Genomic DNA, 144,179 nt, shown 5'->3' with positions numbered 1-144,179 from the left:
ACTCACATGAGCTTCCCTGAGACGGTTTCTGACATTTTGTGCAGAAATTATTTTGTAAAAACCAAGTTTGTCAGCTGTCCGAGTGGCTGGTCTCCGATGATCCCACAGGTGAAGAAGTGTGGAGAGTGGAGAGGCTGGCTTGGTTACACGTGGTTTGTGGTTTTTGAGGCCGGGCTGTGTCGCAGCCAGCTGTTATTGGGAGAACCGTGAGGCGACGGGTAATTGGCCCAGTGTCGGTCCGGGTTATGGACGGTTTGGCCGGCCGGGATGTCCTTGTCACATCACGCTCTAGTGACTCCTGTGGGAGGCCCGGCGCATGCACGCTGACACGGTTGCAAGGTGTACAGTATTTCCTCCGACACATCGGTGCGGCTGGCTTCCGGGTTAAGCGTCAAACAGTGCAGCTTGGCGGGGTTGTGTTTCGGAGAACACACAACTCTCGACCTTCACCTTTCCCGAGTCCCATCGCTGCAACTCCCATATGGCCAAGACTAACTACCAATTGGCTATGACGAAAAAGGGGGTAAAACAATTACGGAGGCGGCTTATGGTAGAGAAATGAACATTGAATTCTCTGGCAACAGCTCTGGTGGACATTCCTGCAGTCAGCATGCCAATTGCACATTCTCTCAATTTGAGACATCTGTGGCATTGTGTTGTGACAACTTCACATCTTATTGTCCCCAGCACAAGGTGCTGTGTAATGATTATGCTGTTTTAATCAGCATCTTGATTTGCCGCACCTGTGAGATCGATGGATTATCTTAGCAAAGGATGCTCGGTAATAGTGGTGTAAATTTGTGTGCAAAATTTGAGAAATAAAAGCTTTGTGCATGGAACAATTCTGTGATCTTTTAATTCAGCTCATGAAACATGGGACTAACACTTTACATGTTGCGTTTTTATATTTTTGTTCTGAAAAGTTGATCCTTCTCTTGTCAATCCCCAACAGTTATCCTGTATGTTAATACTTTGTTGCAGTGTATTCAAAACTTGTGCAGGGCACCAACAAGTAACCTGAATTTTACAATTTTATATTTTGAACATGGCTCAGGTTAACCACTCTATGTTAGTTTTCCTAAGTAAAAGTAGCTAGTAATTTACACTCCATAATTTATTAACATCACACGCCATATCCCGGGGATCTGCAAGAATGTTTCTGTATAAACCTAGATCGTCTGACTCATGCACTTGACTTGCCCTGAAATGACTGAACCACATACCACTTTCTTTTTAGCTGTTGACAGCGCTGTATTCTGTGCGTTCTGCGGTCAAACAGACCAGCTGGATTGTGAACCCCCCCCCCCCCTCAGTTTTTTCCAATGTCTTCAGTTTTCTGGCTGAGTGGGGTGACTGGTGGGCGAGTGCTGCCATTGGCCCATCATCCTCCCAGGCCAATTATGGAGGGGCTGGCTGGAGGGGGAGAAGCAGCGGAGGGTTACCTTTAGCCTGGAAACGAGTCCCAGCCAAGCCATGTGATGCCTGTGGCATGTCCCTAACCCCCCCCCCCCCCCCCCCCCCCCCGGCCAGCTGACTGAGGCGCGCACGTATGCATGCGCCTTACGTGTGTGTGATATACATGCATACAGACGCTTGTATGCACATACCACACACTTAGGAGAGTGGGCAGGTTGGTATGGAAACAAAGATAAGAGTGGGGCTGAGAGGGAAATGACAATGGTTTTAAGTATAGCGAGCATTCGGCTGTGGTAGTTACCCTAGTCTTAAGAATTCCACCATTTTGTTTGACCTAAGCAGTTTTCCATATCTAGAGGTTGTTCAGGAAAAACTGCAACATTTACCTCTTCTTTGTTATAATCTCTAATTTCCCTGGCTGTGTGTGTGTGTGTGTGTGTCAGGCCCCGGGGAAGACCATTCACCAGCTATTCCTGTGAATGGTCTACCCCGGGGCCTGTTTATGTGAGATTAGATTCTTCTTCATTAACATGTTTCAGATGTGATGGCTCTGCCATTAGCAACATTAGCATCCTGGACTAAATCTTCAATCACTATGATGGGGATCTATTCGGGCTTTTGTGGTTGGGGCTGGCACGGTAATTCTATAATCGTGTAACTGACGATAATGGATTAAGACATCATGAAAATAAATGTTTTAATACATACATTTTAGAATTTATAGTAGTCGAAGTTTACTTAGACCTTAGCCAACTACATTTCAACTCAGTTTTTCACCGTTCCTGAATTTAATCCTAGTAAAAATTCCCTGTCTTAGGTCAGTTAGGATCACCACTTTTATTTTAAGAATGTCAGAATAATAGTGTTTTTTTTTTTTCTTTTTTTTTTTCTTTCATATTTTATTTATTTCGTCACATTCCCTATGGGTCAGAAGTTTAAATACATTCAATTAGTATTTGATAGCATTGCCTTTAAATTGTTTAACTTGGGTCAAACGTTTCGGGTAGCCTTCCACAAGCTTCCCATAATAAGTTGGGTGAATTTTGGCCCGCTGCTCCTGACAGAGCTGGTGTAACGGAGTCAGGGTTGTAAAGGGCTCCTTGCTCGCACATGCTTTTTCAGTTCTGCCCACAAATTTTCTATAGGATTGAGATCGGGGCTTTTTCCTCCAAACACAACGATGGTCATTATTGCCAAACAGTTCTATTTTTGTTTAATCAGACCAGAGGACATTTCTCCAAAAAGTACAATCTTTGTCCCCATGTGCAGTTGCAAACTGTGGTCTGGCTTTTTTATGGCGGTTTTGGAGCAGTGGCTTCTTCCTTACAGAGCAACCTTTCAGGTTATGTCGATATAGGACTCGTTTTTACTGTGGATATAGATACTTTTGTACCTGTTTCCTCCAGCATATTCACAAGGTCTTTTGCTGCGGTTCTGGGATTGATTTGCACTTTTCGCACCAAAGCACGTTTATCTGTAGGAGACAGAACATGTCTCCTTCCTGAGCGGTATGACAGCTGCGTGGTGACATGATGTTTATACGTACGTACTGTTTGTACAGATGAACGTGGTACCTTCATCCCAAGGATGAACCAGACTTGTGGAGGTCTACAATAATTTTTTTCTGAGGTCTTGGCTGATTTCTTTTGATTTTCCCATGTTGTCAAGCAGAGGCACGGAGTTTGAAGGTAGGCCTTGAAATGCATCCACAGGTACTCCTCCAATTGAGTCAAATGATGTCAATTAGCCTATCAGAAGTTTCTAAAGCCATAACACCATTTTCTGTAATTTTCCAAGCTGTTTAAAGGCACCGTTACCTTAGTGTATGTATACTTCTGACCCACTGGAATTGTGATACAGTGAAATAATCTGTCTAAACAATTGTTGTCATGCACAAAGTAGATGTCCTAACTGACATGCCAAAGCTATAGTTTGTTAACAATTCATTTCTGGAATGTTTGAAAAACAAGTCTTAATATCTCCAACCTAAGTGTATGTAAACTTCTGACTTCAACTGTGTATGTGTATATATAGATTGTACTTTAACATAAAACATTTTTTTTTAACCTTTTTTTAACTAGGCAAGTCCAGTTAAGGAAAAAATAGCCTGTTTTTATGAATTTGGTGTTGTGGAACGAACCACTGACTGAAGAAGGCCAGGCATTAAAATAGACGAGAGACGTGTGGTTTAGTCTATTTTGTGGTAACATGTATTCTTTACAACATGATGAAACTTTGCTGCTTGTTTTAGTTGTTTGCTACAACACCTTGCTATCAGCAAATACATGCACCCGATGGCTTACCACAAACAGGGCACACTGTCACTTCACCGAGATATCAGCAAGTTAGGCTAGCTATCCCCTAGCTGTCAGTTTAGGAAAGGGGATACCTAGTCAGTTGTACAACTAAATGCATTCAACTGAAATGTTCCTTCTGCATTTAACCCAACCCCTCTGATTCAGAGAGGTGCGGGGGGCTGCCAGTAAGTAAACACAGAACAGTCTCTGATTTGAGACTTTGGTTGCTTAGACAATACCCTGCCCCTGAAGCAGCAGCACATGCAGTCAAGATTGAAGGAGAGGACAATGTATTTAATTTAATAAATATATTTTTTATAACGATGGTCACTTCAAAACGTCCATGACAGTCACAGCCCTATTCGTGGTCCTAACCCAGACCGGCACACGCTTTTCAAGGACTGCCTCCTTGAGCGGAGCTCCAATGAGTGGCTCAGAACAGGGTCAGCGCCTCATGCGCCTGCTGTTTTGAAAGTGAGCGTCGCCCTGTTCATAGTTTTCACAACTAAGAGGTCTACTGTAGCTCAGTCCCCTCTTGGAGCAATTGCTACTACTTCAGGTATACAAGGTAAAGGTACCTCTACTGATACAGAGCAGTTAGCCAGAGCAGAAAGAAAAAAAAGGAGAGTATTTTTCAATGATTGTCACAATGTGAATATCATTTTATTTTTGAATATTTTCTTAGGCTAAAATGTGACTGCCACTGTTCTTGGAAGTCAAAATTGAGCCATCTCCCTGTCTAACTAAACATTCTCAGTCATCAATAGTGGCAGGCAGTCTAGGGGCAAAGGGCATAGGGTGACCTATTCACTCTTTCCTGTTTCTCTCTACCTCTCACGCTGATCTCTGTAATTGTGCCAAGACAGGATGAAGCACCTTTGAGACTGCTGTGCAGTTTCCAATGGTAACAAACGGGATCAGAACAAATGGGATCATCCAAAAACTATTGTCACAATTGAAGGGAAATGAGAGTAGAAGTGTAGTCGTCTTTAGTTTTTAAAGACCCTTCACCGTTTTAATGCTCAAGGTGTTGGTTCATGGTGTTGTATTGACTCAAAATGGCTTGCTTCTGAAGCTAAACAGGGTTGGTCATGGTCAGTGGGAGACCAGATGCTGCTGGAAGTGGTGTTGGAGGGCCAGTAGGAGCACCCTTTCCTCTGGTCTAAAAAAATATCCCAATTCCCCAGGGCAGTGATTGGGGACATTGCCCTGTGTAGGGTGCTGTCTTTCAGATGGGATGTTAAACGGATGTCCTGACTCTCTGTGGTCACTAAAGTTCCCATGACACTTATCGTAAGAGTAGGGGTGTTAACCCCGGTGTCCTGGCTAAATTTCCAATCTGGCCTTCATACCATCATGGCCACCTAATCATCCACAGCTTACAATTGGCTCATTCATCCCTCTCCCCTGTAACTATTCCCCAGGTCGTTGCTGTAAATGAGAATGTGTTCTCAGTCAACTTACCTGGTAAAATAATAAAATAGACAAGTAATACAACTTTCAGTTTGGCTGAATGTTGTTGTATTGACAGAAGAGCTGTTGACATTGAACATGTTGTGAGGTGACTGTCCTTCAGACTGTGACCTATGACGGTCTCCATGTGGAGAGTGAATGACTAGAACCTCAGGGCCTTGTACTATAAGATTCCTCTTTCTTCCTTACGGTAATACTATTAAAAAAAAAGTATATATTTCTTTGTATTTTCATTGTTGGACATAAGACTTAACACCAGAATCTATTTTTATTTTGTAAATATGTTCCCAAGTATTCCCATGCGTTATAGATGTTTGAAATGTTTTAGTGAAATATATTATATCTGTTTGGGCTTCTTGTGGTCAATTTGCAGTCTACAAATGTATTTTATTGTTATGCTCCAGCACCCGACCAGCCGCTCAAGAAACAATCTGTCCGCTGCTGATTAGTGTTGACAATCCCTGCTGTAGAAAGTACCCACACAGTTGTCACATGTTGCCTTACACCCTGGACTATCAATCCACCCCCTTTGCTTGGATCAATTAAACCGTGCTGGATCATGAGATTTAATGCTGACTTCAAGGAAGTGTTTATACAGGGCTCTGGCCTTGTGTGCAGGGAAGATGGGATTCCAGTGAGCTCACTATCAAAGCACTCTAAACAGGAAATGTCACCACGTCTTACTTCCCCACAGAAAATGAATGTGCCATGTGCGGGTGTCCTGATATCATGATGGAAACCTGTGTTCAGAATTGGTTTGTGGAATGTTTTGAGTGTCAGTTTGCCTCCCCTAAGGCATTCATTTATGTTTGCACGTCAAATGTATGGTGATGGGGAAAATAATACAAGGAGCTATGAGGCCTCCCGAGTGGCGAAGTGGTCTATGTCACTGCAGTGCTACTGTAGCTGTGCCACTAGAGATCCTGCTTCAAGTCCAGGCTCTGTCACAGCCTGCTGTGACCGGGAGACCCATGGGGTGGCTCACAATTTGGCCCAGCGTCATCCGGGTTAGGGGAGGGTTTGGCCGGCATGGAAGTTCTTGTCCCGTTGCCCACTAGCGACTCCTGTGGCGTACCGGGCGCAATGCACGCTGACATTGTCGCCAGGTGTACGATGTTTCCAACACATTGGTGTGGCTGGCTTCCGGATTAAGTGGGCATTGTGTCAAGAAGCAGTGCCGCTTGGCTGGGTTGTATTCCAGAGGACCCACTGCTCTCGACCTTCGCCTCTCCCGAGTCCGTACGGGAGTTTCAGCGACGGGACAAGATTGTAACTACCGATTGGCTACCACGAAATTGGAGAGGAAAAATGGGTAAAATTAAAAAGGAACTATTTTCCTCCCTTGGATTCAGTTTGGTGAGGTGTTGCTCTAAACCCTTTCTCTCCCATCTTGTTTACGTTTTTCATGAAATGTGTAGCTCTGTCTCAATGTTCTGAAGTGATTTCCTCATAATTTCCGTCAGCTGCACTGGTCTAAGATTGCTTAAAATTGACTTCCTTGATCGCATACAATCTACTTATTATAGGTGAGTGCAGACAAAGGAAAGGAAGCCATTTGAGAGTAATGGGACCAACCAATTTCAGTAGTATCTACTATAATGTTTCTAGAACCAAGGGGATAAGATGGGTACAAACAATATGTTGGTAATAAATGTAGCTCCACCCTCAACCAAAGCTCCTTGAAGTAAAACATGTCACCCCAAATGTGCTCAGTCCTCAGTGTGCAGGGTAGGCGAATGGAACCGGGCACGAGGCCTCCTCTGGCGATTTATTGCTTTCCCCTATGCAGTTCTTTCATGTCTTTACATATTGAGTAGGTAGTTATGGGCTAGGGGAGATGGAAATTTAACTTTTCAAAGACTACAGATGTGTTACACTAAATGTTTGTTCTCTCTCCATCTCTCCCTCTCTCTCTCTACAACAGAGAGAAGATGCAGGCCCAGGAGCTCCTGAGACAGCTGCGGATCCCAGAGTTGGAGGATGTGCGCCAGTACATGCACAGCCTGCCCACCAACATGCTGATGGGTGTGGGCGCCCTTGCCGCCCTCACCACCTACTGGTACGCCACGCGGCCCAAGGCCCTCAAGCCGCCCTGCGACCTCAACATGCAGTCAGTGGCCATGGCGGTAAGGGAACGTTTTCGTTACTTCTATTTCTTTATGTTCAAATCCCAGTGTGCCCCTTTAAAAAAAAAAAAGTTCCAGCACAAGTCCAAAGAGCATAGGTTTCCTTTGTTTCTGAGACAACTTGTCTAACAGCATAGGAGGAAGTGATGAGGAAATAATGGCTGGATTTGTCATCAAAAAAAGGCTACACATGACAAAAGACAACTGTCTATAGATGCATCAGTCTTCATAACTGTATGGCATTGTACTTGTCCACAGTAAGTTATTCTTGTGTACATTTCTAAAGAGCGTTGTAATGTTAACTTGGTTTAAGGCGGTTCAAAAGTTCAGACTGTTAATATGGGTGCTTTGGACAATGTGTCATGTATTTTTAGTACTGTAGCCGTTGGTTTGTGTCTGCACAGGTTAATATACAGGTTAATTTTATTAACAACACTTTGAAGTGTTGGACCAGATTTTTTTTCTCTTCTACTTTCAAAATATTATATCCCAGTATCAGAGTAGGAGGCCAGACAACAAGTGTGCTTGTCTGAGCATGTAGTCCAAGACTATTTAGATTTTAGTGAGTCACTGATTGTGTGTACTAGTACAGATTGAAGCGTTTTACGGGACTCCCCCGATTCAATTGGATACCAAGTAAGTCCCTGTATTTATCTTGCTTAAGAAGTGAGATTAATGGGTGTGTGTGATTGAGTGCACACACCCCGGTGTTGGCAGTGGGAAGACTTGAGAAATCTGTTCCTGCTCTGACCTACGTAAACACAAGAAGTTCTTTACTGTGCCAGCACTGCATTCCTACAGTCCGTGTGTGTGTGTGTGTGTGTGTGTGTAATAGAATTGTGTTGTGTAATGAAAAACACTAGTGTCTTCGTTCTTTCAGCCAGCCAATGTATTCAATGTACAATACAAAGTCATTATGCAGGCCGATACTCATATCATGATTCATTACTAATGGTAAATACTGGGGTGGGGGCAGTCTTCTCTTCTAGCATCTGCTGCCTGTTTTTCTATGTGAAGTTAGAAAAGGTAAAAAGTCCGTCTTTTGTCTTGTTTGAGAAGATGTAGCAGTGGTTTGAACACACATACACAAACCCTAATGATATACATTCTCAAAGCTGGTCCCAGGAGGACCAGAGAGTAGGGTGTAATTACACTCTAGACACTGATCTTGGGTCAGTTTAGCATTTTCCATAGAAATGTTTAAGGTTAGGATTGGGTGAGAGGAAGCTGATCCTAGATCTGTACCTTGAGGAAACTTTACCCAGAGCGGAGAATCAGAGAGACCACAATGTAACTGGGCCTGTCAGCATGGGCCCCTTTGTCACCATGACAACCATCTAGGCTGTGTTCTATTCCAGAGAAATAGCCACCACTCCTCACTCACCCCCTCTGTCCTTGTTCACTCCACTTCACCCAGCTACAACTTGCCTCTTCTCTGCCCCCCTTCACTCGCACTCATTCACTGTGAGTGGAAGGTGACCAGTTTCTCTAACCTCCGCCACCCCAGGTAGCCTAGCTAGCTTTACCCTAGCTTTATTTAGTCATTTCAGATCCTCAAAGGGGGAGTGAGCTAGGGCAGGAGGGTAGGAAACAACTTTCTGCAATGAAAAGCAGGCTTGGTGTTTTGTCTAGTGCAGCTGTGGCCAACTTCACAGAGCACATAGCAGTTTTTAGTAGTTTCTTTGTTGTTTTGCTCTGTGGTTGACGGCTGCAGAAACGGATTGGCCATAGGGCAGTTAAGACAAATGCCAGATGGACTGGTCCATCTTAAACCCGTGGACATTTGTAAATGTATGTTTTGCATAGAATTTTATGCAAATTTGGTTAATAATGGGGGCCCAAAGAAGAAAAAGAGAAAAATGGGCCAAAGTATCTGGTCAAATTTGGGGTTCTTGGAGGGAAACGATTGAGGAGTAGGTATTGATAGAGAGGAGAGGGAAGGAGTTTGATGTACACACTGTACAGTTGCCCCACCCTTAATACTCAAAACAAATAATTGTTGTGTTCCTTAACCTTTTTATTTAACTAAATGAAACATTGAAATTAATTAAAAAATAAATGAGTATACTGATTTTTGAAATGCGCTATGTAACCAAAAGTATGTGGACACCTTGTTGAACATCTCATTGCAAAATCATGGTTATTAATATGGAGTTGGTTCCCCCTTAGTCTCCATTCTTCTGGGAAGGCTTTCTACTAGATCTTGGAACATTGCTGTGGCATTCCAATTCATCTCGAAGGTGTTTGATGGGGTTGAGGTCAGGGCTCTGTGCAGGCCAGTTAAGGTCTTCCACACCGATCTCGACAAACCATTTCTGTATGGACCTCGCTTTGTGCGCTGGGGCATTGTCATGCTAAAACAGGAAAGGGTCTTTCCCAAACTGTTGCCACAAAGTTGGAAGCACAGAATTCTCTAGAATGTCATTGTATGCTGTAGCATTAATATTTCCCTTCACTGGAACTAAGGGGCCAGGCCCATACCATGAAAAATGGCCCCAGACCATTATTCCTCCTCCAAACTTTACTGTTGGCACTATGCATTCGGGCAAGTAGCGTTCTCCTGGCATACGCAGAACCCAGATTTGTCCGTCCGACTGCCAGATGATGAAGAGTGATTCATCACCCCAGAGAACGCGTTTCCACTGCTCCAGAGTCAAATGGCGGTGAGCTTCACACCACTCCAGCCAATGCTTGGCATTGCGCATGGTGATCTTAGGCTTGTGTGCGACTGCTCGGCCATGGAAACCCATTTCATGAAGCTACCAACAAACAGGTCTTGTGCTGGTGTTGCTTCCAGAAGCAGTTTGGACCTTGGTAGTTAGTGTTGCAACCGAGGACAGACATTTTTTTTTTTCCGCTTCAGCATTCGCCGGTCCCGTTCTGCGAGCTTGTGTGTCCTTCCACTTCGCGGCTGAGCCGCTGTTGCTCCTAGACATTTCCACTTGTCAATAAGAGCACTTACTGTTGGCTGGGCCATCTTTAGTAGGACATTAATGTAAATGACTTGTTGGAAAGGTGGCACCCCAGGACAGTGCCACGTTGAAAGTCACTGAACTCTTCAGTAAAGGCCATTGTACTGTCAATGGATATTGATACTGCTATGGATATTGCATGGCTGTGTGTTTGATTTTGATACACTTCTCAGCAATGGGTGTTGCTGAAATGGCCAAATCCACTCATTTGAAGGGGTATCCACATACGTGTTTGTGCAAATAGTGCCTTCCGAAAATATTCAGACCCCTTGACTTTTTTCACATCTTGTTTTCGTTACAGCCTTATTTCAATATGGATTATTTAAAAAAAACTCAGCAATCTACACACAATACCTCATAATGACAAATTGAGAATAGGTTTTTATAAATTGTTGCTAATTAATGACAAATTGCCATATTTACTTAAGTAGTCAGACCCTTTTCTATGGGACTTGAAATTTGATCTCCGGTGGATCCTGTTTCCATTGATCATGCTTGATGTTTCTACAACTTGATTGGAGTCCACCTGTGGTAAATTCAATTGATTGGATATGATTTGGAAAGGCACACACCTGTCTACATAAGGTCACACAGTTGACAGTGCATGTCAGCGCAAAAACCAAGCCATGATGTCGAAGGAATTGTCCATAGAGCTACGAGACAGGGTTGTGTCAAGACACAGATCTGGGGATGGGTACCAAAAAATGTCTGCAGCATTGAATGTCCCAAGAACACAGTGGCCTCATCATACTTAAATGGAAGAAGTTTGGAACCACCAAGACTCTTCCTAAAGCTGGCCGCCCAGCCAAACTGAGCAATCGGGGATAATTGCCTTGGTCAGGGAGGTCACTCGGACAGAGCACTAGAGTTCGTCTGCAGCGCTCCACCAATCAGGCCTTTATGGTAGAGTGGCCAGACGGAAGCCACTCCTCAATAAAAAGCACATGACAGCCCACTTGGAGTTTGCCAAAAGGCACCTAAAAGACTTTCAGACCATGAGAAACAAAATATTCTGTTCTGATGAAACCAAGATTCAACTCTTTCGCCTGAATGCCAAGCAGGAAGGAAACCTGGCACCATTCCTACGGTAAAGCATTGTGGTGGCAGCATGCTGTGGGGATGTTTTTCAGGGACTGGGAGACTAGTCAGGATCAAGGGACAGCTGAACAGAGCAAAGTACAGAGATCCTTGATGAAAACCTGCTCAGGACCTCAGACTTGGGCGAAGGTTCACCTTCCAACAGGACAACGACCCTAAGCACACAGCCAAGACAACGCAGGAGTGGCTTTGGGACTATTCTCAATGCCCTTGATTGGCCCAGCCAGAGCCTGGTCTTGAACCTCTCTGTGAGACCTGAAAATAGCTGTGCAGCGACGCTCCCCATCCAACCTGACAGAGCTTGAGGGGCTCTGCAGAAAATAATGGAAGAAACTTCCCAAATACAGGTGTACCAAGCTTGTAGCTTCATATCCAAGAAGACTCGAGGCTGTAGTTGCTGCCGAAGGTGCTTCAACAAAGTACTGCGTAAAGGGTCTGAATAGTAATTTCAATTTTTTTTAATTTGTTATAAATTTACACTTTTTGGCTTTGTCATTATGGGTGTGTGTAGATTTAGGGGGGAATTAATTTTTATTTTATTTTTTAGAATAAGGCGTAAGAATGTGAAAAAGTCAAGGGGTCTGAATACTTTCCGAATGCCCTGTATAATGTATGTTCAAAGATTCATCCACCCAGGACTTATCCATCAACATTGCGGAAAATGCATTATAAGTCACAGGCTTCATTAGGAAATGTGTTGCTTATACCCACAATAACAATCCGGACATCCTACCCCAACCAAAATCCCTGAATAAATTAAGATCTCAATGCAATGTACAATGCTGAGAGCTTGTTCTGCAAGGGTCAATGTCAGCAGAACGAACCCCAATGACTCGGTGGCACGTGACTCGTACAAGGCAAGCAGTTAAGAGCTCTGTAAATCTATTAGGGACCCAAAAAGACAACACATATGTTCGACAGCTAACTCTTGTCGGACAGACTACAAAAGCAAATCCATCTGTGTGGTTCCCATAGAAGCCTCCCTCTCAGACAAGCTTAACACAGTCTATGGTCAATTTGAGGCAGGAAATACCGAGCCATCCTGGAAGACTCTCGCTGCTCCGGATGCCCAGATGCTTTTGTTCACAGAGGCTGACGGGAGAAACTCTCGACTGAATAAATACTCAGTCGCCTGTCCAGATGGCATCCCTGGCCAGTGTGTGCTGACCAGTGGGTGTCTTCTCTGACATTTTCAACCTGTCCCTGTCCCAGGCTATAGTGCCCACCAACTTTAAGGAGGCAACCATTGCCCAAAGAAAAACTAGGTGACGTGCCCAAGACTCTCGCCCCATTGCACTCCCCTCCGTCGTCATTAAGTGCTTCGAGTGGCTGGTTATGGCCCACATCAAGGCCAGTATTCCAGGCACACTCCAATTTGCCTACCGCTCCAACAGATCCACAGAAGATGGCTTTTTCATCGCTATTTACATGACAATAACACATCTGGACAAGATTAACTCCTGTGTGAGAATGCTGTTCATTGACTACAGTTCAGCATTCAACACTATTGTTCCCACCAAGCTCAGAATCCTGGGTCTGGACACCACCCTCTACAACTGGATCCTGGACTTCCTGACTGGCAGGTAAACCACAAGCTGTGAGGATCAGCAACAATATCCCCTACACACGGACTCTTGAAGCAGCGGCCCACCAGGGGTGTGTTCTCAGTTCTCAGTGTTCACCCACAACTGCGTGGGTTTGCACGACACCAATTCCATCAAGTTTGCTGACGACACCATGGTTGTAGGCCTGAACCAACAACTAATCTGCCTATAGGGAGGAGGTGAGTTGTCATTGTGGTGTCATTACACCAAACTCTCCCTCAACGTCAGCAAAACAAAGGAGTTGATTCTTGACTTCAGGAAGCAGAAGAGGAAACATGCCCCAATCCACATCAACGGGACTGCAGTAGAGTCATATGTTTAAGTTCCTCAGTGTCCACATCACCGAGAACTTGCCATGGACCAATAACACCATCACTCTATGCGAGAGGGCGCAACAGCGTCGCTCCTTCCTAAGGCAGCTGAAGAAATTTGGCATGCTGCCCTGGGTCCTCTCCAAATACTACCACGGCACCATTTTAACATACTGACAGGTTGCACCATGGCCTGGTACAGGAATCGCTCCGTCCACGAGTGCAAGGCCCTCCAGTGGGTGGTGAAGACGGCCCAGTACATCACTGGGACTGTGCTCCCACACATCCAGGACATCTACTCAAAACGGTGCATGAGGAAGGCACTCGCATCAAGGACTCCCACACGCTGTTCTCTCCCTTAATGTCTCCCCGACAGTATCGGAGCATGAGGTCTGGTCCCAACATGCTCAGAAGCTCGAAAAGCCATCGGACTGCTGAACACTTGAACTGGACTGACCACCTGCTCTGTTTATACGCAACATATCACACATGCGCACACACACACGAGTCCCCCCCACTCCCCCCACCCCTTTTCCCCTCAGAACAGCCTCAGTTAGTTGGGGCAAGGATTCTACAAGGTGTGGAAAACGTTCCACAGGGATGCTGGCCCATGTTGACTCCAATGCTTCCCACAGTTGTCTCAAGTTGGCTGGATGTCCTTTGGGTGGAGGACCATTCTTGATACACGCGGGAAACTGTTGCGTGTGGAAAAACCCAGCAGCATTGCAGTTCTTGGCACAAATCGATACGCCTGGCACCTACCATACCCTGTTCAAATCACTTAAATATTTTGTCCTGGCAATTCAACCTCTAAATGGCACACATGCACAATCCATGTCTCTGTCTCAAGGCTTAAAAATCCTTCTTTATCCTGTCTCCTCCCCTTCATCTACACTGATTTGAAGTGAATTTATTAAGTAAGGGATCATAGTGTTCACCTGGTCAGTCTGTCATGGAAAGAGCAGGTGTTTAATGTTTTTGTATGCTCCTTTCATGCAGTTTATATTCATGCTACACTCACAGATCACAAATACTGCTACCTGGCTCTATTTATACTGCTCAATTTATATACTTGCACATCCTTCTCCAATACACATGTAAATATTGGACTATATTGTGCCTTCTCGTATTATACTTTCAGTTCTTATCTTTTGTTATTGCTTACTTGTTGAAGGAACATGCAAGTAAGCATTTCATTAGATGTATAACACAGGTTTCCCATACATATGACTAATAATGTGAACCCATGCTATTTGGAGCATGCTAACATGGGTCCTAACATACATATTGTTTTGCACTAAACCATGCTAATGCTACAGCTGTAGCCAAGTAAATAACCTGAAATCTGTGCTGAATCTTTTGCTCCATAGAATACTTTTTACTTATCCATAAGAAAGGTTGTGTGTGTGTGTGTGTGTGACCGAACTGCCATTATAAATATGACACACAACCACGATGATCAAGTTTCTGTGTGTCTCTGTCTGTCAAGTCAGCCTGAATGGTCTCATTGTGACTGAAATAGGATCTGGGGAGTGCCTTTGGATGTTTGGCTTATTTCTTAAAGCTACATAAAAGCAATTCCTGAGTGCAGCAGCTAGGCCATTTGCAACATGTTAACACAAGGGTTACACAGAGAGCATGACACCATTTACTCTCTATTTTAGTTAAGACATGAGACATTTGTTCATGGTTGGTTTGAATGCAGGAGGTTAAGTGTGGAATTATGAAATGTGTATTCAAAATCTTGGTAAAAATATTTCTTACCTTTTTTCCAGACCTAACATTTTTATTTTTATAACCATGGTTTTTGGGACACACACACACACACACACACACACACACACACACACACACACACACACACACACACACACACACACACACAGAGTAAGCAATGATTTTCTTCCTGCCTAGCAGTAACACTTTCATTTCAATCGATCCAGCCCTTGATTCATTGAAATAGGTGTGTTCATACGGTGTTGAACAAAAGCCAGCACATCCTGTGGGCCCCAGGACCAAGATTGAATAAAATTGCTCTAATTCATGAATGGGCAATGAATCTTCCCCGTGCAAGGACTGGTGTGGATGCATGCCTTTGTTCCAGCCAAGCAGTTACTATTCTACTAATCACCTAACCATGTTCTTCAATTAAGAGTTTGGTTATTTGAATTAGGTGTGTTGCTGCTTGGCTAGAACAGAATTCTGTACACACACCAGCCCTCATAGGGTAAGACTGCCCTGTCCACCCCATATTGCCTGCTAATCTGGATTTCTTTTAGCTAAATATGCAGGTTTAAAAATATATACTTCTGTGTATTGATTTTAAGAAATGCGTTGATGTTCATGGTTAGGTACAGTCGTGCAACGATTGTGATTTTTTTGCAAATGTGCTTTTGTTAAATCATCCCCTGTTTGGCAAAGTTGGCTGTCGTTGTTAGGAAGAAAGTCTTCACACAGTTCGCAACGAGCCAGGTTGCCCAAACTGCTGCATATACCCTGACTCTGTTGCAAGAGAAGTGACACAATTTTCCTAGTTAAAAGATATTCATGTTAGCAGGCAATAGTAACTAAATATGCAGGTTTAAAAATATATACTTGTGTATTGATTTTAAGAAAGGCATTGATGTTTATGGTTAGGTACACGTTGGAGCAACCCAACGACAGTCCTTTTTCACGAATGCGCACCTCATCGATTATATGCAACGCATGTCACGCTAGATAAAGTAGTAATATCATCAACCATGTGTAGTTAACTAGTGATTATGATTGATTGTTTTAAAAAAAATAAGTTTAATGCTAGCTAGCAACTTACCTTGGCTTCTTACTGCATTCACATAACAGGCATGCTCCTCGTGGAGTGCATTGAGGCAGGTGGTTAGAGCGTTGGACTAGTTAACCGTAAGGTTGCAAGATTGAATCCCTGAGCTGACAAGGTAAAAATCTGTCGTTCTGCCCCTGAACAAGATAGTTTTAACCCACCGTTCCTAGGCCGTCATTGTAAATAAGAATGTGTTTTTAACTGACTTGCCTAGTTAAATAAATACAATTTAAAAAAAGCCAAATCGGTGTCCAAAAATACAGATTTCCGATTGTTATGAAAACTTGGAATCGGCCCTAATTAATCGGTCAACCTCTATTTCAAAATGTTCTTAAGACCCAACTTAACTATGTCTCTCTCCTCACAGGGTGACGGTTACGTCAGGCGGTCTATTCTGAATAACGACGATGAGCACATGACACACTACTACAGTGACGCGCGGACCATGTACGAAGTATTCCTCCGAGGCCTGCGGGTGTCCAGTGAGTACTCTTCCACAAACAAATCAACAAACACGTTTTCTTTTTTTCGGGGGGGGGTGTATTTTTTTAAAATCTTTTCTTTATTTAGTTGATGTGTAGACTCAAAGGACAACAGGCATGCAGCCACAGACAAGTCAGTCTTAATAGTAAGCAACCTTATTAGTAAATCAATATTTTGATAGTTCATTTGAGTAATATACAGTTGAGGGAGATGTATGTTATGCTGATGAATAGTCTGTATATATTGCAAAAACATGGCAAGGTAAACCACAACACAATGAGTTGATGGTAATGTGCCTAATTCAAATGAAATCACCACATGCCATATTATACAGTTATCATCGTCTGAAACTCTACCTCTAGGAATTTAGGGTTTCTTAACTTTTTTCATTAAAGTTGTTCTACTAAAACTGTCTGCATCATGCTATTATTTTCAGCAGCACACTATTGGGATGTGTGCATTATTCTCTGCAAGATTGGTGCAATCCTGCCAACCTATGGTTGTAACCAGACCTAGGTTCAAATACTATTTTTGAAATCTTTCAAATACTTTTAGCCTTAGCTTTTGTCGCCTGGAGCGCCAGATGGAAGGATTTGTACGTATGCATTCTATTGGTTCCATTGTGCCATGCAAGCTCAATCAAGCACTGACAAAAATGAGTTTGAATAGTATTTTAACCCTGGTCTGGTTCTAACTGACTTGTGGCTTATTATAAAATCAACTTGTATTGGTCGCTTACACAGACTTCCACATTATCGCAGGTGCAGCAAAATGTTTATGTTCCCGAAGGCCAACACTGGAGTAATAATGAACAATGTAAACAAAATTCTACAACTTTTGTCTTAAGTTGTGAGAAGAATATCGTATAAGGACCATGGTTTTCCATCAGTAAGCATTTAGAGAACCGCAGTGTTGTCGTCACAAGGGCACTGTCTTTTACTTTCCAGATGATGGGCCCTGTCTAGGATCACGAAAACCCAACCAGCCTTACGAGTGGCTGTCATACCGAGAGGTGAGCTATACTGCCATTTTTTTTAGATGGAAAAGGTAGTTCCAGTTGGCTTCTCTTTGAGCAACGGACTTTAGACATTTTATAGCTAATTTGGTTAATTAGTTCGTTCTTCAGTCAGTTTAACAATTAACTGAATAGGATATATACGCCATTAACAAATGAGAGATTTGCATAGTGCCCATCTTTTATATAGATGTTTTACTTTTTTATCTTTGTAATTCATAATGAATTCCCTCAAACCGGTATGGGTCATATGATTGTTCAAATGGGGAAAAGTAAGAGCGTCTTTGCTATTTGTTTTGTGAAGGTTGCAGACAAAGCCGAGTGCATTGGCTCGGCTCTCCTCCACAGGGGGCACTCCCAGACTGGAGACAAGCATATCGGCATCTTTTCCCAGAACAGGCCAGAGGTAAGAGGAATGAGCAGCAACAATTATTTCTCTCACTCTTTCTTGCACACTCTTGCTTTTACTTGTGCGCACATCCCCTTTTACATATAGGCCTGTTTTAAGGCCGGTCCTCACTAGACATCGCCAGCAACAACGTCGCCTATGGGCACAAACCCACCATCGCTGGACCAGATCGGACTGGCAAAAAGTGCTCTTCACTGACGAGTCGCATTTATCGTCAAGGAATGAGCTTTACACAGAGACCTGTACTCTGGAGTGGGCTCGAGGTGGAGGGTCCGTTATGGTCTGGGGAGGTGTGTCACAGTAGCATCGGACTGAGCTTGTTGTCATTGCAGGCAATCAACGCTGTGCGTTACAGGGAAGGCAACTTGCAGGTGCCTTGGTGGAAGAGTGAGGTAACATCTCACAGCAAGAACTGGCAAATCTGGTGCAGTCCATGAGGAGAAGATGCACTGCAGTACTTATGTGACTGGTGGCCACACCAGATACTGTCTGTGGAAGTTGTGTAGTTCGTTTGTTGAATCTTATGTTCATACAAATACTTAGACATGTTAAGTTTGCTGAAAATAAATGCAGTTGACAGTGAGGATGTTTCTTTTTTTGCTGATTTTAGTATATGCTTTAAGCAAGAACGATTTCGGAACTCTGCGTCAAACCTTGATAAAAAATGTACCCCTGTACTGATGTTATCCATGTCCTCTCCTACAGTGGACCATTTCAGAGCTGGCCTGTTACACATACTCCCTGGTGTGTGTACCACTGTATGACACGCTAGGCCTTGAGGCCATTGAATACATCATCGACCAAGGTATGTCACAGGGCAACCACAAACACTATTTGGAACAAGGTCACAAAAGTGTGGGCTGATATCCAAAATTGACCCCTAGACTTTTCCTTAGAAATAGAATAACTAGAACAGGAAAAGCCCCTCAGTCTGTCAATTGTACTCATGGGTACCACACACACAATATTCTATATTACAGATCTACATGTGCGAAGGGGCTACAGTAGCTACATTCCACACTGGCAAATGTGTCTGTCTTGGCTTCCTCACCAGCTGTAGAATGAACTAGTATCAACCAGCAGACACGGCGGCCCTCAAATATTTGTTTATGATATAGAAGTTATTATTTCAAACATTACTTTAGATTGTCATATAAACTTATGAAGCATTATAATGCACTGAAATCTCACTAACACTGAAAACGTAAGAGTTTATGCAGATTACATGTCATTAGATGACAAGTCATGGTTATGTCACTACTGTAGGCATTATACAAGAACGTTCAATTAATGTGTAACTAAATTAATTTCTCAGGACAAAAGACAGGACTATACCTCGTCCGTCACGGAACATAAAAAAATAAGTTGACAATAAATAACCCAGTGCCATCCCATGTTTTCAGCCGCCATCTCTACGGTGATCTGTGACTTGGCGGAGAAAGCGCGGCTCATCCTGGACTGCGTGAGCGGCAAGGAGCACACATTGAAGACCATCGTGCTCATGGAGGCCTTTGACGAGGAGCTGATGGCCCGCGGGCAGCAGAGCAGCATCGAGATCCTTAGCCTGAAGGATGTGGAGGTAAGCTCTAAAATGTAATGTACTTCTATGTTTACAGTATTCCCGTTTAGCCAAGGCTCTTATCCAGAGGCTCATTGAGAAAACCAGCTTGTTAGAGCAGTGTCCTCATTTTGATATTTTCTCTAGTTTTGTTTGGTTATGAATATCCCAGATATGTTTTCTTATGTTAGAGCTGATGTTTCAATGCGGTAAAAAATGTAACTGAATTGTGTCATGTTTTCTTTACTGTTCCCTTGTCATCCTCAGGCTGTTGGCAAGGCCCACCACCACCAGCCATTGGTGAGTAGGACTGTTCAAATCCATATTGCGGTTCATTCAAACAGTGGTGATTTAATGAATCCCAAAGAAACAAATAATATAAGTAGTAGGTTATTACTGTCTTTACTATGTTATTTGTTTGTGAATATCTGGTATGTCTGTACTGTTAAAATAACGTGCTACTAGTTCGCTCTTAAATCTCTTTGTGGTCTACTATAGCCCCCAACACCAGAAGACCTGGCACTCATCTGCTTCACTAGTGGAACCACAGGTGTGTGTGCATTAATTCTGCCTTCATGTCACTACTCGGTATTTCAGAATTTGCATATCCCACATTAAAACAATCAAATTAATTTTATAAAGCTTTTTTTTTTTTTTGTACATCGGTAGTTGTCACAAATTGCTTTACAGCTTCTACCCCCAAGGCATAAGACTGCTGAAGAAATTAATTAAATGGCCACCTGGACTATTTGCATTGCCCCCCCCCCCCTTTGTTTTACACTGCTGCTACTCGCTGTTTATTATCAATGCATAGTCACTTTACCCCTACCTACATGTACAAATTACCCAATCCTACTTGAGTTAAAGTCTAGAAGTATTTGGTTTTCAATATACTTAAGTAGCAAAAATACATGTAATTGATCAAATATACTTAAGTGTCAAGTGTTAATAATTTCAAATTCCTTATATTAAGCAAACCAGACAACCATGCTATTTACATTTTTAAAATTTACAAATAGCCAGGGGCACGCTCCAACGCTTAGGCATAATTTACAAATAAATTATAAGATTGTGAATTGAACCATTTCCTCGTTATTACTTTTTATTTGATTTTAGTAAATATTTTCTTAATTCTATTTCTTGAACTGCATTGTTGGTTAAGGACTTGTAATTAAGCATTTCACGGTAAGGTCTACCTACACCTGTTGTATTCGGTGCATGTGACAAATAAAATATGAATTGATTTGAGATACCCATACTAAAACCCCATAGAATAAGCAATGCAGATGTAGAAGCACTGTGGCCAGGAAAAACTCATTGGAAAAGGAAGAAACCTAGAGGGGTGACCAGTCCTCTTCTCGCTGTACCGGGTAGAGATTTAAGAGTACCATTTAAGTCCCGATTTTGTTTTGCCAAGATGTTCAAATGTTCATAGGGGACCAGCAGGGTCGGAGAATAACCATAATGGCTATAGAGGGTTCAAACACTTCAAGACTCTTAAGGTCAGGCTTTTCATAGTCAGGGATTCAAAGTAGAGAGTAGACATTTTAAAAGTATGAACAGTCTTATTTCAAAAGCAACACAGTAGAAAAATAGGCCAGGACACTGACATGTATAATGTAATACAAATAGTATGATAGTCAAGTGTGAAGAAACACTCACTGACATACTGTGCACACATGCATGATCAGGAGGATGTGTGTTACACTTGGACCCTCGTGACAAGAATGATCCAGTTGATAAACTGTACTAATCCATTTCCATGAATGGAGACTCTCCCACACACATGAATTACTGACTATTTTTATTAGTGATATTGTTTACTGAAAACGTGAAGCATCTAACCTTCAAGATTTAATAAATGGTCACTTGTTTTCTTTTACTCCCAGGAAACCCAAAGGGTGGAATGCTTACACATGGCAATGTTATTGCCAATTGTGCTGCTTTCATCAAGATAACAGAGGTAAACTAACCACCCTTTTGATTTAATTTGTTCCTTGAATGGCTTATCAAAGGAAGTGTAAGCATTGTGAATATCAAAAGAAATATAGGTATCGTGAAACTAAGTGTTTTCTTATAACAGTAAGTATAATTTATTCAACCTGGTAACAATAGAAAACAAGTTCTTATTTGCAATAACAAACCTGGCTTAAAAACAGCTATTTTTATCTTAACATTTTCCTCTGCTTAGATGGGCAAGTAAAACAAAATGGGCCCTTATTATGCTTAGTGTCATGTTAATATGTACTGTTGTATTCCACAATGTGTGGAAAGCTGCTGTTTACCAAGCCTTCTTTGCACTTCCTTACCCACCACCCTGCTAAATGCCCTTTAAAATCCAGTCAGTTATTTTTTTTTTCTCGCTCTTGTTCCTCAATCATGTTCCTCTTCATGTTGACTGACTTTCCTGTCTGTCCTCTCCTATCCGTTCCCTTTTTTTCCTTTTTTCCCTTCCATATCTTTTTCCGCTCTGTCTACTCAGAGCATACTCAAGCCCAGCACTAAGGATGTGCTCATCTCCTTCCTGCCATTGGCCCACATGTTTGAGAGGGTTTTTGAGGTAATGCAATGCCTGACGCGGGTGGGTGTGTGTCTTCCGCAGGTGCACTGCATGCTGAACCTCCATGACATTCACATGTCCTACCTACCTCTAGCACACATGTTTGAGAGGGTAGTGGAGGTACGTACTGAAACTGATAGAATGACGAGAAGCTGGAACCCCTTGTTTCATTTTACCCTTGTTAAAACTGAGACTGCAAGGATTGATCATCCATGATATCAGAATTTGAGTTTTAACCTTGTTTTGTGGCTATAGTGTGTTTACATTTTCTTTGTTTATAAACATTGGAGTAAAATAAGCTTATTTTGGATTCTGATGGGGTATGACAGTTGGACGAAGCTCATCAGGCATAAGTTAGTCTTCAAGAATCCGTGTGTGTAGATAAATATAATTATTTTAAAAGGCCAAAAATGGTTGTAGCAATTGCGGATTGCCCCCTTTTTTTTAAATACACTTAATGTCAAATAATTGAGCTTAGCTTGATTTAGTTTGCCCACTACCACAAAAGCGCAAACTCATAGCTAGATCACCTAAAATTTGTTGGAACATATTTGACACGTGTACCTGACAGTTAACGGACACTTCCTTTTTCATCTGCCTCCTCACACCTCCACCCTTCTCCAGGGAGTGATCCTGGTGCACGGTGCACGGATTGGCTACTTCCAGGGGGACATTCGGCTCCTGATGGACGACCTGAAGACCCTGCAGCCAACAGTCTTCCCTGTCGTCCCCCGCCTGCTCAACCGCATGTTTGACAAGGTCAGATATACTGTAGACCCTGAAAGATGTTTTCAACAATAATATGACCGTATCATTTAGTACCAGTAGCTGGATTTATTTTAATGGGACATGCATAAAAGATTAATACAAAAATATATTGGAAAGGTTGTACATGTGTATTGAAACCTTACTTAAAGCATGGGTAGGTGTGGGCAATGGTATGAAAACCAAGACGCTTCATAAACATTGGAAAGGTGGGTTGAACTGAATTTGACCACAAAGGTTTCAAATAGCTCAGTGGCCTAGATTGCTTTGGGGTTTGATATATTGTTGAATACTCTCTTTTCTTTGGAGAACGGGTGGTAGGTAGCCCAGAGGTCAGACAGTTGGACCAGTAGCTGGACAGGCACTGGTTCAAATCCTGGGCTGGGCTATAAAAGAGCAAACTGAACTGTCAACCAATGGGCTGCTGCTTTCCAGATTGTTGCTATCCATCCACCCCAGTTTTGCCCTTGATGAAGGCTCAAGGTTGGGAGCTGGGCATAAGACCAATATCCTTTGCAAGATAAATAAGATTTATTTTCCTCTCTCCTTCAAAGATCTTCGGACAGGCCAACACGCCACTGAAAAGATGGCTGCTGGTTTTCGCCTCCAGGAGGAAGCATGCGGAGATGATGAATGGCATAGTCAGGAAGGACAGCTTGTGGGACAAGCTCATCTTCCAAAAAGTCCAGGTACCCATGGATAGGAACATGATGGTCGTGCAAGAAAGGACAATGTTGACTTTAATGTTGCAACTTGTATGAGCCAAGTTTTGGTTTCGGGTTCTGGGTGAGGGTTAAGGTTAGGAACGGCAGGTAGCCTAGTGGTTAGTGTTAGGCCATGAGCCAAAAGGTTGCTGGAACGAATCCCCCGAGCAAGGTAAAGGTAAAATTATGTTAAATAAAATGTTTTTTAGGATTGTGGGTATTGTAAAGATGAGGGTTAATGGTAAAAATAATTGGCGATAAGAAAGTGCCACACATTAGTATTTTTCATCATGGCAAATTTGAATGAAGCATTATAATGCAACACTTAAAAGGATTAGCCCCCTTTAAAAAAAAAAAAAAAAACATTAGCCTGAAATGACATACCCAAATCTAACTGCCTGTAGCTCAGGCCCTGAAGCAAGGATATGCATGTTCTTGGTACCATTTGAAAGGAAACACTTTGAAGTTTATTGAAATGTGAAGGGAATGTAGGAGAATATAACACATTAGATTGGGTAAAATATAATACAAAGAAAAAAATAAAATATGTGTGTGTCATCTTTGAAAGTCCATGTTATTCCAGCCCAGGTGCAATTTAGATTTTGGCCACTAGATGGCATCAGTGTATCAAGTTTTAGCCTTATCCAATGAACCATTGCATTTCTGTTCAAAATTTTGTATCAAGACTGCCCAAATGTGCCTCATTTGTTTATTAATAACTTTTCATGTTCAAAATTGTGCACTCTCCTCAAACAATAGTATGATATTCTTTCACTGAAATAGCTACTATAAATTGGACAGTGCAGTTGGATAACAAGAATTGAATCGGTCTGCCAAGATCAGATATGTCTCTGTCCAGATATGTCTGTCCTGAGAAATGTTCTTGTTACTTACAACTTCATGCTAATGGCATTAGCCTATGTTGGGTCAACTGTCCCGTGGAAGGCACACCGATCCCGAAGGAGTTTGATTGGGCGGGAAAATGCACTGAGTAGAATCCAGAGGATAACATGTTTCCAACATCGTCCCCGATTGAATACCCCCACAGACCCCAATATCGAAAAAATACTTTTATCTTAAGGTTGTCTATTGCAGTGGTTCTCAATTGGTTTTGCCTCTGGACCCATATTTAACCAGGTTGTCTGTCGCGACCCAGTATTTGCATTGCAAAAAATTGCTCGAAATGCAATCTGTAAAACTATACTGAACCAAAATATAGATGCAAAAATGTCATTGATTCTACTGAGTTACAGTTCAGATAAAGAAATCGGTCAATTGAAATAAATGCCCTAATCTATGGATTTTACATGACTGGGCATGGGCACAGCCATGGTTTGGCCTGATAAGGCAAAGGCCCAGCCAATCAGAATTATTTTTTCTCTACAAAAGGGCTTTATTATAGACACACCCACTCAGACGAACCCACAGGTGAAGAAGTCTGATGTGGCGGTCCTGGGCTGGTGTTACATGTGGTCTGCGGTTGTGAGTCTGGTTGGACATGCTGCCGAATCGTCTAAAACAATGTTGGATGCGGCTTATGGTAGAGAATTAACATTAATTGAACATTTCTGCAGTCAGCATGCCAATTGCATGCACCCTCAACTGCATATTTTAGTGGCCTTTTATTGTCCTCAGCACAAGGTGGACCTGTGTAATGATCATGCTGTTTTAATTAGCTTCTTGATAGCCACACCTGTCAGGTGGATGGATTAACTTTGCAAAGGGGAAATGCTCACTAACAGGGATGCGCACACCAACTTGAGAGAGAGAAGCCTAATGTGTGTATGGAACATTTCTGGGTTCTTTTCTCAGCTCATGAAACATGGGACCAACACTTTACATGTTACGTTTTTATATTTTTTTCTGTCTGCTTTAAATGCTGTATTGTCATTTAATTTATACATTTAATATCATGGGAACAACATTCCCAACACTTTCATTGTTAGTAATTACTTTTTGCCCATATTCTTGATCAGTGGCGATTTTAGCATGTTAATCTTGGTGGGGCGGACTCCCCACTATTTTTTTTGAATGCTTGGCAGCAAAGCCGCTACACAACACAGCACTAAACAATACATTAATAATTATAATGGTGAAAGTGCCCACAATGTTAGGGCCTACACAAAGCTGTCCCAACAGCAGTCCCAAAGTCTGGTGTAGTAGCAGTGGTAAGGTTCTTTTGAACTCACTGAAGTCTGAAATGTCCAAGTTTCCAGTTGTTTTGAATGCAGCAGAAGTCGTGCTGGATTGACAGCATGGCCAATGTTGAATGTTTATCCTTTGAAGCTTGGAAAAGAGACTCTTAAACCCAGACTTGGCCCACACACACCAACTCCCCTGAATAGCAGGCTAGTGACTGTTTAGCAGATGCTTGAAGTTAGCCACTAATTCCTTCCAAACCACTCATTGTTGAATTTGCAATTTTCAACTTCTTGTGTAATGTTTATGGCCGATGAGCACCAATTCACTTTATCGATTAATTTATTTTCATATGACAAAGATTGAAAAGGATTTGCCAGTAGATTGTCGACTTGATTCCTTCATGATGATCAGTCCAATCATAGCTACGGTAGATATGTTATTTGATGTAAATTTATCTGTGGCCAATGACCTTTTGCCTTCTTGGATGGGCACTTGTAATATAACTATGGCAGCACCCAAGGGGTTTGAATTTTCTAGCACTCACCTTAGATTTTGTGGTAATGTAGTGTCCCTATGAGTGACAGAACACTAAGCCAATCACGTGGCAACTAGAGAACATTACCAACCCCTACGCTCAGTATTTTCTGCTGGCTGCCCCACCACCACAGATAGCAAAAAAGAGAGTGTTTCTATGCGGCTTTATTAACTCAATGATTTTATATATATATATATATTTTTTTTGTTATTTGCTGGCAGATAACATTTGATATTTGTCACATGTGCCGAATACAACAGGTAGACCTTACAGTGAAATGCTTACTTACAAGCCCTTAACCATCAATGCAGTTTTAAGAAAAATAAGATATTAATATAAAAGTAACAAATAATTAATGCTCAGCAGTACAATAGCGAGGCTATACCGGTACCCCCTATATACAGGGGGTACCGGTACGGAGTCAGTGTGCGGGGGCACCGGTTAATTGCGCTAATGTGTACAGTACAAATATTAATTTTCAGTCTGCTGCCTCAGTTTGTATGATGGCAATTTGCATATACTCCAGAATGTTATGAAGAATGATCAAATGAATTGCAAAGTCCCTCTTTGCCATGCAAATGAACTGAATCGCCCCAAAACATTTCCACTGCATTTCAGCCCTGCCACAAAAGTACCAGCTGACATAATGTCAGTGATTCTCTTGTTAACACAGGTGTGAGTGTTGACGAGGACAAGGCTGGAGATCACTCTGTCATGATGATTGAGTTTGAATGACAGACTGGAAGCTTCAAAAGGAGGGTGGTGCTTGGAATCATTGTTCTTTCTCTGTCAAACATGGTTACCTGCAAGGAAACACGTGCCGTCATCATTGTTTTGCACAAAAAGGGCTTCACAGGCAAGGATATTGCTGCCAGTAAGATTGCACCTAAATTAACCATTTATCGGATCATCAGGAACTTCAAGAAGAGCAATTCAATAGTTGTGAAGGCTTCAGGGCGCCCAAGAAAGTCCAGCAAGCCTCAGGACCATCTCCTAAAGTCGATTTTTAGTGGGATCAAGGCACCACCAGTACAGAGCTTGCTCAGGAATGGCAGCAGGCAGGTGTGAGTGCATTTGCATGCACAGTGAGGCGAAGGGCTTTTGGAGGATGGCCTGGTGTCAAGAAGGGCAGCAAAGAAGCCACTTCTCTCCAGGAAAAACATCAGGGAAAGATTGATATTCTGCAAAAGGTACCGGGATTGGACTGCTGAAGACTGGGGTAAAGTCATTTTCTCTGAATCCCCTTTCCGATTGTTTGGGGCATCTGGAAAAAAGCTTGTCCAGAGAAGACAAGGTGAGCGCTACCATCAGTCCTGCGTGATGCCAATAGTAAAGCATCCTGGGACCATTCATGTGTGGGGTTGCTTCTCTGCCAAGGGAGTAGGCTCACTCACAATTTTTCCTAAGAACACAGCCATGAATAAAGAATGGTAACAACACATCCTCCGAGAGCAACTTCTCCCAACCATCCAGGAACAGTTTGGTGATGAACCGTGCCTTTTCCAGCATGATGGAGCACCTTGCCATAAGGCAAAAGTGATAACTAAGTGGCTCGGGGAGCAAAACATCTATTTTGGGTCCATGGCCAGGAAACTCCCCAGACCTTAATCCCATTGAGAACTGGTCAATCCTCAAGAGGCGGTTGGACAAACAAAAACCCACAAATTCTGACAAACTCCAAGCATTATGCAAGAATGGGCTGCCATCAGTCAGGATGTGGCCCAGAAGTTAATTGACAGCATGCCAGGGTGGATTGCAGAGGTCTTGAAAAAGAAGGGTCAAAACTGCAACTATTGACTGTTTGCATCGACTTCATGTAATTGTCAATAAAAGCCTTTGACACTTATGAAATGCTTGTAATTATACTTCAGTATTACATAGTAACATCTGACAAAAATATCTAAAGACACTGAAGCAGAAAACTTTGGAAATTAATATTTGGTAGATGTATTGAACTTTTTTAATTTTTTTAACACTGAACAAATTCTTATTTACAATGACAGCCTACTGGGGAACAGTGGGTTAACTGCCTTGTTCAGGGGCAGAACGACAGATTTTTATCTTGTCAAAACTAAGGATGGTTTCTGGGATAATGGTGTTGATGTGAGCCATGACCAGCATTTTAAAGCATTTCATGCTACATATGTGAGTGCTACAGGTCGGTAGTCATTTAGGCAGGTTACCTTAGTGTTCTTTGGCACAATGACTATGGTGGTCTGGTTGAAACATGTTGTTATTACAGACTCAGTCAGGGACTGGTTGAAAATGTCAGTGAAAGCACTTGCCAGTTGGTCAGCGCATGCTCTGACTACACGTTCTGGTAATCCGTCTGGCCCTGCGACCTTGTGAATGTTGACCTGTTTAAAAGTCTTACATCGGCTGCGGAGAGCGTGTTCAGTCGTCCAGAACATCTGATGTTCTCATGCATGTTTCACTGTTACTTGCCTCATTGCGAGCATGGAAGTAATGCTGACACATATTAATGCCAAAATAAAATTAATACAGGCAACACTAAAATAACTGGTAGGCTTCAAAACTGGTCGTCACTGTCGTTGAAGGTTAACAAACTCACTGGGTTGACCAGAAAATCAACCAAAAATGGCACTGCTAATAATATTATTTCTACACACCTGGTTTAAGTTCAGACTGGCATATTGTTTTTCTCTTCCCCACACGTGCGACCCAAATTTGAGAATCACTGTTCTATTGTGTGAGGTACAACCATGGATGTCAATGTCTTTCCTCCTTTGTGTTCTCCAGAACAGTCTTGGGGGTCGTGTGAGGCTGATGATCACAGGAGCGGCCCCAGTGTCTCCAACCGTCCTGACCTTCATTCGGGCCGCTCTTGGCTGCCAGGTGAGACTTCCCTTCATGGATTTACAAATCAAATGACAGGTGCAAGAAAGGATAAACTCCCTCTAATCCATGCTTCCACCAATCCAATGCTTATAAATGCGTGGGGAAGAGTGCACAAATGCAAGCTTTCTCAGGAATTTGGATGCGGAGCCTGGTTGCGTTCCAATTCTCTAACCTAATTCTCATGCCTTTTTTTAAAAGCATTGTTTGGATTGGTGCAAGCATGGCTGGAAGGAGTTTCCCCCATATTCATCACACCTTTTAAATCCTTCAGGGGGAGTTTACAAGTAGAGAATTGGAATCTAGCCCGTCTCATACCCTAGAGAAGCAGGTCCCTCTTTGAACTTTCCTGTTTGTTCAGCAGGATTTGCCTTAGAAAGATTGGCAATGTTCTTTCTATCAGTCAAAACAATCACGTCATGCTTGGGAATCAACCTCACACCTTTCGGCAACCTTTCGGCACTCAGGCTGCTGTGGTGCAGAAAGATAGATGATACTAGCATGAGAAACACAAGTTACTTAATTACAATGCTTTCAAATAAATATCTGCTGCCTCTACTTGACAGTTTTACGAAGGCTATGGTCAGACTGAGTGCACAGCCGGGTGCACCATGTCCATGCCTGGGGATTGGACAGCAGGTAATACACATTCAAGCGTTACTGAAGCATTCAATTGCTACCACATCGCACAATGCATACCACTACATGTTTAATCCAACAAACAAGTCACACAAATGTCTCTACTCTGATTCTACAATGAACTTCGGTGTCTTGTGTGGCTCACTGGAACCTTCATGAAACCTTATGAGACCATGTTGGTATTATGAAAGAACAGCCAAATAAAGTGTTACTGGAATGTGACAACTCATCTCTTTTTGCCCAGGTCATGTGGGGGCTCCACTGCCCTGCAACTATGTAAAGCTGGTGGATGTGACTGAGATGAACTACTTTGCTGCCAATGGGGAAGGAGAGGTGAGGTGTTTAGACCAATGGAAGTCCCACCTCAGTCTCAAATTGCTCCCTGTCCCTCCCCCTTGGCCCTAACTAGTCGATGTTAGCATATCTGAAGGGTCTGGATAGGTATAAGCACTACAGTGGTAAAGCTTCCACCATACTGATCTGCAAACATTGAAGAATAAGGGCTAAGCTCAGTGGTAGGGTTTTAAGTTTGTTTTTAGTTTGTTTGGAGTTTGACAAAACAATGTAAACACCATGGAAATTCCACACATGTGGCCCCCGTGTTGTTGATAGATCAGAATCTCCTCATTAACACCCATCAAAATTAGCCTGTCAACTCCAATACATGTTTATGTCATTGTCACCAATCAACTGCATTACAGTTAAAAACGACTTCATATACCACCATCGCTCTCTATATGGCTAGCTATGCTACCAGCTTATCTGAACAGGAGTTAGCATTTAGCAGACAGACACTATATATACAAAAGTATGTGGACACACCTTCAAATGAGTGGATTCAACTATTTAGTCACACCTGTTGCTGACGGGTGTATAAAATCAAGCACACAGCCATGCAATCTCCACAGCCAAACATTGGCAGTAGAATGGCCTTACTGAAGGGCTCCATGGCATTCAACATGGCACCGTCATAGGATGTCACCTTTCCAACAAGTCAGTTCGTATGACTTCTGCTCTGCTAAAGCTGCCCCAGTCAACTGTAAGTGCTGTTATTGTGAAATGGAAACGTCTAGGAGGAGCAACGGCTGAGCCACGAAGTGGTAGGCCACACAAGCTCACGAAGCGTGAGTGCCGAAGCATGTAGTGCGTAAAATTGTCTGTTGGTTGCAACACCGAGTTCCAAGATGCCTCCGGAAGCAACATCGGCACAAGAGACTGTTTGTCGGGAGCTTTGTGAAATGGGTTTCCCTATGGCCGAGCAGCCGCACACATGACTAAGGTCACCGTGCTCAATGCCAAGCGTCGGCTGGAGTAGTGTAAAGCTCACTGCCAGCTAGATGGTGAATCACGATTCACCATCTAGCAGTCAGACGGATGTGTCTGGGTTTGGCGGATGCCAGGAGAACGCTACCTGCCCCAATGCATTTGGTGGAGGAGGAATAATGGGGCTGTTTTTTATGGTTTGGGCTAAGCCCCTTAGTTACAGTGAAGGGAAATCTTAATGCTACAGCATACAATTACATTCTAGACGATGCTGTGCTTCCAACTTTGTATCAACAGTTTGGGGAAGGCCTTTTCCTGTTTCAGCATGACAATGCCCCTGTGTACAAAGTGAGGTCCACACAAATGGTTTGTCGTGATCGGTGTGGAAGAACTTAACTGGCCTGCACAGAGCCCTGACCTCAACCCCATCAAACACGTTAGGGATGAATTGAAAGGCCGACTGCAACCAGGCCTAATCGCTCAACATCAGTGCCCGACCTCACGAATGCTCTTGTGGCTGAATGAAAGCAATCTCCGCAGCAATGTTACAACATCTAGTGGAAAGCCTTCCCAGAAGAGTGAAGGCTTTTATAGCAGCAAAGGGGGATCAACTCCATATTAATGCACATGATTTTGGAATGAGATGTTTGACCAGCATGTGTCCATATACTTTTGGTCACGTAGTGGATTTTCTAAACCCTAAAGAACAACTTCTAAACATTATGCAGCGAAAACAGCCAAATCAGATTTTAGTAACCGCATTATGGGCCTGCTTGAACGGATTTGATTAATATCCACGTTATTAGATACGCTTTTTTGAATGGGCGCCAATGACTGTGTCCTTGGTCTCCCTTCCATTGATCTCTTTACCGTGTGTATTGGGACCGACTGGAATACTGGGGTGGGGGTGTTCTCAGCTTGCTTTGATACTTCACAATTGAGGAGGTGGGTGTGTATCCTGGTCCCATGTTTGTATTTGATGTATATATAATTCTGCTTCTTTGCAGGTGTGTGTGAAAGGACCAAACGTATTCAAGGGCTACCTGAATGACCCGGAGAAGACAAAGGAGGCCTTGGATCAGGATGGCTGGCTCCACACCGGAGACATTGGGAAGTGGCTGCCTGTAAGTACTGTCAACTCTACATTCAACTCTACACTAGGCTACGCTTTTTAATGTTTTTTAAAAAAAAATCAGCTAGCTCTGTTTCCCAGTTCTGGTCCTGGAGACCCAATCTTTAGGCATGATGACTTGATTAGTTGAAGCAACTGTTAGTGCTATGGCAAAAACAAAAATGTGCACCCCTTTGGGTCCCCAGGACCAAGATTGGGAAACATTGAGCTAGCCTATAAGGCGGGGATGGGAAATTGTCCTCTGGTGGGGCTTGCACGGTTACCATTTTTGTGCCAGATTTTAAATATATTTTTTTATTTTTAACTTTATTTAACTAGGCAAGTTAGTTAAGAACAAATTTTTATTTTCAATGATGGCCTAGGAACCGTGGGTTAACTGCCTGTTCAGGGGCAGAACGACAGATTGTTTTTACCTTGGCAGCTCAAGGATTCGATCATGCAACCTTTCGGTTACTAGTCCAACACTCTAACCACAAGGCTACCTGCTGCCACAGAATGCCCAAGAATACTCACTACACATCGGGTGGAGAGGTGAGGAGTGAAATATGCCAGTTCGGAATAAGGGGGATGATTAGGTGGCCATGATGAAATGGGGCCAGGTTGGGAGTTTAGTCATGACAATGGGGCTAACACCCCTACTCTTATGAGAATTGCAATGGGATTTTTAATGACCAGAGGGTCAGGACACCCGTTTATTGTCCCTTCCAAAAGATGGCACAATACGCAGGGCAATGTTCCCTTCACTGCCCTGGGGCATTGATCTCCTTAGCCCTCCAACACCACTGCTAGCAGCATCTGTTATCCCATCCAGGGAGCGACCAGGACCGACCCTGCTTAGCTGATGACCCAGGACCTACCCTGCTTAGCTGATGATGATGATGATGATGATATAAGTACCAGGCAAAAGAAATCAGCAGACATTATGCCTCAATCTATGACTGACTAAGAGTGGGAAAGTAGTAATGGGGCGAAATCTGATGTAGTTAACTAAGTACTGATTAAGTTTGTTTACTCTACTTTCAGAATGGTATTCTGAAGATCGTGGACAGGAAGAAGCACATCTTCAAGCTGGCTCAAGGAGAGTACATTGCCCCGGAGAAGGTCGAGAACATCTACATCCGGAGCGACCCGGTGGCCCAGATCTTTGTCCATGGCGATAGCTTGCAGGTTTGTGACAAACCAAATCATGTGTGCCAAGTCTTCTGCTGTGCTATTGAAACACTTCGTTTGTGGTTGGGTATGTACATGCATAATGTTGGTTGTGGATGTGTGCACCATCTAATTGAAACTTGTTTGGGTGACACTTATGACTTTCATATATAAGCCACTGCTTGTAAATGTTGATACATTTGTAAATTAGTATAAATGCTTATGGAATTCTAAAAAGCTAAATGTTTTAAAATGTCTTGTTTGACACAGGCATGCCTGGTGGGCATTGTGGTGCCTGATCCAGACTTCTTACCAGGATGGGCAAAGAAGAAGGGCATCGAGGGTTCTTATTTGGAGATGTGTGCAAGCAAGGTTAGCTAGCTTCAACGGTATGGCAGATTTACCTGACAGTGTATTCAGTGGCTTATTTCCACAGTCCATGCTAGCATACCTCTTACACTTCAACAAGTGTTGTCCTCAGCAAAATGTCACTGGATCTTGCAGATCCGCTACAGTAACTCATGGTCCAAACACAACAAGACAGTTGCAAAGAGGGCATGACAACGCCTTTTCCCCCTCAGGAGACTGAAAAAATATGGCATGGGTCCCCAGATCCTGAAAGTTCTACAGCTGCACCATTGAGAGCATTCTGACCGGTTGCATCACTACGTGGTATGGTGATGCCATACCCCCTTACAGAGGGTAGTGCGTATGCACCAGTACATCACTGGGGCCAAGCTTCCTGCCATCCAGGACCTACTGTATATACTAGACAGTGTCAGAGGAACGCCCAAAAAATGTATTTTCTAGACTTATCTCGACTACCGTAGGGTAAGCAGTACCGAAGCGCCAAGTCAAGGTCCAAAAGGCTCCTTAACAGCTTCTACCCCCAAGCCATAAGTCTGCGGAACAATTAATCAAATGCCCCAGTTTTTACACTGCTGTTACTCTCTTCTTATTATCTATGCATAGTCACTTTACCCCTGCCGACATGTACAAATTACCTTGACTAACATGTACCCCCGCACATTGACGCGGTACCGGTACCCCCTGTAAGCCTTGTTTTTGTTTTTATTTTATTCATTTTATTTAGTAAATATTTTCTTAACTCTATTTATTGAACTGTGTTGTTGGTTAAGAGCTTGTGTGTAAGCATTTCACAGTAAGCTCTGCACCTGTTGTGTTTGGCGCATGTGACAAATAAGATTTGCGTGTAAAGCCTTAGAATGAAGGCTTGCACGGTTACCATTTTTGTGCATGCTAGTGTGGATATCGGAACAGAACCAATCTCATCTCAAACACATCAGTTTTTATTTGTACTGAAAGTGCTCCATATAGAAAATGTGACTTCTGACATGCACATTTTTGGGTGGGATTGTATTAATGATAGACTAATGAACAAAATACTGAAAGATAGTTTGAGTGAACTTTTTAAGTACAGCCATTAAGATGCATTGTCTACACTGCCTTGTCTGAAGTGCCTATCTTTCCAGGAGATGAAAAATGCCATTCTGGAGGACATTCTGAGGCTGGGGAAAGAAGGGGGGCTGAAGTCTTTTGAGCAGGTGAGGAATCCTTCCTAACGATCCACACATTCCTCAGGGACCATTTAGACACGGTAACACTCACAAGTGATGTTGGTTCCAAATTGTGCATGATTATAATGCTGCCTCTAGCCCAGAGTACTCTTGGGGGGAAAAAACAAAACAACATTTGCATCTCAATGGGATGCTAAACACATAATAAGCTGAATAATGAATAACATGCTGTCTCGTGCAGGTGAGAGATATCTCGCTGCACACTGAGATGTTCTCCGTCCAGAACGGCCTCCTGACGCCCACGCTAAAGGCCAAGAGGACCGACCTCCGCAGTCACTTCCGAGAGCAGATTGACCTGCTCTATGCCAAGATCAAGATGTGAATCCCAGGTAGAGGGGAAAGGGAAGCAGAGGGTGACAATCTGGAAACCATAGCCCGCTCCCCTTGACTGCAAATGCTCATCGGAGGTGACTGTTGTGGCCCTCTTGTCTACTGTGAGTGTCTTTGGTCCCCTTGTGCTGTAGAAGAGATGGAGTGTGTGAGAGAGAGTGACTGACTTATGTTAGAAACCGGGATTCAAACAAATGTAGGTAGACCCATGCACTGTGATTAGACTTTTTTTAAAGTTGATTTCCCAGAGATCACGTTCGCCATAAACGCAGCGCATGTCAGCGCAATCACTTTTAGGAGTAGATTGCAGTGCACAGGTTGTTTATCTACATTTGTTTATATTTAGGCCATAGTGAAAGGGGGAGAGGTTCATGCCTTATTGTCCATGTGACTCTGTCAACCATTCCTGTCATCCATTTCAAGTGCCGATCGAGTCGCCTGTTAGGAGTTTCTCGACTATCTCAGTCGGTAATCCCTCAATTGTCAGTTTCAATTAACCCGTTTTTACTAATCATCTCTAAGTTCTGACAAACTTTAGTTTTATTCTCTTTTTTTTTTTGTATATCTGCTTTTTTATGTTTCAAGACCACACCCATGCAGACATTTCAGTTGTTAAAGACTGAGACAAATCACCATACGCAACATATTAGTACTGTCTTGTTCAACTTGAGAAATACAGTAGCTATTTATAGCAGTCTAATATTTGTTTCTTTTAATTTAAGTTGATATTTAATATCATTGGTGAATGTTATTGTAAATAGTGTATCTGTAGAAAAACGTCACGAGAGGACTTCAATGGGTCACGGTTGATACAGTAGAAGTGCATGTTTTCTTTCTTTTTTTCTGCATTCCCTTGTTTTTCAACGTTGTACTGTCAGAAGGCCTTGTCTAAACCTTTCTGAACCTTCCCTAACTATTTTAGCACAAGACAAGTAGGAAGATGTCCATTCAGAAAGGTGTTATGATCTTGTGAATGGCCACAAAGGAAATAAGCCTCCCACACAGCAGGGATAAAAGACTGCATGTGCAATACCAGAACAAAAACACACAACCTAAAGTGCCACCAATGTCTCTGCTATCACACAGAAACATTTATTCCGTAAGTGTCCTTTTAAAACTACAGTGGCCTCAATGTGCCAAAATGCACACGCTGGGTGGGACCTGTTCTATCCATAGAAAACAGTCCTGCCGGCCAAGGGATACCTGGGTCATATTCAGCAGGCAACAATCAGGAGCCTAGCAGCCCAATTCCATTTCTCTCACCGAAATGTGCACTTGCCCCCCCCCATGGATGTAAAATGGTGCAAGGTCTTTCTAGATAGCCCATGCTTACACAAATCCAATGCTTCAAACGGAGGTGGTGGAACTGACTTTTGTCCATTTGGAATGCACACTCACCATCCGTTTTGAAGATGTTTTCTCCCATTTGATGCCTAATGAAAGATACCCTGGAGAATGATCAGGTTAAGCTGGCCAGTATCAAGCCATGGCTCGCTTGCCCCTTGAGAGTTTGTTTTTTTTTTGACAAAAATAGTGACTTATTTGTTAGGCCTAACCATCATTTACCTCTATATAAGGAACCACATTATAGACATTTCAGTCTCCTTTGAGATCTAACAAAGAAAAAAAGGGTCCTTTTATGAATTCAGGTTATTTAACAATGAATTAAGTGCTCATGATGCACATTGACCTGTTTGTTAACATTGTTCTGTACATGATTGGGTTTATCTGCTTGATCATGTTTCGAGACACCATCAGACGGCCAATACTAGGAACTTGAGCTCTCCTTAAATCGACAGTGTTCGGTTTCAATGTGTTTTTGTACAGGAGTAAAATTCATACCTTTCATTTACTCCACTGTACCAAATAAACCTGTTTGTCTTACTGTAGCCCTCTCTGCTTCATTGTACTTTTTTGTTGTATACAGACATTATTTGAGATGTACACAATATGATGAAACTGATTTGTCATCACAAAAAAACGTTAAACTTTATTCATTATTTGTTTATTTAGATTCCCATTAGCGTTTTCAGAAGCATCTGCTACTCTTCCTGGGGTCCACAAAAAACACAGAACATGACAAGTAACAAAACACTGATAGACAAGGACAGTCACAAAATAAAAAAAGACAATATACGAACAATGCATCTAAAAAATGTTTGTTGCCTCATAGTTCCCTCTGCTCCATGAGATGTTTAATCTGGTTCCAAAAATGTAATTTTGATATTTGCTTAAGTAATTGTAACTGGGAGTTCCATACATTCATGGCTCTGTATAATGTGCGTTGCTGTGAATTCGTTTTGGACTTCGGGACTGTGAAGAGACCCCTGGTGGCATGTCTTGTGGGATATGTATAGGTGTCTAAGCTAAATGCTTTTTGATAATGCATACAATCCTGTAATTTTAATTTGCAGTAATATTTCTCAAACTAGAAGAGAAGCAGTTCATCTATCATGAACCCTCACCCAGGATAGACTGACGTGCATCTTATGTATGGGCTGCTGTGTTTTGAGCCAACTGCAGCTTTGCTAGGTCTTTGCCACACTTTACCATATTACCGGATGGACAGTAATCAAGGTGGGACAAGCCTTAACAACTTGTACAGTTGATTGTTGTATAAACTTTTTTTTAATAACATACACCATTTCCATATCTTCATGACTTGATAATTGACCATCCAATGTTATACCTAGGAGTTCGCTTCCTCAACCTACTCAGTGGTCACACCCTTTATGCACAACTCCAGTTGAGGTTTAGGTCTTACTGTTTTGAAGCAAATAAAATGCTTTTAGTTTTATGTATTTAAGACTAGTTTATTATTAACCACCCATTCTGATACTAAATCTTTATTTAGAATTTCAGTGAGCTCACTGGCTTTTGGGTGCTGACATGTTAAGTGTGGAATCATCCACATACATAGTCATTTTAGTTTCGTGTACGACCTGTGGCAAATCATTTGTAAAAATAGAGGCTTAACGGACCAAGGCAATTGCCCTGAGGGACACTGCACTTTACATATCTGATGTTAGAGAAACGTCCATTTGACACTGGGTTCAATTGGCTAAATAACTATCCAACCATGTGATTGCAGGTTACGTAACGTCATAGCAAGTTAGTTTCTTCAATAACAATTTAAGATCAAACAAAGGCTACACTGAAATCTAACAATACAGCTCCAACTCATCTAGTTGAGTGCCTGAAGAATTACCTTGTGTGGCTCAGTTGGTAGAGCATGGCACTTGCAACGCCTGGATTGTCGGTACGATTTGCACAGGTGACCAGTACAAATAAATGTATCCACTCACTCTGGATAAGAGCGTATGTAAAATGTATTTGGTCAAACACAATTTTCTCCATCAGTTTACTAAGAACAGGCTGCAAACTGATTGGACGGCTGTTAGAGCCAGCAAAGTGTGCTTTACTATTTTTAGGCAGTGGAATTACTTTAGCTTCCTTCCATGCTTGGTGACTCAATTTGCAGAAATGGTTCGCAGTCATATCACCCAGAAAATAATCCAGAACAAACAAGGACCAGAAAACAGGTAAGGAGTTGGTTAATGTTCAGTTATCAGAAACATCCTATATACAATTCTACGCTATCAGAACCAGTAGGGCCGACATTCAATGCAAGGTGCTTTATTGTGCAGCGCACTACACAGCTGACGATGCTCTTTTTAATGGCATATTCCCAGACATTTGTGGTATTGTCACACTATTACGTGTCCAACATTTTCTACCATGAGAGCTACATTTTCACTCAAAAATACAATTGTTCATATAGAAACATAATTGGATGTTCTGAGTCCATGGCAATGCTTGAATCTGGAGGAAACAAAAATCCATGTGTAATTACCCTTTAATTGCATATCTATGTGGAATGTGTACTGCTGCTGCTCATTTCATGGCAAAGTTTGCAAATAAAAGTTTTGGGAAAGTATTTCTGGCTACACAGAGTGATAGACAAATGCAATATTACTGGAAATGAATATGGCAGATATTGTGTTAGGTTTGGGTTTTTAATCCAATAGTGGCTGACCAGGGGTTTGATAATGTCAATGCGGCATTGACTAGATAGTAGCTGAGAGCTTGCAGTGTCTGATACTTGTGAGATTTGTTTATGACCGTTTGCAGTGGAACACATGAAAATTGCATGTACTTTCAGAATTGTTTGGCGAGCTACTCATAGGCGGGCTGCGAGCGACCTGTTGGAGACCCCTGCTATAGGCCTAGGTAATTGGGAAAAACCTCTGTTTTATAAAGTGCATTAACAGCCAGTAATTGAAATTGAGGATTGTACTGAATTTCAATGTTTTTATTTAGCCTTTATTTAACCAGGCAAGTCAGTTAAGAACAAATTCTTATTTACAATGACTGCCTACCCCTGACAAACCCTAACCCGGACGACAATGGGCAAATTGTGCGGCCGGTTGTGATGCAGCCTGGAATCGAACCAGGGTCTGTAGTGACTCCTCTAGCACTAAGATGCAGTGCCTTAGACCACTGCGTCACTCAGGAGCCTGTATTACAAATGAGAAATGAACTGTTGGACAAGTATAACCTCCCTCTAATGCAGTCTTCTTCCATTCTGCTCCCGTAGACTGGCAGGCTTTTGTTCCAGCCCAGCACCTCAACACACCTAATTCAACTCAGCATCAAGCCCTTGAATAGTTGAATGGGGTGGGTTCCCCCTGAGCTGGAGCAAAAGCCTGGTCACCCTGTCTCTCCATGAACAGAATTGAAGGAAAATGCACTTAGCACTTAGTGGCCGACAAGCACAAATCTTTGAGGGACTCAAACTCAGTCATGGTTTGGAGCAGAAGCTCATCTGGGACATCATCCTCTGCCAAATCGCCTGTGCTTCTCTCAACATCCTCCAGGGCCTCCAGGTAAGCCTGGTCATCCCCCCAGGGATCGCGGTCTTCTCCCTGGGGAAGTGTTGCTGCCGAGCCCCCCAGGTACTTCTCCACTGGGAGTGTCTGGCTGAGCTCGATGTTCCCCACGTCGTCCATCAGATATGCCTGGTCCTCCTCATCCTGCCACCAAATAGACAAACACACAGTTTAATAGCTTTATGTTTTACTTTTGTTATTGTGGGATTCTTTTCTTGAGACCCATTCATGTAGCCAGAGGAAGTCAGGTACCCAACAGTCTCTTTCTGTTTCTTGTGGTGATGTGGCCAATTTAATAGAAAATTACAAGTGTGACTGAGGCGAATCAGACTTTTGTAGCAGTGAGGGGAACAGGTGCAGAACTCACCATTGTTATGAGGTAGCTGACGCAGATGTCCTGTGGTAATGGGTAACCTGGAAGAGAAATGACTGGTTTAAAAAGGCACAATCTGTAAGATTTCCTGCTGTTCCAGTCATTTCAATTAATGATATACTGGTACACCAATCACCTAAAACACAGGCTCTTGATTGTGGGGATAAGACGACGTGTGTCAATAGTATTAGATCTATTTAATCAAAGTCAACACTATTTTTACTTCAATAATATTTCAATGTTAACCAGCGCATACTAGAAGATCTGAAGCTCTTGCAAGCAGGGTCATGACACTTCTGGTACCAGACCTCCTGTTTAAGATCCACCAGAATCCTGTGGGGGAAAAAGAGAAAGAACAGTCAGGGGGACAAAAGTAAATTCCTTGTGTTGTGAGGAGGAGGCAAGAGAAGGTCCTAGGGGAGGAATCAAGGATCTCCTCAGATGCATTTGGAGGAGGTGGTTAAGGAATCAAGAAAACGTTAGAGATTCACAAGAGTATCAATATACTGACAAGAGACGGGATTGAGTGCTCTAACAATTGGAGCAGGTGGGAACATTCTAGCCAATGAGAGGGCAGATTTGCATGCGAACAACAGACACAACTCCAATATATATATATATATATACACACTGCTCAAAAAAATAAAGGGAACACTTAAACAACACAATGTAACTCACACTTCTGTGAAATCAAACTGTCCACTTAGGAAGCAACACTGACAAATTTCACATGCTGTTGTGCAAATGGAATAGACAACAGGTGGAAATTATAGGCAATTAGCAAGACACCCCCAATAAAGGAGTTGTTCTGCAGGTGGTGACCACAGACCACTTCTCAGTTCCTATGCTTCCTGGCTGATGTTTTGGTCACTTTTGAATGCTGGCGGTGCTTTCACTCTTGTGGTAGCATGAGACGGAGTCTACAACCCTCACAAGTGGCTCAGCTAGTACAGCTCATCCAGGATGGAACATCAATGCGAGCTGTGACAAGACGGTTTGCTGTGTCTGTCAGCGTAGTGTCCAGAGCATGGAGGCGCTACCAGGAGACAGGCCAGTACATCAGGAGACGTTGAGGAGGCCAACAACCCAGCAGCAGGACCGCTACCTCCGCCTTCAAATGGTCAGAAACAGACTCCATGAGGGTGGTATGAGGGCCCGCCGTCCACAGGTGGTAAAGTGTGGCAAAGAAAGACCACACTGGCGCCCTGTGCTCTTCAGATGAAAGCAGGTTCACACTGAGCACATGTGACAGACGTGACAGAGTCTGGAGACGCCGTGGAGAACGTTCTGCTGTCTGCAACATCCTCCAGCATGACCGGTTTGGCGGTGGGTCAGTCATGGTGTGGGGTGGCATTTCTTTGGGGGGCAGCACAGCCCTCCATGTGCTCGCCAGAGGTAGCCTGACTGCCATTAGGTACCGAGATGAGATCCTCAGACCCCTTGTGAGACCATATGCTCGTGCGGTTGGCCCTGGGTTCCTCCTAATGCAAGACAATGCTAGACCTCATGTGGCTGGAGTGTGTCAGCAGTTCCTGCAAGAGGAAGGCATTGATGCTATGGACTGGCCCGCCCATTCCCCAGACCTGAATCCAATTGAGCACATCTGGGACATCATGTCTCGCTCCATCCACCAACGCCACGTTGCACCACAGACTGTCCAGGAGTTGTAGGGAGGTCATACAGGCACGTGAAGGCCACACACACTACTGAGCCTCATTTTGACTTGTTTTAAGGACATTACATCAAAGTTGGATCAGACTGTAGTGTGGTTTTCCACTTTAATTTTGAGTGTGACTCCAAATCCAGACCTCCATGGGTTGATACATTTGATTTCCATTGATGATTTTGTTGTCAGCACATTCAACTGTGTAAAGAAAAAAGTATTTAATAAGAATATTTCATTCATTCAGATCTAGGATGTGTTATTTTAGTGTTCCCTTAATTTTTTTGAGCAGTGTATATAAAAAAATCTCAGTTGCAGGGATGCCATGTGTGTCCACTTACAGTGCATTCGGAAAGTATTCAGACCCCTTGAATTTTGACATTTCATTACAGCCTTATTCTTTTTTTGTCAATCTACACACAATACCCCATAATGACAAAGCAAAAACATATTTTTAGAAATGTTGAAAAACTGAACTGAACTATTACATTCACATAAGTATTCAGACCCTTTACTCAGTACTTTGTTGAATCAATCAATCAAATATATTTATAAAGCCCTCCTTACATCAGCTGATGTCAAAGTGCTGTATAGCTAGCCTAGCCTAAAACCCCAAACAGCAAGCAATGCAGGTGTAGAAGCACGGTGGCTAGGAAAATCTCTAGAAAGGCCGGAACTTAGAAAGAAACCTAGAGAGGAACCAGGCTATAAGGGGTAGCCAGACCTGAAGCACCTTTGGCAGCGATTACAGCCTTGAGTCTTCTTGGGTATGACGCTACAAGTTTGGCACACCTGTATTTGTGGAGTTTCTACCATTCTAATCTGCAGATCCTCTCAAGCTCTGTCTGGTTGGATGGGGAGTGTCGCTGCACAGCTATTTTCAGGTCTCTCCAGATGTTGACTCGGGTTCAAGTCCGGGCTCTGGCTGGGCCACTCAAGGACATTCCTGCGTTATCTTGGATGTGTGCTCATGGTCATTGTCCTGTTGGAAGGTGAGCCTTCACCCCAATCTGAGGTCCTGAGCAGGTTTTCATCAAGGATCTCTCTGTAATTTGCTCTGTTCATCTTTCCCTCAATCCTGACTAGTCCCTGCGACTGAAATACATCTCCACCACCATAATTCACCATAGGGATGGTGTCAGGTTCTCCAGACGTGAAGCTTGGAATTCAGGCCAAAGAGTTCAGAGAATCTTGTTTCTTATGGTCTGAGAGTCCTTTAGGTTTCTTTTTGCAAAGTTCAAGCGGGCTGTATTTGTATTTATTACAGAGTCCAAAGCAGCAGCTAATCTTCTTGGGGTCCAGCAAAATTGAGGCAGTTTATACAATAAAAAAAAAATCTGTTTTTTAAAATCTAATTCTACTGCTTGCGTCAGTTACTTGATGTGGAATAGAGTTCCATGTAGTCATGGCTCTATGTAGTACTGTGTGCCTCCCATAGTCTGTTCTGGACTTGGGGACTGTGAAGAGACCTCTTGTAGCATGTCTTGTGGGGTATGCATGGGTGTCCGAGCTGTGTGCAAGTAGTTTGTGCATTCAACATGTCAATAAATAAAAGTAGTGATGAAGTCAATCTCTTCCACTTTCAGCCAGGAGAGATTGACATGCATATTATTCATATTAGAGCTCTGTGTAAATCCAAGGGCCAGCCATGCTGCCCTGTTCTGAGCCAATTGCAATTTTCCTAAGACCTTTTTTTGTGGCACCTGACCACACGACTGAACAGAGGTCAAGGTGCGACAAAACTAGGGCCTGTAGGACCTGCCTCGTTAATAGTGTTGTTAAGAAGGCAGAGCATCACTTTATTATAGACATTCTCCCCATCTTAGCTACTACTGCATCAATATGTTTTGACCATGACAGTTTACAATCCAGGGTTACTCCAAGCAGTTTAGTCATCTCAATTTGCACATTATTTATTACAAGATTTAGTTGAGGTTTAGGGATTAGTGAGTGTTTGGTTCCAAATACAATGCTTTCAGTTTTAGAAATGTTTAGGGATAACTTATTCCTTGCCACCCACTCTGAAACTAACTGCAGCTCTTTGTTGAGGGTTGCAATCATTTCAGTCGCTGTAGTAGCTGACGTGTATAGTGTTGAGTCATCCGCATACACAGACACTCTTTACTCAAAGTCAGTGGCATGTCGTTAGTAAAAAAATTAAAAAGTAAATGGCCTAAACAGCTACCCTGGGTGATTCCTGATTCTAACTGGATTATATTTGAGAGGCCTCCATTAAAGAACTCCCTGTGTGTTTTGTTAGACAAGTAACTCCTTCTCCTCATTATAGCAGGGGATGTAAAGTCATAACACATACTTTTTTCCAGCAGCAGACTATGATCGCTAATGTCAAAAGCGGCACTGAAGTCTAACACGACAGCCCCCACAATCATTTTATCGTCAATTTCTCTCAGCCAATCAGTCATTTGTGTAAGTGCTGTGCTTGTTGAATGCCCTTCCCTATAAGCATGCTGAAATGCTGTTGTAATTTTGTTTACTGTGAAATAGCATTGTATCTGGTCAAGCACAATTTTTTTCCAGAAGTTTACTAAGGGTTGGTAACAGGCTGATTGGTCTGCTATTTGAGCCACTAAAGGGGGTTTACTATTCTTGGGTAACAGAATGACTTTAGCTTCCCCCTAGGCCTGAGGGCACACGCTCTCCAGTAGGCTTAAATTGAAGATGTGGCAAATAGGAGTGTCATGTGCCTTTTACTGAGGAGTGGCTTCCATCTGGCCACTCTATCATTGGTGGAGTGCTGCAGAGATGATTGTTCTCCCATCTCCACAGAGAAACTCTGGAGCTCTGTCAGAGTGACCATCAGGAGCTTGGTCACCTCCCTGACCAATGCCCTTCTCCCCTGACTGCGCAGTTTGGCCGGGCGACCAGCTCCAGGAAGAGTCTTGGTGGTTTCAAACTTCTTCTATTTAAGAATGATGGAGGCCACTGTCTTCTTGGGGACCTTCAATGCTGCAGACATTTTTTCGGACACTTCCCCAGATCTGTGCCTCGACACAATCCTGTCACGGAGCTCCACGGACAATTCCTTCGACCTCATGGCTTGGTTTTTGCTCTGACATACACTGTTAACTGTGGGACCTTATATAGACAGGTGTGTGCCTTTACAAATCATGCACAATCAATTGAATTGACCACAGGTGAACTCCAATCAATTTGTAGAAACATTGCAAGGATGATCAATGGAAACGGGATGCACCTGAGCTCAATTTTGACTCTCATAGCAAAGGTTCTGAATACTAAAGTATTTATGTTTTTAACAGTTTTCGATTTGTCATTATGGGGTATTGTGTGTAGATTTATGAAAATTGTAATTTCCTACATTTTAGAATAGAACGTAACAAAATGTGGAAAAGGGGAAGGGATCTGAATACCTTCGAATGCACTTTTTATGTACATTTGTAACAACCTAAACATTACAAAACTTAAATTCAACCAAATAAGCCTCAAGTAGCAAATTAGCAATACATTTTTTTTTATGTTGACCAAACAACACTCTTCCATTGACCTCTATACAAAAATCCCCACTCCCACTGCTTGACGCTATATTTTCGTGTGGACAGATGCTTTTCCTCTTCCTCTCTGGATTCAGTAACAAAGGGCTTTATCACGATGCATTTAAAATGGCTTCCTCTCCTTCAACTGCACTGATCTGAAAGAACAGGATAGGTGGAAAGAACATGGTGGCCACCTATAGGGCTATTTGCTTTCACCCGTCCAGTTATTTTAGATCAATACATAATCCAGTAAGGAGAAAAGGAGAGGAAGGAAGGATGGCACTTTGGACTACTGAGACAGATCCCCTCAATTCCAAACTAGACACTCACATGATGTTGTTGCTTTTGTGGCACCGATGAACATTCTGACACCAGCGGTACTTTAGGATGTCGTAGACAAGTAACTGCTCTGAAACAAAGTAATTCCACCGTCGTATGCCTGTTAGGGAAAATATTGGAAACTTTTATATTTCAACACTTCAACTTGGTTAATTTGATACACTACAGATCTTTAATGCAGAAACAGTTAGATTGTTTTATTATATACTAGAGGTCGACCGATTAATTAGGGCCGATTTCAAGTTTTCATAACAATCGGAAATCTGTATTTTTGGACACCGATTTAAAACTTTTTATTTTTTTATTTAACTAGGCAAGTCAGTTAACCTGTTGAGTGTAGGGGGCAGTATGTTGATGTTTGGATGAAAAACGTACCCAAATTAAACTGCCTATTTCTCAGGCCAGTATCTAGAATATGCATATAATTGTCAGATTAGGATAGAAAAAACTCTAAAGTTTCAAACTGTCAAAATATTGTCTGTGAGTAAAACAGAACTGATATTGCAGGCGAAAACCTGAGGAAAATCCAACCCGGAAGTGCTGTTTTTCCTGAAAGCTCTCTGTTCCATTGCCTGCCTTCGCTCCATTTAAAAGGATATCAACCAGATTCATTTTCCTATGGCTCCCACATGTTGTGAACAGTCTTAGACATAGTTTCGGGCTTTTATTTTGAAAAATGAGCGAGAAAGATCACATCGCATCATTGTATGGCTGGGTGCCAGCAGCGTTTGGAATGCGCAACAGTTTGGAGCAGACATTTTCTCCCTCTCTCCTATTGAAGAAGGTACAGTCCGGTTGAAATATTATCGATTATATTGTAAAAACAACCTGAGGATTGATTATTTAAAAAAAAAAGTTTTACATGCTTCTACGAACTTTACGGAATTTTCGTCTGCCCGGTCGTGACCGCTCGAGCTTGTGGATTTCTGAACATAACACGCCAACCAAATGGAGGTATTTTGGATATAAAAATAATCTTTATGGAACAAAAGGAACATTTATTGTGTAACTGGGAGTCTCGTGAGTGCAAACATCCGAAGATCATCAAAGGTAAGCTATTAATTTTATTGCTTTTCTGACTTTCGTGACCAATCTACTTGGCTGCTAGCTGTTTGTAATGTTTTGTCTACTGAGAGAGATGTCCTTACATAAAAGCTTTTTTGAAATCTGACACGCCAGGTGGATTAACAACAAGCTACGCTGTGTTTTGCTATATTGCACTTGTGATTTCATGAACATTTAATATTTTTAGTAATTTAATTTAATTTGAATTTGGCGCTCTGCAATTCAGCGGTGGTTGACAAAAATGATCCCGCTAACAGTTGCATCAAGAAGTTAAGAACATTCTTATTTTCAATGACGGTCTAGGAACGGTGGGTTTAACTACCTTGTTCAGGGGCAGAACGACAGATTTTTACCTTGTCAGCTCGGTGATTCAGTCTTGCAACCTTACGGTTAACTAGTCCAACGCTCTAACCACCTGCCTTACATTGCACTCCACGAGGAGCCTGCCTGTTACGTGAATGCAGTAAGAAGCCACGATAAGTTGCTAGCTAGCATTAAACTTATCTTATAAGAAAACAATCCATCATAATCACTAGTTATCTAGCGTGTCCTGCGTTGCATATAATCGATGCGGTGTGCATTCGCGAAAAAGGACTGTCGTTGCTCCAACGTGTACCTAACCATAAACATCAATGCCTTTCTTAAAATCAATACACAAGTATAGATTTTTAAACCTGCATATTTAGTTAATATTGCCTGCTAACATGAATTTCTTTTAACTAGGAAAATTGTGTCACTTCTCTTGCAACAGAGTCAGGGTATATGCAGCAGTTTGGGCCACCTGGCTCGTTGCGAACTGTGTGAAGACTATTTCTTCCTAACAACGACAGCCAACTTCGCCAAACTGGGGATGATTTAACAAAAGTGCATTTGCGAAAAAAAGCACAATCGTTGCACGACTGTACCTAACCATAAACATCAATGCCTTTTTTAAAATCAATACACAGTATATAGTATATATTTTTAAACCTGCATATTTAGGTGACATTGTGTCACTTCTCTTGCGTTCATTGCATGCAGAGTCAGGGTATATGCAACAGTTTGGGCCGCCTGGCTCGTTGCGAACTAATTTGCCAGAATTTTACATAATTATGACATAACATTGAAGGTTGTGCAATGTAACAGGAATATTTAGACTTATGGAACGGTTCCGTATTTCACTGAAAGAATAAATGTTTTGTTTTCGAGATGATAATTTATATGGTCGAATCCGGAAACTACCTAAGACTCGTATTTCCGTGTGTTATTATATTATAATTAAGTCTGTGATTTGATAGAGCAGTCTGACTGAACGGTGGTAGGCACCAGCAGGCTCGTAAGCATTCATTCAAACAGCGCTTTTGTGCGTTTTGCCAGCAGCTCTTCGCAATGCTTCAAGCATTGCGCTGTTTATGACTTCAAGCCTATCAACTCCCAAGATTAGACTGGTGTAACCGATGTGAAATGGCTAGCTAGTTAGCGGGGTGCGCGCTAATAGCGTTTCAAACGTCACTCGCTCTGAGACTTGGAGTAGTTGTTCCCCTTGCTCTGCATGGGTAACACTGCTTCGAGGGTGACTGTTGTTGATGTGTTCCTGGTTCGAGCCCAGGTAGGAGCGAGGAGAGGGACGGAAGCTATTACACTGGCAATACTAAAGTGCCTATAAGAATATCCTATAGTCAAAGGTATATGAAATACAAATCGTATAGAGAGAAATAGTCCTTTAATTCACATAATAACTACAACCTAAAACTTCTTACCTGGGAATATTAAAAGGAACCACCAGCTTTCATATGTTCTCCTGTTCTGAGCAAGGAACTGAAACGTTAGCTTTCTTACATGGCACATATTGCACTTTTACTTTCTTCTCCAACACTTTGTTTTTGCATTATTTAAACCAAATTGAACATGTTTCATTATTTATTTTAGGCTAAATCGATTTTATTGATGTATTATATTAAGTTAAAATAAGTGTTCATTCAGTGTTGTTGTAATTGTCCTTATTACTAATAAATTGTCAAATATCGGCCAATTAATCGGTATCTGCTTTTTTTGGTCCTCCAATAAATCGGTATCGGCTTTGAAAATTCATAATAGGTCGACCTCTATTACATACAGTGCATCTAAAATAATACATACAGTATTTATCTAACAGCTGCTTTAAAACTTACTTCCTTGGATGCCATCCTTTTTCACCACAGAAAGAACAAAGTTGTCCACTTCTTTGTGGGGAGAACACTGGTAGCCTCCCAAAGAGTCTTATATTGAAGGATGACAAACAAAACAATATCTTTCATAGAAAGGCTATTAAATTCAATAACCCCTGTTTTCTTCAGTCAAAACCAGTATTAGCCAGAAGTTTAACATTGGCAATGAAATCTTCAGACCTGGGTCAAATACATATGTCATATTCCTTAAAATACTAGACGTGAGCTTGACATAGCCTGCCTGGCGCAATGGAATAGTCCCAAAAGTGCAAACTCAAAGTTGTATTCATCTGTGTCTGTATATATATACAGTACCAGTCAAAAGTTTGGACACACCTACTCATTTCCGGGTTTGTCTTTATTTTTACTATTTTCTAGAATAATAGTGAAGACATCAAAACTATGAAATAACACATATGGAATCATGTAGTAACCAAAAAAAGTGTTAAACAAAACAAAATATATTTTATATTTGAGATTCTTCAAAGTAGCCAACCTTTGCCTTGACAGCTTTGCACACAGAGTATTCATACCCTTGACTTATTTCACATTTTGTTGAGTTACAGCCTGAAAAAAAAAATATTAAACAGATTTTCTCTCACCCATCTACACACAATACTTCATAATAACAAAGTTAAAATATGTTTTTTAATTTTTTGGGCGCATTTCTTTAAAATAAAATGCTGAAATAATTTACAAAAGTACTCACACCCCTGAGTCTTTCTAAGAGCTTCCCACATCTGGATTGTGTAACATTTCCACATTCTTTTCAAAATTCTTTCAGCTCTGTTCAACTGGTTGTTGATCATTGCTAGACAACTATTTTCAGGTCTTGCCAATTTTTTTTAAGTAGATTTAAGTCAAAAATTTAACTTGTTCACTCAGGAACATTCACTGTCTTCTTGGTAAGCACCTCCAGTGTAGATGTGGCCTTGTGTTTTAGGTTATTGTTGTGGTGAAAGGTGAATTAATCTCCCAGTGTCTGATGTAAAGCAGAATGAAGGAGGTTTTCCTCTAGGATTTTGCCTATTTTTTTATTATGTACATGCTTCCTTCTTTTCACTTTGTCATTTAGGTTAGTATTGTGGAGTTACTACAATTTTGTTAATCCAGCCTCAGCCATTAAACTCTAACTGTTTTAAAGTCATCATTGGCCTCATGGTGAAATCCGTGAGTGGTTTCCTTCCTATCTGGCCACTGAGTTGGGATGGATGCCTTTATCTTTGTAGTGACTTGGTGTATTGACACACCATCCAAAGCCTTATTAATAACTTGACTATGCTCAAAGGGATATTCAATGTCTGCTTTATTAAAAAAATGTATGAATTAAGACCTCTCTACCAATAGGTGCACTATTTTGCGAGGGTTTAGAAAACCTCCTGGTTGAATCTGTGTTTGAAATTCATTGCTCGATTGAGGGGTCAATTATGTGTGGGGTACAGAGATGAGGTAGTATGGTGTTAAACACCATTATGTCCATGTAACTTATTATCTGAGTTGTTAAGCAAATTGTTATGAACTGATTTAGGCTTGCCATAACAAAGGGGTTGAATACCTATTGACTCAAGACATTTCAGCTTTTCAATTGTAAACATTTCTAAAAACATAATTCCATGACATTATGGGGTATTGTGTGTAGACCAGTCACAAATAATCTCGTATTTTATAGAATGATTCACCTGGTTTGCGTGAGGTCATTAACAACTTTGCTCGCACGTACACAACACACACACAGCTCTGTCTTCTGGGGGTCAGTACCTGAAACACAGTGTGAAGTCGAACCCAGCTGAGCATGAGGCTTGGGGCATATCCCGTCCCTCTCGTCATGGAGGTCCCATGTCAGAATCTTCTGACTGGTGAAACTGTAGACCAATATTGAAATTAGAGGTCGACCGATTAATTAGGGCCGATTTCAAGTTTTAATAACAATTGGAAATCGGTATTTTTGGGCGCCGATTTGATGATAAAAAATAAAAAAAATGTATACCTTTATTTAACTAGGCAAGTCAGTTAAGAACACATTCTTATTTTCAATGACGGCCTAGGAACGGTGGGTTAACTGCCTTGTTCAGGGGCAGAACGACAGATTTTCACCTTGTCAGCTCAGGAGATCCAATCTTGCAACCTTGCAGTTAACTAATCCAACGCAATAACGACCTGCCTCTCTCTCGTTGCACTCCACAAGGAGACTGCCTGTTACACGAACGCAGTAAGCCAAGGTAAGTTGCTAGCTAGCATTAAACTTAACTTATAAAAAAACAATCAATCATAATCACTAGTTAACTACACATGGTTGATGATATTACTATATATTATCTAGCGTGTCCTACGTTGCATATATCTGACTGAGCATACAAGCATACAAGTATCTGACTGAGCGGTGGTAGGCAGAAGCAGGCGCGTAAACATTCATTCAAACAGCACTTTTGTGCGTTTTTTGCCAGCAGCTCTTCGTTGTGCGTCAAGCATTGCGCTGTTTATGACTTCAAGCCTATCAACTCCCGAGATGAGGCTGGTGTAACCGAAGTGAAATGGCTAGCTAGTTAGCGCACGCTAACTAGAGGGACGGAAGCTATACTGTTTCACTGGCAATACTAAAGTGCCTATAAGAACATCCAATAGTCATAGGTTAATGAAATACAAATGGTATAGAGGGAAGGGAAATAGTCCTATAATTCCTATAATAACTACAACCTAAAACTTCTTACCTGGGAATATTGAAGACTCATGTTAAAAGGAACCACCAGCTTTCATATGTTCTCATGTTCTGAGCAAGGAACTGAAACGTTAGCTTTCTTACATAGCATATATTGCACTTTTACTTTCTTCTCCAACACTTTGTTTTTGCATTATTTACTTGAGGCTAAATTGATTTTATTGATGTATAGTTAAAATAAGTGTTAATTCAGTATTGTTGTAATTGTCATTATTACAACAATAATCGGTATCGGCGTTGAAAAATCACAATCGGTCGACCTCTAATTGAAATGTCAGAATATGAATAGTCAAGCACTTCCATCTCAATCCAAATGTTAATCTTCAACACACACCCCTGCTCTTCCTTACTCCCACTTAATGTCGCATGACGAAACCAGCATTCAGTGGGCTTGTGTGATAGCATTTTTTTTTTTTTATGATTTCAACCAGCTTTGCCAGGTCAGTACACAGTCAAGTCACCTGTAGTTCCTGGGTAAAGTTTCCCCTAAGTACAGATCTAGTATCACCATCCCCTGAGACATCCCAATAAATGCCAACCTGCCCAGTACTGGGGAAAATGATCAGCATCTAGGGGCAACTCCACCCTTCACTTCATCTGTACCTTACGTTGCTGATTAAGGAGGACTGGAACAAGCTCTCCTCTGCAGAGACGTTCCTTTTAGGCTTGGTGATGAACTTGTTGTCCTCTGCGACAGTGAAGGCTACATTCTTCCCCACCTTAGATGACTTGTAGAGACGGAAGTTTCTGTTCTTGGTGTACACACCTACATTTCATCCATTGTAACATAAATTAACACAAACAAGTGGAAATTAGTATTACTGACACAATTTACAATGCATTGACAAGATAAATCAAATTCCATACAACTATAGACTGGTTGTACAAAATAAATAATTAATGGACAAACACAGCAATAAAATAGAGATATAATCATCTAAAACAGAACAAAATTCAAAGATAACAAAGATTAGTTGTCCATGCTTGTATCTACTATTTAAGCCTCATTTGAAAGTAAAGGTAAAATCGACTTTTCAAGATGCTTCAGGTGACACTTACCGAGGTCAACAAAAAGCCCATCCTGTCCGTCCTTGTTTTTCACCAACAGGAAGCTGAGGTCCATCTCTTCCTGTCTGGGCCTCTTGGCCTGTGGACTTCCAATCAGCCCCCTAATAATAATAATACATAGGATTTACAGTCAGGTCCATAATTATTGGTACCCTTGATAAAGATAACCATAAAAAGACTGTATAAGATAAATAATACAAATACTGAGCTATATTGTATGCTCAATTTAATTCCATTTTTTGTTTTATTATATTATTTTATACTAATATAACTGCACAGGGAAAGAGATTTTGTTTCATAAGAAAGATAGGGGTCAAAATTATTGGCACCCTCGTTTTCAATGTATGGAGTATAACAAAACTGAGCCTTTTTCGAAAATGTTTAATGAGATTGGAGAACACGTTGGGAAGGATCTTAGACCATTCCTTCATACAGAGTCTTTCAAGATCCTTGATATCCTTTGTCTGCTCTTATGGATTGCCCTCTTCAATCCAATCTTATTAAACATTTTAGAATGAGGCTCAGTTTTGCTATCCTCACAAGGGATAGAGTACTGAAAAGAGAGGGGCCAATTATTTTGACCCCTATATTTGAGAATTACTGTTTAAACAAAATATATTTCATTAAGCAATTGTATTAGTATAAAATATAATTTCCCCATTATATGGAACATGCAATATATCTCAGTATTTGTATTATTTATTTTATAAAGTATTTTGTGCTTAAATTTATCAAGGGTGCCAATTATTATGGACCTGACTTTTCTAAACCCTTAAGTATTGTGTTGTGTAGTATTGAATGAATCTATCAATTAGTTTCTTAGTTACTAATTGCATTAAATCTCTTGGAATAATAAGATAAAGTGTTACCAAAATGTGTTTTAGAACATCAAAGGACAGACCTTTTGCCACTGTCCTCTGTGACTCCACCCATGTCATTCTCAAGTTCACTTCCCCTCCTATTCACGCTCAGCACTGGCTGCAGAATCAAATGGATAAATTGCCCTTTAAAAAAGACAAAATGCATACTTGATTTACTTAAATCAGCACAAGCCTACATTGATTAGAAAACAATTCATTTTATTTTCTACCTCCAATATAAAGCAATAATATTGTGAAGTTGAGTTTAATATCTATACTGAACAAGAATATAAAAGCAACAATTTCATTGATTTTACAGAGTTACAGTATTTCATATGAGGAAATCAGTCAATTGAAATAAATAGATTAGGCCCTAATCTATGAATATCACATGACTGGGAATACAGATATGCATATGTTGGTCACAAAAGAAATGGGCCTCAGGATCTCATCACTGTATTTTTGTGCATTCAAATTGCCATCGATAAAATCTAATTGTGTTTGTTGTCCATAGCTTATGCCTGCCCATACCATAAACCCACCCCCACAATGGGGCACTCTGTTCACAACAGCAAACTGCTCGCCCATACGACGCCATACACGTGGTCTGCAGATGTGAGGCTGGTTGGACATACTGCCAAATTCTCTAAAAAAAACGTTGGAGGCGGCTAATGGTAGAGGAATTAACATGAAATTATCTGGCAACTGCTCAGGTGGACATTCCTGCAGTCAGCATGCCAACAGAACATTTCTGGGATCTTTAAATTCAGCTCATGAAACATGGGACCAACACTTTACATGTTGTGTTTATATTGTTGTTCAGTGTATACAGTTGAAGTCGGAAGTTTACATGTGTCATTAAAACTCGTTTTTCAACCTCTCCACAAATGAATTGTTAACAAACTATAGTTTTGGTAAGTCGGTTAGGACATCTACTTTGTGCATGACAAAAGTCATTTTTCCAACAATTGTTTACAGACAGATCATTTCACTTATAATTCACTGTATCACAATTCCAGTGGGTCAGAAGTTGACATACACTAAGTTAACTGTGCCTTTAAACAGCTTGGAAAATTCCATAAAATGATGTCATGGCTTTAGAAGTTTCTGATAGGCTAATTGACATCATTTGAGTCAATTGGAGGTGTACCTGTGAATGTATTTAAATTCCTACCTTCAAACTCTGTCCCTCTTTGCTTGACAACATGGGAAAATAAAAATAAATCAGCCAAGACCTCCACAAGTCTGGTTCATCCTTGGGAGCAATTTCAAAATGTCTGAAGGTACCACGCTCATCTGTACAAACAATAGTACGCAAGTATAAACACCATGAGACTACGCAGCCGTCATAGCGCTCACCAAGGAGACGCGTTCTGCCTCCTAGAGATGAACGTGCTTTGGTGAGAAAAGTGCAAATCAATCCCAGAACAAAAAGCAAAGGACCTTGTGAAGATGCTGGAGGAAACAGGTACAAAAGTATCTATATCCATAGTAAAACAGGTCCTATATCGACATAACCTGAAAGGCCGCTCAGCAAGGAAGAAGCCACTGCTCCAAAACCGCCATAAAAAAAAGCCAGACTGCGGTTTGCAACTGCACATGGGGACAAAGATCGTACTTTTTGGAGAAATGTCCTCTGGTCTGATGAAACAAAAAATTCAACTGTTTGGCCATAATGACCATCGTTATGTGAGCAGGAAAAAGGGGGAGGCTTGCAAGCCGAAGAACCCATCCCAACTGTGAAGCACGGGGTGGCAGCATCATGCTGTGGGGGTGCTTTGCTGCTGGAGGGACTGGTGCACTTCACAAAATAGATGGCCTCATGAGGGAGGACAATTATATGTAAATATTGAAGCAACATCTCAAGACATCAGTCAGGAAGTTAAAGCTTGGTCGCAAATGGGTCTTCCAAATGGACAATGACCCCAAGCATACTTCCAAAGTTGTGGCAAAATGGCTTAAGGACAACAAAGTCAAGGTATTGAAGTGGCCATCACAAAGCCCTGACCTCAATCCTATAGAAATTTGTGGGCAGAACTGAAAAAGTGTGTGCGAGCAAGGAGGACAACAAACCTGTTTCAGTTACACCAACTCTGTCAGGAGGAATGGGCCAAAATTCCCCCAACTTATTGTGGGAAGCTTGTGGAAGGCTACCCGAAATGTTTGACCCAAGTTCAACAGTTTAAAGGCAATGCTACCAAATACTAATTGAGTGTATGTAAACTTCTGACCCACTGGGAATGTGATTAAATAAATAGAATATGAAATAAATCATTCTCTCTACTGTTATTCTGACATTTCACATTCTTAAAATAAAGTGGTGATCCTAACTGACCTAAGACAGGGAATTTTTACGAGGATTAAATGTATTTGGCTAAGGTGTATGTAAACTTCGACTTCAACTGTATCTATCTACGGTCTCGTTTCAACTTTTTTCATCAGAGACAGTAGGAGATTACGTACCGACATGTAGGTTATCCTTAAAAGCTGCATTTGGTAAAATGAAGATGAGATGGCGACTGAATTTTTCCTCTGTGCTGGAGTCAAGGTTCAGAACATCTTTCCCAGAGCACTCAATCCCATACACCTCCTCCAACTTCTCACACACATACTGTAAACACACAGGAGAAAACAGCGTTACCAAATATAAATATTAATAAACATGTTGAAGTATGTACCATCGACATTAAAGGTTCAATCTGTGATTGCTACATCCATTTTTGGACTTTTAAATTAATTATATACACTACCATTCAAAAGTTTGGGGTCACTTAGAAATATCCTTGTTTTTGAAAGAAACCACATTTTTTGTTGATTAAAATAACATCAAATTGATCAGAAATACAGGGTGGACATTGTTAATGTTGTAAATGACTTTTGTAGCGGGAAACGTATGATTTTTTATGGAATATCAACATAGGCGTACAGAGGCCCATTGTCATCAACCATCACTCCTGTGTTCCAATGGCAAGTTGTGTTAGCTAATCCAAGTTTATCATTTTAAAAAGCTAATTGATCATTAGAAAATTTTTCATTTTTTGCAATTATGTTAGCACAGCTGAAAACTTTTGTCCTGATTAAAGAAGCAATACAACTGTCCTTCTTTAGACTAGTTGAGTATGTGGAGCATCAGCATCTGTGGGTTCGATTACAGGCTCAAAATGGCCAGAAACAAAGCACTTTCTTCTGAAACTCGTCAGTCTATTCTTGTTCTGAGAAATGAAGGCTATTCCATGCGATAAATTACCAAGAAACTGAATATCTCGTGCAACGCTGTGTACTACTCCCTTCACAGAACAGCACAAACTGGCCCTAACCAGAATAGAATCAGGAGTGGGAGGCCCCGGTGCACAACTGAGCAAGAGGACAAGTACATTATAGTGACTAGTTTGAGAAACAGACGCCTCACAAGTCCTAAACTGGTAGCTTCATTAAATAGTACCCGCAATGTCAACAGTGAAGAGGCGACTCCGGGATGCTGGGCATTTAGACAGAGTTGCAAAGAAAAAGCCATATCTCTGTGGCCAATAAAAATAAAATATTAATATGGGCAAAAGAACACAGACACTGGACAGAGGAAGATTGGAAAAAAGTGTTATGGACAGACAAATCTAAGTTTGAGGTGTTCAGATCACAAAGAACAACATTCATGAGATGAAAAGAAAAAATGAAAAGATGCTGGAGGAGTGTTGACACCATCTGTCAAGCATGGTGGAGGCAATGTGATGGTCATGGGGTGCTTTGGTGGTGGTAAAGTGGGAGATTTGTACAGGGTAAAAGGGATCTTAAAGAAGGAAGGCTATCACTCCATTTTGCAACGTCATGCCATACCCTGTATGTGCGTAATTGGAGCCAATTTTTTCCTACAACAGGAACCCAAAGCACAGCTCCAAACTATGCAATAACTATTTAGAGAAGAAGCAGTCAGCTGGTATTCTGTCTATAATGGAGTGGCCAGCACAGTCATCGGACTTCAGCCCTATTGAGCTGTTGTGGGAGCAGCTTGACCATATGGTACGTAAGAAGTGCCCATCAAGCCAGTCCAACTTGTGGGAGGTGCTTCAGGAAGCATGGGGTGAAATCTCTTCAGATTACCTCAACAAATTGACAACTAGAATGCCAAAGGTCTGCAAGGCTGTAATTGCTGCAAATGGAGGATTCTTTGACGAAAGCAAAGTTTGACGGACACAATTATTATTTCAATTAAAAATCATTATTTATAACCTTGTCTTGACTATATTTCCTATTCATTTTGCAACTAATTTCATATATGTTTTCATGGAAAACAAGGACATTTCTAAGTGACCCCAAACTTTTGAACGGTATTGATTCTTGAAGAATATAACTTATATATAACTGTCATACCATCAGAACCTAAAAATATAAGCTAGTTTTTCTCCATTGTTTGTAAACAATGTAGCTGTAAACAAACACTGTATAGCCTCAAAACATGATTAAAATTATGCAAGTGAGTCTTTGCATCCATAGCTCTGTCTATGAATTTGAGAGTGGATACATTAATGTTTAATTCCTCAGAATGTACAACAAAAAACAACTTTCTACAGATCCCACTTCATTTGGACCATCAGTCATAAGGGCTACATAACACTGTCATAACAATTAAATAACATTTGTCCTAAACAGTCTTGGCAGCTGGCTTCACCTTATGGCAACTGACTTTACACTGTCATGCCACAAACCATTCATTTGATTAGCCAGTTTGCTAGCTAGTTTGCCTCGCCAATAGGCTGATCTAAACATTGTGTAAAGTAAATTGTCATAACAATGACATAACTAACACCATAAACAACATATTTGACCCAAGTCTATTTTGCACTTGAGAGGGAAGGAAGCATTCAATGTTCGCGTACCTGGATGAGGGAGGCCACCATGCACTTCCCATCAAAGCCCTTATTGGAGGGCCTGTGGAACTCCAAGTCAAAATATAGCTTGCAAACAGCCCCCTCTGGGATCACCTCATAGCAATGCATCAGAGATTGCCTGTAGGTACTAATTACAGTTGAAATTGAAAGGGTTGAAGTGCAGTAGTACCATTGGTTAACAGTCTTCAGTTATGACAAATAGGACTTTCTTATTTCTTAACTGCCTATGAAGGTATAAATAAAGTTGTATTGAAGTGAATGGTGTAACCTTATACATACCTGTAGTAATGCCATAGCTCACTGTAACTGGTGACCAGGAAGATCCTCTGACCCATCTTTGCCTGTTCCTTCTCAAGTGCAAACACGTGTACGTCCTTTGAATTAGAAGGCAGTCAAAACTACAGTTAGCTGAAAACAATGTCATTTTTTCCTCCGGACATACAGTAGCCTGCTCACAGATCTGTTTGTGCTGTCTTGTCAAATCCTATGGTCAATGTCAAACATGACAGCACAAATGGATCTGGCACCACGTGCATACCTCTCTGCAACTCTGTGCAAAGTTGATAGCCATACATTGACGAGGGAAGAGCTTCCATATGGAGGATGGCTGCCATGGCCGGGACAGCCTAGGTTTGTAGCATGAGGTCAAAGGACACTGCTGGAAGGACTGAGCTAGTTGTTCCACCTTCTTCAATCTGTTTTCCCAATCACCCTTGTTCATCTTCTATGTGATGCTGGCTGCCACCACAGTCATTTCTGCATGTAAGAAATAAAATAAAAACAAGTTTTTGATTAGTGTTATTAATATCTAACTTAGCAATGATCAATACTGAAGGCATTACAATAGACCTACCAATAGCGCTCCATCTCTGACAGCCCGTGAGAATGACAAGATTGTTTCAGCTACATTCATACATTTGTTTGCAAGCATTCGATTGTGTATGAATTGGTACCAATTCAATGTGTATACAGCCTGATTAAATCAGACTAGCCATACACACTGCACATTTAGCCGGAGTTGAGTTTAATATGTAATGTTGTTAATGCTAGTAATACTAAAATGTATAATAATATGTCAAACCTGCTTAACGTTTGCTAAACTAAGCTAATTGGCTAGCTAGCTAACGTTACAGAATTCGACTTAAAGCAGGAACTGAATCTATCTACTTACAGGAACCCGTGTTGAAAACGTTGTTTTTCAGCGAAATGTTACGTACTTCATGGAAGAACGTATGGTGCGTTCCAGTGCGCTAGAAGTGTGCCTTACTATCCAATAATTGAGCACATGCTGAATTCGTGCAATATGGATATGAAATATTGCAAATGCATATAGCCCACCAATATGGAGCCACCATTTATATGTACACGTTTATTATTATCAATATTATTTTTAGATGGGATCATATGAGTTGTGTGGAAGTGTGGAAACCGAACGCCCCCTTGCATTGGTTTCGATTGTGACGTATCTAATATTGTTTACTCCGGACGCTACTATTGGTTGGTTGCGGACTGTTGTTTGTAACAAAGAACTATAGGAAGACATGTGCATACAATATATTGCCTTGATATAAGGGTGGCCATTTGCACGGTCTGACCAAAACTTTACTACCAACATTTTTATATAGTCACTGACATTTGTTTGAAATCGATTCGCAGAATACCATGTCAGCAGCAAACGATTTGAGTGCCGGGGACTGCGTTGACGCTAGGCGGGGCGATGGACAAGAGTGAGATTCTTTGTTATCTCAATGCATGTATTTTACGAAGTAGCCTAGCAAACCGTGGTAAAGTTGTTTTGAGTTGCGATATTCACCAGTCATTCGGACGACCACATGTTATTATACATTTTTGTAATGAAATCAGGACATTAGGCGACATTGTTACTTGATGATCGTGTTGCGGCCACGGAGTTTGATGCCTATATTTGGTCCATGCTAGACAACATACAGGAAATTGCCAAAATTGTTATTGTGTCACGCCTATAGTTGACACACGAACACACAGCCATATACGACTAAAAAGAGACGTTTTACAATAGGAGATCTATTGTATCTCTTTTGAAAAAGTATTATATTTTTATTCATAGATATTGCTTAACAGTCTGAGAGAGAGAGAAGGCACAGGGTCAGCCACATGGCAACACCCCTGGGATAATTTTGGGTTAAGGGCCTGCCTGGGAAATGCTTTTGAAATGCATCCTTCCACCCTTTCTTAAAGTAATCACTGATTCTACAGATGAAAAGTAAGGGTACCACCTCACAGCTTCCACACAATCCACATGTCTGATCAGTTATTACTTTGATGGAAGGATGCTCAAAAGTATTTCAACGGTTCAAGTGTATACTTACTCAAAACCCAGTCTGGGATTTGACTTACACAGAGTATCAGCTTGGCGTATTGCTGTAATCTAACTAGTGGTCCTGTGTTTCTCAGTTGGTAAGAGCTACCAATGACAAAGTCGTACGTTCAATTCTCAGAGGGATTCTCAGTGTGCATGACACACGAAAATGTAAGTGACTTTGGATGAAAGCATCTGCTAAGTGGCATCTATTTGTTTCCTAGGTCAGAGGGCCCCTGTGGTGGCTCTGGGTCTATGCAGGTGGATGCCAAGCCTCAGTCCCATAGCTTCAGGTACAGCCTCAGCTACCCCAGCATTGGCCAGTGTATCATCATTAACAACAAGAACTTTGACAGAAGAACAGGTATTGTGTTCGTTCATTTGTAGACTCTGGGTCTAGGCTATGTCTAATACTTATGTTTTGTATTTGCATAAAGCTTGTTATTCAGCTTCTTCACAGTGGGGAAACTAGTTGAAATTACATCATTATAACCTGATTATGTAAAATGGTTGTAATGACATTACCTCACCCAGCTTTGTCTGCTGGGTTACTACTGTAAGAATATTTGTAAAGGCAGTGATGTAAAGTACTTAAGTAAAAATACTTTAAAGTACTATTTAAGTAGTTTTTTTTGCAGTATCTATACTTTACTATTCAGATTTTATACAACTTTTACTTCACTACATTCCTAAAGAAAATAATGTACTTTTTACTCATACATTTTCCCCGATACCCAAAAGTATGTTACATTTTGAATGCTTAGCAGAACAGGAAAATGGTCCAATTCACCCACTTATCAAGAGAATATCCCTGGTCATCCCTACTGCCTCTGACCTGGAGGACTCACTAAATACACATGCTTGTTTTGTAAATTATGTGTGAGTGTTGGAGTGTGCCTCTGGCTAGCCAAATAAAATAAAAATGGTTCTGTCTGGTTTGCTTTATATAAGGAATTTGCAATTATTTATGTTTTTACCATTTGATATATATATATATTTAAGTATTACCCCTTTTTCATGGTATACAATTGGTAGTTTACAGTATTGTCCCATTGCTGCAACTCCCATACAGACTCAGGAGAGGCGAAGGTCAAGAGCCGTGCATCCTCCGAAACACAACTCAGCCAAGCCGCACTGCTTCTTGACACAATGCCCGCTTAACCCGGAAGCCAGCCACACCAATGTGTTGGAGGAAACACCATACACCTGGCGACTGTGTCAGGCCTGCCACAGGAGCTTGTGAGCGATGGGACAAGAACATCCCTGCCGGCCAAGCCCTCCCCTTACTCGGACTACGCTGGGCCAATTGTGCGCCGCCCCATGGGTCTCCCGGTTGCGGCTGGCTGCAACAGAACCTCTAGTGGCACAGCTAGCACTGCGAATCAGTGCCTTAGACCACTTTGCCACATGGGAGGCCCCTATATTTTTGGAATTACATTTACTTTTGATACTTAATTATATTTAAAACCCAAAACTTTTAGACTTACTCAAGTAGTATTTTACTGGGTGACTCACTTTTACTTGTCATTTTAAGGTATCTTTACTTTTACTCAAGTATGACAATCAGGTACATTTTCCACTACTGTGTAAAGGCTGTATGTACACAATGATGACACACATTACATATCCAGAAAGCAAATTGAATTAGTCTAATAACTTTACTTTGTTTTTAAAGGTATGAATGTACGCAATGGCACAGATGTGGATGCAGGCAACGTGATGAAGGTGTTTGGGAAACTGGGTTATAAGGTGAAGGTTTACAATGACCAGAAAGTGGACCAGATCAAGCATGTTTTAACCACAGGTAAGCATGTTTGAAAGTCAGCACCACCACTGACAACCACCACGAAGATGGGTTTGTCTTCGTATAAAGATCATACACAGAAGACATTCAGTAAATTACGTTTTAAAAGCAGCCCATTCACAATAAAAACAAGTAAAAGTACATGGTCTCCTGTACTTAAACTGAGAATCAACAATATTACGTTTCCACGAGCAACAGGGTTAAGCAAAAACATTGCAGGTGTGCACGATGCAAAACGATCCGCTCTCAGTGTCTGCACATGTGCTCTGTGTCTGTTGCGCTTCAGTCACTCACCTGCAACGTGATAGCTGTGTGAAAACACTGGTGAAGAAAATGAGCGTCTCGTTTCTCACTTCTTGTTGTTCTGGAAATTGTCCCAATACTACTCTTGTCTACCTTTTTAAAGGGGCAATCCGCAGTTGAAACAATAACAAAACGCCTTCCCCACAAATGTTTCAGTAAAAAGTTGAGAGATGGGGCTGAAGAAATGTAACCATTCCCAACTCATAGACAGAGCTATGGATGCCATGACTGATCATCCGTGATATCAACATTATAGTTTTAACCATGTTTTAAAATGCTGTACAGTGTCTGTTTACATTTACTTCGTTTACAAACATTGAAGTAATGCAAGCTTATATTTTGGGTTCTGATGGAGTATGACAGTTTAACTAGGCTCATGAGGAATTTATGTTATGTTCTTCAAGAATCAATGGGTACATCAATAATCAATCATTTATAAGTAAAAAATATATGTAGCAACAGCAGATAGAGCCTTTTAAATTCTGTGAAGGACCAATCAAAAACTTGATGCTGTTTCCAGCCTCCAAGGAGGACCACAGCTGCTCCGCTTCGTTCGTGTGTGTCCTGCTGAGTCACGGGGATGATGGAGTGTTCTTCGGGACGGATGCCTCAATCGAGCTCAAGAGCCTCACCAGCCTGTTCCGGGGCGACCGCTGCAACTCGCTGGTGGGCAAGCCCAAACTTTTCTTCATCCAGGTACTGTGGCCATTATTATTTATTTATTTTTATTTCACCTTTATTTAACCAGGTAGGCAAGTTGAGAACAAGTTCTCATTTACAATTGCGACCTGGCCAAGATAAAGCAACGCAGTTCGACACATACAACAACACAGAGTTACACATGGAGTAAAACAAACATACAGTCAATAATACAGTAGAAACAAGTATATACGATGTGAGCAAATGAGGTGAGATAAGGGAGGTAAAGGCAAAACAAAGTAAATACAATATAGCAAGTAAAACACTGGAATGGTAGATTTGCAGTGGAAGAATGTGCAGAGTAGAAATAAAAATAATGGGGTGCAAAGGAGAAAAATAAATAAAATAAAATAAATACAGTAGGGAAAGAGGTAGTTGTTTGGCTAAATTATAGATTGGGCTATGCACAGGTGCAGTAATCTGTGAGCTGCTCTGACAGCTGGTGCTTAAAGCTAGTGAGGGAGATAAGTGTTTCCAGTTTCAGAGATTTTTGTAGTTTCAAACCAAACCAAAGCACTAGAACAACAATATGAAGTTAAGGTTAAAAGAAGGTATAAGATAGAGGCTAATTGAATCCCCTACTGACAAAACAGGTTTGTCTCGTCCACAGTCAAATAAAAAAAACAAATATTTGTCACATGCGCCGAATACAACACATGCGCCAAATACAACCTTACAGTGAAATTCTTACTTTATAAGCCCTTAACCAACAAAGCAGTTAAGAAAAAAATACTAAGAAATAAAAGTAACAAATAATTAAAAAGTAGCAGTAAAATAAGAATAGCGAGGCTATATACAGGGGGTACCGGTACACAGTCGATGTGCGGGGGCACCGGTTAGTTAAGGTATTTTAGGTAATATGTACATGTAGGTAGTTATTAAAGTGACTGCATAGATAATATGGGGGGGGGGGAATGCAAATAGTCTGGGTAACCATTTTATTTGATGTTCAGGAGTCTTATGGCTTGGGGCTAGAAGCTGTTTAGAAGCCTCTTGGACCTAGAATTGGCACTCTTATACCGCTTGCCGTGCAGTAGCAGAGAGAACAGTCTATGGCTAGGGTGGCTGGAGTCTGACAATTTTTAGGGCCTTCCTCTGACACTGCCTGGTATAGAGGTCCTGGATGACAGGAAGAGGTGAGGGAGGGATTGTTCAAAAGGTAGCCTTTGCGTTCGTGTGTGACTGTGACTGATCAATGTCTCCTGTTCCCCCGTGTGTGTGACAAGCAGGCTTGCAGAGGTACTGATCTGGACGGGGGCATCGAGGCAGACAGCAGTTCAGATGGGAGTTCAACCAAGATCCCTGTGGAAGCAGACTTCCTCTATGCCTACTCCACAGCTCCAGGTCCAAGACATGTTCCAAAGCCACACACACACACACACATAGAAGTAGTCTCCAGTCTGGTTTCCTTGAGGTGTGAATAGATCTATAAGTAATTGGATCTGTGAATGCAAGGCTACCACCCTCTTACTTTACCAATCCATCCAATTTAGATCTGTTATTATCTGAGCATGGATGCATTTTCTGAATTATTCAAACCAGGCCCAAGAGTCAACTCTTATGTGCTCTCACATGTCTTCCCACAGGCTACTACTCATGGAGAAACACTCAGACTGGCTCCTGGTTTATCCAATCTCTGTGTGAGATGATTGGCAAGTACAGCAAAGAGCTGGAGGTCCAACACATCCTGACCCGGGTCAACCACAAGGTGGCGACAGAGTTTGAGTCTGCGTCAAACTCTCCCGGCTTCGATGCCAAGAAGCAGATCCCCTGCATTGTATCAATGCTGACCAAAGAGATGTACTTTACATCCTGAAATGAGAAAGGTTTGAAGAAGCTCCTTATTTGCCTGGTCCCAGATTGGTTTTAGCTGTCTCGCCACTCCATTGGTCATACTCCTGGTACCAGCTTCTATCTGAGTGAGGGCAATAGATGTGTGTTTGTTTTGGTTGTGGATTGTATTAGCTAAATTTTTAACACCACTGCTCAATCACTCTAGCTCAAGTTGGACTTGGTTTAAACTTGTAGGCTTAAGTATCACATTTTATGTTGGAGGTTGAAACCTCTGTCATGCTTTCAGCCTGATGTCAAGAAGTTGACTCTTCTTCATTGTAGCGGTCAGTTCACATTTCAATTCCATCAACTGAGGAAGTGTGAAATCCTAATTTTAAATGTTAAATTTAAATAACTTCCTAAATGCACTGATTGATTTGAAAGTTGAATTGACCCCAACCCTGTTTCTTACTGAATGATCCCTTGTGTGTAAAGTTTAACGGAGGATGTGCATAACGTTTTGGGAGTAGATTGCAGGGGTAGTGTGTACTAATCAAATCGTGGATGTGCAACTCCTCTACAAGCACCAGCATTTCTCCCTAATTTTTCTTTAAACATTTTATTTGGTTATTTTTACAATGTCTAGAACCACACATTTTGTTGGATACTTGAATGAGTAGTCAAAGTGCATTTCTGAAGGGATTATGTTACATTTGTCTTTTGTGTGGGTTTAAATTAATGATTTTTTTTTTAATTGACGGATATTGTGTAGGTTCGTTATAGTTATTCTGTGAAAAAAAACAATCCTGTTAAATTAATTCTGCAGCAATAAGGCTTGCTTGCCCTTCCGCCTTCTTTCAGTCCGCTCCAAAGTGGGTCAATTGAAAGCTCTTCCTGGCCTGAACATGACCAAATGCTTACTCTGTTTGTAGGTTAAAAACATTTTCTCCTGTCCTGGCGTAACAAATGTGTGTGGTATGTTGATAGGATGTGTATGCTGATAGACAGGATGTGTCCTCTCTTACTTGGCAGAGACATTTTGTCTATATATTAAAGGCCCAGTTGTAGAAGCTTAAAGGTGCACTCCGGTAGTGATGTGCGGGGTCAGCTGTTTTATTCACCCGCCCGCAATTGCTAATAACCCATCTGTAACCACCCAACTATATGTGATAAAGTGAAAATGCAATAAGATTTTCTGTGCAAAATGTACACGTGACATCAGTTTGACAGGAATTAAAGCTGTGAAAAACATGTTTCTGATAAGATTTCATTTCGGCTGCAAGAACTGCTTGATTCTGCAGGAGTTAATTATATCATAAATAATCATAATGGTGCCAGAGGAGATGGCTCTTAACCAATTGTGCTATTTTGTATGTGTTTTTCGCATTATTTGTAACTTTGTACATAATGTTTCTGCCACCGTCTATTATGACCGAAACGAGCTTCTAGATATCAGAACAGTGATAATTGACCTCAAACTGGACAACACATTTGCCACACTGATCCTCACCCCTGAGGGGCCCCAGTGTTGTGTGCTTAGTACTCCCTGTTCACTCACGACTGCACGGCAAGGCACGACTCCAACACCATTAAATTTGCAAATGACACAACGGTGGTAGGCCTGATCACCAACAACGATGAGACCGCCCACAAGAAGGACGTCAGAGACGTGGAAGTGTCTCCCTCAATGTGAGAGCTTCAAGTTCCTTGGTGTCCACATCACCAACAAAATATCATGATCCAAACACACCAAGACAGTTGTGATGAGGGCACGACGATGATCTTTTCAGTCCCCCTCAGGAGACTGAAAATGTTTGGCATGGGTAATCAGATCCTCAAAAAGTTCAACAGCTGCACCATCGAGAGCATCCTGACTGGTTGCGTGGTATGGCAACTCCTCGGCTTTTGACAGCAAGACGCTACAGAGGGTAGTGGGTACGGCCCAGTACATCATTGGGGCCAAGCTTCCTGCCATATACCAGACAGTGGGTGTCAGAGGAAGGCCCTAAATATTGCCACCCTAGTCATAGACTGTTCTCTCTTCTGCCACACGGCAAGCGGTGCCGGAGCGCCAAGTCTAGTTCGAAAAGGCTTCTGATCAGCTTCTACCCCCAAGACTGCTGAACAGCTAATCAAATGGTTACCCGGACTATTTGCATTGACCCACCCCCCCCCCCTTTTTTTTTACACTGATTAGGCACATTGTTACAGAGAACAGTTTATTGTGATAGCAGTTTACAGTTTATTATCCATCTGAACAGTACAGTTCCCCATCTTGTGACTGTCAAATTTGTATAGTGTCTCAAAATCATCACACATAACATCTTTCCCAAACATTAGGCCACTGTTCTGGTCCTCACTTCTTTTAATTTTCAACTCTCCATTTAGCAGCTTTTCTCTTATTGAATTACACTTCAACATTGTCTCTTTTTTCTCAGTGGGTCAAAGTTAACTTTTTCTGCCCAGGTTTCCAAAAGCATGTGGAAATTGGCATGTATTTGCTGCGCGTACAGTTACATACTGACCAGATGTGCGCCATCACACGCATGTTGATTTTGTCCATCCACACCAGATGCGATCAGGACACACAGGTTGAAATATCAAAACAAATTCTGAACCAATTACATTAATTTCGGGACAGGTTGATAAGCAAACATTTATGACAATTTAGTTAGCTTGCTGTTGCTAGCTAATTTGTCCTGTGATATAAACATTGGGTTGTTATTTGACCTGAAATGCACAAGGTCCTCTACCTTGACAATTAATCCACAGATACAACATTCTTTTTCTAGTAATCTCTCCTACTTCAGGCTTCTTCTTTGGACTTTAAATAGTGGTTGGCAACCAACTTTGAGGTGCATTACCACTACCAACTGGACTGTAGTGTGGACCTCACTTCATCTTTCAATCACCCATGTGGGTATATGCTCCTAAAAACCAACGAGGAGATGACACGTGGGTGCATGCTCCTAAGGAAATGGGAGAGGCGGGAAAGATGTAAACCGTCATTGCCTCTTGATCACATTTGTCATACTGTAATTGTTTTGAATTTCACTTAGTTGGTGAAGTTCTCGAAGCTCCAACAATTATAGTTACAGTTTTCGGTTCCGCTTTATAATAAATGGCGCAACAATCATATTTACATTATAGTCAGATGGGTAAAGCGTAACTACAGATTAGGCACATTGTTACAGAGTGCAATTTATTGTGATAGCAGTTTACAGTTGTGTCATTACACATTGGGATATTCACACATTAGATTAGCAAACATTGTACGATGTAGCGATGTGTTCGTTCCTTTCCTCCTTGTCAATCATTGGTCAAATTAGCATTATGACCATATATTTAATTAAATAATTCAAAACCTTTTAATGCAATTGCAGACAGAAGTTGACAATCAGGAACATAGTACGCATGTTTCAGAGTAAGTTCTGCATCAAACAAAAAGTCTCAAGTTGTTTTGTTACATCCTCAATCTAGCTTGGTGATGTCCCTACCTACGTCATTAGCTTTTTACTCCTGAGACCAAAACCCTGCCTCCCAAGCTATATAAACAATGGCTTTTAGTGTTATCTAAAACTTAGCAGTAAACGTCCACTCCCCAAAGTTGATTTATTGTGGAATGTTTGACTAGTCTTATCTCCTTCACTCCCCTGCAGAGCTTCTTCTTCACAGTCACACATTACTCAGAGGGGCCTCTTTTTAATGCGGCAAAGAGGTCTTATAGCCCCTCCCCTTCTATTAATACAATTAATCAATTATTCCAATACATCAAACATCTTGGTACAACCCTTAGGTGAACCCGACAGTACCTACAAAGTAATTAGGCCTACCATGTAAATCAATTATTATATTGTAATTTTAAAGTAGGACCGTTTCTCATATTTACATTGTCAAATTCAATGCATGGAGTTATGATGGATTTTTGCTAATAACTTTTTAATACTGTCCTTTGGTGATATGGTTGTCCATAGAGAAACATGTATGTATTACCTTTGTCCATAAGCTCTCTCCGTACAATATGATTACATCATGTCCAATGTTCCCACATTTTTTTTAAATCACTGAGCAAATTTCAGGTCTGCTGAGCGCAAACTTTAATGTTGCGAAAATTCTGTGCAACGTCCAGCGCGCGTTTACTGTGAACACTGTACCTGCTTTAAGTTAGTTTTATCAGTGGTCAAGTAGGCTACTGTGGCTATTTGGTCATAATATAGGCCTAGCATGCGCACAGCTTAGAGGCAACATTGGTCATGTCTATTTTACACTGTTAGTTCTATTGAGTGCAATGAAAAAATACTCTGCTCCATTGTCATAGAAACTGTACCATCCTTAATAATTTAATGTCCTCACATTTTGTCCACCATTTGTCTACAGAAAATAAAAGTAGTTTTTTGGAGTTTGTAAAATTATTTCACCCTTCATCTGGTAAATGACCATGTAAATATTGTTTTTATTTTACCTTTATTTTATCATAAGACATATTGAGACCTAGGCCTCTTTTTCAAATGTGTCCTGCACAATACAACACAAATACCTACATTATACACAAAATATACATGAATTAAAATAGTCATGGGACGCACAAGTAAAACATCACAAATCAAATGGAATTTTGTTTTGTAAAACTAAAAGCATATTTACCTAGCTCGGTGGAGACCCTAGGTCACAATCCTGTGAAGGGGTTAGGCAACTCAGGTGTCTATAGTTCAAGAGCAAAATTAGATAAGACGGAAGTCTATGAAGTAGGGCCTTGTATACAAAAATTGAGTAATGAAGAGATCTATGGGTCTTTAGCGAAGTCCAGCCAACCTTTTGATAAGCCTACCGGATGCAGTGATGAGTATCAAAGTTGTCATCTGTATTAAAAAAAACACACAATATAAGCCAACAGTATAAATATTTGTACAATGTTTGAGGTCCAAACTAGGATGCAATTCAATCCGATCACACTTGTAGACAATGCATTTTTTAAAGGCAATGTTCTGGCTTTCACAATGATTGCATTAACATTTAAAGGTCATGCTCGCTATAATGCGAATTACATTGAATCCCGGCCCTAAGCAAAATACCTTTCTGATTTTGATGACAACAATATAGGGCACTGGTGCTGTTACTTGTGCCACAAGAGGTTGCTGTTGCTGCAATTTCTGTTGGATGGAGTGAAGATTAAGTTTTAATGGCCACATTCCATTTCATTGCCTAGCCCCTTTTGTCTCCACAGATCTGATAGGGCTGGAAACGTGAAAGCAATATGGAAGAATCCCCACTCTGCCGACTGCAGGTCTAGGAAGACCAACATATTGTTTACCCTTATCTAGTCCTTTCCGGTCTTTTATACTATATAGGTAGGAGCAAGGGACTGAAATGGGACTAGGCCCTCATATTAGTTTAGTCATATGGTACGGGTACATCACTAACCTCTTAATGCAGTAATGGGGATTTCAAGACAACTGGGAACAAGGTCTAATCATGACATCGGTCATCTTCAGGTCGGAGCTTTGGAAAGATGCCTGAGTTGGATGACCGTTCAAAAAAAAAATACCAGTCGGAGCTAGGTTTTTTTCAGAGTTTCCAGTTGTCTTGAACGTACTGAAGTTGGAAGTCTGAGATTTTCCAGTTCTGAGTTCCCAGTTCCCAGTTGTTTTGAACGCGGGATAAGCAGCGTGCTCCTTCAGTCACCAGATAGTAGTACTGGAAGGTGATTGGATTTGAGACTGAGGCCGATATTGGTCACATTCCCCGGCTCAGACGCTGCATATATCAACCAATGTCTGCGTGCCACGTCACTGACTGTGCAGTCGGGCATCAGATAGTTGCTGTGTTCAAAACTACTGAGAACTCGGGAATCTCCAAATTACGACTTCAGTGCGTTCAAAACAACTGGGAACTCAGGAAAAAACAGCTCCGGCTGGGAAATTTGAATGGTCATGCAACTCAGAATTCCAACTCGTGAACTCAGGCCTCTTTCTAAAGCTCTGACTTTCCGACCTGAAGATCACTGACGTCATGATTTGACCTTGTATTTTTCTGAGTTCCCAGTTGGTTTGAAAAGCGGCATGCTATAACATATGGATCGCGTTCCCCTGCTCAGACCTTGCAGGCATCAATCAATGGTTGCTTGCCACGTCATCGACAGGGTCATCGAATGACAAATTTCTATAACATAATGGATGTGGTTAGCTGATACTGAAAATACCTATCCAGGTGTTGCAAGATATGGAATGCATCAGCAACGCATGGGCAGAGGAACGTGCCCTTCATAAGATTTACTTGAGAAGGGAGTCTGTCTGCTATTTGATTACATTACCACAAAATCATTCTGCTGTTTTATTTGGGTAATAAAAAGGTACAGTTTATGTATTTGGGTAAAATAATGTACTTGCATGTAAGCTTGATTGAATTGAACCCATATATATATATATATATATACCTGTTGACTTTTTCCACATTTTGTTACGTTACGGCCTTGTTCTAAAATGTATTAAATTACTTTTTCCCCTCATTAATCTACACAGAATACTCCATAATGACAAACTGAAAACAGGTTTTTATGAATGTTTGCAAATGTATAAAAGAAAAAAACAGAAATACCTTATTTACTTACATAAGTATTCAGACCCTTTGCTATGAGACTCGAAATTGAGCTCAGGTGCATCCTGTTTCCATTGATCATCCTTGAGATGATTCTACAACTTGGAGTCCACCTGTGGTAAATTCAATTGATTGGACATGATTTGGAAAGGCACACACCTGTCTACATAAGGTCACACAGTTGACACTGCATGTCAGAGCAAAAACCAAGCCATGCGGTCAAAGAAATTGTCCGTAGAGCTCCGAGACAGGATTGTGTCGAGGCACAGATCTGAGGATGGGTACCAAAACATTTCTGCAGCATTGAAGGTCCCCAAGAACACAGTGGCCTCCATAATTCTTAAATGGAAGAAGTTTGGAACCACTAAGACTCTTCCTAGAGCTGGCTGCCCGGCCAAACTGAGCAACCGGGGGAGAAGGGCCTTCCAGTCACTCTGACAGTGCTCCAGAGTTCCTTTGTGGACATGGGAGAAACTTCCAGAAGGACAATCATTTCTGCTGCACTCCACTAATCAGGCCTTTATGGTAGAGTGGCCAGACAGAAGCCACTCCCCAGTAAAAGGCACATGACAGCCTGCTTGAAGTTTGCCAAAAGGCACCTAAAGACCATGAGAAACAAGATTATCTGGTCTGATGAAACCAAGATTGAACTCTTCGGCCTGAATGCCAAGCGTCACGTCTGGAGGAAACCTTGCACCAACCCTACAGTGAAGCATGGTGGCAGCATCATGCTGTGAATATGTTTTTCAGAGGCAAGGGCTGGGAGACTAGCCAGGATCGAGGGAAAGATGAACGGAGAAAAATACAGAAAGCTCCTTGATGAAAACCTGCCCAGAACGCTCAGGACCTCAGACTGGGGCGAAGGTTCACCTTCCAACAGGACAACGACCCTAAGCACACAGTCAAAACAACACGAGTGGCTTTGGGACAAGTCTCTGAATGTCCTTGAGTGGCCCATCCAGAGCCCAGACTTGAACCAGATTGAACATCTCTGGAGAGACCTGAAAATAGCTGTGCAGCGACGATCCTCATCCAACCTGACAGACATGAGAGGATCTGCAAGGAATGGGAGAAACTCCCCAAATACAGGTGTGCCAAGCTTGTAGTGTCATTCCCAAGAAGACTTGAGGCTGTAATCGCTGCCAAATGTGCTTCAACAGAGTACTGAGTAAAAGTTTTGAATACTTACGGAATTTTTATATTGAATTTTCTTCTCTTTTTTTTTTATAAATGTGCAAAAAAATTCAAAACTGTTTTTGCTTTGTCATTATGGGGTATTGTGTGTAGATTGATGAGGGGAAAAAATAATTATAGGACACAAATCTTTCTATGAATTACAAAGCAAAAAAAGTTTGTCATAACTCAATCTTTAATTCACCACTAGTATAATTATTTCATCCAAAACCTGCAATTCAGGTTTTAGATGAAAATGTGAAACATGAATAAAAACTAAACTAAAACCTAAACACCATGAAACCCTTGATAAATACTCCCCTCTGGTCAACATCCTGTCAAGTTTAAACAAAAGTCCTTGCAGCCAAGAGTAGAAAAAAATTGTTCCAAGTAGATGTTTGCAGTGCTAATTCCAAAAGGGTCAATGTAAGAATATATCCACAGAGAAAAGCACACACAGGATATCAAAGTTATATGCTTAGTATTTTTATTTATTTAGAGCCAGCACATAAACACCCAAAGTTTCTACTAGGTATTTTTTAAGAGTGTGCAGCACACCTGTCAAGTCCAAACCTCACTAAACAAGTTATTTAAAAAGGTGGTCATTTAAGTGTAATAATTTGCCAAACGAAAGATGTCAAATATAATTGTTTTACGTGTGAAAGATCTTGCAACACCCACTGTTTATCTTGCTTTACTCTTCAAAAAGTTGGCAGATCTTAACATTCATTTTGTGTATAGGCCGATATCAAGAAAATGTGCAAATCTGATGGCCATGTTTATAGTGTTTTAAAAACAACAGCACCATTTAAAACCTATAACCAAAACCTATAACCAACACTTAAACAACATTTTTACACAAATAGGAACTTTTTTTCTAATATTGTAGACATTACAAAAAAAATCCCTAATTTCACTCATTTACAGTATGGTTCAGTACTGTTATAATTTAGGAATGTTTTATGCAGCGCTAAAATCCCAAATGTTCCCTCTCGGGGCAAAAACCTGACGAAATCTCAAATCAACATCATATTTTTGTGGATATTTAATTGAGTTGTCAACGAATTTGAAATTAACCAACCCTTGAAATCCAAATAGTTGATTTGTGGTTGAAATCTGGTTGAAATTAGACAAACTGTGTATGTTGCCCACTTTCTGTGAATTCAACCAAAAAATCTGTTGATGTTCAATGTCAGTTTGATGGAAAACTTACTCAACATATTTTTTACCTAGCAGACTGCGGGCTAGTCTCACATTACCATACATCCCAAATCTCGTTCATTACGCGAGGAAGCCTGGAAATTAAGGTTACTTAACCAATCTGTATATTTCAGCATTCCGTCCAAATGCTGTGTGACCATTTAATTTTACAGCAAACTACCCCAGGGCTGGAACTGCAACAAACCTGCGCTGCAAGAAAGTGATGCCATTACTGCATCACATGAAAGTATATTTTACGAAACATAAAAAAAAAATGTGCAGTGAAAGTCTCCCACAGTCCTTGGTTTGATTCTGCCCCAAGTTTCCAAGTAACATCTTAGATGAATAGCCATGCAGAGGTCTTAAAAATGGTATATTGTTGCAAACTCCTAAAATCAAGTGCTGGTAATTTCTGCAATTGAGGGGAACTGATTTTGAATTTGACTAGTCAACTTTGTAGGGGCTGATATTTTAATAGATATTTATATATGACTGTGTACCACAGACACAGCACCTAGATGTTGACACTGTCTTGCTCTGCTGTCAGAGAGGTGGTGGAGGTAGCTAGGTAAGTGCATGTGTGTGTATGAGTCTGGTGCATTTGGGAGTTAACGAAAACAAAGAGAAAAATACAAAAAGATTGTGAACATCCTTACAGTCTACGCTCATGATTGTGTACAAGAGCCACTCGTCTAATAAAATGCACAGGAGACCATATAGCACCTGGATATGTGAAATGCGGCAACTCCCAAATTCATTTAAATCATTTTCTTTGTGTGAAAAAAAGTACTTTTTTTTTTTCAGTGACCTTTCCCTTCAAAATGATGACCAAAGAATCCTACAACTTGCTCCGGCTAGGAAGTGAACACCTTTAAGCAAATATGGTGCCAGTTGATATTCAGTACAATCACTAAACTTACTGTGGCTAGTTGTCCGTGAAACTGAGACAGTCAGAATATGTTCTGTGACTTGTTAAAGCATAGTGCACCCAAATTACATATTAGTTTCCTTACGCTGTCAGCAGTCTATGGACAAGGTATGACAGCAACCCATGCTTTGGTTTTATTTACCTGGCCACTGTTTCCAAATGTAAACATTTTAATTAGGCCAAGATTCAAACAGATCAAGCGCAAGCGTTAACCGACGATAGCCGACACCCGCACAGCTGATGTTTTGGCGGTGTCAGAAGTGTTGGAGCTGTCAAATCGTTGAGCAGCTGCTCTTGTGATCATTATAACAAAGCCACACCCGCCCCACTCGCATTAGAAGTTCAGAACGAGAAAGTGTAGGCAATATAGAAATAATGAAGCTCAAATTGAAAATAATTTATCAAAATAATGATTTCTATAAACCTAATCGAGGTGTAGATTACAAGAAACATCAATAGGCCTTCTAGGAAAGTACATCGTTGGACCTAAATGCAACATTAATAGGTTAAACATGTTCACTTCATATCTGTACTATTCTAGGACTTACCTCTATGTTTTGTAACATATTCTATGAATGGGAATTCTTAACATACACTATATATATAAAAGTATGTGGACACCCCTTCAAATTAGTGGATTCGGCTATTTCAGCCACACCCGTTGCTAACAAGTGTATAAAATCGAGCACACAGCCATTCAATCTCCATAGTCAAACATTGTCAGTAAACGCCTTACTGAAGAGCTCATCGACTTTCAACGTGGCACCGTCAATGGATGCCACCTTTCCAACAAGTCAGTTCGTCAAATTTCTGCCCTGCTAGAGCTGCCCCGGTCAACTGTAAGTGCTGTCATTGTGAAGTGGAAAGATTTAGGAGCAACAATGGCTCAGCCGCGAGGTGGTAGGCCACACAAGTTCACAGAACGGGACCGCGAGTGCTGAAGCGGTAGTGAGTTGCAACACTCACTACCGAGTTCCAAACTACCTCTGGAAGCAAAGTCAGCACAATAACTGTTCGTCGGGAGCTTCATAAAATGGGTTTTCATGGCTGAGTAGCCGCATACAAGCCTATGATCACCATGTGCAATGCCAAGCATCAGCTGGAGTGGTGTAAAGCTCGCCGCCATTGGATTCTGGAGCAGTCTCTGTAGTGATTAATCACGCCTCCCCATCTGGCTGTCCGACGGACTAATCTGGGTTTGGTGGATGCCAGGAGAACGCTACCTGCCCCAATGTATAGTGCCAACTGTAAAGTTTGGTGGATGAGGAATAATGGTCTGGTGCTTTTTTTCATGGTTAGTAGTGTATGGGCTGTAAAAAAAAAATCATGCAATTCGTATATGTTACGAATTCCAATTCATGCAATATGTTATGAATTTGTAAGTGCTTAAGATCCTGTAAAATGTATTTAAGCACTTAAAAATTGATAATAAAAACATGTTGTTGCAGGATTTAACATATCATACAAAGTGGATAACATTGTACATAATTGTGCCCACCTTTCGTGCACCCGCTTACGCTCGTCAACGTTACTTTCAAAACTACATACTGAAATTACAGAAAACATTTTTAACGCATCTTTAAGATCCTGTTCAATCTCTTTAACTAGCTGCTGCTAACCAAAAACTATGGAAGTCAATGACAGGGACAAGATCTTCAAGTTCAAAATTAATTAATCAATTACTCACCCCATCCCTGGTCATAACAACACAAATACCATATCATCCCAACAAAGCTGTGTCAACCATCAGGATTGCCACTTCATTAGTTGTTTTTTTATATAAATTGCATAGGTTGGAGATGTCAGCTTTATCCACCAACAAACCTGGTCTCAGAGCATTTCATATTTAGAATGACATGTTGTGTTTTGTATGGTATATTTGTGGATGTCCATCATCCATTCCGTATGATATGTTACGAATAACAATTTGTATGATATGTTACGAATTGCAATTCGGACAATATGTTATGAATTCCAATTTGTTGTAACTAATGTTAGCCACCTATTTAACGTTAGCTACCTAGCTAACGTTAGCTAGGCTAGGGGTTTGGTTAAAGGGTTAAGGTTAGGACTTAACATGTTAGCTAACCCTTCCCTAACCTTAACCGTTTAATCTAAGTAGTTGGAAAGTAGTTGCAAAATTGCTAATTAGCTAAAATTGTCAATGATGAGATTCGATCACTCAACCTTTGGGTTGTTAGACATTCGCACCCCAGCCAACCACGCTCCTTTCATTTTTGCCTTAAGTACCCTTCTGTCTTATGTAACCCTACCAAATGTAACATACTGTTTCATATGAGTGTCTCGGATTTACCGTTTACTATGTAACGTCTAGTCTATGAGAGAAGGCTGCACCAACACACTTTTCAAGCATTATCCAATCATTGGACACAGGACCCCACCTGTTCTTTATTGTAATTCGAGCAGCAATAGCTGCACAGTTAACACAGTGGGGAATATGCCCCTAAAATGCATTCAAAGCACTGAATGCAAGCATAACTTTAGATTGGAGAATGAATAATCCATACGCGGTAGTGGGAGGTTTTATTGAAATGTATTTTACAAAGTTCGATATTGATGTCGTTATATAGGGTCACTCGATACAAGTCCATTACTTTGTACTGAAACATTGGCGAGGAGATTAAAACCTGTACCTTGTGTGTCCTCATAAACAAATAAACAAACATCACAGTAGAAGTGCAGTAGATGATGACCCGCACTGCAATGTCTGAAAGCAGAATTCCTCTTTGTCCCATTATAATCATCATCATCACACTACCCAATATGCACATTTAGATACATACTGCCATGTCTTCTGCAGTTGTATAATGTTTGTGCCAATTATTCACAAGGGTGTTTTTATTAAGGCAGCTTACTTCAATGCAAGGGGAAAAACAACACAAAAAATGTAGTCAGTTGTATGATGTTTAGTCTGTACAGTAAAATAAGTAGTTGACGTTAACAATATCATTTCCATATAATGTTTTCATTGGAGGAAGTGTTGCATTCCTATTTTCTCTACTACAACATTATAGTTTAGTGACAGTGCACAAAAGTCCAGGTCTACAAATGGAGACGGTAAAGCAGAGGAGCACTAAACTTGTTTATTTATCACTGATGAAGGATTAGGTCACACTGCAGAAGAATGTTTGACCATAATAATGTAGTAGCTACATTATAGCTGGATAAACAAATGGTCCACTAACTATGAAAAAATTACTGTTGTAAGTGGTTTCAGTGTAATTAAATGCATTTGATTTCCCAATTTACTCATGTAAATGAGCTCTCGTGTAACAAGCCTACCATGTAGCCTAACTCCTTTGTCCCTCTTTCTACCTTCAACTCTACTGTTGAGTAAGTAAAGGTTCATTACAATTCACTTTTTATATGAATCCAACGGCGCCGTCAGTGAACTATTTGGTAATGCGCCACTAATGAGTTGTTGTCGGTCAATATTATACATTTTCCAGGAGGGTTGCCTTTAAATGTGCTTTAAAGTGCTATGTGGTTTAAATTTAACTTAAGCCTTTTCTTACAACATGAAAATAATGTGGGAATCTGGATCCAGTCATCCTCTTTCTCCCATGACTTTCCTTTAGCAGATACTTTATAAGCTTTGCTTGCCAGACATACAGTATACAGTTGTAGCCAAAAGTTGAGAATGACACAAATATTAATTTTCACAAAGTCTGCTGCCTCCGTTTGTATAATGGCAATTTGCATATACTCCAGAATGTTATGAAGAGTGATCAGATGAATTGCAATTAATTGCAAAGTCCCTCCTTGCCATGCAAATGAACCGATTCCAAAAAAGCATTTCCACTGTATTTCAGCCCTGCCACAAAAGGACCAGCTGACATGTCAGTGATTCTCTTGTTAAACAGGTGTGGGTGTTGACGAGGACAAGGCTGGAGATCAATCTGTCATGCTGATTGAGTTAGAATAACAGACTGGAAACTTCAAAAGGAGGGTGGTGCTTGGAATCATTGTTCTTCCTCTCTCAATCATGGTTACCTGCAAGGAAACACGTGCCGTCATCATTGCTTTGCACAAAAAGGGCTTCACAGGCAAGGATATTGCTGATAGAGAGATTGCACCTAAATCAACCATTTATCGGATCATCAAGAACTTCAAGGAAAGCGGTTCAATTGTTGTGAAGAAGGCTTCAGGGCGCCAAAGAAAGTCCAGCAAGCACCAGGACCGTCTCCTAAAGTTGATTCAGCTGTGGGATCGGGGCACCGCCAGTACAGAGCTTGCTCGGGGAACAAAACATATATAGAACAAAACAGATATTTTGGGTCCATGGCCAGGAAACTCCCCTGACCTTAATCTCATTGAGAATTTGTGGTCAATCCTCAAGGATTGCAGAATAGTTTACCTTTGTTGTACCACAATTATAGAAAATTCTATTTGTTTATACAAAATGCATAATAGACAAACAAAAACCCACAAATTCTGACAAATTCCAAGCATTGATTATGCAAGAATGGGCTGCCATCAGCCATGTGGCCCAGAAGTTAATTGACAGCATGCCAGGGCGGATTGCAGAGGTCTTGAAAAATAAGTGTCAACACTGCAAATATTGACTCTTTGCATCAACTTCATGTAATTGTCAATAAAAGCCTTTGACACTTATGAAATGCTAGTAATTATACTTCAGTATTCCATAGTAACACCTGACAAAGATATCTAAAGACACTGAAGCAGCAAACTTTGTGGAAATTAATATTTGTGTCATTCTCAAAACTTTTGGCCATGACTGTAGCTCTCTAATATTCCTTGGCCAAAAACATAGCTTACCCCAAAATGGAGTATAGTAACATTTCCCGGAACCTTTGTCAATTGACTATAGTCAAATCACTCGAGGCACACATTCACTGAAAGAAATAACCCAATAATCATGAGGTCCAGGTTCTTCAAACCTAGGTTTAAAATCATTTCAAATACCTTAGTTGTGCTTGATTGAGTTTGCCTGTTGCAAAAGTCCCAAAAGTGCAAACGGCACCCTCCTGGTACACCAGGCAGGCTAACACAAAACCTCAAAGTATTTGAGAGATTTCAAATGGTATTTGAACTCAGATCTGGTTCTTACTGACTTCAAAGATTTTCAACAATCCAAAAGTATCACTTGTAGATGTTCTCTAGTATAGGCTATTGTAAATGTATTTTCATTGCTAAAATGTTTAACTTTGAACGTGGCATTGCATTCCCTTCTTTAAAAATAATTTAAATAAAAAGACATACAGTATATTTCATGGACTTTGGCTAGTATAGCTTATTAGCCATGAAATAAATATCTTTAAACAAGTCACCAGCAGTTACACCTTAATGATTTAATTAGATAAGATGCCCACTAGACCTTCAGGGCTAATCATCCTAAACTATGTCGGTAACGTTTAAACACTGTGGATTTTCTGATGATTGTTGCTCCCCTCACAACATTTATCTGTAAGCAGTTAGAAACAACTTTTACAAACAACCCTCATTATCTATAACTTTCTAAATGTTGCATCCTGCCTTTGGTGAGCAAGACTATCAATAAATGAGTATAGACTAAGGAAGACTCCTGCCAATCAAATAGGCTAACAAAAGGCCAGAAATTATTCCCGCACCATCTCTGATAGCAGACATCATGCTAAAGACACGTTAGGAAAACAAAACAAACTAACTACGGCCTCAGCAACTGGCTTGAATAGCAAGCTAGTTTTGTATGGAGGCTGCAAACAAAATCTATGCTTATATTGATTAATCTACATGATCCATTATTTAATATTTCCCTTTGTCTCCACTCCGTCTCACTGTTACTAACTTGATAATAATCTAGGATTTCACAGAATCTTTTATCAAGTGTGATCATGATCATCCATTGGCCTATAGTTACCAGACATTGATTAAGTGATTGACATAGCCTTTGTGATATATGACATTCACGAGCATGTTGATATGTCACTTGTTTTATAATGAACACCACTGTTTTGTGTCATGACAAAAATGGAATCTTCTTGCCTTACAATCATCCCAGCGGGCAAAACCGGTTGTAGTGCCGTCAGGTTCACATTTTGTGATGTCATGGTCATATTTTGTTAGGTCATTAGCTAATGACTGTAAAATAATGTTTTTTATATTTTTTTAACTACCATAAAAAGACGCCTTTACCTCGTTGTATTCAGGTTATGCAGTCTTTCCCAGGCATCTTGATGTTGTTATGAAAAAGGTATCTTTAACTGGTTGTAGTCAGGTTATATGACATAACTTTAATCACATTTCAACCAACATTTTTGCCCACTGGGAGGAGACTGTTGATAACTTTTTTTTAAAGAGTTTCAAAGTAGAAGTGAATACAATTGTACAATTGGATGTGTAGTTCATTAATTGATCACTATCATGCAATATTGATAAACTTACTGTGTTTTATGGGCATCATAAATATATCAATTCCTTCAATAATGCACATTGCAGTTCTGCATGTGGGAGGTCATTAACTTAACCCCTAATGTAGCTTTGATGTATGGACTTGTTTCAGGACAATTTACAATAAAGTAAAGTCCTTTCAAAACATTGCCTTTAATTGTCAGTCACGCTATAAAGCAGATCTTCAGCGTTACGGATTGAATAGAGCGTTTCATTATAGAAATCTTAGCACCTGTACAAGATAAACAAATTTCCAATACACGATACTTACAGTATTGTGATACAAACAATATTGTGAATAAAGAGGCAAGACTGCAATAACTCTTCACTATTCTCTTGCAAGGTAGCCATCACTAGTCCGCATGCTCTAATATTTGGAGAGATTTTGCAATTTGCAAAACAATTTAGGAGCTGAACAATTTCATAAAACACTTCATTTCAGATAAACACCGCAGACATAAGTTGTATAAATGCCTTGATGGCTCTGGCAATGATAGTGATAAACATGTTAAGGGAAACAAGGTGTTTGTCTGTCCTATACCCCTGGGATATATAGTTACAATTTGCACCCGCTGCAACCATTTATTTTATGGTCTATCTATGCATACTCTGGCAAACATGTTGTGAAAAGGCAAACACATCTGAAACAAACATAAAAGTAAAGTCCTGTCAAACCAATTACAACACTCAGCAAGCCACTAATTAGCGAGGCCAACTCCTCACACACCTCCAACAAGATTACAGACAGAGTGTGTGTGCGTGTGTTCAAGAAAATATTCTTATGACCTGAGATTATATGTTGGATAAAGATTTTTTTTTTTTTAATTTAGTCATAAATACCACAGAAAAGGCACATTAGTGCTTCAGGATGGAAACTTAATAATTCAACTAACAATGTAAAACAACTGTTTTCCCTTACTAAATTGTCAATATTCGTTTTAACGATTTCATTTCGGTCATTTAAATATAAAAAAAAGATTTGAGTATACATTATTGTACTTATGAATAAATTATACTGTATGGATAGAACTACAATAGCCTATTTTGCTTTGCGCTACACAAATCGGAACCTCTGACATTTTGCCTTTCCACCTTCTCATCTCTTCCTTCATTATTTTTAATACTGTGCATCAACATACAAATATGATAATTCTCCTGATAAATTATTTCTAATTCTTGATAGAAAACATTTCATTGGATATGGATTGGAAATAACATGTAAAAGTATAGATTTTCCCAAATGTGACTCCAATCCTAAATGTATCAACATTTCTCTAATACCAACACTGAGGAATCTGGAAATCCCCCCCAAAAAATCAAAGTTGATATAATCCAAATCAAGATAATTCCTGATCGGCTCTCTTGCAATGGGAGACAAAATGAATCTGGTCAGGATAGTTTTTGTTATTTCATGGTTGTCATTTTGTTTGTTTGTTTTTTTGCAGTGAAGTTTTTGAAGCTGTGGGAACAGTCTCTGGAAGCCATGCCTGTGAGGTTAACAGTCCCAGTAGTAGTTGGATTTTCTGGGGGTTGGGTGAGGGAGGGTGGACATGTGTGTGTGGATGGGTGAGGAGAAGGTGGGGGCACAATGTGACCCAACTTCTGCCTTCTCCACCCCCCTGCCCATTACCCCCAACGGTCCCTACCATAACCTTAATAATCCACCTCCTCCATCTCAGGCCTTGATGTCTGTCTGTCTGTATATCAGGTCAGACGCTGGTGATGGACGCCAGGCAGGTTGAAGACTTCTGCAGTTTCTCAGGCTGTGCGGTACGGGGGGGTTCAGGAATGGCGCGAAAGCTGAACGGCGGACCGTTGCTGGTGGTGCCCATGTGGCCCGGACTCAATGCTGGATTCTGTCGTCTATTGCTCTCCATGATGCTCGACGTGTTGGAAGCCAGGCTTTCACGTGTCCTGCAACGACAGTAATAGGGAGACACGTCCGTGTAGTAAAGAGAAGGAGAGGAGAGAAAGAAAATTAGAGGATGGGGACAACGGAGATTTGCAATAAGTGGGAAGCAAACTAGCCACTGCCACCAACAGCTTCATTTTCTAACCAAAAATGGGGTTGTGTAGCTCTATGACTTAGTTGAAAGTTACTTTGGGAGGATTTGGGCATGCAATTTACACCATACTAACTTGGGGACATTGTGTTTTGGTTAGAATAATATTAGTGGTTGGGTGCAAAGGCTAGTTTAAATAAACCAATGCATGGATTGCAGTCTCTCCTTGTCCAAAGACTTCTTTCAAGGTAATGTGTCAAATTGTAATTTGGCTATCCCAAACCCCATGTGTCAAACACAAGGACCGCGGGCCGGATCCGGCCTGTGACACATTTCTATCTGGCCTGGGCAATGATTTGGGTTGTCAAATCATTTTGCCGTGAAGCATGCACAGCCAACATGCTGTGCTCCAAGGGCAGTGCATTGCCACACATTTCTCTTCCTAGACACACACACACAGCTCCTCCCAGACCCACAGACACCCACGAGCCAGCCAGTGCACTGTATCATATCATTACTAAACAGTTCTATTTTTGTTTCATCGGACCAGAGAACAACCAAATCATTGCCCAGGCCAGATAGAAATGTGTCACAGGCCGGATCCGGTCCTTGTGTTTGACACATGGGGTTTGGGATAGCCAAATTACAATTTTACACATTACCTTGAAAGAAGTCTTTGAACAAGGAGAGACTGCAATCCATCGTTATGTTTGGAGGAAAAAGGGGGAGGCTTGCAAGCCAAAGAACACCATCCCAACCGTGAAGCACGGTTGGGATGGTGAAGCACGGGACTGGTGCACTTCACAAAATGAAGGAGGAAAATTATTAGGACATCAGTCAGGAAGTTAAAGCTTGATCACAAATGGGTCTTCCAAATGGACAATGACCCCAAGAATACTTCCAAAGTTGTGGCAAAATGGCTTAACTTCTCTTGGGATAGGGGGCGGTATTTTTACATCCAGATGAAAAGCGTTCCCAAAGTAAGCTGCCTGCTACTCAGGCCCAGAAGCTAGGATATGCATATAATTGGTAGATGTGGATAGAAAACACTCTAAAGTTTCTAAAACTGTTAAAATAATATCTGTGAGTATAACAGAACTGAAATGGCAGGCAAAACCCAGAGGACAAACCATCCCCTCCCAAAAAATGTTCATCCTACCACTGATTTCAATGGCTGGCACTTTTATAATAGGGCAAAATCGTGCACGATTGCAGTTCCTAGGGCTTCCATTAGATGTCAACAGTCTTTAGAAAGAGTGTCAGACTGGTTTTTGTAAAAATGGCCCAGAAATTGTAGTTTTTCTAGGTGGCTCCCATTTTGGCTGTAGTGGGTCCAAGCGCATGAATGAGAGCGCATTCTTTGGTATTTTTCTCCAGTAAAGACAATAACGATTCTCCGTCTTAAATTTGATTGTTTATTTGCGTATTAGGGTACCTAAGGTTTGATTATAAACGTTGATTGACTTGTTTGGAGTTTATTGGTAACGTTTGGGATTCATTTTGTATGCATGATGAAGGAGGGAAAACGAGTGGATTATTGACTGAAGTGCGCCAGCTAAACTTTTATGGATATAAAGGAGTTTATCGAACAAAAGGACCATTTGTAATGTAACTGGGACCTTTTGGAGTGCCAACAGAAGAAAATCTTCAAAGGTAAGGCATATATTATATCGCTATTTCTGACTTTCGTGTCGCAACTCCCTGGTTGAAAATGATTTGTTATGCATTTGTTTACTGGGCGCTGTCCTCAGATAATTGTATGGTTTGCTTTCACCGTGAAGGCTTTTTGAAATCTGACACAGTGGCTGGATTAACAACAAGTTAAGCTTTATTTTGATGTATTGCACTTGTGATTTCATAAACGTTTAATAATTATCATAATTTAATTTGAATTGGCGCTCTGCAATTTCACCGGATGTTGTCCAGGTAGGACGGTAAACTGATCCGCAAGAAGTTAAGGACAACAAAGTCAAGGTATTGGAGTGGCCATCACAAATCCCTGACCTCAATCCCATAGAACATTTGTGGGCAGAACTGAAAAAGCGTGTGCGAGCAAGGAGGCCTTACAAACCTGACTGAGTTACACCAGCTCTGTTAGGAGGAATGGGCCAAAATTCACCCAATTTATGGTGGGAAGCTTGTGGAAGGCTACCTGAAACATTTGACCCAAGTTAAACAATTTAAAGGCAATGCTACCAAATACTAACTGAGTGTATGTAAACTTCTGCCCGACTGGGAATGTTATGAAAGAAATAAAAACGTTTAAATTAATCCTTCACTCTATTATTGTTCTGACATTTCACATTCTTAAAATAAAGTGGTGATCTTAACTGACCTAAAACAGGGAAATTTTACTAGGATTAAATGTCAGGAATTGTGAAAACTTAATTGAAATGTATTTGGCTAAGCTGTATGTAAATTTCCGACTTCAACTGTAAGTGTTTCCCATTTATAGAGTGCAGCGGAGGAAACGTGCACAGACACATGCCACATCCTAGTCTACTAAAATGTTGCAGTCTGGCTTCGGTTTTTAAAGCTTGACAATGAATAACCAAAAAACAAAACCTGAAACAAAACACCATACAAAGGGGTAAACGTAGGCCTATTAAGGCAACATTTGAGCAGTAGCCTAGGCTGGCTACTCAACTACAATACATTTCCAGGGCACCATACAGCAGTGGTGTGAAGTACTTAAGTAAAAATACTTTAAAGTCCTACTTAAGTATTTTTTGGGGGGTATCTGCACATTACTTTACTATTTACATTTCTGGCAACTTTTACTTTTACTTCACTACATTCCTAAAAAAAAGAATGTAATTTTTAGTCCATACATTTTCCCTGACACCCAAAAGTACTCGTTACATTTAGACAGAATTGTATTCCTTTGCTTCTATTGGTATGTAATTGACATTTAGTGGTAGTTGCAGGTGGAAATGCAATAACCAAGAGTAAAACATACTTTTTAAAATGCTGCTCAAGACTGCTAGTTAGCATTTGTACCGCTAATTAGCATGTTCACCGCAACTAAAAGGTTCGGCTTAATTACGATTAGTTTGTGTTCACAAGGTTGACAACAATAGCAAAAAAAAAAAAAATCTAAACATCCTTGCAACTGAAGATTTTGGGTTTATGACAAAGTAAGAAACACTACTAAGCCATTTATGCGTCCTTCAAAAAAACATTACTAAATCGAATATAGCTCAAATGTGACATATACAGTGGGGCAAAAAAAGTATTTAGTCAGCCACCAATTGTGCAAGTTCTCCCACTTAAAAAGATGAGAGAGGCCTGTAATTTTCATCATAGGTACACTTCAACTATGACAGACAAAATTAGAAGAAAATAAAATCCAGAAAATCACATTGTAGGATTTTTAATGAATTTATTTGCAAATTATGGTGGAAAATAAGTATTTGGTCACCTACAAACAAGCAAGATTTCTGGCTCTCACAGACCTGTAACTTCTTCTTTAAGAGGCTCCTCTGTCCTCCACTCGTTACCTGTATTAATGGCATCTGTTTGAACTTGTTATCAGTATAAAATACACCTGTCCACAACCTCAAACAGTCACACTCCAAACTCCACTATGGCCAAGACCAAAGAGCTGTCAAAGGACACCATAAACAAAATTGTAGACCTGCACCAGGCTGGGAAGACTGAATCTGCAATAGGTAAGCAGCTTGGTTTGAAGAAATCAACAATTATTAGGAAATGGAAGATATACAAGACCACTGATAATCTCCCTCGATCTGGGGCTCCACGCAAGATCTCACCCCGTGGGGTCAAAATGATCACAAGAACGGTGAGTAAAAATCCAAAAATCCCAGAACCACACAGGGGGACCTAGTGAATGACCTGCAGAGAGCTGGGACCAAAGTAACAAAGCCTACCATCAGTAACACACTACACCGCCAGGGACTCAAATCCTGCAGTGCCAGACCCTGCTTAAGCCAGTACATGTCCAGGCCCGTCTGAAGTTTGCTAGAGAGCATTTGGGAGAATTGGGAGAATGTCATATGTACAGATGAAACCAAAATATAACTTTTTGGTAAAAACTCAACTCGTCGTGTTTGGAGGACAAAGAATGCTGAGTTGCATCCAAAGAACACCATACCTACTGTGAAGCATGGGGGTGGAAACATCATGCTTTGGGGCTGTTTTTCTGCAAAGGGACCAGGACGACTGATCCGTGTAAAGGAAAGAATGAATGGGGCCATGTATTGTGAGATTTTGAATGAAAACCTCCTTCCATCAGCAAGGGCATGGAAGATGAAACGTGGCTGGGTCTTTCAGCATGACAATGATCCCAAACACACCGCCCGGGCAACGAAGGAGTGGCTTCGTAAGAAGCATTTCAAGGTTCTGGAGTGGCCTAGCCAGTCTCCAGATCTCAACCCCATAGAAAAATCTTTGGAGGGAGTTGAAAGTCCGTGTTGCCCAGCAACAGACCCAAAACATCACTGCTCTAGAGGAGATCTGCATGGAGGAATGGGCTAAAATACCAGCAACAGTGTGTGAAAACCTTGTGAAGTCTTACAGAAAACATTTGACTTCTGTCATTGCCAACAAAGGGTATATAACAAAGTATTGAGATTGACTTGTTATTGACCAAATACTTATTTTCCACCATCATTTGCTAATAAATTCATTAAAAATCCTACAATGTGATTTTCTGGATTTTTTTTCTCATTTTGTCTGTCATAGTTGAAGTGTACCTATGATGAAAATTACAGGCCTCTCTCATATTTTTACGTGGGAGAACTTGCACAATAGGTGGCGGACTAAATACTTTTTTGCCCCACTGTACAGTGCTATCATAAAGTATTAACACCCCTTGACTTTGTCCACATTTTGTTGTGTTACAAAGTGGGATTAAAATGGATTGAATTGTCATTTTTTGTCAACGATCTATACCAAATACTCTAATGTCAAAGTGAAAGAAAAATTCTGACATTTGTAAAAGATTCATTAAAGATACAACAGTAACATACATGTTAGAATCACCTTTGGCAGCAATTACAGTTGTGAGTCATTCTGGGTTAGTCTCTACAAACTTTGAACACCTGGATTAAGCAAGCATTTGGCCACTATTACTTTCAAAATTCTTCAGGCTCTGTCAAATTGATCATTACTATTCAACCATTTTTAGGTCTTGCCATAGATTCTCAAGCAGATCTAAGTCAAAACTGTAACTCGGCCACTCAGGAACATTCACTGTCTTCTTGGTAAGAAACTCCAGTGGAAATTTGGCCCTGTATTTTAGGTTATTGTCCTGCTGAAAGGTGAATTAACCTCCCAGTGTCTGGTGGAAAGCAGACTGAGCTAGGTTTTTCTCTAGGATTTTGAATGTGATTAGTGGCATTCCGTTTCTTTTTTATCCTGAAAAACTCCCCAGTCCTTAACAATTACAAGCATACCCATAACATGATGCCACCACTATGCTTGAAAATATGGAGAGTGGAACTCAGTAATGTGTTGTATTGGATTTCCCCCAAACATAACACTTTGTATTCAGGACAAAAATGTAATTGCTTTGCCACATTGTTTGCAATATAACTTTAGTGACTTATTGCAAACAGTGGATGCATATATTGGAATGTTTTTTTATTCTGTACAGGCTTCCTTCTTTTGACTCTGTCAATTGGGTTAGTATTGTGGAGTAAATACAATATTGTTGTTCCATCTTCAGTTTCTCTTATCACAGCCATTAAACTTTAACTGTTTTAAAGTCACCATTGGCCTCATGATGAAATATCTGAGCGGTTTCCTTCCTTCCTCTCAAAGATACAGGTCACCTGTATCTTTGTAGTGACTGGGTGTATTGATAAACCATCCAAAATGTAAGGGATATTCAATGTCTTATTTTATTTACCCATCTACCAGGTGCCCTTCTTTGCGAGGCATTGGCAGACCTCCCTGGTCTTTCTGGTTGAATCTGTGTTTGAAATTCAGGGATCTTACAGATAATTGTATGTGTGGGGTACATACTGTAGATGAGGTATTCATTCAAAAATCATAACTTATTTTGTGACTTAAGCAGATTTTTACTCCTGAACTTAGACCTCCAGTCATTATGCTAACGCTAGTTAGCTTACTTCATACTGGATTTACAGACATAAACATGGTATCCACGAGTTAATCTGACTCCAGGGAAGTAGATAAAGGACCTCATTGGAAAAATCTCGAAGTATCACTTTAATACCATTCTAAAGACAGCTGCTCTGAGCAAGTGTGTGTGGTAACATGATGCATGGATAGGATGGCCAAGCCACTGGCATGCTACTACTGTGTACATTGCTTAGAATGGGTCTGTTCTACTAATGCTAATACGCTTGTAAAGCGGACACATCACAAACATCAAAATAAAACCTTAGTGGAACCACCTTATCCCTTTGGGAGGCAACATTACGTTTGCTAGAAAATAGAGGTACACTACCTGGCTAACTAAGTAAGTGAAATGTTTTCCCCCACAGTTAGCGAGTTCTTTACAGTTAGTTAGCAACTGATCCTACACTGTTTTGCTAGATAGGCAAAAGGCCATCATTGTAAATATTAATTTATTCTTAACTGACTTGCCTTAAAGGTTAAATACATTTTTTTTGTAAGATACCGTAACAATGTTGTGCCAAAAACATACGTATTTATTTGGACAGTGATGCTAAAACTTTTAATTTGTCTCTATCCTCCAGCATTTTGGATTTGAGATCAACAAACTGCAAATGCATCCAATACGTTTGTAGAGTTGCAAGCTTAATGTAGTCATTGCATGCTAGGAATATGGGACCAAATACTAAACTTTTGACTAAATTGAATATAAATTAATGACACCTTCAAATGGATGGACTAGTTACATTAATTGCATTCATTATCTAAACAGTAAAACAGGCATGAAAATACCCTCAGATAAAAGGTGACATTTTGTACTGTCGCCACATATAAAATATTTGATCTCAAATCCAAAATGCTGGTGTAAAGAGCCAAATTCAAATATTTAGTGTCACTGTGCAAATAAATACGTAGTGGAGTGTACAAAACATACCTCCAAAAGTTGTCTCCAGTTGTGTTTACATTTTACAGATTTTGATTGATATCCACTTTCTATATGTATTCTTTGGTCATAACCCTCTGGTTGCTGTAGTGGACAGACTAGGTTCAGCTTACCTTGGGGAGTTGAATCCACTGTCCACAGTCACGCTGCTGCTGTCCATACTATCCAGACGTGCTGAATGCGCTGACTTCTGGCTGCTACTGTTTTCTGTCTCCTTGGGGCTGAGCAGCGTGAGGTTAGTCTCAAACTTGCGCTGCAGATCATGCTCTTTCTCCCGCTCCAGAAGCCACTGCATGGTTCCAACTCCACCCCCACCCTCCCCGTGCCCTTTGCCCTCTGCCACCACTAACTCCTTCCGCGCGGTGTCCTCCGCCATCACCTCCTCGTCATCATCCGACACATTGTAGTAGTCAAAGGCGGCCTCGGAGGCTGACGGGACCACTGGCTCGGAGCCCTGGGGGACCAGGGCGGAAGCGGGGGAAGCTGCTGAATTCGAAGGCTGCTGGGCCTCTAGATTGTCAAGGACCTCGGCTGATTTGATGTGTGGGGTCTTTCGCAGGGTGCCCGACTTGGTGTAGGTGCCCTCCACGTAGCCTGCAGTCAATGTGTTGTGTGGAGGCTTGAACAAAGTGTCCTTGCTGAAGATCTCCTTCCTCTTGTCTGCCACGCCACCACCGCCTCCCCCTCCAGGGTCTACGTTGTGTTGGTGTTGTGTCAAACGTCCGTTAGTCATGGGCTCTGGGGTCTGGCTTGGTGTTGATCGGTTTGAGCCATTTTGCCCCTTTGCCAAAGAGTCCTCTTTGTATTCCATCGTGAGGGGAGAGGTAAGGTGAGGGGTGTGGCGATCGGCTGGAGTGCCCTTCCGGATTCCCTCAGACGAGGTTAACGTGTCGTGGTCTGCTTTTGACAGAGGTGAAGGGGCAGTAAGGATTGTTTCGTTTGACGTATTGCACTGGAAGTAGTCGTCCGCCGAGGACTTGGGCGAGAGTCCCTTCAGATCACTGTAGGCCGGCAAGCTGTCTCTGCTCTTATTCCTTTCCAGTGGGCTTCGGATCCTAGACTCGTCCAAGCTCCCCTTCCCTAGGCTCCCCTTCCCTAGGCTCCCCTTCCCTAGGCTCCCCTTCCCTAGGCTCCCCTTCCCCACATCAGGCACACACATTTCAGAATTGAACTTAGCAGCCGAGAACATGATCCTTGAGTAGTGGGGAGACTTCTGGGAGGCCCGCAAAGTCCCATCGTCTGTGTAGTAACGACTTCGTTCATCGGGACTACGCTCATAGTCCTCTGACATCCCCAAAGAGGAGGGGCCCATTCCGTCCAGAGGGCTCAAAGCGTTATCCATGGAGCGGGACCTTTCCTTAGCCTGGTCGGTCAGCTCGTCACGTGACTTCCTTCCTTCTTGAGTGTGACTGTGGCTTCGGTGCACTCTCCCGCTGGACGTCCCGCGCGAGGGCTCGGGGAAAGGCATCTCTGTCCTCCTTTTCGCCAACTCCCCGGAAACGTCCCACTCCGGGGTGATGGGGAAGTGGGACTCTGTGATGTTGGGGTTGCTGTGGACTACATAAGTCCCACCACTTCTTTTGCGCTCCAAGGTGTACATGGCCTCACGCGGGGAGCGCACCAGCGAGTGGCTGAAGAAGCGGCTGTAATCCCTGTCTACCATGGCCATGTCCAGGTTGGAACTATCGGAAGGGTTGCCCCGGGAGGCGCGCGTCTTGCTGTGTGAACGGGACTTGCCGTGCGGCACCCGACGGTGACCACGACTCCTCCGGCTGCGTGCACTGTGCTCAGCCGAGCTGCCTGCTTTTCTCCTCTGGGCACGCTCCTCCTCCAGTCTCTTCATCACGGCCGTGTGGCGCGTCACATTCTCCACCGTCAGGTCCGGGTTGATCCGCCGGATGATCTCCATCTCCACAGTGCGGGGGATGGTGATGGCAGGCGCATCTTCATCGCGGAGGGGCCATTCCTCGGGAGGGAACTGGGCCGAGAACGTGGCCAGCTGCCTCAGCTTGTCCTTCTTGAAGCTCAACCTGAACAGCTTCAGCCCAAACTTCTTTGACTGCTTCTCGGCACTGCTGCCGCCACCACCCTCCTTTTTTTTGGTCAGTGTGTCGGTCTTGTAGGGGAAGGGGGCATTACTCTTGCTCTTGTCCGTCAAAGGATCTTGCAACTGTGACGTCGGCATCTGAATGGGAGCCGGAGGGGGCTGAGGGTAGGAGGGGGGGTCTCCCCGAGGCTCCTTGGGAGACTTCTTCTGGTAAGTGGGGGCTTGAGGGATGGGCGTATCATCGCGGTACGTGTTGTATGAGTCCCCGTGGTTCTTCTGGTTGGGCCTCTCCCTCACGCAGCCCGGGGTGGAGGGCGTGATGGTGCCCGACTGTGGGGAGGTACACTGCTGCTGCTGTTGCTGCTGCCAGTCGTCCAGGTGGTACCACTTGCTGTTGGATCGAATGAGGTTGGGGGTGATAAAGTAGGTCTGGGGAGTAACAATGAAGTATCCCTCAGGTGTTGGGTAGATTTTCCTCTCTCGCACCAGCATGTTTAGGGTGTGTCGCAGAATCTCCGAGCTCGGTGTTGGAACACCTGAGAGAAACACAGACGGGGGAAAGACAAGTTTTACATTTACATATTTCACCCGATCACTTCTTATTGCAGTTTTCAAACACAACAATTGTAGTTTAGACACTGATCACAACCATACAAGTATTGACCACAACCACACAACTATTGCCCACAGCTACTGACCACTACTGACCACAACTACTGACCACAACCAACTACTACCCACAACCACAACATACCACTACACACCACAACAACACAGCTACAGACCACGACTAATGCCCACAACCACTGATCTCAACTACTGACCACACAACTACTTAACCACACAACTACTGACCACACAACTACTGAACCAAACAATGACTGACCACAACCACAAAACTACTGACCACAACCACTGACCACAACCACAGACAATAACTACTGATCACAACCACACAACTAATTAACACAACTAATTACCACAACTAATGACCACAACACAACTACAGACCATAACTCCTGACCTCAACTACTGAACCAAATAAATACTGACCACAACCACTGAACCAAATAACTACTGACCAGAACCGCACAACTACTGACCCCAACACAACTACAGACCATAACTCAGGAGTTATGGTCTGTAGTTGTGTTGTGGTCTGTAGTTGTGTGGTTGTGGTTCAGTAGATGTGTGGTCAGTAGTTGTGTGGTTGTGGTCAATAGTTTTTGTCAGTAGTTGTGTATTCAGTAGTTGTGTGGTTGTGGTCCTGACCACACAAATACTGACCACAACCACAAAACTACTGACCACAACCACACAACTACTGAATACACAACCACTGACCATAACTACTGACCACAACCCCACAACTACTGACCTAAACTAATGACTATAACCACACAACTACTGACCACAACCACTGACCAGAACTACTGACCACACAATTACCGAACCACACAACTAATGACCACAACCACAAAACGACCCACCACAACTACAAAACTACTACACAACTACTGGCCACAACCACTGACCACGAAACTACTGAACCAAACAACTAATGACCACAACCACTGACCATAACTACTGAACACAACCACACAACTACTGACCAGAAATAATGAATCACACAACTATTTAACAAAACTACTGACCACAACACACCACCTCTGACCACAACTATAGACCACAACACCAACTACTGACTCAACTGCTGACCACAACCACACAACTACAGTACACCACAACTACTGACCAAAACTACAGACCACAACTACTGACCACACAACTATTGACCACAACTAGACAACTACTGACCAAAACTGCTGACCAAAACTACTGACCACAACCACACAACTACTTACCACAACTACAGACTATAACTCCTGACCACACAACTACTGAACCACACAACTACTGACCACAACCAAAAAACTACTGACCACACCGCAAAACTTCTTACCAAACCACAACTACTGACCACAACCACTGACCTAAATTAATGACCACAACCACACAACCACTGACCACAACTACTGGTACAACCACACAACTACTGAATAAACAACTACTTACTAAACAACTACTTACTAAACCACTGACCAAAACTACTGACCACAACCCCACAACTACTGACCTAAACTACTGACCACAACCACACGACTACTGAATATACAGCTACTTACCAAACTACTGATCAAAACTACTGACCACAACCACTGATCACAAAACAACTGAACCACACAACTGCTGACCACAACCACACAACTGCTGACCACAACCACACAAGTACTGACCACATCTATACTGTAGGGCCCAATGATCCTGCAACACAACTACTGACCACAACTACAGACCTACTGACCACAACTACCAGTCTGGTCTGCACTTCCTCTGACCCCAGCTCTGGTCCTGGGCATAGCTAGCTAGCTCTGGTTCTCACTAACTCTGGTCTAGCAATGGGCTCCACTATAAATTATAACTACTTGAAGGAGAATACATTAGCATATAATACAATTATTGTTGTTGGGTAACTCTTGAACCGTTCAAGCTAGAGACACAATCCCAAAGTTCAGTGCTAGAGGCATCACTACAGACCCTGGTTAAATTTCAGGCTGTATCACAACCGGCCCTGATTGGGAGTCCCATAGGCCGGCGCACAATTGGCCCAGAGTCGTCTGGGTTAGGGTTAAGTATTTGTTCTTAATATCTGACTTTCCTAGTTAAATAAATATAAAAAAACACCATTACTATTGCAGATACTACCACCATCTTTCACATGTTCAGGCTATCCAAATTTCTAATTCTTTGAAAGATTTATCAACTATACCTATATACATTTGCATACATTTCAATAAAATAATTATTGAACCGTTCGAGCTAGATAAACCAAACCAACATTCATATATTCAGGCTATTCTATCTTTTCATCGACCTACTTTTTCCAACTATAATCAGTCACCATCATTACTACTGCAGACACTACCACTACTATAACATATTTCAAAACCATACATACTTTAAACTTCTTATGGCTGCAATCCCGTTAGCGGGATCGATATGACAATAGCCAGTGAAAGTGCAGGGCACCAAATTCAAAACAACAGAAATCTCATAATTAAAATTCCTCAAACACACATGTATCTTATACCGTTTTAAGGTAATCTTGTTGTTAATCCCACCACAGTGTCCGATTTCAAATAGGCTTTACAGCGAAAGCACCACAAACGATTATGTTAGGTCACCACCAAGCCACAGAAAAACACAGCCATTTTTCCAGCTAAAGAGAGGAGTCACAAAAGCACAAATAGAGATAAAATTAATCACTAACCTTTGATGATCTTCATCAGATGACACTCATAGGACTTCATGTTACACAATACATGTATGTTTGATAAAGGTCATATTTATATAAAAAAATCTGAGTTTACATTGGCGCGTTACGTTCACTATTTCCAAAAACATCCAGTGATTTTGCATAGCCACATCGATTCAACAGAAATACTCATCATAAATGTAGATGATAATACAAGTTATACACATGGAATTATAGATATACCTCTCCTTAATACAACCGCTGTGTCAGATTTTTTTTTAACTTTAAGGAAAAAGCAAACCATGCAATAATTTGAGAAGGCGCTCAGAAAATAAATAAAACAATCCGCCATGTTGGAGTCAACAGAAACCAGAAATCACATTATAAATATTCCCTTACCTTTGATGATCTTCATCAGAATGCACTCCCAGGAATCCTAGTTCCACAATAAATGCTTGATTTGTTCGATAATGTCCATTGTTTTTATCGAAGTAGCTACTTTTGTTAGGGCGTTAGGTACACATATCCAAACGCTCATGCAGGTCCAGCATAACTTTGGACAAAAACTTCAAAACGTTATATTACAGGTCGAAGAAACATTTCAAACTAAGTATAGAATCAATCTTTAGGGTGTTGTTATCATAAATGTTCAATAAAGTTCCAACCGGAGAATTCCTTTGTGTCTAGAGAAGTCATGGAACGCAGGTAGATATCATGTGAAATGCCCGTGACCAGGAAATGGCTCTCTGCCAGGAACCTGACTCATTCAGGTCTTATTCAGCCCCTCAACACAGTAGAAGCCTCATTCAAGTTTCTAAAGATGGTTGACATCTAGTGGAAGCCCTAGGAAGTGCAACTGCATCCATATCCCACTGTGAACTCAATAGGGCCTGGGTTGAAAATCGACCAACCTCAGATTTCTCACTTCTTGTTTGGATTTCTTCTCAGGTGCCTGTTATACTCACAGAAATCATTCAAAAGGTTTTAAAAACTTCGGAGTGTTTTCTATCCAATACTAATAATAAATATGCCTGTTTACTCTGGGCACCTCTCATCCAAGCTCCTCAATACTGCCCCTGCAACTATAAGAAGTTAAAACAAACATTTTCTTCAGGAAATGTACTTTTAGCCTAAAGCTAGCTATCAGTAGGTCTACATACAGTTAATTCAGAAAGTTTTCAAACCCCTAGACTTTTTCCACATTCTTTTACTTTAAGCCTTATTCTAAAATGTATTAAATATTTTATCATCAATCGACATATATCCCATAATTAAAGCAAAAACAGGTTGACATTTTTGCAAATGTACAATGTAAAAAACATACCTCATTTACATAAGTATTCAGACCCTTTGCTATGAGACTTGAAATTGAGCTCATGTGCACCCTGTTTCCATTGATCATCCTTGAGATGTTTCTAGAACTTGATTGGAGTCCATCTGTGGTAAATACAATTGATTGGACATGATTTGGAAAGGCACACACCTCATGTGTGTAGGTCCCACAGTTGACAGTGCATGTCAGAGCACAAACCAAGCCATGAGGTTGAAGGAATCATCCGTAGAGCCCCACGAAACAGGATTGTGCCGAGGAACAGATCTGAGAAAGTGTCCCAAAAAATGTCTGCATCATTGAAGGTCCCCAAGAAGACAGTGGCCTCCATCATTCCTAAATGGAAGAAGTTTGGAACCACCAAGACTCGTCCTAGAGCTGGCTGCCCCCAAAAAACTGAGCAATCGGGGAGAAGGGCCTTGGTCAGGGAGAGTGACCAAGAACCCGATGGTCACTCTGACAGCGCTCCAGTGTTCCTCTGTGGAAATGGGAGAACCTTCCAGAAGGACAACCATCTCTGCAGCACTCCACCAAATCAGGCCTTTGTGGTAGAGTGGCCAGACGGAAGCCACTCCCCAGTAAAAGGCACATGACAGCCTGCTTGGAGTTTTCCAAAAGGCACCTAAAGGACTCGCAGACTATGAGAATCAAGATTCTCTGGTCTCATGAAACTCCTTGGCCTGAATGCAAAGCATCACACCTGGAGGAAACCTGGCATCAGATGGTGGCAGCATCATAATGTTGGGATGATTTTCAGCGGCAGGGACGGGATCGGGGGAAAGATGAACAGAGCAAAGTAGAGAGAGAACCTTGATGAAAACCTGCTCGAGAGCGTTCAGGACCTCAGACTGGGGACAACGATCCGAAGCACACAGTCAAGACAATGCAGGAGTGGCTTTGGGACAAGTCTCTGAATGTCCTTGAGTGGCCCATCCAGCGCCTGGACATGAACCCGATCAAACATCTCTGGAGAGACCTGAAAATAGCTGTGCAGTGACCCTCCCCATCCAACCTGACAGAGCTTAAGAGGATCTGCAAAGAAGAATTGTAGAAACTCCCCAAATACAGGTGTTCCAAGCTTGTAGCATCATACCTGCAATCACTGCCAAAGGTGCTTCAACAAAGTACTGAGTAAAAGGGCTGAATACTTATCTAAATGTGACATTTCCGTTTTTTTACAATGGCAAACATTTCTGAAAACCTGTTTTTGCTTTTTCAGTATGGGTTATTGTGTGTAGATTGATGAGGTGAAATAACAATCGAATCCATTTTAGAATAAGTCAAGAGGTCTGAAAACTTTCCAAATGCACTGTATTCTACATAATTCCTAAAATATTTTAAAAGAGCTATCATCACTAGAGCTGTCATATTTCTCTACCCAAATAATAGCCAACAACCTTCTAATCATTACATCATCATTCAACTCAAATCAAACTCAAATCATTCACACTGAAAGTTTTACTAATGTAAATCGTGTATCTAATTTACCTGAAACCTACAGCATGATTGAGTCAGAGTTGCTTTGCTTTTCTAAGATGATCCTGCTTTTTATTCCCATCTTCTGACAGAAGATCACTTTGTCCTATGTCTTTCTTATTTTACCATACTGGTCATCTATGAACATTTGAACATCTTGAAGAACAATCTGGCCTTAATGGCCATGTACTCTTATAATCTCCATCCGGCACAGCCAGAAGAGCACTGGCCACCCCTCAGAGCCTGGTTCCTCACTAGGTTTCTTCATAGGTTCCTGCCTTTCTTCTACATCTGAATTGCTTGTTTAGGGTTTTAGGCTGGGTTTCTGTATAAGCACTGTGAAATCTGCTGACATAAAAAGGGCAATATAAATAAATGTGATTGACTTATTCTTTTAGTTTTCACATGCAACAACTGTAGTTTTGACATTTTGCGGCGGCAGCGTAGCCTAGTGATTAGAGCGTTGGACTAGTAACCCGAAAGGTTGCAAGATCGATTCCCCAAGCTGACAAGGTACAAATCTGTTGTTCTGCCCCTGAACAAGGCAGTTAACCCACTGTTCCTAAGCCATCATTGAAAATAAGAATTTGTTCTTAACTGACTTGCCTAGTAAAATAAAATAAAACATTGTGATCTAAATGCCCCACAAATTAATATGGTTGATATAAACTCAGCAAAAAAAAAGTCCCCTTTTCAGGACCCTGTCTTTCAAAGATAATTTGTAAAAATCCAAATAACTTCACAGATCTTCATTGTAAAGGGTTTAAACACTGTTTCCCATGCTTGTTCAATGAACCATAAACAATTAATGAACATGCACCACACTAACATCTTACAGACGGTAGGCAATTAAGGTCTTAAAAACTTAGGACAACTTAGGACACAAAACTTAGGACACTAAAGAGGCCTTTCTACTGACTCTGGAAAACATCAAAAGAAAGATGTCCAGGGTCCCTGCTTATCTGCGTGAAAGTGCCTTAGGCATGCTGCAAGGAGGCATGAGGACTGCAGATGTGGCCAAGGCAATAAATTGCAATGTCCGTACTGTGAGACACCTAAGTCAGCACTACAGGGAGACAGGACGGACAGCTGATCAGCCTCGCAGTGGCAGACCACGTATAACAACACGGTACATCTGAACCTCACACCTGCGGGAACGGTACAGAATGGCAAAAACAACTGCCCGAGTTACACCAGGAAGGCACAATCTCTCCATCAGTGCTCAGACTGTCCGCAATAGGCTGTGCAATAGGCTGTGCAACAGGCTCTGCCTGTTAGTGAGCATTTCTCCTCTGCCAAGATAATCCATCCACCTGACAGCATGATCATTACACAGATGCACCTTGTGCTGGGGACAATGAAAGGCCACTCTAAAATGTGCAGTTTTGTCACACAACACAACGCCACAGCTGTCTCAAGCTTTGAGACTTCCTGCCTCAAGCTTCTCTTCTTCCATGCCGTCCCTAGGAGGGGTGCGTCACTTGAGTGGGTTGAGTCGCTGACGTGGTCTTCCTGTCTGGGTTGGCGCCCCCCCTTGGGTTGTGCCGTGGTGGAGATCTTTGTGGGCTATACTCGGCCTCGTCTCAGGATGGTAAGATGGTGGTTGAAGATATCCCTCTAGTGGTGTGGGGGCTGTGCTTTGGCAAAGTGGGTGGGATTATATCCTGCATGTTTGGCCCTGTCCATGGGTATCATTGGATGGGGCCACAGTGTCTCCTGACCCCTCCTGTCTCAGCCTCCAGTATTTATGCTGCAGTAGTTTGTGTCGGGGGGCTAGGGTCAGTCTGTTATATCTGGAGTATTTCACCTGTCTTATCCGGTGTCCTGTGTGAATTTAAGTATGCTCTCTCTAACGCTTTCTCTCTTTCTTTATTCCTCTCTCTCGGAGGACCTGAGCCCTAGGACCATGCCTCAGGACTGTGGCTATGGAATCCTGACCTGTTCACCGGACGTGCTACCTTGTCCCAGACCTGCTGTTTTCAACTCTCTAGAGACAGCAGGAGCGGTAGAGATACTCTCAATGATCGGCTATGAAAAGCCAATAAACATTTCTCATAAGAAACTAGCTCCCTGGTATACAGAAAATACCCGAGCACTGAAGCAAGCTTCCAGAAAATTGGAATGGAAATGGCGCCACACCAAACTGGAAGTCTTCCGACTAGCTTGGAAAGACAGTACCGTGCAGTATCGAAGAGCCCTTACTGCTGCTCGATCATCCTATTTTTTCAACTTAATTTAGGAAAATAAGAACAATCCGAAATTCATTTTTTACATTTTTTTTGTTCAACATATAAAACATGCTGCTGCAGTGTGGTATTATGGTCTGTTTTCAGAACCCTGGAATGAGTGAAGGGGACAGGGATTTTGAATGCGTTAAACAAACTGCCTCTATACAACCATCAATGGGTCATGAATGCATACATTACCATAAGGAGATTGTGTGTGTGTGTGTGTGTTTAGGGGGTAACAGGGGTTGTGTTAATTAGGGCACGCAACAGGAAGTGTTTAAAAATGTTTCACAATGGAAAATGAAAAATAATGTTTCTTATTGGAGAAGGCAAGGTAGTTCCTCCTTATTTCAGTCTGTTTCTTTAATTTTTAGTGCCTAATGAACACAGTCTTGAGGTGTATTATAGGCCAACTGTATAGGGTGAAGAAGTTGCCCTTAGACATTGTTCTTGGGTTAGTGTTGCATTTCTTCCACTGACTGCAGATACTAGCATATACCCACAGTCATTGAGCTAATGCTAGAAATTTCACCCTGTAGCTACTGTACCTGGGAAGCATGTGGCGAGGTGTTCCATCAGGGCCTCCTGGTTGACGGGCTTGCGAGCAGAGTTCATGGCTGAGATAGCCAGACACAGGATCTCCCCCAGTGGGATGAACTGGGACTGGCTGATAGGAGACATGTTGATGGGAGACACATCACCTACAGCAGGGAGAAATAGACAACAGTCAGCGAATGAACTGTAGGAGAGAAGAGAAGAACCTGGGCCCATATCTATCAAGAGTCTCAGCGTAGGAGTGCTGATCTAGAAATCAGGTCCCTCCTGCCGATAATAATCTTATAATTACTATGATCTAAAAGGCAAAACTGATCCTAGATCAGCACTCCTACATAATACAGCCCCGGGACTCAGTAACTGATCAAATCTGAATGGTAGCAAAGCTCAGCTGATGCTGTGGGTGGTCTGTCCCGTTCCACCAGTTGGCTGTCACCTGATGACTGAGTCTCCTCCCAGAACTAATACTGCTCCATATGGTCATTTTCAAGTCATGTCAATTAAGTGTTTTATTTCTATTTTGGGGGGGCCCATCAACCTCCATAAACATTGTTTAAAAATATTTGTATGTACATGTACATTCTACATACATGGCACTTTTTTTTTACAGAAGCAACAATACAGTAATTTGATATTTTGACATATAATAGTTATGACTAGATGTAATGTATAAAATTTGCTTTTAAATCCACCCCACTCTCAGTCCTTCCCACCCATCTCTGTAAACCGCCCTTTAATGATTTCCATGTGCCATTTCACATCAATTCTGAACCTGTCTAATCACATAGTATTTACAGATTGTAAGTTAAAGATTAATATTTCTAATAAAAGTATTATTATATTGTTGATTGACTATGGTTTTCCAAATCTCCCAACAGTGCTATTTGTATGGTTCATTTAAGGTAAATGTTGTGATTTTTCAGCCATTCCTGTACCTGTGACCGGAAACAAGCTACATAGGGGCAATAACAGATGAATCAAATTATTAAATGATTCTGTCTCTTAGTAGCAAAATCTGCAGAGCTGAGATGGTTGTATGACCCATTTACATAACATTCTGTTTGTGGCAAGAATTTTCAATAATAATTTAAATTGAAAAACAACATTTTTTGAACCAATCGTTGTATTGCGTATCAGTTCATAAACCATGTGCCACAGAAATAGCACATCAAAGAAAAAATAAAGTATTTTGCAACCTCTATGGCACCATGTTCAACATTTTGGTCCTCAAGTAAAACTGATATTTTTTCTTATTTATTACATTTTTTGATGCTGCCATTTTTGGTCTTTAATAAAGGGTAAACAAACAAGTTCCCTACCTTCTTCCCCTTCCACTTGCCACCTACATTTTTGTGGTAATGCTGCAATCAGTTTGTGGTCATTTTGGATAGAGCAAACATTTCCATATATGTTTGTAACTGCACATGTGGGGCAAAAAAGTATTTAGTCAGCCACCAATTGTGCAAGTTCTCCCACTTAAAAAGATGAGAGAGGCCTGTCATTTTCATCATAGCTACACTTCAACTATGACAGACAGATTTTTAATTAATGTATTTGCAAATTATGGTGGAAAATAAGTATTTGGTCACCTACAAACAAGCAAGATTTCTGGCTCTCACAGACCTGTAACTTCTTCTTTAAGAGGCTCCTCTGTCCTCCACTCGTTACCTGTATTAATGGCAGCTGTTTGAACTTGTTATCAGTATAAAAGACACCTGTCCACAACCTCAAACAGTCACACTCCAAACTCCACTATGGCCAAGACCAAAGAGCTGTCAAAGGATACCAGAAACACAATTGTAGACCTGCACTAGGCTGGGAAGACTGAATGTGCAATAGGTAAGCAGCTTGGTTTGAAGAAATCAACTGTGGGAGCAATTATTAGGAAATGGAAGACATACAAGACCACTGATAATCTCCCTCGATCTGGGGCTCCACGCAAGATCTCTCCCCGTGGGGTCAAAATGATCACAAGAACGGTGAGCAAAAATCCCAGAACCACACGGGGGGACCTAGTGAATGACCTGCAGAGAGCTGGGACCAAAGTAACAAAGCCTACCATCAGTAACACACTACGCCGCCAGGGACTCAAATCCTGCAGTGCCAGACGTGTCCCCCTGCTTAAGCCAGTACATGTCCAGGTCCGTCTGATGTTTGCTAGAGAGCATTTGGATGATCCAGAAGAAGATTGGGAGAATGTCATATGGTCAGATGAAACCAAAATATAACTTTTTGGTAAAAACTCAACTCGTTGTGTTTGGAGGACAAAGAATGCTGAGTTGCATCCAAAGAACACCATACTTACTGTGAAGCATGGGGGTGGAGACATCATGCTTTGGGGCTGTTTTTCTGCAAAGGGACCAGGACAACTGATCCGTGTAAAGGAAAGAATGAATGGGGCCATGTATCGTGAGATTTTGATTAAAAACCTCCTTGCATCAGCAAGGGCAATGAAGATGAAACGTGGCTGGGTCTTTCAGCATGACAATGATCCCAAACACACCGCCCGGGCAATGAAGGAGTGGCTTCGTAAGAAGCATTTCAAGGTCCTGGAGTGGCCTAGCCAGTCTCCAGATCTCAACCCCATAGAAAATCTTTGGAGTGAGTTGAAAGTCCGTGTTGCCCAGCAACAGCCCCAAAACATCACTGCTCTAGAGGATATCTGCATGGAGGAATGGGCCAAAATACCAGCAACAGTGTGTGAAAACCTTGTGAAGACTTACTAAAAACGTTTGACCTCTGTCATTGCCAACAAAGGGTATATAACAAAGTATTGAGATAAACTTTTGTTATTGTCCAAATACTTATTTTCCACCATAATTTGCAAATAAATTCATTAAAAATCCTACAATGTGATTTTCTGGAGAAAAAAAATTCTCATTTTGTCTGTCATAGTTGAAATGTACCTATGATGAAAATTACAGGCCTCATCTTTTTAAGTGGGAGAACTTGCACAATTGGTGGCTGACTAAATACTTTTTTGCCCCACTGTAAATCCACCTTTCTTATTCATAATATAATTGACTAGATCATTCGTTTTTTTTAATATATAAATATAGCATTATTTAAATTAGCATTATTTGAATTTAAAAATATTATTTGTTGTAATTTTTTTATTTATTTACCTTTATTTAACCAGGCAAGTCAGTTAAGAACAAATTCTTATTTTCAATGACGGCCTGGGAACAGTGGGTTAACTGCCTGTTCAGGGGCAGAACGACAGATTTGTACCTTGTCAGCTCGGGGGTTTGAACTCGCAACCTTCCGGTTACTAGTCCAACTCTCTAACCACTAGGCTACGCTGCCGCCCCATAATAATTTGCTCAGTCTTTTTTGGAGGATGAAACTGGAATTAGAACCGGCTGTGCATGGCTTGTTTTTAGAAAGGGCAGTATTTTGAAAAAGGTTCCATTTTCAAATAATCTGTAATCTGGATAAAGGTAAAAAGGGGTGAGTCATTCTTACTAACCTACTGGATAACCAGTTAAGGTTTAAGTATAACTTTTGTATGACTGATGATTCTAGTGGGAGGTTTAATTAATGCTTTAATATACAGTCCCCGTTAAAAGTTTGGACACACCTTCTCATTCAAGGGTTTTTCTTAATTTTTACTATTTTCTACATTGTAGAATAATAGTGAAGACATTAAAACTATGAAATAACACATATGGAATCATATAGTAACCAAAAAAAGTGTAGAAAAATCTAAATATATTTTAGATTTCAGATTCTTCAGAGTAACCACCCTTTGCCTTGATGACAGCTTTGCACACTCTTGGCATTCTCTCAACCAGCTTCTTGAGGAATGCTTTTACAAACGTCTTGAAGGAGTTCACACATATGCTGAGCACTTGTTGGCTGCTTTTCCTTCACTCTGCTGTCCAACTCATCCCAAACCATCTCAATTGGATTGAGGTCAGGTGATTGTGGAGGCCAGGTCATCTGATGCAGCACTCCATCACTCTCCTTCTTGGTCAAATAGCCCTTACACAGAAAGGAGGTGTGTTGGATCACTGTCCTGTTGAAAAACAAATTATATTCCCACTAAGTCCAAACCAGATGGGATGGCGTATCGCTGCAGAATGCTGTGGTAGCCACGCTGGTAAAGTGTGCCTTGAATTCTAAATGAATCACTGACGGTGTCACCAGCAAAGCACCCCCACACCACCTCCTCCATGCTTCACAGTGGGAACCAGACATGCAGAGGTCATCCATTCACCTACTCTGCGTCTCGTGTTTATTGGCCCAAGCAAGTCTCTTCTTCTTACTGGTGTCCTTTAGTAGTGGTTTATTTGCAGCAATTCGACCATGAAAGCCTGATTCGCGCAGTCTCCTCTGAACAGTTGATGTTGAGATGTGTCTGTTACTTGAACTCTGTGAAGCATTTATTTGAGCTGCAATTTCTGAGGCTGGTAACTCTAATGAATTTATCCTCTGCAGCAGAGGTAACTCTGGGTCTTCTTTTTCTATGGCGGTCCTCATGAGAGCCAGTTTCATCATAGCGCTTTTTCTTTTTTGACTGCACTTGAAGAAACTTTCCGGATTGAGTGACCTTTATGTCTTAAAGTAATGGTGGACTGTTGTTTCTCTTTGCTTATTTTAGATGTTCTTGCCATAATATGGACTTGGTCTTTTCCCAAATAGGGATATGTTCTGTATACCATCCCTGCCATGTCACAACACAACTGATTGGCTCAAACTCATTAAGGAAATAAATTCCACAACTTAACTGTTAACAAGGCACACCTTGTTAATTTAAATGCATTCCAGGTGACTACCTCATGAAGCTGGTTGAGAGGATGCAAAAAATGTGCAAAGCTGTCATCAAGGCAAAGGGTGGCTACTTTAAAGTATCTCAAATATATTTGGATTTGTTTAACAATTCCATTCCAGTTATTTCATAGTTTTGATGTCTTCACTATTATTCTACATTGTAGAAAATAGTTTTAAAAAATGAAGAAAAACCCTTGAATGAGTAGGTGTGTCCAAACTTTTGACTGGTACTGTATATATTTTTTTAAATGCCCCCCTGAACACATAAGTAAATAGGTCAACTGGGATATGACTAAATAATTACTCATGGTGATTTTTCCTCAAACAGACCTTGGTAGAAAGATATTGTTTTGCCAACTTTTAGTTCAAATTTGTTGTAGTAAGTTCCTTTATTTCTTTAGGGATATGAATACCGGGTATGTCCACTTCACCATCAGACCATTTTATTGGTAAACTACATGGTAAAGTTGTATTTTTTAGAAATCCAATACGTAAAATGGTACAATTATCATAGTTCAGTTGTAATCCAGAGATGTTAGAAAAATGATCTAGATCCTCTATGAGGCTGTGCAGGGATCCAGATTGCAGATAAAAGAGGACATTTCAGTTGTTAAGCTCTGGATTTCTAGCCCCTTGATTTTATTGTTTGATTTTAATAGTTAACATTTCGATGGCCATGATACATAGATACACCGACAGCGGACAACCTTGTTTTACTCCTCTTGACAGTTTAATAATTTGAGAAGTAGACATTATTTGTTATTTTACACCTGGGGTAACTATACATAACTGTAACCTAGAGATTTGCCAAAATTAAAATAGTCCAGACATGTATATATAAATTCTAGTCAAACTTTATCAAAAGCCTTGGTTTTTGGTTTCTTGGTTTCCTAGATTTTTCATAGTGTTCTATTGTTTTAATGAATCGTCTTACATTATCTCCAATGTATCATCCATGTAAAAAAGCTGGGATGATCAGGATGACTAACATCCGACAACACCTTTTTAATTCTATGTGCTATGCATTTGGCTAGGATTTCTGAATCACAACACCAGTCTAAGGGGCCTCCAGTTTTTTAAATGAACAGGATCTTTATACTTACTACCTGGGTCCTGTTTCAGTAATAGTGAAATCAAACCTTCTTGCCTGATAGTTTACCATTTAGGAGTGGTTAAACATGCCAATAGTGGATCTTTGAGTAGATAGAAAAAAGGTTTCATATACCTCAACTGGTATGCCATTCAGCCCTGGAGTTTTCCCTGGTCTAAAGACTTTAATTGCATCAAGAAGTTCTGCAATTTGGCCCTCACACAAGTCTTTCTGTACAGCTGTTAATTTTACACTATTATTATGATAAAATTCCTTACAGTTAACTTCAGTTAGTGGAAATGGAGGAGACTGAAAAGAGAAGTACTTTGCTTACGCTTTCAAAATATATAATTTAGTGAATCATAGATAATTTGTTTCTGTAAATTATTTTTGGTAGCATTTCTATGTTGAACATTCTAAAATAATTTGGTGATATTTTAGTTATTTTCCATCCAATTCACTTTATTTTTTATAATACATTATACTTGATTGTCCCGGAATAAGATCCTCCATTTCTTTTTGTTTTTCCTCCAATTAATTCTGTGCCTTTATGGTACCGTTTTTATTGCTATCCATCTGTACTGTTATTTATTCTATTTCCTTTGTTAATATGAACTACTTTGACCTAAATTGTTTTTGTTTTAAAGATGAGTATTGAATTGCGTGACCTCTAAAGGCACATTTAAAAGTGTCCCATGCAATAAATGTTACCCAATTGCCTTCCTCGGAATGTATCCATATAAATGAGGAGGCACAAAGGTGATCATCTATAGGGGAGAATGGGGTAAATTGAGCTCTACTCTCCCCTTATATAATATCCCTGCCTTCACTCACCACACATTTAGCCAGATCCCACCATATTATAAAGCAGAAGCCTTCAGAAACCCAAGCGTAAATACTCTGAGCCCGGTTCTAAGTTAACTAGTCCTCGCAAAGACAAGGGAGGTGTAACCAATCACAATCAAGTTCGGCATTCACAAGTTTTCAAAGCTCCCCACCAGTAATGCACACATATTCTCTCAAGCAGTTGATGTGACAATGCATCCCAATTGAGCTCTTTTGCCTTTGTTGCTTTTTGGGCATCGCCATAATCTCAGATTAAATGTGTCTGACGTCAATTGAGGTTTGCTGTAGTGTAAACAAATACTTGTCTATTGTGGTTCTACTCATTTCATTCAGATATTAAGAAGATTATTTATTTTCGGTCATTGATATCAATCACATTAATTGCATCAACTGCCATTTTTCTGAAGATCTCTAGGGTAAATTGTGTTAATTGATAACAATAGAATATTTTAAAATGCTCATCTGACACTTTGAATGTGGTCAAACCAAAATCAGACTTGATTTGAAAAAGCAACAACATTAAAAAAGACAAAACAAAGGACAGAATTGAGAAATAAAAGAGGGGAAAACAAAGTGAAAAGAGAATAACAAGACAAAATAAGAGAAAAAGTGACATTATAGACCTTCTTATACAAAGAGTGTGATGTTCATTCTGGGTTTTTGTAACCCTTTGTAACATGCCAGTTTCAAAAGTGGTGTATCACAGATCCATGCACTTGAACGACATGTGGATGAAATATAGATCAATCTTTGAATGCTGCATGAGCTATGGAAGTTCTGATAGCTAACTCTTCAGGACTCAACCTGGGTGATTATCAGGGAAGGGACTCGCAACAGTTGAGTTCTGTGGGGCTCTGTTCAGCTGGAGCTCAGTTGGTAGAGCATGGTGCTTGCAATGCCAGGATAGTGGGTTCGATTCCTGCTGGCGCCACCCATTCGATGTAAGCACGCATGGATGTGAGTCACTTAGGATAAAAGTGTCTAGTTAATGGCATATTATTATTATTTATACACACCAGTGGAGGTTCCTCAGGGGAGAAAAATGTAAAGAGTTAAACATTAAAAAAATGGATCCTTTTTAGATAAAACTACACCAAATAATTTATTAAAAACACACTATTTTGCAATGAAGGTCTACAGTAGCCTCAACAGCACTCTGTTGGGTAGCACCATGGTGTAGCCGAAGGACAGCTAGTTTCCGTCCTCCACTTTTACTTACTTAGCTAGCAAATGCAGCTAGCTAGTTTAGCCTACTCAAACGTCCGGTTCAAACCAAGAAGGATGCTATGTTACCTAGCTGACTATTCAACACTGGAACTCTTCCAAGTTAAGGTAACCTTTTGGTTGGATTAATTTATTGCCAACGAGGCCCGCAGGTGTAACTGCTTGCTAACTGTACACTGTACTGCATGATTGTAGCGGGTTTACTAAGGCATTCGTTTTAGTAGCTATGTTGACTTGATGTCAGCTAATATGGTGACAACGATGTAGGATGTGTGTAGCAATTAGTGGTTATGCTATGAAGGTTTGGCTTGGAAAGGTTTTTTCACCTGGTCACAGACAGCTGATGTGTTGTGTACTCAAGTCCAGAAGCAAAGGGCAAAGGTGTGAGGAGGTGAGCGCGTAGATGTGAGAAATAATTATCCAATGATCAAAGGGATCATGCTGTTTGTATGTGGCGGCTATGAAAGTGAACTGTGTCTGCGTGTGATCAGCGGTGTAATCACTCCGCCGATTCTGTTAAATGTATTTTTGTTAAACGGAAGCAAACGTAACGAAACGTGGATAAACATAGCTGAATTTGTTCAATAGAAACTCTTGTTGCAACTGTTGGACTAATGGTTACACCCTAGATCAGCTAGATGCAGGCAAGAGTGTGCGAGGCGGTGTTGAATGTCTGTCACCTTGATTATTCAAATTTCTCTCGACCTGTGCACCTACCTTGTAAACTTTCATTCATAGGCTAGGTTGTATCAAACTCATGATGGTTATAGGGAAAATTTGAGTATCATTGTAGTAGCCTAAACCTATCAATGTTACATTGAGCTGGGTGAATGGAATATGAATGTCATCCAATGTGCTGTAATAGAAATAAGGCCATGCTCATAACAATTTTTTATCGTCCTCCGTCATCTTAAACGGCACCGACCGCCACTGATACACACTGAGCGTAACCAACTTCATATAGCCACACAGAAGAAAGACACAGACACCCACACTTCAGATTGACTTTTTATCTGTAGTAAAATATATCAAACAGTGATGACAGGGATTGACAGCACGGTCACAGCCACATGCTCACTGCTCTCAGAATATCTCTATCAGACTGAATGCACAAAGTGATTGCATAGTATAAATGCGTTGTGTTTAGAAAATAACAAAAATACAGTAAGACATAACTGCAGTAAAAGATATCAAACAGTGATGACAGGCTGGTCACAGCCACATGTTCACTGGTTAGGTAGGACACAATATATATTTTAGATAGGAGCAACAGTAATGATACAAGCCCTCAATCTGAAGTGAAATAAATCCATAAATACAGAACACAAGTACAACCCTTTTTATATAAAATCTTTTAAGGTAGTAAGAAAATAAACATTCACTTAATATTTCAATAAAGAAGTCTTTAATTACCAATAAATCACCTGCTAGCAATAGCAGGAACATTACAGTTCACTGACTGACGGTGCTAGTTAGCTCGTCATTAACATGGCTAGCACCTGAGTGGCGCAGCAGTCCCAAGTGTGCTCCCGAGTGGCGCAGCGGTCTACGGCACTGCATCTCAGTGGTTCGATTCCAGGCTGTATCACAACCGGCTGTGATTGGGAGTCTCATTGGGAGGCGCAAAAATGGCCCTGCGTCGTTAGGGTTTGGCCAGGGTAGGCCGTCATTGTAAATAAGAATTTGTTCTTAACTGACTTGCCTAGTTAAATAAAGGTAAAATATATATATATATATATTGCTAAGCCAGCAAACACGTGGTTAACTTGCCAAAATAGGCTTTAAATACATTAACGGCAACATAAATATATGCATAGGCAGGTTCGCTATTGACCATGGGATATATGAACCAGTTTTCAAAATACACTATTTATTGTGTTATATAGTTTTAAACAGTTTTTATGTAGAGGGAGACACAAACCTGCTCTCAGAATATATCTCTATCAGACTGAAGAGCAGGCAGACCAACTTTTCAAATATGGGAGAAGCACTCAAAACCTACTCTAGCTGTTCTTTCAAGGAAAATAATACAAAAAAGTCTGAAGACCCCTCGTGTTGCCCACCTTACTACAGTGGCAGTAAATATTTCTATGAATTCGACAACACATAATAAAAAGGAAACTTGATGAAGATCACACATTTTTATGAAGTGAATGGTTTCACCCACTACTCTGCCGCGAACGGTGGTGTTCTTTAATATTTAGTCTATGATCCATTATTGATGTAATTTATTAAATCCACTTCAGTCAGTGTAGATGAAGGGTAGGAGACAGGTTAAAGAAGGATTGATAAGCCTAGCGACAATTGAGACACAGATTGTGTGTGTGCCATTCAGTGGGTGAATGGACAAAACAAAAGATTTAAGTACCTTTGAACGGGGTATGGAAGTAGCGGTTTGTGTCGAACTGCAATGCTCTGGGTTTTTCACGCTCAACAGTTTCCCGTGTGTATCAAGAATGGTCCACCACCAAAAGGACATCCAGACAACTACTAGCACACATCATAGACCCCACAAGATATGTCACCAGAGGTCGGTCTCTTCACATTCCAAGTCCAGAACAGACTATGGGAGGCGCACAGTACTACATAGAGGCATGACTACATGGAACTAACTCTATTCCACATCAGGTAACTGATGGAAGAAGTAGAATCCAATTTAAAAACAGATAAAAATACACATTACGGAACAGCAGGTACTGTGAAGAGACACACACACACACACACACACATACACACACACACACAGGCGTACACTCACAAATGCTAGCACATGCACTCTACACACACGTACATTGTAATATTGTTATATGGTGGTATTATACATTAGGTATTGTAGATATGTACTGGTGTAATAATGTTTTATTATCTACTGTTTTATATTTTATTTTATGTGTAAGTGCCTTAATGTGTTTGGACCCCAGGAAGAGTAGTTGCTACATTGGTAGCAGCTAATGGGGATCCCTAATAAATACAAATAAATACAACTGTGGGAAGCATTGAAGTCAAAATGAGTCAGCATCCCTGTGGAACGGTTTTGACAACTTGTAGAGTCCATGATCCAACGAATTGAGCCTGTTCGGATGGCAAAAGGGAAGGATGCAACTCAATATTAGGAAGGTGTTCCTAATGTTTGGTATACTACATGTATATATAGTAGAGGTCGACCGATTAATCGGAATGACCGATTTCAAGTTTTCATAACAATCGGAAATCGGTAATTTTGGACGCCGATTTTTTTAATATATTTTTTTACACCTTTATTTAATCTTTATTTAACTAGGCAAGTCAGTTAGGAACACATTCTTATTTTCAATGACGGCCGAGGGACAGTGGGTTAACTGCCTTGTTCAGGGGCAGAACGACAGATTTTTACCTTGTCAGCTCAGGGATTCAATCTTGCAACCTTACGGTTAACTAGTCGCTCTAACCACCTGCCTCACGAAGAGCCCGCCTGTTACGCGAATGCAGTAAGAAGCCAAGGTAAGTTGCTAGCTAGCATTAAACTTAATCAATCATAATCACTAGTTATAACTACACATGGTTGATGATATTACTACTTTATCTAGCATGTCCTGCGTTGCATATAAATCGGTGCAGTGCGCATTTGCGAAAAAAGACTGTCGTTGCTCCAACGTGTACCTAACCATAAACATCAATGCCTTTCTTAAAATCAATACACAGAAGTGTATATTTTTAAACCTGCATATTTAGCTAAAAGAAATCCAGGTTAGCAGGCAATATTAACTACGTGAAATTGTGTCACTTCTCTTGCGTTCATTGCACGCAGAGTCTATGCAACAGTTTGGGCAGCCTGGCTCATTGCGAACTAATTTGCCAGAATTTTACGTAATTATGACATAACATTATGACATAACATTGAGCAATGTAACAGGAATATTTAGACTGATGGATGCCACCCATTAAGATAAAATACGGAACCCTCCCTAACACGGACGACGCTATGCAATTGTGCGTCGCCCCATGGACCTCCCAGTCGTGGCTGGTTACGACAGAGCCTGGGCACGAACCCAGGGTCTCTGGTGGCACAGCTGGCGCTGCAGTACAGCGCCACCCGGGAGGCCCCTTCCTACCTGGGAATATTGAAGACTCATGTTAAAAGGAACCACCAGCTTTTTCATATGTTCTCATGTTCTGAGCAAGGAACTTAAACGTTAGCTTTCTTACATGGCACATATTGCACTTTTACTTTCTTGTCCAACACTTTGTTTTTGCATTATTTAAACCAAATTGAACATATTTCATTATTTATTTGAGGCTAAATTGATTTTATTGATGTATTATATTAAGTTAAAATAAGTGTTCATTCAGTGTGTTCATTCAGTGAGTGCAAGTGCCAAGACCAGGGTGGGCAAATTTGACGTTTATCGCAAGGCTTTTTGTGGCAAAACCATTGACAGAATAAAACAAAGAAATTATGTTTTTTATTTGATCAATTAAACGTTATAGGACAAAGTATATAAGTCATTACACACAGCTTGCTATTCGCAACAAGGCAGTTTGATGGAAACCCACCACTGCTGGTAAATGCACATATCTTTTTGTGGATGGAAACGTAGCTAGTGATGAAAATTGGTAGAACAAAAATATCTTAGCTAAAAAAATATTAGCTACACTTCCATTCACGTACCAAAAAGACCCCATCATGTCGAACGAACAAATTCTGTCAACATTTATAAATTGTACCGGCATTTCCTGCTGTTTCCATCAGCCCATCGTGACTTTTTTCACGTGTCAGGTAATTGGAAACCTGGTTATTGAGGCTATCACAGGTCCAATGATGAAAACAGGGCAGTTAAGCTTTGCATTCATTAATTTATTATTGCCTGACAGGACACCAGTGTTACTATTATTATTTGTCACATTTGACCAAATTTCCTTCATTTTTCTGATGCCATCTAGAATTTACAGCTTCTCGTAAAAGCAAAATAGCTTCATTTGTACAGTAACAACTGGATTTTTGCATTGTCATTAATAAGAACATCAACAATGACAACTCTGCTGCCTGTGTACAGTCCATGTTTGAAGAATGCAGAGAAGAGAGAGCTATTAGTGCTTCCATCTCTCAAGCTCCTCTCTGCTACCCTTAATACAATCATCCTGAGGAAATCCTACAGAGGTTAGTCAGTGATGTCAGCATCTGGGATGGCCAGAATGAGGGTGATTATTTTTTATCCTCGTTCAGTATATGAATGTGGAGAGAGACAACGAGATGAGTAGCTCAAACTGTCACACAAATCCTTCATTGATATACTGTATACTGAATATTTGAATGAACGTTCAAGTTGCACGTAACTGTAATTAGGATTTGGCCCGAAGTGAGTAACAGAGAGAGAGAGAGAGAGAGATATACAGTACCAGTTCCAGAGGCTTAAGAGGCGTCATCTTAGTGGCTGACTGATTTTCTACAACTCAAACAGCTGACTGGAGGCAGGGAACAAGGGCTTACTCATGCGCAGCCTCCTCCCTCTCCTCTATACGTATTACTACATAGAGGGCTGGCTAACACCGCAGCACTACCGTGGCCTGATTTCTCTACCCACGCCTCAACTGCAGCTGGGGCCCAGGTCCACATGGTCCTAGCCAAGAATTGAGCCAGAAATAACATTTAGCCTTCAGATGCTTTTGGGAAACCAGGCCCAGCTCTACTTCACAAAGACAAACACATTTTTGAATCTTTTTGCTAGATTTCAAGCACATCTGCTTCTGCCAGTGCATTCAGAAAATATGCATACCCCTTGACTTAGTCAAAATGTAATTGTGTTACAGCCTGAATTCAAAATTGATTAAATATACTTTAGAAATGTTTGCATATGTATGAAAAAAATGTATACAGAAACATCTCATTTACATGTTAAGATTCAATACATGTTAGATTCACCTTTGACAGCGATTACAGCTGTGAGTCTTTCTGGGTAAGTCTGAGAGCTTTGCACACCTGGATTGTACAACATTTGCAGATTATAATTTACAAATTCTACAAGATGTGTTAACTTGGTTATTGATCATTGCTAGACAGCCATTTTCAAGTCTTGCCCTTTAAGTCAAAACTGTAACTAGGCCACTCAGGAGCATTCAATGTCGTCGTCTTGGTAAGCAACTTAAGTGTATATTTGTACTTGTGTTTTAGGTTATTGTCCTGCTGAAAGGTGAATTTGTTCTTCCAGTGTGTATTGGAAAGCAGAATGAACCAGGTTTTCCTTTAGGATTTTGCCTGTGCTTAGCTCTATTACATTTATTTTTTATCCTAAAGAACTACCCTAATCCCTGCCAATGACAAGCATACCCATAACATGATGCAGCCACCACCATGCTTGAAAAATGAAGTGGTACTCAGTGATGTGTTATGTTAGATTTGCCCCAAACATAACGCTTTGTATTCAGAACATAAAGTTCCTTTCTTAGCAATTGTTTTAGCCGTTTAACTTTAATGCCTTATTGCAAACACAATGCATGTTCTTTTCACTCTGTCATTTAGGTTAGTATTGTGGAGTAACTACAATGTTGTTGATCCATCCTCAGTTTTCTCCATTACACTCTAACTGTTCTAAAGTCACCATTAGCCTCATTGTGAAATCCCTGAATGGTTTCCTTCCTCTCTGGCAACTGAGTGACTGGGTGTATATTGATACAGCATCCAAAGTGTAATTAATAACTTCACTGTGCTCAAAGGGATATTCAATGTCTGTTTTTTTACCCATCTACCAACCAACAAGTGCCCTTCTTTGTGAGGCATTGGAAAAGCTTCATGGTCTTTGTGGTTGAATCTGTGTTCGAAATTCACTGTTTGGCCTTACATATAATTGTATGTGTGGGGTACAGATATGAGATAGTCATTCAAAAAAATCTTGTCAAACACACAAGCACACACACAAGTTCATGCAACTTAATGTGTGACATGTTGATACAGGGCCCCCCCAGGGGAGTGTCCTCAGCCCTCTGCTGTACTCCCTGTTCACCCACAACTGCGTGGCTTTGCACGACACCAACTCCATCATCAAGTTTGCTGTTGTAGGCCTGATAACCAACAACCACAAGTCAGTCTATAAGGAAGTGATAAGTGAACTGGCATTGTGGTGCCAGGACAACAACCTCTCCCTCAACATCATAAAAAAAGGAGTTGATTGTTGACCTCAGGAAGCAGGGACCATGGTCCGATCCCCATCAACGAGACTGCAGTAGATAGAGTCATCAGTTTTAAGTTCCTCTGTGTCCACATCACAGAGGACTTGACATGGACCAACACCACCACCACTCTTGTCAAGAGGGCGCAACAGCACCTCTACTTCCTAAGGGGGCTGAATACATTTGGCATGCCACTCCCGGTTCTCTCCAAATACTACCACTGCACCATCGAGAGCGTCCTGAACGGTTGCATCATGTTCTGGTACGGGAATTGCTTTGTCTACCACTGCAAGGCCATCCAGCAGGTGGTGAAGACGTCCAAGTACATGGGACCATGCTTCCACCCATCCAGGACATCTAATCGAAGCAGTGCCTGAGAAAGTCCTGCAGCATCAAGGACCGCACACACTCCAGCTATGAGCTGTTCACTCCCTTACCGTCGGGTAAATGGTATCGGAGCATGAGGTCTGACACCAACAAGCTCAGAGACAGTTTCTATCTACAAGCCATCAGACTGCTGAACACTTTAACTGACCACATGCACTAACTCGCCGCACCTTAGCACACACGCACTCACCCACCCACCCACACAGACACATTCAAGCTATACACACACATCACAACTGCTGCTACCAGACTGGTATTATTATTGCTAAATACTGCAAACTTTTAGCACTTGTCCCCCAATCCCCAAAACCCGTGTAAATATTGTGCTATAAATTGTGCCTTCCTGTACTATACTTCTGCTAAAATGTTTTCCATTCTACTGAGCCATTTACTTTACGTTTGTAATCTTATCTTTTATTATTGTTTTTGCATTGACGAGAAAGAACCGGCTAGTAAGCATTTCGTTGGACGGTGTATACCATGCGCATCCTGTACATAAGACTAATAGAGTGGGTGAAAATTATGGGATCAATATCAAGCCAAATGTATTCGCAAATGTGAATCACCAATCAAATTAATAAATCACTTTCCACAAATGTAAATCACTTTGATCCCATAGAAAATGGGACAAGTAGATTTCTTATTTCCTCTATGATTTTGTGTACTTTTCAAATTCTGAATCAGCTAACAATCAGTTGACGGGTGGAGAAACCCTGTCAAAGTTATGATTCTCTAAAAATGTAAGTGAGTAAAGGCTGATTATCATATGTCACTTATTCAAATTCATCCTGTTACATGTCATTAATTATTCAAATACTATCCAATGAGATTCAAAGTTGATCCCTAAAAATGACTTATTTTCACCAACCTAATTGCTGGTTTGGCTGTCTTTTTCTACAGATCACCCATCTACACCCATCAAGTGAGTACAGACTGACGCAGGACGTCCATGTAAATTGATAAATGGTTGAAATTAAGCTGGTCCACCCTGGCCTTTATTGGGCTGTTGATTTTTGGGCTGGCCTTGATTTGGACCAAAAATAGTTATCAATGCTTTGTCCACTTAGTCCCAAATGGACTGGCCTTGATTTGACCCATTGAACATGATTACTGCCAGCTCAGAAGCTTTTAAAATGCTAACAGAAGTGCAATAATACATTTTCCATACTTTATTCTATCTAAAGTTGAATGTATTTCAAGGCCTACCATCAAACTCAGTGCCTCTAAGCTTGACATCATGGGAAAATCAAAAGAAACCAGCCAAGACCTCAGAAAAAAATGGTAGACCTTCACAAGTTTGGTTCATCCTTGGGAGCAATTTCCAAACGCCTGAAGGTACCACATTCATCTGTACAAACAATAGTATAAACACCATGGGACCACGCATGGGGACAAAGATCGTACTTTTTGGAGAAATGTCCTCTGGTCTGATGAAACAAAAATATAACTATTTGGCCATAATGACCATTGTTATGTTTGGAGGAAAAAGGGAGAGGCGTGCAAGCTGAAGACACCATCCCAACCATGAAGCACGGGGGTGGCAGCATCATGTTATGGGGTGCTTTGCTGCAGGAGGGACTGGTGCACTTAACAAAACAGATGCCATCATGAGGAGGAAAATGATGTGAATATATTGAAGCAACATCTCAAGACATCAGTCACGAAGTTAAAGCTTGGTCACAAATGGGTCTTCCAAATGGGACAATGACCCCAAGCATACTTCCAAAGTTGTGGCAAAATGGCTTAAGGACAACAACGTCAAGGTATTAGAGTGGCCATCAGAAAGCCCTGACCTCAATCCTATAGAAAATTTGTGGGCAGAACAGAAACAGTGTGAGCAAGGAGGCCTACAAACCTGACTCAAGTTACACCAGCTCTGCCAGGAGGAATGGGCCAAAATTCACCCAACTTATTGCGTGAATCTTGTGGAAGTCTACCTGAAACGTTTGACCCAAGTTAAACAATTTAAAGACAATGCTACCAAATACTAAATGAGTGTATGTAAACTTCTGACCAACTGGGAATGTGATGAAAGAAATAAAATATAAAATAAATCATTCTCTACTATTATTCTGATATTTCACATTCTTAAAATAAAAGTGGTGATGCTAACTGACCTAAGACAGGGAATTTTTACTAGGATTAAATGTCAGGAATTGTGAAAAACTAAGTTTAAATTAATTTGGCTAAGGTGTATGTAAACTTCCGACTTCAACTGTATTTTAAACTATTTCACATAGAACTGAAAATGAACGTTGCTTAAATGTCAGACAAAGATGCCTTTTTATTGTATTGTCAATTATATTTTGCTTAGTGGACAGGAACCACCAGGAACTTCTTTCAATACTTTAGAAATGCATCCTTCCTTCCTTGTTTTCTGGAGGTACACACACATGTAGCTAGCTGTAAGCAAGGTACCATCCTATTACTTTCACAGATCCAACCAATTCACGTCTGTGATTACTTCAAGGAAGGTAAGAAAGAAGTATTCATATAGGGTACAGTTGTAATCGATCCAGAGCATCCCAAATGTGCTCAATGGGTGACATGTCTGGTGAGTATACTGCACAGACCATGTGTACAGATCCTTGCAACATGGTGCCGTAAATTATCATGCTGAAACATGAGGTGATGGCGGCGGATGAATGGCACGACAATGGGCTTCATGATCTCGTTACGGTATCTCTGTGCATTCAACTTGACATCGATAAAATGCTATTGTATTCATTGTTTATAGTTTATGCCTGCCCATACCATAATCTTACAGCAACACAGGGCACTCTGTCCGCAACGCTGACATCAGCGAACTTCTCGCCCACACGTCTGCCATCTCCCCAGTACAGTTGAAACCGGGATTCGTCCGTGAAGAACACACTTCTCCAGCATGCCAGTGGCCATCGAAGGAGAGCATTTTCCCACTGAAGTCAATTACAACGCCAAACTGCAGTCAGGTCAAGACCCTGGTGAGGATGATGAGCATGCAGATGAGCTTCCCTGCAGAAATTATTTGGTTGTCCAAACCCACAGTTTCATCAGTTGTCCAGGTGGCTGGTCTCAGACAATCCTGCAGATGAAGAAGCCGGATGTGGAGTTCTTGGGCTGGCAAGGTTACATGTGGTCTGCGGTTGTGGGGCTGGTTGGACATACTGCCAAATTCTCTTAAACAACCTTGGATTCAGCTTATGGTAGAGAAATTAGCATTCAGTTCTCTGGCAAAAGCTCTGGTGGACATTCATGCACTCAGCATGCTTCCTCAAAACTTGAGACATCTGTGGCATTGTGTTGTGTGACAAAACTGCACATTTATTGTCCCCAGCACAAGGTTCACCTGTGTAACGATCATGCCGTTTAATCAGCTTCTTGATATTCCACACCTGTCAGGTGGATGGATTATCTTGGCAAAGGAGAAATGGTCACTAACAGGGATGTAAACAAATTTGTGCACAACATATGAAAGAAATAAGCTTTTTGGAACATTTCTGTGATCTTTTACTTTAGCTCGTGAAACATGGGAGCAACACTTTACATGTTGCGTTTATATTTTTGTTCAGTATAGGTCGCTGATGTTGGCTAATAAATTAGCTAGCTTGTCAAGCAGTCAAGCAAGGAGATCATGTAGCTAGTTAGTCTGATGAAACATCACAATTTAAACAAGTCACGCCAATGAAAGTCAAACTCCAAGGTTAGAATGTTTTTATATTTCATGCCAAAAACATCTATATAATGAATTGTATTGCACAACAATGATTTGGTTTTAAATTATTTTGAGATGACTTCTACATTAAATTGAAAATATGCTAAACGGGAGAGATTATTTTCATCCGAAAATGTTTTGTTTTTAAGATTGGCTGTTTAAACAAAAGCAATGTGAAATATCCCTTTAAAACGTACCATGATGTCATTAAAAACATAGACCATGAACTACATTATTGATTATACCCCATTTCACAGTCCTATCTGACACTTCACACAACAGTACCAGATGGACAAGCATCTCACAGAAATGTGCATGCTATATGGATATGCAGATCACTCACACCTCAACCCATGATTCAAGGGGAAAGAAAAATCTGTGATGGGAGGGTTTCAAAGCTGTAGCTCCAACAACATCCCATTGCTTACCATTTTAGCCCTTGGTTGTACTAAAATCCTAATATTACCGTTTTAATTAATAAATAACCAAACCGCCGTGATGCAATATCCTTGCCTGGGACCATTCAATTCCAATATTGTCTTTACCCTTTTACTATGTCACTTAAAAAAAAAATATATGCATTTCACAAGCATTACAGAACACAGACACTCACAAACTCAACCCTTTGTCATCACATATTCCATATCCATAGAAACCCAATAGTAGCCTTGGAAAAAATGTGATCTTGGAAGAAACCAAGACCTTACTAACCCTCACGTACAACTTCACACATGCTTGCCAACATCTGACAAGATGGTGAATTAGGGATGGTAGTGGTTGTGGTGGGGGGTGCTGTCAGACTCACCTGGCATTTGGTAGCCCCGGGGGGGACCTGGTGAGATGTGGGGTGGAGGAGGGGGAGTGTGGTGGTGTTTCTGCTGGAGACGGAAGTCCTTCTCGCTCCGGGAGCGGGTGCGCTCCGGCAGCCGCTCGGACAGGTCCGAACTGGGCCAGGCCCGCCGCAAATTAGTGCTGCGGGTCTTTTTCATAGCGACCCCTGGGGCAAGCGGCTTGCCACGGGGCTACTACTGTGTTCGGGGGGAGGCCGACCAGAGGCTTAGTGCCTCCCCCACACCAGGCTGCATCACATCCGGCCGTGATTGGGAGTCCCATAGGGCGACGCACAATTGGCCCAGCGTCGCCCGGATTTGGCCGGGGTAGGCCATCATTGTAAATAAGAATTTGTTCTTAATGGACTTGCCTAGTTAAATAAACCTTAAATTAAAAATACATTAAAAAATCATCAGGGATGCCCGGTGCAAGGGATCAGGCGAGAGACATGACGGAGGACCAGCGTGCACGCTTGCATACACACACACGCACGTTCTCATTCACAGGCAAACTACTACAGCCGCCCCTCAATCCAGACTGCGGTGGATTGGCATCTGCTGCGTTTTCCCAGGCTGATCCATTGCGGCGGAGGCGGTGCTGGTTGCGCGAGGCATCACCCTTTTTTTATGTCAGCGATCAGTCCAAACCACCATTTGTAGCATCCCTGTTCGCATGCGTCGGGAGGCACATTACGTAGCCGCTATGCTGCGGGAGGGGAGGGGTGGCAGGGGTAAGGATGAAGGAAATGGGGCATGGGAGGCAAGGAGAGAGGATGGCGAGGAGAGATGGAGGTGTGGGAAAGGAAGGTTGGAGGGGGGTTGATTCAGGTGAATGGAGTTTTTTTTGTGGAGGAGGGGGAAGAGAGGGGTAGAGAATCGGCAGTTTAGCTGTCGAGGCTCTTCTCCACAATAGCTCAATTCACCATGGGAACTATAGGGCTCGCTCGGCCGAGCCCCGGAAAACAAAAGAGCCCCCCCTTTGAGGAAAAAAGGAGAAAGAATAGCGCCCTTTACCCCGACCTCCACAGAAAAACTCTATAGATTGCAGAGTGTAGCGGAGGCCAAATCCACCGCGCAAGACCCGCTCGTCCTCGACGACACCACACCGAGAAAGGGTGGGGAGAAAAAAAAAGATGGAGCGCATAGAAATAAAACAAATCCCAGAATAGATATCCTCCTCCTCTCTCGTGAAAATCCAATACGAGAATCCAATCCTAAGAGGCTCGTTGGAGCATCCATTCATTCAACCGACAGGGCTACAGCTAACTCCAGTCAACGGCCAATGTCTTTCAACGGTAACCACCGCAGCTGCCACTGCTCCCAGAACCTCAAGAAAGGGTGTGTGTGTGCGTGCCTGCCCACTGTGCGAGATTCTGCGTGAGCATGCGTGTGTCTGTGTCTGGGTGACTGAGACAAGGGGAGGGGTAGGGGGAGCGAGTGAGAGAGAGAGAGACCGAGGACACAAGTATAGTGGAGAAGAAAGAAAATAACATCCACACACACACAAATGCAGCAGCCACATGTGTCCTGCAAGCAATTTATTAAGGTACTAATGATGAGAGCCTCTGGCTGAGTGTTTTTTTTTAACCACCCCCCTCACTCTTGCTCTCCATCCCTCTCTAACTCTCTCTCTATCAGCTGTGCAGTGCCACTGCAGGAAAGGGGGCAGGATAAGCATGAGACCATCTCCCTCGCTACCCTCTTGAGACATGTCCCATGCTAATTGAGGAACTGTCCTGCATTACATGCAACTGAACAACCCCCAAAGCTTGGCTCCGCCCCCAGCTTTTGGCCCAGCCTATGAAAGCTCTGCTGTTAGATGAAATTGTTAAAATGATTAGCCCCTCTATATAACCACTGTATAACAATGAATGGTATTAAATAATACAACAGAAACACCATCAAGGATTTGCTTCATCAATATTATTTTCATTTAACTAGGCAAGTCAGTTAAGAACAAATTCTTATTTTACAATGACAGCCTACCCCAGCCAAACCCAGACTACGCTGGGCCAATTGTACACCACCGTATGGGACTCTCAATTACAGCTGGTTGTGATACAGCCTGGAATGGAACCAGGGTCTATAGTGATGCCTCTATCACTGAGATGCAGTGCCTTAGACCACTGCGCCACTCAGGAGTCCCTACTGAAATTGATTTCACATTTCTTATTTCTATTCAAAACTGCATATAGTTTTACTTGGCTTACAATTTTTAAATGGGCTCCTGAGTGGTGCAGTGGTCTAAGACACAGCATCTCAATGCAAGAGGAGTCACTGCAATGCCTGGTTACATCAAATCCAGGCTACATCACATCTGGCTGTGATTGGGAGTCCCATAGGGCGGTGCACAATTGGCCCAGCATCGTTGGGGTAGGCCATTATTGTAAATAATAATTTGTTCTTAACTGACTTTCCTAGTTAAATATATTTTAAACAACAGGGATTCTTCCTTGAAATGTCATGCTTCAGACTTCTTTCCCTTATTCCCACTTGTGAGTGATACCACTAAAGACAACTCATAGAGTAAGACCCCATCTACATTTATTAGCCTACAGAAGCCAATTTTTGTATTTAATAAATGTTCTATTTCACCACAATGTTTGGTAGACCAGTCAGTCCTTAGCTCTGAGGTTTGTATCTTTGAGATTCTACTGTAGATTAAATCATCATAGACCAAAAGGCAAGGATTTAAAGTGTTACTTAAAGTCAGGAGTTCCCCTGAAGTCTACATGAGTTTTCCAGATGTAATAAAATTTCAGGGAAGATGAGAGGGACCCCATACACACTCAGGTTGAACAACTGATGTACAACTTACTTGATGCAAAGGTTTTGATACAACTGATATTGTTGTGATACAATGGAGAGTTTGTCTGCACACAAAATGTTTACACAACAATTGTGCAGTGTCTCCACAACACTTGTGTAATTAGTTTTATGCAGACAAACTCTGTTGTATCACAACAGTTGTGCCAGATGTGTTGTACATCAGTTGTACAACTTGAGTATGTACAGAGCCAAAGGTGTTTAATCCTTTTCCCCTCAAAATTGACATTTTTTTTGTAATTCAAGGACGTTAATAATTATTACAGGCCATGGCAGAGACAAATTAATGAGATCAGAGAGGCTTCTACACACACACCTAATTAGATTAAACTTTTTGGGGGGCGAATTCAATGAAACTTTGCTATTATCAGGCATCATCCTCCATGAGTCATGGCGTGATGTCACGAGCGTCGTAAATACATTCGGACCAAAGTGCAGCATGAAATCGGTTTGACATCTTTTTATTAAAGTGAACCGAACAAAAAACAATAACGAATACACAACCAGTGACGTTCATGCAGTGCTCGCTCACAGGCAACTATACAGAAACAAGATCCCACAAAACACAGTGTGGAAATGGCTGCCTAAATATGATCCCCAATCAGAGACAACGATAAACAGCTGCCTATGATTGGGAAACATACCAGGAGGCCAACATAGAAAAAACAACCTATATTACCCACCCTAGTCACACCCCGACACAACAAGGAGAATAAAAAGGCTCTCTATGGTCAGGGCATGACACGTAAACTCTTGGCTATTCTTGACTACTTCTGCACCATGAAGTACATTTAATCACAGTTGAAAAACCAATATTATGTTATTTATGCAACAAACAAAAAAATTAACATACTCAAAATTACATGCATGAATTTGGTTGTAACTGTCTAAATGTCAGGGGCACATAAGGCATTCAGACGTTTTTATCTCAATATCAAATCATTTCTGGGTAACAATTAAGTTCCTTACAGTAATATTTTTCCATTACAATGGTAAAAAAATAAACAAAAAAACACAATTTCTCAAGCAAGAATTTAGCTTGGTACTGTCTAGGAGTGGTCCTTATAGTGAGTGACCTAATTGGAGGGGCCAAATTGGAGGGACATCTAACCTGAAAACTAGCTGCTATTGGCAGATAGATTTGGAAATCTTTTTGTTGTTGGTCTATTAACTTTCGCCGCCTGGTAATGTCACTAGGCAGGCCATAACTCCACCCATGCAAAGTCTGTTGTAGATTGTATTTTCAACCAGTAACTATCAGGAAATAACACTGATCAAATGTTCCACACTTGTGCAGTGTTAGTTTCAGGAAATCTGAATTTTGACTGCATTGGGCCTTTAATGTAGATTCAGCAAGATGACATAACTTTTCCTTTCTACTATGTTAAATCCCATCTAGGGGCCGATGGGACTTAAATTAGCGCACGTTAAAAAGCATGATGGTGCAATGCATCTGAATGTTAATGATTCAATGTGTTCATGTTTTAATTGTATCTGTCCCTTAACCAAAATATATTGTTATTATTATAAACAACAAGACCATATCTGTCCGAAACAGATATCAACAGTAACCAAATCTGCCAAGCTTTCTGTATTTGTCTCTTGCCAATTTGCATCCTCCCGCATATCCACAGCATAGGATACCCTCAAAGGAAAAAAGCTGAATCTTTAGCAACTATGCTTATTCTGTGGGTAAGTAAACTAAACCATATTTAGGCTAGTTATACAGTACATAAAAGGCACACTATATATGATATTTATCTTGTGCCCCCAAATATAAACACACTTTCGGATATCAAATACAATTTTATTTGTCACATGCGCCAAATACAACAGGTGTAGTAGTCCTTACAGAAAAATGCTTACTTACAAGCCCTTAACCATCAATGCAGTTAAGAAAAATACCTTAAAAATGTAAGAAATAAAAGTAACAAATAATTAAAGAGCAGCAGTAAACTAACAATAGCGAGGATATATACAGGGGGTACTGGTACAGAGTCAATGTGCGGGGACTCCGGTTAGTCGAGGTAATATGTACATGTAGGTAGAATTATTAACGTGACTATGCATAGATAATAACAAAGAGTAGCAGCAGCATATAAAGAGGGTGGGCAATGCAAATATTCTGGGGTAGCCATTTGATAAGCTGTTCAGGAGTCTTATGGCTTGGGGGTAGAAGCTGTTTGGAAGCCTCTTGGACCTAGACTCGGCTCTCCGGTACCGCTTGCCATTCGGGAGCAGAGAGAACAGTCTATGACTAGGGTGGCTGGAGACTTTGACAATTTTTAGGGCCTTCCTCTGACACCGCCTGGTATAGAGGTCCTGGATGGCAGGAAACTTGGCCCCAGTGATGTACTGGGCAGTACACACAACCCTCTGTAGTGCCTTGTGGTCGGAGGCCGAGCAGTTGCCATACCAGGCAGTGAAGCAACCCATCAGGATGCTCTCGATAGTGCAGCTGTATAACTTTGAGGATCTGAGGACCCATGCCAAAACGTTTTAGTCTCCTGAGAGGGAATAGGCGTTGTCGTGCCCTCTTCACCACTGTCTTGGTGTGCTTGGACCATGTTGGTTTGTTGGTGATGCGGACGCCAAGGAACTTGAAGCTCTCAATCTGCTCCACTACATCCCCGTCGATGAGAATAGGGGTGTACTCGGCCCTCTTTTTCCTGTAGTCCACAATCGTCTCCTTTGTCTTGATCACGTTGAGGGAGAGGTTGTTGTCCTTGCACCACACAGCCAGGTCTTTGACCTCTTCCCTATAGGCTGTCTCGTCATTGTCGGTGATCAGACCTACCAGTGTTGTGTCATCGGCAAACTTTATGAGGGTGTTAGAGTCGTGCCTGGCCGTGCAGTCATGAGTGAGCAGGGAGTACAGGAGGGGACTGAGCACGCTCCCCTGAGGGGCCCTGTATTGAATATCAGCGTGATGGTTGTGTTGTTACCTACCCTTACCACCTGGGGGCGGCCAGACAGGAAGACCAGGATACAATTATAGCGGGAGGTGTTAGTGATGAGCTTTGAGCGCACTATGGTGTTGAAAACTGAGCTGTAGTCAATGAATAGCATTCTCACATAGGTGTTCATTTTGTCCAGGTGGGAAATAGCAGTGTGGAGTGCAATAGAGATTGCATCATCTGTGGATCTGTTGGTATTACAGACTCAGTCAGGGACAGGTTGAAAATGTCAGTGAAGACACTTTCCAGTTGGTCAGCGCATGCTCGGAGTACACGTCCTGATAATCCATCCTGCGGCCTGGTGAATGTTGACCCGTTTAAAGGTCTTACTCACATCGGCTGCGGAAAGCGTGATCACACAGTCATCCAGAACAGCTGGTGCTCTCACATGCATGTTTCAGTGTTACTTGCCTCGAAGCGAGCATAGAAGTAATTTAGCTCATCTGGTAGGCTTGTGTCACTGGGCAGCTCGTGGCTGTGCTTCCCTTTGTAGTCTGTATTAGTTTGCAAGCCCTGCCACATCCGACGAGTGTCGGAGCCGGTGTAGTACGATTCGATCTTAGTCCTGTATTGACGCTTTGCCCATTTGATGGTTCGTCGGAGGGCATAGCGGGATTTCTTATAAGCTTCCGGGTTAGAGTCCCGCTCCTTGAAAGTGGCAGCTCTACCCTTTAGCTCAGTGCAGATATTGCCTGTAATCCATGGCTTCTGTTTGGGGTATGTACGATGTCATCAATGCACTTATTGATGAAGCCAGTGACTGATGTGGTGTACTCCTCAATGCCATCAGAACATATTCCAGTCTGTGCTAGCAAAACAGTCATGTAGCTTAGCATCTGCTTCATCTGACCAGTTCTTTATTGACCGAGTCACTGGTGCTTCCTGCTTTAGTTTTTGCTTTTAAGCAGGAATCAGGAGGATATAATTATGGTCAGATTTGCCAAATGGAGGGTGAGGGAGAGCATCTCTGTGTGTGGAGTAACGGTGGTCGCAAGTTTTTTTTCCTCTGGTTGCACATTTAACATGCTGATAGAAATTAGGTAAAACGGATTTAAGTTACACTGCATTAAAGTCCCCAGCCACTAGGAACGTTGCCTCTGGATGAGCGTTTTCCTGTTTTCTTATGGCGGTATACAGCTCATTGAGTGTGGTCTTAGTGCCAGCATCAGTCTGTGGTGGTATGTAAGACAGCTAAGAAAAATACATATGAAAACTCACTAGGTAGATAGTGTGGTCTACAGCTTATAATGAGATACTGTACCTCAGGCGAGCAAAACCTCGAGACTCCCTTGCCCTCCATTACATTATTTTTTACTTAACTTATTTTTCTTAAAACTGCATTGTTGGTTATGGGCTTGTAAGAAAGCATTACACCTGTTGTATTCGGCACATGTGACAAATACAATTTGATATTTTCTGTTTTCTGCTAACAAAGCCTGCAGTACCGCGGTCGGCCTTGAACTTCGTGGCTTCAATGAGTGCGGGCAGTAGTTGGTATGGCCACACTGAGATGCTGTGCCTGCAAATTCTGATTAAACCAATGTTTTTTGAATGTGAGTCATCTATTGCCAGAAGAATATCAACATAGATGATTGTCCATAAAATAGTTGCACAATATGGTTGCCTTAAAGTATACAACTGGTCCCCAAAAAATAGAGATGGGCTGACAGACAAAAACGGACAATGATGTACGTCAAATACAATTTTATCTGTGTTCATGCGTTTGAGTGTGGTCATAGCCTCCTCTCAGTAGCTTAATGTACCCTACTTTGCCCTCTAATGGTAGTACATGACCTTACGTGGTTCCTGCCATCACAGCAGATGTCAACAACAACAAAACCTATGACTGACTGTACAGTATGCCTAAAAGGCACAGCTATTGACACTTTTGTCACACTTTCAAATGTGTTTTGGATTAGACAAATTGATCAGTCACAGCTTAGCTTTCCACCTACAGTACCAATCAAAAGTTTGGACGCACCTACTCATTCAAGGATTCTTCTTTATTTTTTACTAATTTCTACATTGTAGAATAATAGTGAAGACATCAAACTATGAAATAACACACATGGAATCATGCAGTAACCAAAAAAGTGTTAAATCAAAATATATGTTAGATTCTTCAAAGCAGCCACCCTTTGCCTTGATGACAGCTTTGCACACTCTTGGAATTCTCTCCACCAGCTTCACCAAGAATGCTTTTCCAACAGTCTTGAAGGAGTTATTGTTGACTGCTTTTCCTTCACTCTGCGGTCTAACTCATCACAAACCATCTCAATTGGGTTGAGGTTGGGTGATTGTGGAGGCCAAGTCATCTGATGCATCACTTTAAAAAAAACTTTTATTTAACTAGGCAAGTCAATTAAGAACAAATTATTATTTACAATGACAGCCTACTCTGGCAAACCCCGACAACGCTGGGCCAATTGTACGCCGCCTCCCAATCGCGGCCAGACATGATACAGCCTGGATTCAAACCAGATACTATAGTGAAGCCTCTTGCACTGAGATGCAGTGCCCTAGACCGCTGCGCCACTCGGGAGCCCATCACTCTCCTTCTTGGTCAAATAGCCCAGCCTGGAGGTGTGTTGGGTCATTGTCCTGTTGAAAAACAAATGATAGTCCCACTATGCGCAAACCAGATGGGATTGCATATCGCTGCAGAATGCTGTGGTAGCCATGGTGGTTAAATGTGTCTTCAATTCAAAATAAATAACAGACCATGTCACCAGCAAAGCACCCCTACACCATCACACCTCCATGCTTCACGGTGGGAACCGCACATGCAAAGATCATCCGTTCACCTACACTGCGTCTCACAAAGACACTGCTTTTTGAACCAAAAATCTCAAATTTGGACTCATCAAACCAAAGGACAGATTTTTAAAAAAAACTTGAATGAGTAGGTGTGTCCAAACCTTTGACTGGTACTGTATACTTATTCACACCCAGTTCTTGTAGGAAATGCAAACTTGTAGTATATTTTAGTTTTTAAAAGGTTTTTAAAGTTTTTAATTTCCACTTTGTGACATTTCAGACTTGATTTGCCATAAAGAACAATGTATAAACCCCTACAATAATCCACACAATAATTCACATTTCCTGTTGCTTCAGGATTATTTTCCTGCTGTAGCAAACAGTCTCAAAGTAAAATACTACATATGTACGGCCCGCAACAATAAGTTTCCACAGACTGACACTGCGACTGTGCATTGGCCAGAAAGAACTTGGCCAACCACTCCAGAAACTGAGCATTCCTTAATTAAAGCATGTTTGTTTTTGTTGAAGACCCTCAAAGGGCTCTTTTGAGTGTGAACGCAGCCCCCAGCTCACAATGGAGCCCCCAGTTTTTGTCTCTCTAGCTTGGCGGCCATTGCTTGCTGCAGAGCCTGCTGACTCATAAGTATAGATGGAGGGAGAAATGAGGGAGGGATGAAAGAGGAGATGAGGGAGGGAGGGGGATGGAGGGGACAGTGTCAAATTTGCTGAAGTTCATTCATACCAAAGAGAAAATAGGAGAGGAAGAGAGGAGGAGGAGGGAGACGCAACACACCAGCCATCTTATTTCTCAATCGCACTTTAACAGCGCTCGTAGCCATGACAACCCAGTCCGATGATCTCATAGCTGCTCCTGAGTGCCATCCCTTAAAAGAGCCAAGAGTTGTTGTTGGAGCTATAGACACAGAACAGACTACCGACAAACAGACAGAGCCAGGCACAGGCAGACAGCAGACGCAAGAAAAAGCAATACAAAAGATTGACATTTTGAAGCTGCTGTATGAGAAATAGGCATAGAGTACAACAATGTTCAAATTAATTTATAAATCCACTTTTCCATCAGCCGATGTCACAAAGTGCTGTACAGAAACCCAGCCTAAAACCCCAAACAGCAAGCAATGCAGATGTCAAAGGTTTGGCCAGGGTAGGCCATAATTGTAAAATAAGAATTTGTTCTTAACTGACTTGCCTGGTTAAAAAAAACGAATATCATTAATTGAGCACAGATCAGGCACTATTTGCAAGTGAAAATGTAGTGTGACGCATTTGCAATGTTTACATTTTGATTGGTGGTAAAGGCCCACTCTTTAATAGTTGGTCCACCTTACAAGGTGTGCCTTTAGTATTTGCTCTTAAATGTGCATCTGGTCATGCAGAACTCAAAAGATGGGCCAATGGTCATATGCAACCAGGTGTTGTGCCCCCTGGTGGCTGCTATCCCCTTAGATGAGTCATCCGCTTAGCTGGCGAACAAGAAGTACAGTGTTAGAAGAGGTCTTAGAAGAAACATTGTGCACTGGGCCTTTATTCCTTGCCTTTCTTTCTCTACAGCAATGGAGACCAAAAGCCCACAGCAAGAGTCATGTTAATTAGAAATAAAATCTAAAAATTCACTAACGAGACATGATTCTCCTTGGTTAATAAACCAAGTGGACAGACGGTTAAAGATACATGCATGAATAATTATATTATATGCCTAATTACAAATCAGTTCCTAATACTGCTAAACCAATTATGTATAATAAATAGTAACAAGACAAGTAAACTTGCCATTCGGCTGGGGTAATTCATCAATAATCATCTTCAGGTTTTAAGCAAGGTGAATGCAGCGACAAAATGCAATACTAGCAATCTCACCCTGCTAAATGAAAAGCTAAATGAAAAGCCTATGCGGTTTCCCAGACAGAGATTCTCCATTCAGAATGCTTTTTAGTCCTGGACTAAACTTAATCTGTCCAGTTGACGAGACACAGATTAAGCCTTGTCCTGGACTAAGCATGTTCAAAGGAGAATTTCTATGGAACCGGTGTATAGGAAACATGCACTATAGGTCAAAATATGGTCAGTATTAGGCTAGGGACCAACTTCCCGCTTGGGACGAAATTGAAAAGAGTAAGTACGTGTGTGAGAGAAAACAAAATACTATTTATTATGCTTAATTCAATGTGCAACCACATCTGCAGAGGTACTGCTACTTGATTTTGGCCAATGAGGTCAGTGTAGCTGCAGTATCAACTTCCCTCTATGGCTTTGTCAATGTAGGCTACCTGGGCAGACCACAATTACAATTCAACACATTTTGGTGCCACTACAAGTGCAGAAACTTTTGCCAAAGTTTATATTCCAAACAAACATCCACACAAAAAAAAACGCTTTAGACATGTACTAAAAAACATTTCCAAATGCAGTACTTTTAGTTTTCCGAGTATCCCCATTTGCTGGCATAATCATAGTGAAGGAAGTGTTCTAATGAGGGTAAATACAGAACACTTTCCATCACACATCAGAGACATCCAGGATGTGGACTATTATTTACAGGTCTGTAATTTTGTATTTAAAATCTAGTGAACGTTCAAGTTGAAACAGGTTAGGGGTTTGAGAAAGCCTTACGAATTAAAAGCGTAATTCCAACACCTTTATTTAAAAAATAATTCTCACAGTTTCCACATTGACCTAGGGGGCAAGCCGACATGTCTTGAAGCATAAGGTACTACATCTCTGAGAAACTAAGCCTGCTCCAAGATGTCACACATCACTACTGTATAGATCGCTATAGATTTGGTGTGGGCAATTCTGTGGGTGCAGTTTTTTGGTCTCCCCTGCAGTAACACACCTGATTCTACGAATCATCCAATGAATCACTGAATTCCATGAAGGCTCATCGTCTTCCATTAAAACTTAGATTAGTAGAATCAGGTGCTATTGCTTGGCTGGAGCAAAAGCCTGCCCCCACATCGGCCCCTCACAGGGTAAGATTGCCCACACTTTCTCCAAACCTTGTGTTTATTTTCACGTTGTTGTGTCTCAATAGGGCACTAGGCTCTAAGTAGGAGTTGAGTGCAAGTGTTGGGTCACTCTGAGGACATCAGCTTGACATCGAAATGTCAGTCACCTGGAACCTGCTCATCATAACAATGGATTAAAGCTGAGAAAAATGTATTCATCGCTGTCTTTTTTGTTGAGTACTTTCTCCAGATCCTTTAGAAACCCATTGTCAACCCAACTGTTCAATTGACTTTAAATGCCTGTTTTAAAACACAATTTGTTGATATTATTTAAAGAAATTCCATGCACAAATAATTTCAAAGTAACTTCAAATTAAGTTATGTGGTTATGAGTGCTGCCCTTGTGAGGTAACTAAGGGACCTGTGAGTGATGTCTACTGTATTTACCACCATGAAAGCCATGATGCATACTCCACAAGACATGCCACCAGAGGTCTCTTCACAATCCCCAAGTCCAGAACAGACTATGGGAGGTGCACAGTACTACATAGAGCCATGACTACATTGAACTCTATTCCACATCAGGTAACTGATGCAAGCAGTAGAATCAGATAGAAGTACCAGTGGTGTAAAGTACTTAAGTAAAAATACTTTAAAGTACTACTTAAGTAGTTTTTGGGGGTATGTGTACTATTTATATTTTTGACTACTTTTACTTCACTACATTCCATAAATTTTCCCTGATGCCCAAAAGTACTCATTACATTTTGAATGTTTAGCAGGACAGGAAAAGGATCCAATTCACACAATGATCAAGAGAACATCCCTGGTCATATCTAGTGCCTCTGATCTGGAGGACACACTAAACACAAATGCTTAATTTGTCAATTATGTCTGAGAGTTGGAGTGTGCCACTGGCTTTCGATAAATAAATAAAAAACAAGAAAATGGCGCCATCTGGTTTGCTTAATATAAGGAATTTGAAGTGACTTGAACATTTACTTTTACTTTTGATACTTAAGTATATTTTAGCAATTACATTTACTTTTGATACTTAAGTATAATTAAAACCAAATACTTGTAGACTTTTACTCAAGAAATATTTTACTGGGTGACTTTCACTTTTACTTGAGTCCTTTTCTATTAAGGTAACTTTATTTTTACTCAAACATGACAATTGCTTACTTTTTCCACCACTGAAAAATAGACCTTATATGGAACAGCGGGAACTGTGAAGGACATCACATCACGACCGCCAAGTAATTAAACATGTTTCTGGCCGATACCCAGTCTTAAGTTGCAACCCTAGAGAGGAATTACTCTCAACGCATCAGTGGGGCCCCAACCCGCCACTTGGGAAACACTGTCAGAGTTATTCCTGTCACCCTTTTGGAAATACTGCCAGTCATTCCTGTTACCACTTGGGACATACTGCCAGAATCATTTCTGTGACGTCTATCGTTTCCCCCAATTCTCTCTTCCAGGCCCCTCCTCTTCCTTCCATCGGGGAAAGTGCTTCAGTGTTTAGCATGGTTCCTTTCCTGAACAGACCCTCTACTTTCCTTCCTGCATGGGACACTTCTCGTAGCCCCTTTGTTAGAAGCCCGCAAATGGAAACAAAGGGCTTTCATTCAATTAAACTTGTAACCAGGTTTCTGGGACAAGTAAAAAATCCAATGTTTCAATCCAATTGCAATAGTTTTATTTTGGCTTCAATGCGAAAACATTGTTTTGTTGAGTACAGGAATGCACATTTTGTTTTGGATGTTGTTTTTTGACTTAACCGGTTAGAGTTTAATCTAATTCAATTCAACCCCACAGTCACAGCTGCTATGGGCTTTCCTGCTGAGGTGGGATGCGCCTTTCCTTCCTCAATTCAAGGGTGTGTGTGGGTTTTAACCTTGAGAAAACCAAGGACAACATTCTTCCACTACCTCTGTCAAATCGGGCCAGATAAATAGTCAGTGAATGAAGGGTACCTACCCACTGGGCACACACTGGTTGAATCAACGTGGTTTCCAAGTCGTTTCAATGAAATAACGTTGAACCAACGTGGAATTGACATCTGTGCCCAGTGGGTATGCACATGGAGCAGCTGCCTCTACTACCCCCCTTGTTACTCAGTGACTACCACAATGACATGATGGGGAAGAAGGGGCTACTGTCAACGGATGCACACATCTAATAGCAAAAAACATTTGCTGCCGGATGCTGCAATTCACAAATCAGATTACATGCAAGAGCTTTGATATTCAAAGAAACACAACATCCCCTTGGGTGGTATTTAGTTGTTCAGTAATCAGTAGCTTACCAATTCCGGACATTGTTCAGGACTGAAGACACCCCAACCCTACAGCAATGTATAATCAGCCAAATACCATATGACAAACACAATTGACAATTGGCATCAAATATACATTTAAAGTTTTGTCTGGTTAAAGCGAAAATGTAAAAACAATAATTTATGTGATTTTCTATCTTCTACGAATGGCAAAGCCCACCCCACATGGCTTGATCAACCTGAGCCCTTTGGTCTTCAGACCTTCAAATGTCGAGTGCATGAACATCTAGCCACATCGCTGGTAGGACAATTTATCCTTGATCTGCAGTGAATTATTAATGGCCTATTAGATTTGATGTCTGACATGACTATTGTTCACAATTGCACCTAACAAAAACTGACAAAAACAAAAACAGACTCTGGCAAGTGAGAAAACCCTCGTTTTAAAGGGATATTTCAGGATTTTGGCAATGATAAAAATGATCTACTTCCCACGAGTCTTGTGGATACCATTTTTAAATCTCTGTGTCCAGTATGAAGAAAGTTAGAGGTAGTTCTGCGAGCCAATGATAACTAGCGTTAGCGCAGTGACTGGAAGTCTGTGGGTATCTACTAGCATGCTGTATGCGTTCAGAATGAAAAGGAACAAGCAGACCTTAGATATACATGTATCCAAAGTAAACAGAAACAACTTTCTTAGACCTCTAGCTAGTCTAAGTAACCATGGCCATCCCACACATCTATGGGAGAGGTTTATGCAGAAGAAAGTACTGACTGTGATACGGATTGCGGGCTGAAGTACAGCCCACCCACACAACACTACCAGAAAATGTCCAACAGAGCCACATACAGAATAGAATGGCCTAACATTGGAATTAGAAATATGTGGAAAATTCTGGAATCTGCCAGTGATTCTAAGCCCCACCTTAGTTTCTCTAGACATGGGAGTAGCACACCAGCTAACTCCAACCAAACAAACTTATTAGGTTAGACCAACTTGTGACTCTGAACTTTGCTATCCAGAGCCAACCATTGTTTTCAATTTCAAAAGCTCTATTTCCTCACCTTTTAAGTCAAGTCAATGTGCATGTGATTATTAACTGTTGTGAATATGAATTCAACTTCCAGCACTCAGTAAGACATGAACCTGATACAGTATGACTGTGTTTTGTCAGATGAAAGATGGGTCAGCAGACAGAGTTTTCCACATCTGTAGTATGTTCAGCACTGCGCTGGCCAAGCAAGACAAGTAGCACTAGCAGCTTGCATGAGCATTAATATAGAGCCCTCATTAGATTAGAGACTGTATTCATCTGTGGTTATTTATTAGCTATCAGGGAAACATTCCAAAGCTTATCAGTGCTGGCTGCTTTGGTGGTAGGGTCAGGGAGGGCATGGTACCCCCCTCCATGGACAAATAAGCACAGAATCTCCCCTTGTTTGAAACTTTTTCTCAATCAATATTTGACTGTTTTGCAACTTTCCCATCCTTTTGAAATTGTTGATGTGGCAGAAAGAGAGAGAGATAGAGAGATGTTTACATGGTCCTGAACTTGGTCTCTTCACAAAGCAATGGTGTTTCTAAATAGGTATTTGATTTCTTGCTTACAGTACATAAAGAAAAACACAAATAGCCTACTCTCCCTAAAAGCAGATTTTGTTCAGACTTTCAAAGCATTTATGAGTGACCGACCCTGAAGTTTTCCGCACTAGACAACCACCTCGGTTCATCTTCACATGTCCCCAAACTTCATGGTATACACACACACACACACACACACACACACACACCACTCACTCTAGCCACACATGCATCTCTACTGCTCTGATTGTTTACCTGAAATATAAACAGATCCCACTAATTTCAAGAGAAACTCCAAAGTCCCACACATATTTCCCTTACTAGCAGAACAATGGTGAGGAAAGTGGGAATTAAGGAAACCACAGGTAGGGCTATAAATTAACATGTATTTTTACTCTTCTGCTGGCCTCAGGGTTCTCCCATTACTCCTCCTGGGTGCCATGAGTCTCACACATTCCATTTGATCACAACCCAATGCGCACAGGTGTCAATTCGACGCCTATTATACGTTGGTTCAATGTGTACATTGAAATTACGTGAAAACAACGTTGATTCAACCAGTGTCTGCCCAGTGGGAAAGGCCTACTGTTATTCATTATTAAAGTTGAGGCACACCATCCTATTGTGCAGAGTGGACCACCACAGTGTTCAGATGACCTGAAACGTACTTTAGGCTACTCAATAAACAAAACAAACAAGTGACAACAACCTGCCTGGATGTCATTATGATGATAATCACAGATAGCCTATAGGATTGATTGAGTACAGTCTTACCGATGCACTTGATCTCGAAACCTCCGGGCGGTTTGAGGGCCCGCCTCGTCCATCCCGCTCTGAGCACCTCGAGGTGGTGTTCCTTCCCTTGGATCAGCAGGACATCCTCGTCAATCCAGCCTAGGAAAAAAGTCTCCGATATCGCATCGGTCACTTTCTTATTCCAGAAGTGCTGCATGTTGACAGCTTTGAAGTCGGCAAATATCTCGTAGCCCGTGTGATGTTGCTGGAGCTTGTCGGTTACCGCGGGCGACTCTTCGGCGCCAACCCGAGACAGCACTATGGCCAGGGAGTGAGGCGCGATCTGCAGAAACTTATCCATGTCTCAGTGCTTCGCTCTCCGCGACACTATGAATGATACCAACTTCCAATTTCTCAGAGCAGCATGTTTTACAGTATGTTTTATTCCGTACTTTGATATATTTCCAAAACGAGCACATCTTCTTGATATTTCAATCTTGATTTAGGCCTATTGAAAACTGTAGGCTACCACACAATAAACCTGACAGCACACATTTGATCTGCATCACGCAAAATGGAAATGTAGGCTATAGCCTATTCTTACAATAAATGTTCCCGCTATCTGTATCCAAAAACGAATCTTAACTTGTCAAACGTTTTTATCAGGCGACAGTAGTATACCAATTTAACAGACAAATGAACTCTTAAAACCAAGCTTTCACATATAGCCTTTAGAAGAAAATAGGTGAACCGATTATTCCATGAACCACTTCCCAAGGAAGGCTATCCGTATTACTTTCGCAAACGGTGAGAACCCCTCAGCTGTGTATGTACGTCGATCAGTGCATAGGGAATATAGCTGCAAGTGCAGGCGATGACATCATCGTTCTGCCGTTCATGACTTCATTTGGTGTGCAAAAGGCAGCCTCCCTTTCAATGAGGGCGCACCGCGTCTCCGCATTCATCCAAAAATGAAGAAATAATCCAAACTGGTTTACATTTTCTTCTGTTCTGTGTAAAACGCCTGACACATAGCCTACTGTATACCATTCACAGTCAAACCCTCAGTTCTTTGAGAAGATAGAAGCCTAATCGAAGAGGATCAGGACCACCCAATATTTGACCGTAACTCCACCTACAGCCAACCCTCTGAACATCACGAGCTCCGTACCGGGGTATTCAACAGGTGAAAATAAAAATATTTGACAGTCAAATGACAGGCGATAGAACTATAGACTACCTGTCTAGGCAGACTGGTCTCAGTCTAGACGTAACATAGTAAATGTAAATCCAGGACACTCAAATTAGTATGATATGTTACGTTTGGTATGGTTACATAAAATAGTTTTATAACTAACCCAAGATAGACCAGAGCCAGTCGTTTTCAAATGGGAGTAAATTAATCATAGTGGGCAGAACAAGCAAGAAGGTGAGTACAACCAAAAACGAGCTAGTGAGCCCCTATTAATGCATTCTAGCCTTTATTTGCATATTTCTGTTAGGAAACTCCTACTCTATTAAGTGTGCAATAACACAATTCGCCCTTGCACTCCTAAACAATGCCTTTAGAAAGGGTAAAGTCTAAGGGTAAAGGGTAAAGGGTAAAGTCTACAAAACCAAAACGCAGTCCACTCTGTTACATATTCTAGTTTTGGAAACATTAAATTGTATGGAGATTAAATGTTTCAGCTGTAAAAAAAATAATAATAATAAATTAGCAGAATGTCAGCCAAAATCCATTTTGCTTCATCTTCTCCCACTGGTTTTCCTCTCATCACCACATTTGGTAGTGAGTGAAAACGCCAACTGGATGCTTCACATTTGTACATCTGGTGAAATATCAGTTGGTCTGATGAAGGCATAACTGCCGAAATGCATTAGCCTGTCCTGCTGAAAATAAAAAGATGAAAAGGAGGGGACATCTGTCTTTTTTTGTGTGACTTTTTGGAGTTTCCAATGTTTCTTGAACTTGGGGTTTCATTGCATGGTTATTGTCATATGGCAGAGCACCCAGCTATTAAAGCAAGAGAGCGCACTTGTTACCCACTCCTAATGTTAGCCACAGCAAATTGGAATTCATAACATTTTTTACTAACTCATAACATACTGTACTAACTGCAATTCGTAACATATCACATTAAATGGATGGACATCCACAAATTAATACATATGAAACGTAAGATATTATACAAAATGGAGTGTCTCGGATTTCCATACAGAATAATATGAAATGCTATGAAACTGTAATGGATACTCAGAGAGAAAAAGGTATAGATTCACGCGCAGAGCGTGGCAGCTGTTTATTTTGCCTTCGCGGAAGGCAGGAAATGTGGTCATAGGCAGGTGAATCAAAACTAGGACTGACGGCTATAACAGGTTCAAACAAACGAGCTAGGAAAAGGCTTAGTAGAGTCAAAACGAACAATACCACCCAAAAGGCACAAACAGAATGAACTAAACTAAAGGACCAGGTGAGTAACTAACACAGGTTAAATAAATGAACAAAAATGAAAGACAGGGCTACGTTCAAGAACACAAAGAAATAGAACAAGGTTGACTAAGAAAATAAACAGAACCTTTCAGTATCCCCCACTCCCCAAGGTAGGCTCCTGACGACCCAACGGCACCAGAGGGTGGAGCGGGCGGGGGAGCATAGGCGGCCGCCAACCTTGGAGGCGAGGTCCGCCAGATTGGTTCGACGAGGTTGTGGACTGACCCAACATTCTGCGTCGAGGCTGATGTCCAGGGGGTCTGTTCGGGGAGGGAGGGAGGGGGGGGGGGGGGGGGGGGTGTTACAGTGGAATGCCTGGATCATCTCTGGGTTGAGGATGTCCTGGTCGAGGATGCCCATAACCTGCCCAGTCCACTAGATAGTGGATGCGGCCCCTCAGGCGTTTGGAATTAAGGATGGCCTGAATGGCGTAGGCAGGTTCCCCTCCGACGTCCAACGGTGGGGGCACACTGCGGGTTGAGACTGGAGGATGAAGAGGACTGTAGGTGACCGGTTTAAACAGAGACACATGGAAGGACGAGGAGATTTCATACTGACGGGTTAACTGGAGGCGGTACGTGACAGGGTTGATGCGATGGGTTATCTTGAAGGGACCAATGAAGCGAGAACAGAACTTTTTGCAGGGGTGGCGGATGTCTCTGGTAGAGAGCCACACATGCTGTCCGGGGTGAAAGAGTGGCGTAGGGCGGCGCCGTCTGTCGGCGACCCTTTTCTGGGTATTAGATGCCGTTGAGCAGTCTCCCATACCCGTTCACTACGCCGAAACCAGTCGTTGAGAGCTGGAACAGTACCAGGCTCCACCTCCCAGGGAAACATGGGGGGTTGGTAACCAAGTACACACTGAAACGGAGTAAGGCGGAGGGATGAATGCATGAGTGAGTTCTGAGCGTATTCGGCCCAGGCCATATACCGACTCCAGTCATGTGGAGAGGCAGAACACTGTTGGCGGAGGTACTTCCCTATTTCTTGGTTCAGGCGTTCCATCTGCCCGTTGGTCTGGAGATGGTACCCGGAGGAGAGGCTGAGGATAACCTCCAGTCGGTCACAGAAGGCTCGCCACACTGGGGCCCGCGGTCAGAGACGATGTCCTCCGGAATCCCATACAGACACGCTCAGCCAATTCCATGGCGTTAGGTAAATGAGGAACCAGACAAAAAAAATTAAACGATCTGCTATGACAAGGATGGTGGTGTTACCAGAGGATTTAGGAAGGTCTGTGATGAAGTCAACTGCTATGTGGGACCAGGGTCTGTGGGGGATTGGCAAAGATTGAAGCTTACCGGAAGGGAGATGAGGGCTTTTGGTTTGGGCGCAGACTGGACAGGAGAGTACGTAATCCCTTACGTCGGATGCCAGTGAGGACCACCAGAACTTCCGGGCTAGAAGTTCAGCGGTTTGTGTAATGCCCGGATGTCCTGACCCCAAGGACGTGATACCATTGCATCAGTTGGGGTCTAACAGCTGCTGGTACATACCTCTTCCCAGCTCGTGTCTCAGGAGGAGCCGGGTCTGAGGTTAGGGCTTTTTGTATGGCAGAGTGAACCTCCCACTGTACCGGTTCCATAACGCAAGAGGAAGGAAGAATGGGTGTAGGGTCTGAGTTACTGGTCGGAAGGTCAGACTGACGGGAGAGAGCATCAGCTTTTACGTTTTTCTTTCCAGGGATGTACTGTAAGTAACATGAAAATGGAAGCGTGTGGAGAGCCCAGCGGGCTTGACTGGAGGTTAACCTCTTGGCCCCTCTGATATATTCCAGGTTATGATGATCTGTTAGGATTAGAAAGGGATGTTGTGCCCCCTCCAACCAGTAGCACCACTCCTCGAGGGCCAGCTTGATGACGAGGAGTTCTGTTCCCCACATCGTAGTTCTTCTCAGAGGAAAGCTTCCTGGAGAAGAAGGCACAGGGATGTGATTTGAGAGGTGTTCCCATCCGCTGAGAGAGTATGGCTCCTACTTCGGAGGCATCCACCGCCAGGTATTCGTGGTGCCCTCGTGCGGTGATAAAGGCCGTCTTCCATTCGTCGCCTTCACGCATATGAACAAGGTTATATGCACTTTGCAGGTCGAGTTTTGTATAGATGTTGGCACGGCCCCCTTGTTCAAGGGTTGCTTGTTGTTCAAGGGAAACGGCTCTTGACCGTGACGTCATTCAGGGAACGGTAATCAATACATGGATGAAGACCACCGTCTTTTTTTTTCCAAAGGAGAAGCTGGACGCAACCAGGGAAGAAGGACAAATAAAACCGTTTGAGTGTTTCATCAATGTAGTTCCAGGTTACCTCTACAGGCTATCTCCGCCTGAAGTTCCCTGTTGAGCCCTCTTCAGTAGACGGTAAGTATAAAGCAGACTCACTCCTTCCACTCCCTGCAGCCATGGTGCGGAACTCAAGGGCATACTCGGCAGAGCAGGTGTTTATTTTGCCTTCACAGAAGGCAGGAAACGTGGTCATAGGCAGGCAATGGTCATACACAGGTAGGCAAACAGGCAGGTGAATCAAAACTGGGACTGAAGGCTATAACAGGTCCTCACAAACAAGCTAGACAAAGGCTTTGCGGGGTCAGAACGAACAATAGCTCACAAAGTTACAAACATAATGAACTGACCTAAATAAGGAGCTGATGAGACCAGGTGAGTAACTAACACAGGTGAAATCAATGAACAAAAGTGAAAGACAGGACGACGTTCAAGAACACAACGAAACAGAACACAAGGTTGACTAAGAAAATAAATACAGAACCTTTCAGAAACCAGGTTGGTGTAGTCTATGCAGGCTAGTAATGATGTTTACTTAGTAGATTAGGCTACTGTAGGCTTATTGCTTGCATAGTTGAGCAGATTTGTAGGGCTACACAAGTGAACTAAGGAATAGTAGGCATATTCCTCTTGTGGAATTACAAAACACACAACTCCATTATGCAATTAAAAACAATCACTCAACTGAGCAAATTGATCAATATTAGTAGTATAATTAGTTAATAGCAATTCCATCTACCTAGTCTAAAGCAAAAAAGGTACATCTGAAATGCTGAAATATGTGCAGCACTACATAAATAATGTCTTTATATTTGAAGGAATTTACTTCCTTGAGAGGAAATATTGAAAAATGGAACATGTTCAAAAATTGTGTTTGAAACTATAGTTACTTATTTACTGTCAGAGTGCCAGGCCAACCCATACACTCTCCATTCAAGCAACTGCTTATTCCTGGTTCACTATTGGTTATTATCCCAGAAATTCTAAACAATATAACAATATTTGACATCATGACCAAAGTTAGAAAGAAGTACTTGCTACAGGCATTCAGGTAGAAAGTATTCAAAATGTATTCAAGGGGTAGAATTATTTCAAAGGTTGAGAGTATTTTAATACAGTATTTTACAAACATATTTAAAGAGGGAGAGTCTGTCTGTAATAAATACAATAGCAATATACTGTATAATAATGTTTATTTATTTAGGTGAAACTCATAGATGATACAATTGGATTGCATTGCATTTATATAGCACTTTTCACTACGTCCCAAAGCTTTTATCATTGTAAG

At 41.5% G+C, this 144,179-nt stretch overlaps 4 protein-coding genes across 10 annotated transcripts in view; 2 read left to right on the top strand and 2 right to left on the bottom strand.

Moving 5' to 3' along the window:
- LOC139418771 (acyl-CoA synthetase long chain family member 1a) overlaps nucleotides 1-37,142 on the top strand; it is a 57,718-nt gene extending 20,576 nt beyond the window's left edge. Inside the window, exons 2-21 of one of the 2 annotated variants that reach the window (XM_071168458.1) lie at nucleotides 7,111-7,312; nucleotides 16,483-16,597; nucleotides 17,546-17,610; nucleotides 17,918-18,019; nucleotides 18,728-18,827; nucleotides 19,426-19,601; nucleotides 19,848-19,880; nucleotides 20,079-20,130; nucleotides 21,470-21,543; nucleotides 22,183-22,260; nucleotides 22,765-22,899; nucleotides 23,460-23,594; nucleotides 29,047-29,142; nucleotides 29,709-29,781; nucleotides 30,026-30,114; nucleotides 32,052-32,168; nucleotides 33,200-33,343; nucleotides 33,596-33,697; nucleotides 34,819-34,890; nucleotides 35,105-37,142. In XM_071168458.1, coding sequence (XP_071024559.1) covers nucleotides 7,118-7,312; nucleotides 16,483-16,597; nucleotides 17,546-17,610; nucleotides 17,918-18,019; nucleotides 18,728-18,827; nucleotides 19,426-19,601; nucleotides 19,848-19,880; nucleotides 20,079-20,130; nucleotides 21,470-21,543; nucleotides 22,183-22,260; nucleotides 22,765-22,899; nucleotides 23,460-23,594; nucleotides 29,047-29,142; nucleotides 29,709-29,781; nucleotides 30,026-30,114; nucleotides 32,052-32,168; nucleotides 33,200-33,343; nucleotides 33,596-33,697; nucleotides 34,819-34,890; nucleotides 35,105-35,245 — 2,094 coding nt within the window. In that variant the 5' untranslated portion in view covers nucleotides 7,111-7,117 and the 3' untranslated portion in view covers nucleotides 35,246-37,142. Of the gene's footprint in view, nucleotides 1-7,110; nucleotides 7,313-16,482; nucleotides 16,598-17,545; nucleotides 17,611-17,917; nucleotides 18,020-18,727; nucleotides 18,828-19,425; nucleotides 19,602-19,847; nucleotides 19,881-20,078; nucleotides 20,131-21,469; nucleotides 21,544-22,062; nucleotides 22,141-22,182; nucleotides 22,261-22,764; nucleotides 22,900-23,459; nucleotides 23,595-29,046; nucleotides 29,143-29,708; nucleotides 29,782-30,025; nucleotides 30,115-32,051; nucleotides 32,169-33,199; nucleotides 33,344-33,595; nucleotides 33,698-34,818; nucleotides 34,891-35,104 lie in introns of both variants that reach the window. The other variant, XM_071168457.1, reaches the window with a different exon arrangement.
- A 94-nt stretch (nucleotides 37,143-37,236) lies between these two features.
- Nucleotides 37,237-60,184, bottom strand: LOC139418772 (primase and polymerase (DNA-directed)). Of its 4 annotated transcripts, none has more exons than XM_071168459.1 (15): nucleotides 59,979-60,056; nucleotides 59,346-59,563; nucleotides 59,087-59,181; nucleotides 58,796-58,934; nucleotides 56,384-56,535; nucleotides 55,998-56,074; nucleotides 53,966-54,068; nucleotides 53,056-53,165; nucleotides 52,600-52,762; nucleotides 51,039-51,142; nucleotides 49,245-49,331; nucleotides 46,021-46,129; nucleotides 40,772-40,848; nucleotides 40,510-40,556; nucleotides 37,237-40,286 (listed from the first exon to the last, which is right to left on the bottom strand). In XM_071168459.1, exons 2-15 carry the CDS (start codon nucleotides 59,526-59,528, stop codon nucleotides 40,005-40,007), a joined length of 1,728 nt encoding a protein of 575 aa, XP_071024560.1. In that variant the 5' UTR covers nucleotides 59,529-59,563; nucleotides 59,979-60,056; the 3' UTR covers nucleotides 37,237-40,004. The 4 variants fall into 4 exon arrangements, with proteins under 4 accessions (XP_071024560.1, XP_071024561.1, XP_071024562.1 ...); XM_071168460.1 differs by lacking the exon at nucleotides 59,979-60,056 and adding an exon at nucleotides 59,889-59,907; XM_071168461.1 differs by lacking the exon at nucleotides 55,998-56,074 and having other exon boundaries at nucleotides 56,388-56,535; nucleotides 59,979-60,184.
- An 80-nt stretch (nucleotides 60,185-60,264) lies between these two features.
- On the top strand, nucleotides 60,265-66,676 carry LOC139418774 (caspase 3, apoptosis-related cysteine peptidase a). 2 transcript variants are annotated; one of them, XM_071168463.1, is made up of 6 exons: nucleotides 60,265-60,534; nucleotides 61,370-61,509; nucleotides 62,821-62,949; nucleotides 63,773-63,948; nucleotides 65,181-65,295; nucleotides 65,538-66,676. In XM_071168463.1, exons 1-6 carry the CDS (start codon nucleotides 60,470-60,472, stop codon nucleotides 65,765-65,767), a joined length of 855 nt encoding a protein of 284 aa, XP_071024564.1. In that variant the 5' UTR covers nucleotides 60,265-60,469; the 3' UTR covers nucleotides 65,768-66,676. The 2 variants fall into 2 exon arrangements, with proteins under 2 accessions (XP_071024564.1, XP_071024565.1); XM_071168464.1 differs by lacking the exon at nucleotides 60,265-60,534 and adding an exon at nucleotides 60,557-60,591.
- A 15,488-nt stretch (nucleotides 66,677-82,164) lies between these two features.
- Nucleotides 82,165-139,189, bottom strand: LOC139418770 (storkhead-box protein 2-like). 2 transcript variants are annotated; one of them, XM_071168455.1, is made up of 4 exons: nucleotides 138,164-139,189; nucleotides 102,027-102,179; nucleotides 91,195-93,664; nucleotides 82,165-83,944 (listed from the first exon to the last, which is right to left on the bottom strand). In XM_071168455.1, exons 1-4 carry the CDS (start codon nucleotides 138,483-138,485, stop codon nucleotides 83,740-83,742), a joined length of 3,150 nt encoding a protein of 1,049 aa, XP_071024556.1. In that variant the 5' UTR covers nucleotides 138,486-139,189; the 3' UTR covers nucleotides 82,165-83,739. The 2 variants fall into 2 exon arrangements, with proteins under 2 accessions (XP_071024556.1, XP_071024557.1); XM_071168456.1 differs by lacking the exon at nucleotides 138,164-139,189 and adding an exon at nucleotides 121,996-123,349.
- Between the last annotated feature and the right edge of the window lie 4,990 nt (nucleotides 139,190-144,179).

Source organism: Oncorhynchus clarkii, chromosome 10 (genome assembly GCF_045791955.1).
Source record: "Oncorhynchus clarkii lewisi isolate Uvic-CL-2024 chromosome 10, UVic_Ocla_1.0, whole genome shotgun sequence".
Taxonomy (NCBI): Eukaryota; Metazoa; Chordata; class Actinopteri; order Salmoniformes; family Salmonidae; genus Oncorhynchus; species Oncorhynchus clarkii.
This window is presented reverse-complemented; position numbering and strand designations above follow the sequence as displayed.

Bases quoted from the DNA above. Each gene is read 5' to 3' on its own strand.
- LOC139418772 (XM_071168459.1), bottom strand. From the start codon at position 59,528: ATGAACAAGGGTGATTGGGAAAACAGATTGAAGAAGGTGGAACAACTA. The intron at 53,166-53,965 runs GTCTGTCCTTTG...TATTATTATTAG, and splicing joins ACAGAGGACAGTGGCAAAAG to GGGGCTGATTGGAAGTCCAC. The intron at 40,849-46,020 runs GTGAGTGTCTAG...TTTCCCCCACAG, and splicing joins CACAAAAGCAACAACATCAT to GATTCTGGTGGATCTTAAAC.
- LOC139418774 (XM_071168463.1), top strand. From the start codon at position 60,470: ATGTCAGCAGCAAACGATTTGAGTGCCGGGGACTGCGTTGACGCTAGG. The intron at 61,510-62,820 runs GTATTGTGTTCG...TTGTTTTTAAAG, and splicing joins GAACTTTGACAGAAGAACAG to GTATGAATGTACGCAATGGC. The intron at 65,296-65,537 runs GTCCAAGACATG...GTCTTCCCACAG, and splicing joins TGCCTACTCCACAGCTCCAG to GCTACTACTCATGGAGAAAC.
- LOC139418770 (XM_071168455.1), bottom strand. From the start codon at position 138,485: ATGGATAAGTTTCTGCAGATCGCGCCTCACTCCCTGGCCATAGTGCTG. The intron at 93,665-102,026 runs GTACAGTAGCTA...TGTTTCTCTCAG, and splicing joins CCTCGCCACATGCTTCCCAG to GTGTTCCAACACCGAGCTCG. The intron at 83,945-91,194 runs GTAAGCTGAACC...CTGTCGTTGCAG, and splicing joins AGTGGATTCAACTCCCCAAG to GACACGTGAAAGCCTGGCTT.